Source organism: Camelus dromedarius, chromosome 1 (assembly GCF_036321535.1).
Source record: "Camelus dromedarius isolate mCamDro1 chromosome 1, mCamDro1.pat, whole genome shotgun sequence".
Lineage (NCBI taxonomy): Eukaryota > Metazoa > Chordata > Mammalia > Artiodactyla > Camelidae > Camelus > Camelus dromedarius.
This window is the reverse complement of record NC_087436.1, coordinates 79,433,405-79,577,583: the sequence shown is the minus strand read 5'-3', so window position 1 is coordinate 79,577,583 and position 144,179 is coordinate 79,433,405. Positions and strand designations below refer to the sequence as shown.

The 144,179-nt window shown below is 39.9% G+C and overlaps 1 protein-coding gene across 4 annotated transcripts; it reads right to left on the bottom strand.

Annotated features, from left to right (window-relative positions):
- Positions 1-63,168: 63,168 nt before the first annotated feature.
- On the bottom strand, positions 63,169-122,032 carry GPAT3 (glycerol-3-phosphate acyltransferase 3). Of its 4 annotated transcripts, XM_010983707.3 has the most exons (13): positions 121,750-122,016; positions 120,610-120,892; positions 112,733-112,799; positions 85,431-85,701; positions 81,612-81,686; positions 80,855-80,944; positions 79,050-79,143; positions 72,148-72,263; positions 70,925-70,980; positions 70,321-70,406; positions 69,677-69,805; positions 69,102-69,181; positions 63,169-64,413 (listed from the first exon to the last, which is right to left on the bottom strand). In XM_010983707.3, the coding sequence occupies exons 2-13, from the start codon at positions 120,748-120,750 to the stop codon at positions 64,302-64,304; spliced, it is 1,317 nt and encodes a 438-aa protein (XP_010982009.1). In that variant the 5' UTR covers positions 120,751-120,892; positions 121,750-122,016; the 3' UTR covers positions 63,169-64,301. The 4 variants fall into 4 exon arrangements, 3 of the variants coding, with proteins under 3 accessions (XP_010982009.1, XP_064342047.1, XP_064342052.1); XM_064485977.1 differs by lacking the exon at positions 121,750-122,016 and having other exon boundaries at positions 120,610-121,246; XR_010380979.1 differs by lacking the exons at positions 63,169-64,413; positions 69,102-69,181 and having other exon boundaries at positions 69,720-69,805; positions 70,044-70,406; positions 121,750-122,032.
- Between the last annotated feature and the right edge of the window lie 22,147 nt (positions 122,033-144,179).

Here is a 144,179-nt window from a genome sequence, read left to right as displayed (position 1 = left end):
AAGCATAATAAAGCAAAGCGCAATGACACAAGGAAGGTGTGCCTATAAAGCCTTTTTGGAACACAGCCAAGTCCATTTGTTTAAACATTTTCTCCAACTGCTTTCAAGCTACAACAGCAGAGTTGAGTAATTGTAACAGAGATTATATGGCCTGCAAGTTTAAAATATTTACTCTCTGACCCTTTAAGGAAAAGTTTGCCCATCTCTGCCCTAGATGATTAAACACATTACTGAGAAGACGTGTAGAAAATACTCCAATAGGACATTGAAAGGACATGTCGCCCACTCTTCGCCATATTTCCAAAGTTTGAACGATTTTTCTTAACAAGAAAATTTAGGTAGGGTAAAGCATAACTCTTTGATGCAAGGTTCAAACCACAAAGAGTATAAAAACCTAGAAATTAACAGATACCAGAAAAGAGCTTTGAACTTTCAGAGGCAGCGGCATTGACGGGGCAATACAACAATGGCACAGGGCACAATGGCAGCAGATGGTACACGAGTAATACAGGAACCATGTGGCAGAATCAGTGTAGAGTCTGTCAGATCTTCTGTATTTTCTCCTCCTTATGAAACACAGCGATCATTGTTCATAGTAATCATCTTAGGACACAACACAATCCTGAAGACTGGCAACGTTTCATGAAAAGGAGTCTAATCTTGTTCAGCATAGTTTCAGTGACAATGAGTATTCTCTTGGTCCAAATCTTATAGTACAAACAATATGTAATGCATGTCCTATGGCAATGGTTTCCAGATTGCACTCTGTAAGGGAAGGAGGAGGAAGGATAGAGGAGTCTGCGAGTAGGATTCCCAAATTTTTTCTCTTATTTTAATCCCAGGGAGCTGCCTTTTACCAATTTAAAAAAATCAGGTGTCCACCACTTTGAATTAATGCCTACTTGGGAGGAGGGGAAAAAAACACTGCCTGTACTGCCCAAAGATGCTGCTAAATGGTCAAGACTTTCCAATGAGAAGAGAGAGAAAACACAGAAATGAAACAGGGAACGTCACAGCAGACCCTGCAGCCATTAAAAGGATACCATTAAAAGTACTTTTAAAGTCATTAAAAGCTCTATGAACTACTTTATTCTCACAAATTTGGCAATTTGAAAGAAATGGACAAATTCTTCAAAAACAACAAACTACCAAAAAAGAGCCAATATGAAATAGGGAACCAGAATAGTCCTAAAATTGCTAAAAAGAGGTTGGATTCCAAGTTTTAAAACTCCTGAAACAGAAATCTCCAGATCACAGTGGTTTCTCTTAGAATTTTATCAGACATTTAAAGAAATAACACCAATTTAACACAACCTCCAGAAAGTTGAAGAGAACACATCCCAAACCATTGTATGAAGCCAGTATAACACTGATATCAAATCTAGACAACAATATGACATAATAAGAAAACTACAGACCAATATCGTTCATGAATTTGGACATCAAAATCCTAATAAAATATTAGTACAGTTGTCCCTCAGTATTTGTAGGGAATTGATTCCAGGGCCACCCATGGATACCAAAATTCTCAGATGTTCAATTCCCTTATATAAAATGGCATAGTATTTGCATACAACCTATGCACATCCTCCCATACGTTTTAAATCATTATTTATAATACCCAATACAATATAAATGCTGTGAAAATAGTTGCCACCAAGTGACAAAATCAAGCTTTGCTTTTAGGAACTTTATGCAATTATTTTTTTAAATATTTTTGATCCATGGTCAGTTGTATCTGCAGATACAGAACCTGAAGATTTGGAGGGCCAGTCATAAATTAAATCCAACGATATATCAAAAGAATAATATGCTATGAACAAGTGGGATTTATTCCAAGTAGCAGGTTGATTCAATATCCAAAAATAAATCAGTGAAATCTACCATATCAACAGGCTAAAGAGGAAAAAAATCACATGATTGTATCTATCGACTCATTCCTCATTCATGACTTAAAAATCTAGCACACTAGGAATAGAGAATTTTCTCTATTCCACCAGGATTGAATCATGTCTTGCCTCTGTCATAAGCCATGCAATCGCATTTTTTGACATTTATTCCAAAGATAAAAAAGCTTACATTTACACAAAATCCTGTACACAAATGTTCATAGTGACCTTATTCATAATAGCCAAAAACTGGAAACAAACAAATGTCCTTCAGTACATACAGTGAAATATACTGGTCCGCAGAAAAAAGGAACAGACACAACTCGGATGCATCTCCTGGGACTTGTGCTGTATGGGACAAGCCAAATGTTATATACTATATAATTCTATTCTTACAACATCTGTGAAGTAATATAATTATAAAATGAGGAGCAAATTAGAGGCTGACTGGGATTAGGGATGGTGGGTGACTATAAGGGGACCCTTATGGTGACGGTAAAGTTAAGTAGCTGATTGTGGTGGTGGTTATTGCACAGAGTTATATACACACACACACACACACACACACACACAATAAACACATGTGTAACTGGTGACAATGGAATAAGCTCTACAGATTGTACAACATCAATTTCCTAGTTTTAAAGTTGAACTATGACATTTTATGTACGACATTAACATTGGGGGATGCTTGGTGAAGGGTGCACAGGACCTCCTTGCACTTTTGTGTGCAACTTCCTGTGTATCTACAACTATTTCAAAATAAAATGCTAAAAAAGTAAATAAATAAATTGCCCAAAGATGACACTTAGTTTTCCAGAATGCAGCAATACCTCCAATACACAAAATGTATACACTCCGGAAACACAGAATCTCAACGTGACACGTCTTAATGTGGCCTTTTGTCATGTAAGTTTACTAATTTCCTTACAGTTTATTGAACTCCAGGATCAAATTATTAAATTATTACATATGGGATAGAGGCACATTACATAATAAATATATAACCTGTCTTCAGTCCCTGTCCATCATGAAAGTTAGCAGAATATAGTGGTTATAAGCAAGACTCTGGACCTGAACTGTTCCACTTACTACCTGTGTGAGAAGTCGTTCCACCTCTCTTCCACCTCAACTCCTCATCTGTAAAATTGGTATGATAACAGTACCTACCTCAAAGTGTGTTATGATTAAATGAGCTAATGTTTGCAAAAAGTCTTGAAGAGCGCCTGGCACACTGCAAGTATATGAGGCAAGTTAACTCCATTACGTACGTCCTTGTTAACGTTGCTAAGATGAGAATTCACTCTCTCTTTTGATTTCCTTTATCAGAGGACAAGTGCAAAAGAATGGGGCACAAGAAATTTGAGGCCATAAATAAAATCCCTCATATGATTTTCACACTGAAAATCCCTCACCTCCCATAGAGTATTTCTTTACATAGTTCTACTGAGAAGCATAGAATGTCCCCAAGTAAACAATCACTGTCAGGATTGCCATTGAACCAGAAGTAGAAAACACCAGAAAAAAAGCTAAGAAAATCGCCTGTGAAATTGGTCTGATTCCTGCTTCAAAGGGTTTGGGATAAAGCACCAGACAGTTATTTGATCTAAATCTAATTTCCTTGGATTTTTATCTTTTTTAAACAACTGATTTTTATAAAAAGATGTTTGCAACCTACAATGAATATTTCTCTTCCACAAAAAAGTTAGCAATACCTTCCTCTCCCACCTGATGTCGCATAATTAAAGCACTCACCATTCTGTTTTCCCAGTCAAAGCAATCAGATTGAACATGAAAATATACCATCAGGGGTGGAAGTGGGAGTAGGACGGGAGAGACCACAGACAAGACACGTGAGCATTATTAGAGGAACAGTCCGTATCTCTTCCTCCTTGCCTTCTTCCTCCATTTGTTAATTCATTCACAAATCATTTGAAAGTTCTTCCATGGGTCAGAATGTCTTCTCAGGGCTTGAAACACAACAATGAAAACTAAAAAGATAAAATCCCTACGCTCGTGGAGCTCACAGCCTAGTGGGAAAGGCAGACAACACAAAATGACATTACTGTGTGGTTCCTTCTCTGAGCCGGGGAAAGGGAGGATGATAAAGAAGGACTGTCCCTTGGTCTGTGGGATCAGAGGACGCTTTCTGAAAGTAGTGATATCTTCGCTGAAACTGAGGGTAGAAGTCAGGGTGTTAACTGCAAGGCAAGTATTTTTTACTTAGAGAGACTCCCATTTTTTAAAATAAACATGCCGAAACACTCATGGGAAGGAGCCAATGAAGAGAGAAAGGTTAAAAACTCAGAAGAGAAAGGGGAAAACCCGTACACCAGGCTCCCCAAAGCAGAAGTAAGGGTAAGATGCAGAGAACACAGAAAGATTCACTCCAGGAGAGAGAGGTGAGAGGTTTTAAAGGGTGAGGGGTGGGAGAGAGCTCCTGAGGGAACACACGAGGAATTCCCAGCAGCAGAGAACACAGTGGGGTCAGAGACGGCGAATAGCTGAAATGAGACAGACTTTCCTTTTCTGTGCCCCCATGAAGAACAAGGGGAGCTCGAGTGCTGTTTGCATCTGTAATGGGGTGTTCTTTAATAACACTTTCAGGAAGCCAGTCTGAAAAGGCTACATACTGTATGATTCCAATTATATGACATTCTGGAAAAAGCAAAACTCTGGAGACAGTAAAAAGATCAGTGGTTGGCAGGGGTTGGAGGGAAGGAATGAACAGGTGGAGCACAGAGGATTTTTAAGCCATGAAACTATTCTGTATGACACTGTACTAATGGATACATTTGTCCAGATTCACGGAATGTACAACAGCAAGAATGAACCCTAACGTGAACTATGGACTCTGGGTGATAATGACATGTCAATGTAGGTTCATCAATTGTAACAAAAAAGTACCACTCTGGTGGGGGATGTTGGTAATAGGGGAGATTGCACACGTGTGGGGGCAAGGGGCGTATATGGAAAAATCTCTGTACCTTCTTCTTAATTTTGCTGTGAACCTAAAACTCCTCTTAAAAAATTAAGTTAAAAAAATACTTTCAGGGCCTCGGTCCCTATATATAAATAATGAGAAATTGGGGGGGGGGGGGCGGGACTCAATACATCCTGACACTTCTTTTAAAGAAAAAAACCTATTAAATCATCTGACCTAAATATCGCTAAACAGAACTCTAAAATGTGATACCTACAGGGCATCTCACTTCTTCGTTGAGATTCAGAGAGAGGCTTCCTCTGCCCAGGGCCCGGCAATCCATCAGAGCCTGAACACAAACTCTGTCTCCCGACTTCCAGTCTGAGACGCTCCCTACTACACAACGCTTTTTTCTTTTCTCCATTAGATAATTCGAGGGATCATCTCACTTCCATTTTTCTGTCCTGCTGCACAGCACCAAGGCCACACTGTGAGAGATGCCTATTCAGTCAATCGGCCAGTTACCCCGCCCCAGGGAACACTGCACAGACTGTTGGTTTTGGTGTCATGCAGACCCAGCCTAACTGTTGGCCACTAGTGGCTCCTACATAGTCCCTAGAAATTAAAACATAGATGTCACTTGTGTCCCCAAACCCTCTCTGTCAGCATCTGTCTAGATGGACGGTTACTCTCAGACCCACAGAGAGGGCTTCTTCCCAAGCCCGGAGAGGCGACACCTCATCATGGAGACGTCCCTGAGGCCAGCTCTTGCCTCTCCTACTTCCCCTTTACTTCAGACGACCCAGGACAGATCAACAGGAAGACAGAGCCAAGAGGAGCTGCTCTCCTTGCGCCCTAGAGACAAGGCATCTTGAATGAAAGCTTCTAGTTTCTAAGCAAAGGTCAGTGCCAATCCCCCCCAACCAAAAAAAAAAAAAAAAGTGAGGCACAAGATTCAGCTCCTTCACACATATGTCCATGTCCCCGCCACACCTGCTGCCCCACTTTGGACCCCCACCCGCCCTCCAGCGCTTCCCTGCAGTACTCCCGTCTTCTAAATTAGAATTGTCAGGGTTTTGTGAGGATTGTCATTGATGCAGGCTCCTCTTGTGCGAGTCCCAGGACATACATTGGAACTGCCTCTTAAGACTCAAAGTAAGACAAGAGGGGCCAGGCAATCAACATGCTGTCCCTAAATTATCAGCTAAATGCTAACGGGTTATACTAAAGATTTACATTTATACGTGAGAAGAAACACTGCTGTGCCCCAGCTAACGCTGCTTCACTGACGCCTCCATTCTTTCTCCAGCTTCAAATCAGTGTCCCTACTGAGGCCCAAATCTGGTCACTGAAATATCACCACGGCTGTTAAAACTTGTTTTTCTCAAACCTGTCGAATGACGATATCGTCCCCCAGTAAATTAGCTACTTACTATTCCCTGACCTGTTCTTCCTATCACAGTCTCATTTGATTATTCCAAGCAGACAAGTCTATTTTCCTCCTTTGGCAAGCAGAAGAGGAAGGTGGGATGGAAGTTATATTAAGAAAAAAAGTAAGTGCACTGTGGTGCATACTTGAAAGCCTTTCTGCGATAAAAGGACGGAACTTAGCCCAGGAAAGTCACAGTGTCAAGCTTAAATGCTTTCTCTACCGGTGTGCTTCAGTGGGGGAAAACACATAACCTGGAAAGCTGGTCTGGCAATTATATTACTGACAGAATTTTATGAGACAATATCAGAGGGGAAGTGCAATGAGGCTATGTCAAACCACAGGCTGTACCAAAAAAAAAAAATATATATATATATATGGGCTCACAGAAACAGGGACAAATAAAGTTGGCAATGAAGAGGGCATTCATTTAATTGCTTCACCTCTCCTTTTGACTGCATCTGTAAGTGAAGCAAAACGTGCCCTCCAATCTCCTGAAGGCACCAGGTGCCTAACGGGAGAACCAGGACCCTGGAGGAGACGTCAGGCAGGACGGGGAGCTGATCTCCCAGGGAGAAGCCAGGACTAGTCAGTAACGGGTGAGATAAAGTGTATAACCCCTCAAATGATGTATTTCAGCCTTCCACGGGGTCTGAAATGGCAGGTGGCAAAGCTCTGACCCCAAAAGAAAACAATTTGCCCTGTTTGTGCCTGTGGGAGAATTCATGGAAGAATGGTTACTTCTGCTTCATGCTTTGCAGGCACCATTAGAGATCACTGGGAATATTCGCGTGGGGAAAAGGACGCTGGGCAGCTCGGTGCATTGGAGCTTTGGGGACCTGAAGGCTGTGAATTCTAATTCTGGCTCTGCTGCTAATTTCCCGTGGGACTTTGAAAGGATGCACTTAATATCCTAGAGCTTCAATTTCCTTCCCAGGAGAGGTGGGCCTGAACCTTATCGATAGATGATTATGAAGCAAGCATTTCATTCACACCCCAGAGCAGCCTGTCACGTGGGATTATTCCCAAGAGTAGCTAATTAAAGTGTTTCTAGTACAATTGAGCTAGAAAAATCAAAATATTAACAGGACGATAGATACACATTTTACTAAAATCTAACCTTAAAAGACTGGCATTTCTTCTCAAAATAATAGCATCGAGTAAGAGAAAATGTCAAAACTCTTTGAAGAAACGTCCAGCACTATTCAAATACAAGGCTATGTCACTATTATTACTAAGCAGAAAAAAATTAATATATTAAACCCCGGGCTTGCTACTCCCAACCTCCAACCTTCATTGATTCTGTGTCTATTTGGCAAGTACCTTTCTCGTCCCTGGCATTAACTGGGCACTGAGGATGCAGAAGTGAACCACAGCCAGACACAAAGGGACAAGTATTGTATGAGTCCACTTACAGAAGGTAGCTAGACTAGGCAAATTCATAGCAACAGAAATAGAGGTTCCCAGGGGCTGAGGGGAGAGGGGTTGGGGAGTGACTGCTTAATGGTTATGGAGTCTGTGTCAGGAGATGAAACATTCTGGGAATGGAGCGTGGTGATGGTTACACGTGTTGTGAATGCACTCAGTGCCACTAAATTGTACACTTAACATGGTAAACTTCATATTATATGTATTTTACCACAATTTTTTTAAAAAGAGCTGGAACAAACAAACAAAAAAAGGAGTCAACTGAATATGTTTTTCCCCCTCCTGACAAAGACAGGACTCTTACCTCCAGTCAGAAACTCTGCTGATGTGAGTTCCGTTGCCTCCTGCTCTCTGCCAAGTTTTCTCAAGGTTCTTTATCATCGTGCCTCCTGACGCTAAGAACCTACTCGATTCGGGGTTATGTCCAGAATATTGAGTATTACCAAACTTTCATTATCTTAGATGTTCACTGAAGCTCCCTTCTCACAGCTGAGTAAATATTCTTCCAACAGGAAGCCTGACAGATGAATTGTCTTGGCCCCAAAATGTATTTTCACGTCAGAACTCAGACAAGTGTGACAGTTTCTTCCTCTAAGCTCCACTTTTGAATAGTTTGATGTGACTCTACCACCTTCCTTCACCTTGAAGATATTCTTTTCCAAGACAATTTGCCGTTAATAGAGAACAGCTCCTCATAGGAGAGGGAGCAGCGTTCTGGCTGAAAAAGAGAGGTGGTTTCACTGGGAGAATCAAGCAACACACTCGGGCCAGCTGAGTTCTGGTTCCGGTTCTGTTTCTAATTGAGCTGTCAGACCAACGCTTACCCCTCCAGTTCTCCTCTATGGAAAAGTAGCAATTATAACACCTCCTAAAAACCTCACTGTAATTTAACGAATCAACTCCTGAGGGAATACATTATGAAATTGACTTAAACTGAGCACAATTATTTTGGTACTTCAGGAATTAAATTGCTTTGGTTGGGATCCAAGACTAACCCAATTTACACCACATTCTAATTAAAGTTATTAATGTTATGGTCAAGGTGTTGAACTGAGGGTTCCTTTGGCATAGGACTGACAGATGTGATCGTCATGTCTCTTTAAGAATACAATTTAGACTTATTTTTATACATCAGCCCCGTAATTCAACTTAAATCTCATCTTCACTTGCTCACCAACTTCACTAATTTGCCATTCTTTAAATTCATGCCTCACCCTAGACCAGAGAAGTCCAACCTCATCTCTAGTGACATTTTGAACTAGATAGTTCAGATAATCCTTTCTTGTGAGGAGCTGTCCTATGCATTGTGGGATGTTCAGCAGCATCCCTGGTCTTTACCCACTAGACGCCAGTAGTGCCCCTTCCCAAAGGCTGTGACAACCAAAAATGTCTCCAGACATTACCAAATTTGCCGTCACCCCATCCCTTAATTAAGAACCACAGCCTAGACCTTTTTTCTAGCCATGTAACTAACACTGAATAACTACTCTGACACCACCACCATCCATTCCCTTCAAAACTCCTAAAGGGTCCCAGTTGGTCTTGCCTTCTGTCTTTCAGAGCACCTCCCCTGCTCTGAGGAGTAGGGTAATTCTCACCCAAGAGTCTCTTCTATTTGCATAACTAAGCATGAAACATTCTGAAAAGTATCTAAAGGAGACTCAATCCCTTAAAAGTCTCATCTTTCCTGAAAATAATAAGCCAGGCATACTTAAATAGATTTTAAGGTGGGGCTTATGGATGAGGTATAGATAAAGTCAAAATAGACTAGAAACCTTCACCACAACTCAAAATGAATCTTACCCAAATCCTTTTAGAAAACTGAAAAATAAAAAAAAATTTTTTAAATTAAAATAAAATAAAAAACGTTTGATAACCTTTATAGAAACCATCACTCACTTCATACTTTCTTAACCCAATTTCAATGAGAATTAAAAAGAAGGGAAATACTGCTTGTGTGTCAAATGCTGTATCAGAACCCTCCTGAAGTTTCCTAATAAAGCTGGGTTCTTTTTATAAACCATTCCCAACTCTGTGGCAAATTTGTCTAATTTCAGTCTGGCTGGAAATATTTTCCACACACTTTCGCACTGACCCCAACACCAGTTTTGTAAATCTCAGATGGTCCTTGAGACTACAATGTGATTTTAAAATATCGGAAAACTTGAGATTTCAGGAAACTGATGTAAACTGTTTAATGTTTACCCCTCACTTTCAAATCTCCCAGACTGTCTAATGAGCTTCTCAGGGTGTTTCTTCCAATCACCTGCCAAGGTCAACATGGCTACACGGGAGGGAGGGAAAGAGAAGAAAGATGTTTCTACAATTCTGAGTGCTTTCCACCTCTGCTACCTGACTAGGCCTGCAAATGGGAGAAATATCCATTTGAGGGGGGAAGTCAGATAAATCTCCTAGTTTTAAATATCATGACTACATGACCTGAGGAAGTATAATATTTTATTATGTAAAAAATAAATTCTATTAATTATGTTAATTCACTAAATAAGTATCCATTGTATCATCCAAGGAAAGATGTAAACAGACAAAAGTCCGGGAGCTAAAATTTCAATTCTTTGGTCTCAACCACCTATCACAAGGCATTAGTGAACAGGAGCTGAAACCGTGTGCTTAAGCCCAGACATGTATTGTTAAATGTGACATGCTCAATTTATCATTAGTTATGAAGTGAAAACGGATGAATACACATTCAATTTAGTTCAGCTGCTTTCTTCATTTATCACACTCTTTCATCATCCATCATCTTCCCCCACCCTTTTGATTTGAACAAATAACACACTTTCATAAGTTTAATCTAATTAATCATAATTGTAAGGTAATGTTCCCTTAATGAACCATACATCTGATTTTATAAAGTTTGTTGCAATTTTAATAAAATGTGTTCCAGATAGAATCTACAAATGTTCTCTTTGAAGCCCAACCACCTAATCATTCTTCTGCCTAACTCGTGTTTCTCAACTGCGTGGATGCTTCAGCACGCACACAAACACACACCAGCACACTCTCCTTTCTGGGGTTGATGAAGATATAACGATACTGAGAGTCATCGGAGCATGCTGGTCTTCTACAGAACAACTGTTTCAGTAAATTAGAAAGTGTTCATCCTTTTATGAGGAGAGATAGGAAGATAAGAAAATTAATGGCAGAGTGGAGGAAAAAGTAAGGAGGAATGGAAACGATTGTTCCTTTATTGTTGTTATTAACAAGAATTCAGACCTGGATGGTAACTACAAAGACCAGGACAGAAATACAAAAAGAAATTGTCATTTGTGGGTAGTAAATTATGCTACAAATCCCAAAACCCTCTTTTCCTGGTATAACTCCTAAGAGAGTCTCATAGGAGCGATGACAGTCTGTAAAGTGCTGTAATCACATATCATTCCCCATATCTGAGTGGGAGGAACACGATGAGCTTCCATCTGAATTTGCACGAGCTTTGGTTTAGGTGACAAAGTGTCAAAGAACAGTTAAAGCCAGAAGAAACTTTAAAGCCATTTTGCTCAAATCTCTTGATTTAAAAATGAGGTGACTGAAGCCATGAGAAGTGAAAGGACTTGCCCAAGGTCATGGAAGTCGGTGGCAGGGGGACCATGACTATAAGACAACCCACTGATTGGCATTCCAGCCTTATGTTCCACCTGATCTGCATTCCTTTCCATGTCACACGCCTGGTTCCGGTTAGATACTAGTTGCTTTGTCTTTTGTCTGAAAAAATCTGGCACATTTTAGAAAGAAAAATAGAATTTCTTTAGAGACTAGACCATAAAATTTGCTGTAAAGTAGCAATCTCATAGCACTTTTTAAGCCAAGTGCCACAGTGATACTGTCAGAGAGGAGATACAACCCTCCCATTGTCCTCCGGCAGAACATGGGATACTGTTGCACGTGGGCATGTTGCCTCCAGCTACGCACTTTGATTTCCTGCTGGGGAAATGTTTTTCTTGACTGACTACAGTCCTTCTCATGGGTACGTGGTCTGCTCTCCCTCTGCAGCCTCATTAGTGACGCTGGCACCGTCTGCCCGAGCTCTCTCCTTGTGTTCCTGACCTGCTGGCCCAGGATATTTCTTAAATGCCCTTTCTCCATGTAATGGCCAGACAATGGCCAAACTGAAGAATCAATTAACGTAAATATAAAGAATAAGGCCTATGAGCCATGCTCTCGCTTTATGGTTCAAGGGCTGCAACCATCCAGGAGTCCTAACACCTGCCTTGGCAAATGCTTCTCTGCCCTAACACTGATTACAAATTTCATTCATTATCTGCTTTGGAGCCGATCTCATTAGAGGTCAATGCACAAGAAATGACCGCACGCTCACAAACAAAAACATGCAGACATGGTTAATTTCCTTTTAAATGGAAAAAACAAAAACAAAACAAAACAAAAAACTCTGACACCAGTGCTCTCACACATGGCTAGTAACAGTGCACGATGGCAGTCAACAAGCAGAGTGAGGAGCCAACAGAGCCATGCTCATCAAAACTGCGTATTTTTGCAGGCTCTTTGATAGAAAAATTCCAATTCCAGCAACTGTTTCTAAGTAAATAATCAATGTATCACAATTTGAAAGTTTGGAACATTGTTAAAACAAAATATTAGTGGCTATTTAAAATGTTATTGTCGAATAATGTTAAAAGGCCTAAAGAAAGAGTCACAAAATGTATTAGGTTTAAAAAGGCAGTTTAGAAAACAATATTACAGTATTATCTCACTTTTAAAATTTTCATGAATGTATTGCTTTTATAAATAGGTTGAGTAAACGTATACTAAAATGTTCGCATTAACTACCTTATTCATGTGTAAGTATTACAGAAATTATGATTTGCTAACCAACGGTGTAAGTTATAATCATCCATTTAATTTCTCTCTTCCATGAAATTCTCAAAGCAGGATTGGAGTATCTTACTTACTGTTACATTCCCAATGCTTTGCATGTACCTAGAGAGTCATAAGAGCTCAAAAGACATCTTTTGAGTGAATGAAAGTGATTTTTATCATCTCGTTTATGCTTGTTCATATTTTCTGTTTTCTCCACTGAGGATGTATTCTCTTACACTGAGAAAAGAAACAAGTGTATTTTTATTGTTGTTATTTTTGTTTCCAGTGCCTACTGTTATTCCCTTCAAACATCTTAACTTTGAACACTTTCCTAAGAAACAGTCACATAGAATGTCCTAAGGAAACTAATGAAAACTCTGTTCATCCCAGAAGTCAATGGAAATTAGATAAGAAACATACACATTTGCAAATCAGATATCAGCACTGAAAAGCATGCTTTAAAGTGTCTTTCTTTCAATCAATAGTTAATTGAACAGCTACTATGTACCAAGCACTCGAAAGTTCCTTGGGATGGAGAGAGGTGAATACAGTGAAGAAGAGAGTGAAAAAGAATCTCTGCTTCCAAAGAAATTGCAAATTTTATTGGAAAAACAGAGGCTAAAAGCATGTAATTCCATATAAATCAGAATGAAATGTGATACAACAGAGCCATAAATTAAATGCCATGATAGAAGAGAAAGGAGGGCTTAAAAGCAGTTGGGTGGTAGGAGGTCAGAGGAGGCTTCAAAGAGAGGCTGACACCCTTAGAAGATCCATAGCTGATTTTTGATAGATGGAGAAGAGGGAGGTCTTATCTACATTTAACCTTGAATTAGAATAAAACTAATTCCCAATAGCCTGGCATTTAATCACTGCAGAATCAAAAGGCCAAGCCAACTTACTAAACATTCAGGGACGGATTCTTTCCCTAACCCAGAGGGCATGCAGCAGCAACAACAAATTACCAGCTTTGCCCCAGAGTTGGATGCTCATCCAGCGCTCACCTGGCCAGCCTGCAGAGGAGCAGCAACAGGTTCTGGGCATTCAATTAATTTTTTTCCAAAGCATTTATCTCATTTATCACCACCTGATTACCATATTGTTATGTACTCATTGTCTGTCTCTCCCTGGTAGAACAAAAGCTTCAAAAAGGCAGGAGTTTTTGCTCATCAATGTATCCTCAGCCCCTAGAACAGTACCTTGGCTATTAGAGGTATTCATTAAATATTTGTTAAATCAGTGAAAACCCTGGGGTAGGGTGTGGAACATGCAAAGTGTGCTGCACCCTGGGGACACCATCAGCATCATCACTGTCACACCCAGATGAAGAGTCAATTAAAACCCCGAATCCAAGATGTATGACCCCTGTGGGCTCATAGATTCAGATCGGTAGATTCAGGACACTTTTCAAGGACGGAGCAATTTCAGAGGCTCCTAAATTCATTACCCTAGAAAAGACCTTAGAGGGCTTGGTTCAAATCCCTCCGAAAACCCATCAAACTTATTCATTTCCTCATTCATTCCTTCATGTGTTCATTTAACAAGCATTTATTGGTTCTTGACTTGTATGCAGTATTGTTACAATAAAGAATCTGTCTTTGTCCCAGATTCCTGGGAGAGAGCTCCAAAACCTTCAGAATTTTTTGAGTGATAGAAGTGTCTTTCTTATTCATTATGGGTCCTTGGTCCATATCTGGGTTTGTGCTAAGGCAGTGACTCAGAATGGGGGCTGGTCATGCCAGGAAAACCAACCATGGGAGTAGAGGGCTGGGGCTTTGAGCTAGGTGATATCAGCCCAACCTCCACAGAGGAAAGGGAAATTGGAGACTGAGTTCAACTACATGGCCGATAATTCAATCAATGAGACTCCAGTGAAAACTCTGGACACTGACCTTTGTGTGAGCTTCCCGGCTGGTGAACATATTGAAGTGCTAGAAGAGTGTCGTGTCCTGATTATGTGTCAGGGATGGGGAAGCTGTGTTTGGAAACCTCCCAGACCTCACCCTATGTGTATCCTTTATAATCAAACTGTAACCATATGCGTAGCACCTTCCTGAGTTCTGTGAGTCATTCTAGTGAATTCTCAAACCTGAAGAGGTCATAAGAATCCCCAAACTTACAGCCAACTAGTCAGAAGCACAGGTGGTCTGGGGATCCCCAAACTTGTGGTTGCTTCTCTGAACTGAGTGCAGTCTTGTTAGGTACTGTGCCCTTAACCTCTAACCTCAGACTCAACTCAAGACTTAAACAGCTTAAGGTATTATCTCTTTATTTCCAATGGAAACTCAGGATAGAAGTAGATCTTGGTGATAGGTTAGTTGCATTCCACAGTAGGAGGGCTTCCTCTGGCAGAAGCATGATTTCCCCTCCTGGCACCACGATGCCAATAAGAGGATAGGGGCACTGGGAGGCCACCCCAAGTTCACCCAAAGGCCAACAATCCAGGACTTGGCTGAGGGCTGCAGCTCCATCATTCCTGTGCATGTGTGAGTATGTGTATATTTATATCTCAGGAGATAGAATTATATGTAAAATCTCCTGCAAAAGAATTGGTTGTTGGAATACTAGGGGCAATTCCAGAAACTGGTTTTTTCAATTCCAGCTGAAGTGTTTTTCCCCATCAAGTTTTTCAAGTACTCTCTTCTAAGTAGAAAAGACAAAAATGCTCTCAGAGAATTATATGTGACAGAGATGTCCGTACAGCCCATCAGACCGAGAAATTCACCTTCTTGTCTTAAATAATGATACCGATGGTGTTATACATAGATTATGAGATAAGAAAACAATTCTAGCATTAATCTCCTTGATGAAACCTTAGGCAGTTTCTGTAACTTTAAGAGCCCCAGTTTTCTTGTCTGTAAAATGGGGACAACAATCTATACCCAACATGCCTTAAAAGATTGTTGTAAAGGAAGTAGAAGTTATTGAAAAGAAAACTCACTGTCAGATGTGAGTTGTTATTATAATACATCCCAAGGAACTATTGAACTTGAGTTTGTTATGAAAAATAGTTATTGCATATCTTATTCACTCATAAAGCCTTCCTATTCCCTGATCAAAATTTATAACATGTATTAAAGGTCAACAGATAAGACTGGAATTACAATTTTTTTTGAGACCTTAGCAAGAAGAAACTTGGAAGATTTAAGATAGAAACAATTGAGTGAGTCCTTGAGAATTGTCCCCTATGCTAGGATATTTTAATAAATTTTTAAGAAAAAGTAGAAATGGTATTAATAACAAGGATACACTATATAATCAACAATTTAATATTAATCCTGTATACTTAAATAATGCATCACTGTCAAATTTCATGCTGATTAATCTATTTTCAGCCTTCCAAGAATGCTACGAAGTTTTTTAAATATGTTGCCGTAGATCCAGAGATGCTAATAACGTGCCCAAGGTCACAGAGCTAGCAGGTACCACCTCAAAATAGCTGATCATGGACAAAAATAGCTCATATTTACTGAGTGCTTCCTACAAGGCACATACCACTTAATTTGTCTAATCTTCCCCCAAACCAAACTGGTTGTCTAATTAAGGAACGGGAAAAAGAGAGAGGTTGGAAACTTCCTCATCACACACTAATGAATGCTGAAACTAGATTCAAACCAGAAACTACATGCTTACCTACCACGAACCCCATCAGGAAAATGGGGGTGATAATATCCATCTTGCAGAATTATTGTAAGAAAATTAAAAGATATATTATGCAGAAGTGCTGAATTCCACATCTGACACATGGCAGGTACAAAGAAATGTCCATTGAGTCTGTTCTTGTGGAGCCAGATCTGATTCCTGACCAGACTCTTTCCCTGGCACCATGCTCTATCTCATCTTAGGGGGCAGGTGGAGTTCTAAGGTTCCAAGGAATATTTACCAAGTTGGTAGGAAAATCACTGAATTAGAATGCAACGAAAACCTCTAATGAAATTTTAAGCCAAACTCAGCCAACTCTATGATGCATAAGAGATATGTGGTCTCTGGCATATTCACAAACATACGAGTGGGAATTAAGCTCTTAGGGTAAAATGATGTTGCCTGGTCTTATTCCTGTCAATACAGGATATCTGTCCAATTTGGGGTTAAGAGGTCATTGGCATCACTAGTTTTATACTCTTCCTTCTCAGTAAAATACTCCAAAGTAAAATAATGTAGACTTTCTATGGATCTCAGGATGAAAGAAACAAACAATTTTAAAAACTCTAAAGTATATTTGCAAGTGAATCACATACAACAATGTCTAGAATATAGAAGATACTCAGTATGAATTGAGATGAATGAATAAAAAAATGAATGATACAGACAAAATTACCATCCTTTATAACTCTACTGGTAGTCCTCCTTATATGGAAAATGACTAGTTTTGGGTTTTTTTCCTAAGGATGGACTGACTTTTTTTTAAAACTTTTAAGTTCTTTTGATATTAGGATATTTATCATCCAGATGAGCTCAAACACACAGTTGTCAGTGCAAAATTATTATAAACATATGAACAATTCTAATATGTAAGAAAAATGTATTATCTTTATTTTTGATCCATACACTGATTTTCTCAGCAAGAGGTCATATTACAGAAATTATGAGAATTTTATATAATATTAATGTCTAAATATTTTAAGTATTCTTGAGTCTGAAGTTAAGTCTACAATTTTATTTGTTCCTAACCAATCTAGACATTGTTATTATATAAATCAATAATATCTTTTTCATGCCATCTGGAAATGAGACATCACCAATTCTAACAATGATTATTTCTGAATGATGGAATTCATGGTTATCTACTGGTTTAATTTTTGTATTTTTCTGTTTTGCTGGAATTTTATGAGTGTTTTTATTTTAAACAATTCATTCTTTTTAATATCTCCCAAATAAGACTATCATTTATTCAATCATTCAAAAATCCATTCCTTAAATGCCTACCATATGCAAATGTAGGTACATAAGCAATGTATCTAAAAAAGGTGAACAAGACAAGACCCTCGATATTAACTTGCAGGATAGCAGAGAGGAGACAGACTTACAAGATAACAAGATCAATAATGTGTTACAGGTGCCCAAGAGAAAAATGTACAGGGCTGAGTGGGAGGAGGGTAAGAAGAGAGAGGGTCGCCTACATGAAGAGGAAGATAGGAGAAGCTTCATAGTTGTGACCCTTCATCACAGAACAAAGCCTCCCCCTCTTCACTCTGCATTCTCCCAGTTTTTACAAATTTTTCAATACTGTGAACAGACCATATTTCAGCTGAAGGGCCTATAGAATAACTTTGAGCTAAGATTCAGTTAAGATTCCAAATCAGCATGGTTCCAAATTGAAGAAAAGACTCAAGAGTAGTCATCTGGCTTGTGGTTATGCCCTGGGCTCTTCACCATGACCCAAAGAAATTAGTGGGAGGTAGACAAGAGGAGGCATAGTCGCCAAGAAATTTCCACAATTTCTATGAGAAAATAAAGGAGCCCTTTTTTTTTATTCTCCAAAAGTAATCAGTTACCACCATCAAAAACTGAAGATAATCAGTTACCACCATCAGAATCTAAGATTTTTGTCTGCCAAGTGATGCAGAGCTGTACAACAAATAAACAAGTTTTGGGGAAAGAAGCAAAGGGAACGCAGCCCAGCTGACACGGTGTGACTGAAGCATCATCCTCACCATCTGCAATTATTCTGTTTATAATTTTTATCCTCATGAAAAATGCGCACAATCTTCCCGCGCTACCTAACAAGTAGAAAACATGCCCAGGCTCACCCCAGCCTGAATCCTAATCAGCATCATCTCAGGGCCAACTAGACACTGCTGTGGCAAGAGGAAGGAGACAGGATGGGGAAATCTGGACCCCAAGGCTTCTCCCGCCTACTTCTGTCTAGCACTGGAGTCACAGGCTGCATGTCCAGTCCCTGTCCCTTTCCCATACCACTCCCCCGAGTCACAGTCTTGTCCTGCTTGGAGGGACAGAGTGCTTAGGAGACTTGCTGAGCTTGGATTTTCCTCTGAGGTATAAATAAATCTTCCATTTTTTTCATATGTCTGAAAACTCATTGTCAGCTCCTAAATTTGCTGCCTTTTCTTACTGGAAATAAGCAGCGTACGAGCTGTTGAGGGTCATGGTCATAGACAAGAGGTTTTGTACCCTTTGTCTATTTCTTCTTCTCGTTATTAGGATTAAAAATCCTTAGAAAATAGAAACAGCTCTGTCATAGACACGACGGATAGGCACTCAACATTCTTTTCCACCATTCTCCTAGCGGGTCTTCCTTCACTGCAAGGCTTGAAAAGCTGAGAAGCACCGTTGACAAACAACTGGAGTTCTACACGTGATTTTGGTTTGATCCATCCAATGAACTTGTCCAATCTCTGGGTGGTGGAAGTAGGTGGAGACCATGCTTTCTTCTGCAGATAACGTACCATGGAGGTTCAGCAAAACTCCTCACAATGTGAAAAGTGGGTCCAAATTTCTCAATTGAGAAAATGCAGGCTGTTGTTATGAGATTAATGCAGTGACTAGAGCAACCCCACACAGCTACTCAGCTGGGACGTTCTCAAGTTCCCGCTACACAACCAAAATTTGTTCTGTCCCACCTCAGGCTTAATGTCAATAGTGATCATTGTTTCTCCAGCTGTAGTATCAGTGATAATTCCAAGACACTGGCAGCAATTCTTGGAATTTCCTGATTAGTTAGTGCCCGTCTTTGTCAGCTCCATCCAGAGAGATTAGGTTAGGAAGAATACTGAAGATCCTGCGGCTGGGACCATCCCTGTACTTCCCACTTGCTCAATATAGGCTTGCCTGGATTCCCCTGCCTGGCCTTACCCACCCCGCACCCCACCTCCCCCAGGGGGGAATGAGGACTTTAGCCCACTCCCGTTCTCAAACAGGGCTCGCTGACAGCCAATCCCACTATACCCTTATTTGCGTTAATGTGACCTGCATCATCACTGGTGGTGTTGGATTTGGGTTTTTCCACCACTGCATTAGCAGAAGCCGTCACTAGCTTTGTGGGACTTAAGAGGCAGGGCATGGGCATCACTTTGCTGGTGTGAATCATAGCAGGCACAGCATAGTCCTGGAACAAGAGACAGTGGCAGTGACAGACCAGCCATGGGGCTTCGTCCCAGTTACACCTGCAGGAGACCCCAGCCTCCCTCACTGAGCCACTTCCCTCCCCTCTTCCCTGTTCCCTTTCTTATTGCCACCATTTCTCCAGCTTTGTTAGGATTCTTGCCCTTGGGAAGTAGGAAGGCAAGCCCCTATTTCAGTTATCCCCCCAAATGGAAACATCCATTGAGGGGTCCTTGGTTTCATTTCTGGGCCCTCAGTAGGAGGAGATAGATTGCTGGACACATTTTCCCTGCATAGTCATTACACTTCATGGTCATTAATTACTCTCGGTTTCACACTTCAGTCAGGTACATTGCTTTACATGTATGCTAGGTTGAACTGCATGAAGTGGCCTTTTTTGTAGGGCAAAAATGATGAAACAGTGGCAATTTCATGACAGCCTAATACTTTAATAGATTTTGTGATCTAGGCTATGAAACATATATAATATTGTCTATATAGTTCCAAATAATGGATGTAAAAAAGAATTTCTGACCAATATTTCTATACTAACTGGGAAGACGTGTCAGAACAGCTAGTGTTTTATGCATCTTTGTCCCCTTACAAAACTTACCGTAATACCCTGCTCATTGAGCTTCGCAATAGATGTTGAATGAAAGGAGGATGTGGCAGCTTATAGCTATACCTTGTGCCTCAGAGGATATAAGGCCTCAATTTAGAGGCTAGAACTCATTCTAATAATTGTATATCGTAAAATTCCAAAAATTGTATATAATGATTTCAAAAGAAAATTTTAAAAGGAGAAATTGACATGGAACTAAACATTTAGAAAGATTTTAGTCATAATCAGTCCAAAAGTCCAAGCTACTCTATCTACACAGAATAGCCTGTCAAAACCTCTATGCACTTTAGTTCCCCAAGCTCCAGAGTAACCACCTCAGGCTGAAATGCCCTTGTCTCTAGGGTTGTGGCCAAACCGTAACAACTGCCAGGTCTCAGAAATGAAAGACAAAAGCGGAAGACATCATTCACCCAGACTGGGTTAACTCCCAAAGAACTTGCAAAACATTGAAAAATGGGTGGTGAATTCAGGGATTTGGGGATAGGTAGAAGTATGGGTGAGTGATGGAGACAGAGGCAAAGAGATGTGTCATGTGCTCCTGCGAGGAGTAGGATGAAGAACAGGAAAATACGATGCATGTCTCTTGTTCTCTCATATATCTGTACACACTGTTGTCTCCAGTCTGCACAGAGTTCTTGAAAAATAAGAAGTATTATGTGCAGTATCCATTTGCCTAGCTGAAGTACCCATATTAAAGTATTCCTGCTTTGGCAAAGTCCAGTTCTGCTGAGCACATTCTCCTGCTAAGACACAGGCTGAGCCCTGATGATTACTAAATAAGAACATAATTAATTATTTCTTCAACTGAATAGTCCTGAATTCTACCACAAATCAATCAGTTCTTCTAGCCTAAGAAGCTCTGACTCTATTTTAGCTCAATGAAAACAAAATCAATGAAGGCCAATTATAGCCCATCTCGTTAGAGTATGCAAATGGTGTGCCATACAAATTCACAGCCATTGCCTCCAGAGCCTCAGAGGAGGCTGAGGGAGCCAACTGTGAGCTGCTGCTGGCCCCTAGCTGCTCAGGCTACATCTAGAGTCTGTAAGTGGGACACAAAGGTAAGCTTCCTTCATTTGTTCCCTTAACAAATATGTATTTGGAGGCTCCTATGCAGCAGGCATCGTGGTGAGTCATCAGGATATGGGGAGCAAGTCTAAGCAGATACCCCACTATTCAGGGGTACTGATCTATATTATGGTGTAAAAACGTTCTGCATATGAAAGCTGGTTTTCTTACTATAAGTCATAAGCCTTCAGCCTGATTATGCAGTGCCCCAAAATTTCTAAGCAAGGATAACATATACGTCACAAAGGGCCAGGCAAGCCTTGGAGACAGACACAGGGTTGACAAGCACAGAACACTGAAGGGATGTGAAAGAAAGCTAGCCTGCTCCCCAGGACTTCCCTGACACCCACCACAACTCAGCCACAGTGTTGTCATTTCTACCACTGCTATCACTCTTGGGGCTAAGGTTTTGCATCTCCAGAGAGCACCCATTAAAGTACAAAGGCATGAGATGGAAAGAATAGGTCACTAAGCTACTACTTCCTAAACTTCAGGTGCTCCCCAAATCTCCATTCTTTCTAAATCATATTTATTTACCATATTTCATTGAATCTAAAATGCTCTGATGTTGATCTTTCTTGATTCGACCACAGGTGTCACCTAAAGGTTTACAGTACTCTGAGTGAGCTACGTGACCTTGTCCGTGGGCATCATAAGATGACACCAATTGTGTGATGCATTATGATTTCAGAGAGGTTAAAACATCGGGGGGAAGTGTAAATCTTTAGACTCTATGAGATAGAGTAATATTTTTTATTTAAATCAACTCACCTTTTTACTTAATAGATTTCTTTTTTAAAAAACTTTGTTATCATTGCCTTGGAAAACCGGTATCAATGACATAAATGAAAGGGAACTGTGTAGATAGATGCAATGAGAATTTTAAAAATAATTTTAAATTCTACCTAGTATAATTAGTCAAGGTGTACATTTTTTTACTTATGTTCCTTTCTAGTGTATATATTATACTCATTATCAAAAAAAAAAAGTCTAAGAAAATTCTGCCTCCCAAGACTTTCAGCCCAAGACTCTAATTGCTTTGTTAAAAAGGAAGCTTAGCAATTGTTAAAAGATAAACCTTTGTTAAAACCACCAGAATGAAACTTTCTTCTCACCCTAATTAGAAAGATTTGAAAAAAAAATTGAAAAGGGAATAATCTTCACTCCACATTATTCCATGTTACGTAATGCCACGTTCATAGGCCCCCTATAGTGTTCTCCCTCACACCATTAGTCCCACACACGGCTCATTAAGGGACATTGAGGAACCACCATTAACCCCTTTAGAAAGAGTTATCAGAATTAGTAAATTGTCACATTGGAAAGCTAAGGAAAAGTTCCTAGATAATGAGGCAGAGGAAAGAGAAGTTTTGACAGGCGTGTGGGGAAGAAAGAGCCCAAGATGCGAAGGGCCATCACAGAGACAAGTCCAAGGGAAAGAATCATGAGTGAGGAGGAGATAGGTACTCTGCTGGCAGGGAGGGGCAACATAAATGCCCTGGGCACCTGGGGAAAAGATGTTCTGGGGTGTCAATATGGAAAAAAGGAGACAATTCAAGAGTAATTGGGAGGAATAAGAAGCAAATCTTGCCAGTTCAGCAATTTCAGCATCGTATCAGAATTCCCATTGAAATAGGCACCTGTTTATCAATGATTCTTGTCAGATCATTGCTCTTCCACTGAATCAAAGAACAGAGGGTTCGATGACAACACAAGAAATCAACACAGTCAGCACTTCATATCCCGTAGGTCCCACATTCACAGATTCAGCCAACCTCGGATGGAAAAATAGTCTGAAAAAAAAATTTCAGAAAGTTCCAAAAAGGGAAACTTGAATTTGCCTCAACTGGCAACTATTTACAAAGCATTTACATTGTACTAGGTATTACAAGTAATTGAGAGATGAGTTAAAGTATACAGAAGGATGTGCCCAGGTCATGTGCAAATAGCACACCATTTTACAGAAGGGACTTGAGCATCCACAGATTTTGGCATCCAAGGAGGGTCCTGGAACCAATCCTCCCCAGGTACCAAGGGAAGACTGCATGTACTTAAGGACCATGGATTATTATGCTAAGGAGTTGTGGGGAAAAGAGCCCTCCAATCTGGTAGTCATTGCAAATTTAGTTCTTCTTTTGGTCTGACTCTTGTAATATCAATATATACCAACCCTTTCATGCTCTCCTCTGGAAAATAAGAACAATTAGCTAGAACGGTCTTCACAATAATCCTTCTTACACGTTAGCTGTCTATTTTCTAAACAAAACAACCCACTTCCTTTCACCTGAGATACGGCTACTGAGATACCAATCACTTAAGATGCAAAGGCCGGGTGTTCCAAGTCAGTGTGACGATGAAGCTGGTATTCTTAACCAATAGGACATCAGAGTGGAGAATTTAACCTTTTACCCTCACCATTGGTTTTTCTTACTTGCCTTTTATTCCATTCATCATTTTGTGCTTCTTTCCCTAAACTTATTCATCTTTTTTAATACACAGTGACCAAAACTGGTAATTATATTCCAAAAATAATGGTTGAGCCATGCCAAGCAGATCCTTGCCCTTTCCGTGTCATACTCTTGCTAATACATCTCTCAATCATGTTCCCTTTTTTAAATAATAGCATTACAAATTGCTGACTCATATTCAGTTTATGGTGCACAATACATCAGCCAATTCTTTTAGTATCCTTGAATGCAAATCACCAGGGTCTGCACATTTAGATACAGAGCTCACTTATTTAAATTACCTTCCTTCAAGTCTTCTTTTTCACTTTTCATTCTCCTAAAGTATGCATTTCCTATTTCCAGAGCCCCACTCACTTGATCATGCAGAAAGGTTTTTTAAAAAGACATTGAATGCTCTGTGGCCTTTTGGTGTCATCATTGAGTCTCTTGCTTTCCTATCTAATTAAAGGACAACACTCTGCTTTAGTCTTTCTTGTTCCTGATAGAGTAAAAAAAAGAATATTCTACTTCAACTTTGGAAATTGCATCTCATTACCCGCTTTAGTAATTCTGACCTTACTTCTGTGAAACTTTCTATAGGTATTTGTCCTTGAAGATTCAGCTTTTTCTAAATGTTTTTTTCTATTTCAGAAGTTTATGTAATTCTTTGATAAATAAATTAGACTTTTTTAATTTTCTCAACTTTTTTAAACATGTGTGTAAACCTGTCCTCCTTGCCCTTGACAAAGTTCTGATAATATGCTTTGCAAAATCTAATCTCACACTTAAGTAATTAGTTGAAAAAGAGATGAAAGGAAGGAACCCGGGTGAACAGAAAGTTTCTTAAGAAAACATACGTTGTTCCTGGGATTTTTTTTTAACACCCACATGGTCACTCTTATTTGAAATGTTTTCTTCCTTTAAATCCTCAGTACTTCCCTTTTCTAAAATATGGCTGAGAAAAATATTCCATCTCCATCTACTCAATCCAAAGCTCATCCCTGACACTCTTTTTCTGCTCCTAAACTAAATTTAACTTGCTGCCTAAGCACATTTCCTCCTATGTTCACAGCACAGTAGGAATGAAAACTACATTGTTACTATTCTTAATATTGTAACCATATACCATATCCAGCTCATTAGAAGGGTTACCTCCTTCTTCCTTGAGGGAACATAAGCTGTGGAGAAGTATTATCGTTGCCTTATAGGAAACCACCAGAAGAGAAAAACAAGAACCCACCAGAACTGGTTAGAACTGGCCAAATCCAAGATAGCAGAAGACCTGAGCTTCAATAGACCCTGAGCCTCATTATCTGCTCATTATAATACATTAGCATGCTAGATGACACAGCTACCAGCACCATGACAGTTGCCATGACAACAACCAGCTAAGCCCAGACAAGGGCCTAAAAAGAGTGTTGCCTCAGTTCCCAGAAACCACACCCCTGTTCTCTGATAAGTCATGAATAGTCCTCCTTCTCTTTACTGACTTCAATCCTCCTAGGTATATGGTATCTCAGTCCAAGCTGGGTTAAGAAGTTGATTTACGAGCTAAGTTCCCACTTCTTCATTCTCTGGCCATTGAATAAAACTTGTGCTGTTTCAGTCTCAGCATTGGTTTCATTATTGGCTGCATGCATCCTAATGAAAAAGAACCTTCCCCGCCATGGCAGGAGGCAATGAGATGCAATTTCCAAATGGCAGCCCATTCGATCAATTCAGTAACAGTATAATCCCAACTTCTATTTAATAATGTTCTATGACCACTTCTCAACACTCACACTGCCAATACATTAGTCCAGGCCATCGAGACAACTGCAGCAGCACCCAGGTGTTGGCCTGCCGCCATCCTTACCCACCTACAGTCTATTCTCCATACAGTAGCAGATACATCTTTTAAAATATAAATTTTGATCCTTTGCTCTTAGTTTTTATATTGGCTTTCCTTCACACCAAAATAAAATCCACACTCCTCATTGTGGCCTGGAAGGCGTTCCATCATCTGGTCCCTGACCACCCTTCTTTCTGCTCATTTTGGTACCAAGGCCATTGCACTTGTGATCCCCTGCCTGGAACACTGTCTGCTTTTACATCATTGTCTGCTTAAACAACAGCCCTCATTACATTCATCTTGACCTGCCTTACTTTTCTTCATTTCAATGACCACAACCTGGCATCATATTATCATACGTGTGTACATCTGTTGGAACTTCAGTGCATCTCCTTGCTAGAATGTAAGTTCTGTGAAGACAGGGATTTGGTTCACTTGTTTTTTGCTGTAATTCTAGCAACTGAAACAGTACCTGGCATCCATAGAGCAAGTACTCAAAAATAATTTTAGAATGGTTAATGGAGAGATAATTTCTAATCTTTTTACTTAGTAATTGATCACATTCCTTCAAGTGCACAAATTAAACACCATGTTGGGCACAGACTGCTTGTAACTCATGTCTTTGCTCCTATCAGAAGTCTCATACCAAAGAAAAGTATTTGACTTTGTCATGATAATGCAGCTTGAAAATGTCTTTTGTGAAACACTATTCTGAGTCATTCATTGCAAGCTCACTGGGGAAAATAATTTGCAGTTTATCTACAGAGGAAAATTTTGCTTTGCCCACTGCTCTTCTGCAAAGGTCAAAAAGGACAGCATTGATCAGGATAGAGGAAGGGTAAAAACACTGAGGATGTAGTCATTCTGGGTTGAATTATGAAATCTAGGAAAGCATGAGAAGCATGAAAAATACTGAAAAGAAGGCTAGAGTTAGGATGCTACTGGGAGAACGTGTTCCTTCTCATGTCCACAGCTACATCTTCTGGGGAATGAAAAGCCCAACGTATAATCACAATATGACTTTCATTTATCTTTGTGTCTATTCCAGAATAAAAACCAGGGGGGGGGGGAATTGTGATGTATATGGACTGTTTACATAAGCACTCTTGTTTAAAAAAAAAAAGTTAAAATATTGAACTGTAAACTTAAAAATACTTTACAAAAGCAGAAAATCTCTACTATGTTTCCCAATATTTCACCATGATTTGAAACCAAGAGGTGATCTCTTTAGCAATTATTTGTTCCTTCATTCCATCATTTAGTTAAGAAATGGTCGACAAACGCTTGTTGCACACTTGCTATGTCCGTGGTCCTGGGGAAGTAGCATCAATGGTAGTGGGAGGGGTATGGTGAGGGGGTTGAAAGATGTGTTCCCTGACCTCACGGAGACTACAGGCCATTGTGTTTGTCAATTAGGTCCCAAGCACTACTGCTCCGTGGTGCTATTTAAGAAAAAAAAGAGAAAAAAAAAAAGTGTTGATTATGATCCAAGAATCCAGGAGTGGCCAAAGGGTCTGGAGAGAAACACTTTGGGCACTTATTTGGCCACAGTCACTGGAGAAGTGATGGTTTTCCAAGTGTATTACAAAATAAACTGCTCCATTAAATTCATCACTATTAAATATGCTTGCCTGTGTGTGAGAATTGGAGTTGTTATTTATTTCTTAATGAGATTTTAATGGGTATAGGTTTTTTAAATAGTTTAAAAGAGTAGGTACTGCTTTTTCCAATGATATTTAAGTTGCCTTCTTTCTCTAAATGTATCTGACATTAGCAAAGTGCCAGACTCCAAATAATTCAGGTTTGGTGTTAGAGTTCACTGAAATCAGTCCTGGGATCAAGATAAAGCGACGGTGTGGTTTACGCTTCCAAACACTCAATTGTCATTCTCTCCATACTACGCAAAAACAAGCTTAACCGAGAAGAGAACACTGAAGCCTCCTGACTTTCCACTGTGTACACCACTGTGGAGGAGACAGGGGATGGATTTGCACAACATTCACTCCAGCCTCCATCTACCAGGCCTTCCTGCACTGCAGAAACTGGAAAGATAAAAACTCCATCTCCCTGACTCATTTGAAGAAGAATCTGGGCGAGAACTGGATCCAAACCTGAGTTAAGTAGTTGGGGAAATACTCATTTCCTGGTCCAGACTTAGAATATTATGGCTTCAGAGCCAGCAATGGTGAAGCCAGCTTCCTGACCCCTAGATTTTGGCCCGGGTGGTGGGTCTGTGAACCAAAGGTGCAGGTGATGGTGCCCTGACCCCGGATTCACAGGTAAGGTAACGTGACACTGAAACCAACAGTGGACCAAGTGGCCTCCTGATTCACCAACTTCCTGATTGTGCTGAAATCATAGTTCCTTTGCCAGGGCGGTTTGAGTTGTTCTGTTGTTCAGCTTCTGGAGGGCCGGCAGGCACTTGCTCCTCCAATCTTTCCAATGATTTGTAAGCATACTTATTCCCTGTGTTAAACTTCCTTCTGCTTAAGATCACTGAACTGGTTTCTCCTTTACCCAACTAAGCCTTGACTGACAGAGACCCCAACCGTAACTCCACCCAGGAATTAACTTGGGCAAAATCACAGAGCCTTGCTTTTCCCATCCATCTGTGCAAAACGTTCTCTGAGTCTTATCTAAACACTACTTTGTGTGGCATTTTAAGGATTTTTTTTTTCTTTTACACTACTTTAATGACTCCTAAAAAAGAACATAAAATCCCTTTTATGTCTCCTTGTCCTCTCTCCTCCTCCATTTTTAGTCAGCCTCCATTTCCTGGGTCACAGTAAGCTCCTTCAAGTAGATCTGTTAATGCAAGGGTAATAAAAACAAGACGTGCCTTGAAAACATTGGAAGGGGGTTGGGTGGGGCAGGTTGAAATCGAGAAACTCCACTTTCACTTCAGTACAAATTATTTTGTTTAAAAACTTTGCACCTGAGAAACATAAAAATCTAGGATTCCATACTTCATTTTAAAACAGAATACAAGAGGTAATGTGGTCAAGCCTTCCACAGCTGAAAGAATGAGGCATTTCCTTCTTTTTCACATTTTTAAATTAAGCACCACCTTTCGGCATGTGGAACAAAATCATTAAGAAGAAGAAGGAGAAGAATTGCTCTTGCTTGTTGAGTGTGCATGCTGTACAAGACTCTATACTAGATCAAAGATTATTTCCAAACCTCACATCACCCCTGAGACATCACTTCCTTTCTATAGATGAAAAATTGAGGCCCAGAGAGAGTAAGGAAATTGTTTTAACTCTGTTTAATTCTAAACACAATAATCCTTCCAGTATGTTCATTCAATCCATCATTAAATAAATCTTTTTTGAGCACCTGGAGGGGCCATGCTCCTAGGGGGCCAGGCCCTTCATGGGCTAACCCAGGAGATGCAGCTGCAGACAGGCTGGACACAGTTCTACAGCAAACCCACTTCCTGGAGCAAAAAACAACAGTGGTACCACTGCCATTGCTCAAGCAACTTCATGTGACCTGCTTTCAAAGCATCGGAGAGCATCTCTTTTGAGGACAATTTTGCTTTGGTTTTGACCTTTTCACTTTTGTTTTTCATGCCTGAGTTTGCAACCCAGCACTGCTACTTTTTAGCTACCAACCATGGGAAAGTTATTTAAACTTTCTGAGCCTCGGTTTCCTCATCTTTAAAGTGAGCATAATAAAACTCCCCACCTCACAGTACTACTGTAAGGATTTAATAGAAGATTTGTAAACAAAGCACTCAGAAGAGTGCTGGCACATAGTAACACCCAATTTGTGTTAGCTGTGGCTGTTGTTGTCATGATTGCTATTATTTCCATAGCACCACACAACATTGGAAGTACCCAGGATACTTAATATTTACGGGAGTATGAGGAAATCTTAGAGCGTGCTCTTCTCAGATGACAGAACAGATTTGGCGCTCACTCATTTTAATCTGACTTGATGTAAAGCTTAAAGACACAGTTCTTGATTCCCAAATCCGAGGATTACTACAGTTTGCTTTGATAGTCCACACTAACTTCTATCTCCCCAAACCAGAAGTTCTTCAGTACATTCCATCGGTCTCTAAAAAAGTAAGTCCCGGGGGAAGGGTAGAGCTCAGCTGTAGAGTGCAAGAGGTCCTGGGTTCAGTTCCCAGTGCCTCCATTAAAATAAATAAATAAGTAAATTTTTTTAAAAATCCTAATTACCAGAAAACATTTTTTAAGATTACGTAAAAATGAATAAATAAATGAACCTAATTACTTCCTCACTTAAAAAAAAAACAGAAAATAATAATTTAAAAATAAGTCCCTTTGTAATAGACTACGTTATATTCCCTAAATCTCAGCTTTAGGACTGAAGGATTCATGTTCCCAGCTCCTGGGCACACTGCCCTCCAACAACCTTCAGCTCTCAGCCCTTGGGAATTGCCCTCAGGCTGGCTGAATGCAGCCACCTCACTATAGTCCTCCCCTTTTCCCAGAGTCAACTTGCATTCAGTGACTAGTTGATGCAGGGACATGATAATTCAGCCTCCAAGCCCCAACTGGGGTCAACTGCAAAGGGTTATTGCAGATGCAGAGCTCGCCATGCTGTCAGCCACAAGGTCACCCAACTCCTGCTTCTGCCCAGTCCCTCCCCAGCAGGTATTAAACTCCTCAAATGCTAACCTCTGACTTAGAGTCCACTTTCCAGGAGTCCAGCCTGCAACGTCCGTTCTGTAGATGTAAACTTTACATTTGCAACTTGTCAAGACTGCTCTCTTCACTGATGCCAATCTCAGCTCAACACAGCGGGCACTTCTCCAGCTTCTGTGCTTCCTCAGCAGCAGTATCGCCTTACTGTGCCCTGGATCTCAGGAGTTCTAACCCTCCTACATATGTGCGCTCCGTCGTTTGAGCACTTCCAGTCTGCCTACAAGGCTGGTGTAAGAATTTTAGTATCGTGACTCTGTCAGCATCTGCATTATAGCTTTTTTGTTCATTATTCATCCATGAGATAGCAGATGTTCAAATAAGTTTCCTCCCAAAACCTTACTCTGGGCTTAGGCTCATGAAACCTGGCCCCTACCTCACTTGGGGTAAGTCCTCTCTCACAAGGCTCCCCTGCACCTCATGCAAATAGACTTCTGTCAGACCTGCTGACCCGACGACCAACACAGCTGGTGCCCTCATGGCTTGCCCAGTCCACAGGAGTCACCATCCACAGCTTGGTGTTCTTTTCTGGTAGGGAGTGAGCATAAATACTCACCTTCTAAACAGAGAGGAGTCTCATTCTGCCCAGTTGATTGCTGTCATTTTCAAAAGACTGAATTCCCAGTTCCCTTTGCAATCAAAAGAGTCATCTAAGCAGAATTCAACCACGGGAGGGGGAATTCAGCACATTTATTATCTGGCCTGTGACCAGTTTCCAGCTGCCCAATAAGGAGGACAGGACATAAATTTGCTGTGCTGCCCAAGGCAGGTACTTCAGAACGTCTCTCTTCTCCTTGAGCACAAACCTGGCCTTAGTTGTACCTGCTTCCTGCCCTCATCTCAGCCAGAACACTTGAGGAAGATTAATTCTCAACCCCAGGATGACTTTCCCTAGTGCAGGAAGTCAGTGGAACTGCCATGTGGAGAAAAGTGGGTCTGTGCAGACAAGGCTGCTCCCACTGCCCGTCACCTGCCCACAGGGTCTTCCTTCCACTTTCCATTCTGGTTCTCAGCCGAAGAAAGCAGACAGCCCTTGGAGGAGAGAATAAAGAATAAACTATATCCCAGAGGAATCCCAGGAAGAAACTTACTAGTTCTGGTGAAACCCTGGATCAGCTGGTTTTTAACCCAGGTCAAATTTGAATCCTAAGGAATTTATCAAATGGATACTTTATGCTTTAAATCTGTGTATCAGCTAGAAAAATGGTTCTCATAATTATAGTACATATCCATAAAAGGAGGATTTTAGTTCAGGAGGAAAAAAGATTGTGTAAACTGATAAGAAGAAGAACTACCGAGTGTTATTTCATCATGGCAAGTGAATGAGACAGCTGTCGTTATTAATGTAAGGACGGTGTACCTAGCTACTCCTTATTGAGAGCTATGTACCAAGAATTGAGCTAAATTTCTTATATTATCTTACTTAATCTGAATGGCTAAACCAGCATGAAGGAATTGTACTCCTGTTCACAATAAGAAGATGGGAAGAAGGTAAATCTCAGTGGTAGAGCGCATGCTTAGCGCGCATGAGGTCCTGGCATGAGGTCCTGGGTTCAATCCCCAGTACCTCCATTTAAACTAATAGCAATAAACAAATAAACCTAAATACCTCCCCCCTCCCCAAAAAACAGAAACAAACAAATAAGAAGATGGAGGTTTGCAGGGATTAAGTCAATTGCCCCAGGTTACACAGCCAGAAAGCCATGGGAAAGGGGATTCTGACTCTGCCTGTAGCCTCTACTCATTGGCCACTGGCCACTTTTCACATCTTCATGACAAAAATCAGGACAGACATCCTGCTTTCTCCGCCTTCTGTTGGTAACTATAATCTGTGCCAGGTCTCGCCCATCCTGAGAGCCCACCTTTTTACCTACTCGGCTGAATTCCTGGGGCCTCCTGTCTGAAGACCCTCACCCCAGCAGCCTGGTTTCTTTGCAGGTAGGACGCCTATCTGGCAAGCTCACAGTTCCCTTCCCTCAAATTCAAGGCCACTTCATCCTGGACGCACTTCTCAGACGTCGCAGGCCTGTGTCCTCAGGCTGCTACTCACTCAATATTGGAGACAAATACATAAAAGGTTCCTACTTATTTCCATCTTCTGAGTTTTCAGTAACACCCAATGTAGCTTTCAGTAACACCCAAGTCTCATCTGGATTTGAGGACAAACTCCTTCTGACTCAGAGACTTTACTTGCCTGTTTTTATCTTCTTAGATACTCAGTAAACAGTGAGTTATTTGCAGGGCATTTCTGAACTCTAGGTATTTTATTTTTCACTAGGCAAGAAATATCTGAGGAGAGACCACCTCCGTTCTGAGACGACCGTCTCCTCCTGGGACGCTTGGGGCCAGTGGACGTGCTGCTTCAGCACTGGCTTCCGCAGGCGTGACTGCTGCTGCTGGAGACAGGACTCACCAGCCACCTGAGAAGAAAGCTCATCGGGAGCGGATTTGTTTTGCTGACCTGTCCTTGCAAGCCCTTTATACAGTCAGTGCTCAAAATACAGCTGTTGAGTTGAATTTTACCTTTCTCTCATCCAGAAACAAAGTCGAGAGGAAACCCATTCTCAAAAGTGACCCAACTCATCCTGGTTTGCCAGGCTTTCCCGGGTGTGTCCCTGAAAATCGTGGGTCCTGGGAGCTCCCTTAGTTTAGGCAAACTGGGATGGCAGGTCTCGCTCTCCCTCTCTGGCTCACGTCCGTCTACTTAAATGTCATTCCTCCCACCCGTCCGAGGGAATACTCGGAGGAAAGAAGACAATTATCACACATACACATTTGGAGTTTTCCAAAAAAACATAAAATAGAATCTAACATAGGTGTAGACACATAATTAGCCACAAGATAAACTTTAAAAGAAAACCAGGTTTTAGCCCTTAAGATATTTCCTTTCTATTTCTTTTAAAGAGATAAATACAGTTATCATATCATAACTATTGAAGACACAGTAGTTAGGTATCATAGTTGAGGGTGAGATGTTGAGGGTGTAGTTGAGGTGAGATGATGGAGAAAGAAGACCCTTGATTGTGTCCCGTCGTCTCTTAGAGCTGCCATGTCATGTGAACCAAACAGCACCTGTGTGATTTTAGCAGCATACTGTGCACATGGTTAAAAAATCAATTTTTCTTAAGAGCCAAAGGGTTAAGGAGAGGTCGCAGGCACAATTGGAGAGCCTAAAAGCCAGATATTATTTTTGCGAGACTATAATAGCCTGGTGATCAGTTCAAGAAAATCACAGTCATTCAAGATGATGTCTTACATGTACTGGCTTCTCTGTAAAATGAATTTACCTTTTCATTATTATTTACTGAGTGAGCCAGTATTTCATTTGTATGGATTTTATCCAGCAACTAGGGGGAAAAAAACACAGAAAATCTAATAAAAAGATGAAGCAGCTGTACAATATTTTGAGTCTGTATCCTGCCTTTTGAGGTCACGTTGCTGTCTTTTTTATGATGTTCGCTTTAGAAAATGAAAAAAACGTGTACATACGGAGGTATGCATTTTGTGTATTACAAATTCGACCTGACAAGTATAAGACATACTTATCAGGAATGACAGCAACAAAATAGTGACAAAAATAAAATCACAACGTTACAGGGTTTATCATTTGAGTAACAATGTAGACTCTTGTCTGCCTGGTATAGGCATTTCAGTGCTGCCATTTCAGGATGGGTGGTGGGAACACAATACAGTTAGAGCTGGCACGTGGTGCCATTTCCCATGTAAAGTGGGACCTCTGGAAAGCATGTTCTTTAGCAAATCCTCTCCTCTTGAAAGGGACCATCACTAAAGCCCCAAACTTTCCATTTCTCATCATCCACTGTTAATTCCTAGGTGACAGGGAGCTTCTTAATTAAACATTTTGTTTATATTATCATTGTATAGTGCTGCCAGCCAGGTCAAAGTTTACGAAAAAGTCTTTAAAAATTAAAATCTCTTATGCAATGATTTCCCATCCTGAACACTCCAGGAGGCTGCAGTGTCACTGCAAAGGGTCTATGACTTTACTTTGGATTTTCCCAATTAATAGATACTAAAAATATAGCCACTGGAAGCAACCCATGTGTCCATTCACAAATGAATGGATAAGCAAAATGTGGTACATACATGTAATGGAATAGTAGTCAGTCTTTAAAATGAAGAACATTATGACATATACTACAACATGGATAAAACTTGAAGACATTATGCTAAGTGAAACAAACCAGTCACAAAAAGACAAATATCGTAAGATTCCACTTATATGAAGTACTTAGAGTAGTCAAATTCAAGGAGACAAAAAGTAGAATGGTGACTACCAGGGGCTGGGGGATGGAATGAGGAGTGTTGTTTAATAGGTATAGAGTTGCAGTTTCACAAGATGAAAAAAGTTCTGGAGATGGATGGTGGTGATGGCTGTACAACATTGCGAATGTATTTAATACCACTGAAATGTACACTTAAAAATGGTTAAGATGGAAATTGACACAACATTGTAAACTGAGTATACTTCAATAAAAATATATATATATATTTTAAAATTACACTCTGATCTAGAAAGTCTGTTGTCCCTGAGTTTATGGGCATCTGTGTAGAAAATAAAATTAACTTCCTACTGACTTCTCAAGAAAAATGGTTATGATGGCAAATTTTATGTTATGTGTATTTTACCACAATTTAAAAATTGGGGGAAAAAATATAAGCTACTATCATATAAGGTTCCTTAAACTTTATTTATTTATTTTTGGTGCCGAAACCCAGGACCTAATAAACTTTTTAACACAGCAACAGAGTCCTCATACTGAAAAAGGTCAGAAGCACAGTCTAGTAGGAAAAGTATGGGTGGGAAACATAGAAGTTGGGTTTTTATCCTATCTTGGACACTAACCAGCTTTCGGAGCCTAAGCAGGTCATCTGTCTTCTCGATGCCTCAGTCTCTACATCAGATAAATGAGGAAAGGGCAGTTTACTGAGCAGTTTAAAAATACCCTTCAAAGGAGATAGCTATGATTTATCCAGCCTGCTACCCCATTGCTAGTAACTATTACCCCAGATGTGAAATTAGCAATATTCATTTCTCACTTAAGTACCAAATCGAACTGGAGCCATATTTATGAACCCCCAATTCACGGATTAGTGGTGGTCATTCTAGTCCTATCGCTGGTTGCCAATACTTGACCACGTTGTGGCTCCCTAACTCCTCAACTGCTTTGTGAGCAGTGGAAAGTTTACCTGTTAATGACATTGCTTCAGCATCCGAATACCTGAAGTGGTATATTCCCTTTTAATCCACGAGCCATCTGGGTGTCTGTACTCCCCAGATCCAGAGTCATGGAGGCAGCCTGAACCTTAAGGGTCCGTGAGGAAAGAGTCAACAGTAGTCCATCCTCACAGGATGCCGGAGTAGAGGAATAAGCTGGGCCACATCAAACCAGGGTGGGAACATGGGACAGGCGTTGGCTTGTTTCCATACCAGTTATTACCAGACCTCCACTCTCATACACCTATTGCTGATTTCCCCTAATTTGAGAACTGAAGCTAAATCCTAAATCTTAGCTCAGGCTGAAAATCAAAATTCAAGTTAAAAATCAGCAATAAAATCTGCAGTAATTCTAGGCAATAGTCATCTTTGAAGCAACGTAGCACTTGTCCCCTTCAAAGATAACTTTCAGAAATTCAATACTAAAAACCTATTTGAAACCACAGCTCTGTGGCCCATCTAGATAGATATAAAATAACATTATTGTTTGTATGAAGTAACATTAAGGAGGGAAAAATCGAATATAAAATGGTATTTTTAAGACAAAGCAATCGATTGATTATAACTATGCGGAATGCGTATATGCACGTTAATGAAGATAGGTTATTTTGAATAACAAAAATCGTTTAATATTTACCATTTTGGGTAAATTTGTTTCAGTTTGGAAGGAAATTAGAAGGGAAGAAAGAGATGTGCAGAAAGATTCAACATAACTTAAGTGGAACCAGTTTCAAACAAGTGACCCTGTAAGACTAGCACATAAAAAGCTCCCTTAGGAACCTCTGACATTTTTAGGGTCAAATATCCATACTTCAGTGGCCATTTCATTATCTAAATCCAGTGTCATCTTCATCATATGCTCCATCTCCCTTATTTTTGTTGTTCTTGGCTCACCCAGATCAGAAGCTGCAAGTAGGCAGAGAACAAAAAGTGCAGCCCCACTGAAAATGGGAAAAAAAGCCCCAATATTCAGTGGGACGGTATCATCTATCAGAGCTGGAGGGGCACGAAGCCCATCGTGAGAGTAGGAGCTCTGCCATATGTTAATGCTGACCTTCTCTGGAGCAACGTGCTCTCTTTAGCTTCTACACATGTCTAATCACTAGGGATTTGTCTAGCTACACGAATTTTTCACATTTGTCAGCTAAATCAGTGCTCCAAATGCACAATGCAGCACTTAGAAACATTATGTGAATTTATTAAATTCTCTGGAGGACTTTGGGTCCATAAAGCAGTAAATTGATTACAGGGAGCCGAGGCCATAATATTTTCATCAGCAACAAAAGCAGTCGTGCTCTCATATTGTCCATGGCACGTGAAGAGAAACTGTTCTTCACTTCACTTAAGCCAGCAGGCTGACACTCACACAGCAAACGAGGAGGCTCCGGGACACACCAGCACCATCAGCTGCTTTTAGAATGCCAGATTTCCGGTGCACCAGTTACAAGAACATGTGAGAAATATAAATGGCCTCTTTCTACTCTAGATTTGCCTACGAATGCTTTTAGAATTAGCTGTTAAGATCATCTGCCCATTGACTTTACCATGAAATCGTCTATTGACATTGCCATCAAAATGAGGCGCATTAATAGCAAGCAAAGAGAAGATGCTGGATCGATGGTGATGACATAATTTTGGTACCCAACATCCTTATATGTTGTCTGATGACCACGTGACTGACTACTAACATCCACTTCCAAAGAGGGAAGGGACAAGCCTTACATTTTCTTGGGTGTCTCATATGCCAGGCATTATTGTGGGTGCTTTCCCATATGTAATCCTATTTCAAGCATTGCAACAACCTTGTGAGCTAAGAATTATAATTTCTGTTTTTAAGTGAGAAAACCAAGGCTTATAGTAGTTAAATAAAGTGTCCCAATCACAGAGCTGATATGTGGTTAAGCTAGGATCAGAACCAGGCAAAGATGTCCTTGCTCTACAACCCATTTCAAAATAGATGTTGCTTATTTCTTCTAAAAGCTTTGACTCTTGCAAAAAGTAATTGGACATCTTTCTGCTGCTGCATAAGGCAACTTTTACCATCTTTCTGGATGAAGAGGAGAGGATGAACCTGGGGGCAATCTTGTTAGAGTCTTGGCACAGGAGGTGTCATTTCCAAGCCTTCACCTAGATTATGACTTTGACCATTTCACTGTGTCTTTGAACCTTCTGTAGGCATCCTGGGAAAGGATGTGATTATAAAATCCAGGTATGATGAGTGATCATTTTTTAATCTATCACCAGAGTTTCATAAATATCTAAAATGACCACAGTTCTTCCCCGTTTGAAGGGTGGGAGCACATGAGGCATAATCAGAGGATGAGAAATTCTTACTCCTCTGTAGCCTCTGACTAGGCAAGGTTTCTGTATGAGAGAAGCAGGGACTTTGCTGCAGAAAGGACCATGGATTTAGGGAATATGGACTCCTCTTCTTGCACCAGAGCCTTTGGGTCCTTAACTGTGATGGAGAAGAAGTAGGGTCTCCATAAGGCCTGAAAACAGCTGGGCTAAAGGCTAACATGGAAGTAAGGGCTCTGTTTTATTAATTTGTGGATTCCCAGTGCTTGGCAGACTGCCTGGTACAGAGTAGACCCCCAATAGGTGTTTATTAAATTCAATTGAAATATTAAGATAGCTCAGCAGTTTGTCAAGTTATACATAATGGAGTATTAAAAATTACTTTATGAGTTGTTTTTAAATGCAGTCATTTGCAAACATAAATGTATTTCACATGTGGTAATTCACAAAGCTAAGTCCAGCACTTCCCAGTTCATCTTAAAGCTGTATATTTAAGCAACTCTTGACCCTATAGCAAAAACTATTCATTAAATCTGAAATTTTCCTGGCCTATGTGCCTGACCAGAATAGTCCTTCAAAACTGAAATTATCCAGGCAATACCAGAGCATATAATCAACTTGGAATTAGCTATTTTTTTTGTGCATTTCTTCTTCCCCATACTACTGGCTACAGTTGTATGAATTACAAAGGTTGTATCTCCCTCTGAATTTTTTTGCTTATGGAGAGAGATGGTTGGCTTTTTTCCCCTTATTGCTTGTCTGATGCTAAAATCCTATCAATCCTCCAGAAACTAATCTAATACATTTTAAGATTAATATTGTGAACTCAAACACAGTCCAAACCCCAAAAGCCTCAATTGTTTCATGAAACAGCACCACCTACTGGCAAAATTGTCACATTACACCATCATATTCTCAGCCCTGAAATCCATTCAAAATTGCTGAACTCACTTTCTTTGGGAAATTTTAACAAGTAACTTCACAAACAGAACTGATTAGGAAAACTTCAAACTTCATCAGTTTTTTACTCAATCTTACCTTCATGGAAACTACTCCCTGCTAACAATACTTGTTTTAAAAAGAAAAATATCTGATCTCTACCTTTCTTCATTGACCATAAAGTTGTAAAAGACGAGTTCCCTTCAAGTCTGGCACAAGCATCAGATAAATTCAAATCAAGCATTTCATGTCTTTGTGTGAAATGAGTTCAGCAGTACTATTCCATGTGTAGTAAATACAAAGCACCAAAACTAGCTTTAATAATAATCAAATCGTTTTTTCACTGTGAACACTTATTTCTGATCAGAACGTTCATTTAACAAATATTTACTGACCACCCAGGCTTGGGGACACCACAGTGAACAGGATCTTGTCCCCACCCACACAGAGGTTATAGCCTAGGAGAAAAACAGACAACCCGTACAATATGGTAGGTTTTATTAAGGAGGAAATAGGGATCTGTGGAACCACAGAGCAAGGGCATCTAACATAGTCAAGGACGATTCAACACAACTTTCTAGTAGGCACTGTTGGCACCCCACCCATCTCCCCTCAACCCACACTGAAAGTCACATGTAGTTTCAATAGATAGTTGTAGCCACACAGATGGTTTTCCACATCAAGTACCTGTATCTGCCTAACTGAGGACTTCTGCTAGGTACAAAATGGGCCAGCCAAAAGTGTCAGGGAGTTAACATCCCAAAAGCAACACTCAATCAGTGAGGGATGGGAGTAGGTATATAAATACCCCAGCTTCCTTGCCCCCTAACAGGTAATTCTGAGCAGTATTCCACTCAGGTTCTTAAGAGGTCCCTATGGAAAGTATTCAATTATTATGTTGATAGAACTGTCAGAATTTCAATAGTCTCTACAAATAGTATCCATCTTTCCCACAAATGTTGTGAGATGATTATGAAAAAAGATCAAAGAATAAGGTGGATAATGGACTGGATATCACGTTGTTAAAACTGGAGGATGTGTCTCATAACTTTAGGTAAGTGGATTCCATTATATTCAAACTAAGAATTAAAATACTTATCTTCTGAGTCCCAGGAAATGGACAAGCCTCCCAGAGACAGGAGTATATGTAGGGAGAGGGGGATCCAAGTAGAAGGCAAACTTCCCACAGGCAGGCTCACTCCAAGAGAAAAGGAGGGGAGTCCGGGCCATACAGTCAGTGACTCCTTCCACATCCACAGTCAGATAAGCGACTCTTCCTCCAGAGAGGAACAAGCAGGGACCAAAAAGGCCGAAGCGTTTACTAGAGGAGCTCCCTTCACACAGAATAAAACATCAGCAATGGGAAGTGTCCCCGACACCCCCAACCCACACGCCATCCCTGTCAACCACACTTTAACATGGTTTTGTCAGTCCCATGGCTCCTCCACAGCACCACTGAGTGTAATAAACAGAAACAAAGGCTTTTAATTTCCACACTCCCAATACTCTGTCCAAGTGATACTGGCCTCCAATTCAGACCAGAGTAATCAATTATACGAATAGACAATAATCACTGAATCAATGGTCTCGAAGACATTAATAAATGAATTTTAGCCATGAAGTGCCTGCCTATAAAAGGCACTGAAGAAAAGCTGTGCTTTCTCTTGATTTTTCTTTTAACATTTTTTGTACCCTTACCAGGTGCTAATACCATTACACATTTATTAAACCTTCACAATAACCTTAAGAGGTGGATACTGGTATTACCCCCACTCCTCAGATCAGAAAACTGAGACCGGTTAGAAAATGTGCTGAAAGCCACACAATTAGTAAGAGTGGAGCCAGGATTCAAACCTTGGTCAATATTATGCCAAACCCTACGCTGTTATGCACTACCTTATCCTTCTCCTCTAATCATTAAGCTAAATGTAGGTCTTAAAATAAATCATGCAATTTGCTTTAAATTAGAAATGCCAATGGAACAATGAGCTCTGAAACTCTTTAATGATAATGTAAATTGATTCCAATATTGGTTCATGATTAATTAGCCCTCAAGTGCACAAACCAAACTCTGCTTGGAACACAAGACCAGAAAAACTAGAAAAGGGAAGAAAATGCTTCCATCTTTTTAGAGAAATCATTGCCAAGTATCCTCCACTCTGGAATTAATCCCAGTAATATCACTAACTTTTTGGGTTTCTACTTATCCCTGTTTTCTATATCAGTGAAATTCTCTTATTTCAGTGGTTCTTATTTTCCATAAGCACCACTTGTGAAATATATACAATTCTGAAAAATGCTACAAGTTGAACATATAGGCAATTCACACTGCAATTACTGGCCCTTACTACTTAATATGGTAATTATTTTTCCATGTCTTTAAGTTCAGAAAAGTCAGGGACATATTCCTAGGACCTAAAATGACACTTGACAAATATTAGGAGTTCAAATAACTGCTTATTTGAATAAATGGATGAATGTCTATGAAATGTTTCTCTTAATGGAAATAGATTGTGGGACCAAGAGTAGCCTCTACATCTGGACTTAAGAGGAATGCCCATCATCTAAAAATCCTAAGCTTGGTGTTGAATTCATTAGCTAATTGCATCTTTGAGTTGTCTCTTCTTGAAGAGAGGATAAGTTTGTGTTGTTATTTTGTACTCAGGAAAGTTAAAGTATTTTGGCACTTTCAGAATTGTATGCACTGGGGCAGGGTATGGATGTGTGGCTGGTGTCCGAGTAGTGGAATGTAGTGAGCTGGGTTCCTCCTTTAGTTTGCTCATTTGTCCAGCAAGCATTCCCACAGATTCTGTCTCTGTGGTAACATATTCATGCTGCCAAGGTCTCTCTTCCTCCACCCCCCAACCACAGGGGATGATCGCAGACTCAAGCTGTCTGTTCAAGGCGCCCCATTCTCCTATCACACGATTGGTACAAGGCTTGGCATGTGACCCATATTGAGCCAGAGCCCTCCTTTGGGATTCTTCTATGTGGACCTGAGTCATAATGCAGAAATGATTGGAAATCTGGACTTCTGGCAATACTCTTCCCTGAAGCAAGAGGGGATAAAACAAGGCAGAAATGAGAAACAGAGGGTAGGTCCTCGTGATACCGGGTCCTGGATCTCACCTCCAAGGCCTTAGGTCTGACAGCAACGTCCTCAGTCCTTTGAGATAACACCTTTCTTGCTTAAGCTACTTTGAAATAGGTTTCTGTCACCTGATGCACTGGAAGAGATCTGATTAATATACCAGGGTTTTGTCATCACCGGGTAATGTAACCTCCTAAACTTTTTATTAATTTTTTTAATTTTGGGGGGAGGTTATGTTTACTTATTTAATTTTTTTAGAGGAGGTATTGGGGTTTGAACACAGGACCTCATGCACACTAAGCATGTGCTCTACCATTTGAGCTATACCTCCCCAACATACTCTTACACTTTTTAAACACAATCTTTCTGGGAAGTTGAAGATGAGTTGAATTCACTACATTCATAATGTTGACCACAAGATGGCACCTAAAGCATTTGAAAGACTTCTCACCAGCCACAGGATGATTGCCCAAATCCAATGTCTTATTTATGCTCCAAGCAGATTTCATTAGGTTGCAAAATTATTTCATTCTAAATGATTCCGTATGCATTCTGGTAGTTACAGTGTGCCTCACACAACATCTTGCACTTAACGGTCTTCAGCAGATGGTCAAATCACCAGAATGTTGAACACACGTAAAAAGGTGAGGTTTGGTCACTTCTTTCAGGATAACAGGATAACAGACCAACCTACAACCTACAAAATGACCTAAAATTTGGTCATATCAACACATGTATGACAGTTGAGATCTCCAAACCCCTGTTATGCACCCATGAAATTAGGCTGATTATCTGTTCTTTCTTCATGGCCAAACACAACTTTATATTATTTTTAAATCATTTTCCCTGTTGACAACTTAGAGTCACAAGTTCATGTTCCATCTCTAAACCAGATTCAGTGCCCACCAACTGGCTCAGGAAGGCTTTTTTAAAGCTTGCCTTCAGGTTTCAGTTACAACCTACTACACATACATATGCCACACCTTACAGATTCTCTTTAAATTATATTTTAATATGAGTTTATAAAAATGAAGAACAAAGCCTCTTAGATAAAATGCAAAGGTCCTACCACCATAATAAAAAATTGTGAGCCCTCTTTATAGGGAAAAGTCCTTCTTCGTTGCCCCTCTTTTGATAGTAAAACACCATCACGTGTTATACTTGATAATAACTTAATTTTCCTTTTTAGCACTTGGCACAATTCATAATCATACATTTCTATTGAATTATTTGCTGAATATCATTCTCCTTCTCTCTACAGTTACTATCTCCATAAAGGAGGAAATGTATCTATTCTGTACCACTATGTGCTTAGCACAAATGCTCAATAAATTCTTCTTGAATGAATAAACAAATGAGAGCATCACAAATCTAAATCAATTTCCTAAATACGGTTACTGTAAAACAGGTGCAATTATTTATCAGGACACAATCTATGTGCTGATAAACAGTGGGAGGGACACAGAATAGTTCCAGAGTCCAGTGCAATCCACGCTGGGAGAAAAGTCTTACTCAGAGAGCCTCAGATCTGTATAGTCATTGGTATCCAACACATAGCCATTTCCAGCACACACTCTCCTCTACTTTATGAAGAGGCTGACTAGAAGGTCTGGATCTACTCCTGTCCCAGCTAGAGTTCTCCCTAAACTCTCTTGGCCATGGATGGATCAAACTTAACCTGGTCTCCAACCCTACACAGGGCTCTTGGCCAATTAACATCTTTTTAACTAACCTCTCTTTCCTGCCCTGGTGATTTCAGTCAGATTTCCCACATTTTTTATCAACTGTTAAACCTGGCTCCAGCTTGCCTCCAGGCTAAAAAAATAACATTTACACAGAAATATTTATATTGCATATGGAGTCTGCCCACAATAAAGGGAACTGAACAATGCTGTGCTGTGCTGTATCTGCTGGGGATATTTAGTTTGAGGCAACAAAAATTAACTCTGGGTGAGAACCTAAAAAGCAATGTATTAGAAGGACTTGTGGTAACTCAGAATCAAAAGACAAAGTGTAGTGTCAGTCTTCAAGGAGGAAATAGGACAGCTTTGAAGATCTGCAAACAAGAAATAATGAACAGATCCCCAGCAAGATGCCTCCCTCAAAGCGAACCAGTTCAGTCCATATTCAGTCCTGTGAACGTTCCAATTTCAGAGAGAGCATCTGATTGGCCTAGAGTGGGTCATGTGACCAACCCTTGACCGGAGGTGGGCACCTTGATTAACAGGCCACCAAGAACCCGTTCATGATTACTTCTGAATACTTCTGCTACTCAAAGAAAAGGAAATAAGTGATGTCAGGTGTCCATTGGAACCTGTAAACCTAGGGTAGTTTCCATTAGGTGCTGAAGTGTGCCTTGTACCCTTGAGCAAAGTGAAGCATCGGCAGAGCATTCTTTAAAATGCGTCTCCACAGTGATGGGCCTGAGCCCCACCCCTGGAAGTTTTTCTCTCAGAACATTCTGATTAACGATAAGTAAGTCATGATGTCAGAAGGAAAATGGGAATTAAAATGGCCATTATCCAAATATCTGAAGTTAGACCCAAGTGCCCTGTTGAAGCGAATCACGTTATCCCTTCATGCCTTTGCTGAGTGGCTGTGCTGGTTTTCACTGCTATTTTCCTCTAGAAAGATCTCCCTTCTCCCCCAGCGCATGCACGCATGCGCGCGCGTGCACGCACACCCAGCCGTCTCTACTAGGCACTGTCTTTTCTTGCTCAAAATAGTAGTAGAAAGAGCTGCAGTCTAAACATCTAAGTCTCTTCTTTTATATCTGAAACAGACTATTTCGCATGGCTCTATTAAGGGGGCATATACAAAGGTGCTTACATGCATGGAAAAATGAGTATTTTTATTGCTGATGAAGTATTATCTCTGAACAATTTTCCCCCTTTCAGAGCTTTTCTCCCTCTCTCCACTTCCCCTCCCTCAAGTCCGGCAGCCTGATTATTAACAGGGTTTTCTGTGGAGGTGTTTTTGGTTTGTCTGGGGTTTTTTTTTAATGATAGAACAAAAGAGCCTGATAACCCAAATCCCGAGAGGAAGTTACAGACTGAAAATAGTTTAATATTTTAATATTAATATTATAATCTAACACTAAGAGGCAGGGGACATGGGCCACGTCCTCAGGAAGGCCTGCAGCACCCTGCTTGGCTGCAACAGCACACTGGACATAATCTAGCACAATACATAGCACATGGCATTCCTAGTAACTGTGTCTCTCTGTCTCCCAGACTAGGCCATAGCACCTACTGCCCTAGTGTCCACAGGAATGCAGTCCACCAGCCCTTCCTGATCTGTCTGGTTTCGCTGCTTACTCAATTCAGCCTATCTTTCTTTGCTTCACAGGCCTCGGTCCCCACTGCGCACAGAAGACCTCCACGGCTTCCCTTTGGTCACCACAACCATGCAAGTCATCCTGGGTCCTCCTCAACCTCCCTCCAAGGCTTCTCTAAGTCCCTAGTTGGCTCCAGGTCGATTCAGCGCCCCTGCCGGTAACTGTTCTGTGCAATTTCACGCATGCGTGGTCGGGAGCAGTGGGAGGAGTCTGTCTACACTCACCACCCCGCCCTGTCTGCTCTTCCTCAGCTGCACCATGTTAGCATGGGGGCTGGTGCAGAAGGACTTCTTTCAAGGCTTGCTGCCTTCAGGCTTCACCTGGGAAATCAAAGGCAGGTCCTCTCTGCCCGGACATCCTCTAAAACGTGTTGAAAGTGTCTCTGCTTTCTCATCCTCCACCCCCACCACGCGGCTCAGGGTAGGAGGCCCCTTTCAGGCACTCACCAGCATTGAAGTCTCGCCCATGTTCCCTCTGAAGCGTGGCTTTCCGCTGGTCACTTAGACTTTAATGCCTGTCTGATGGGGACTCCTCCCACACCATTGCACATTCTTCTCCAGACTACAGTTAGAAAGTAAACTCAGCACTTAAAAGACTCCTTTGCGCTCTCAAAATTCTGACTCCCCCAATAGGAATCCTGGTTTTCAATATAACAAAGAATTCTGCAGTGCATTTTGAAAAATCAAGTCAGAAGCTCAATTTTTACACTTTTAAGGGACAAAGCAACGAATGCTACCAATAGGCAGAAGCCTATGGGATAACAAGAAAATTGTGGGAAAGAAAAGCATGGGTTATTATTCTGCAATTTTATCTTGCCACGCTCATCTGTATGAAGACTTGGAAATGAACAATGAAGGCATTTGATTGTGTTTCTCTAAAGTCAAATAATGAGTTAAACTAAGTCAGCAGAAGTCTTAGGAACTGTGTCTGGCATCATTGAACATCAGAGCTGCAAAGACCTGGAGAATTCATTTTTGTCTAACCCCCTTACTACAATGATGAGGCACTGAAGCTTTGGGAAGTGGGGAACAGATGGAATCAAATGATTTGCCCAAGGACACAGAAACAGACAATCCTTTTTTATTGTTAGCTACGGTCTAGTCCATGCTTGCTCTCTGGCAAGCACTCTGCTCTACTGTGTAGTCATTGTCTCATGTACTCCTCCCAGCACCCCTGAGAATGGTGTAAATAACTGGGACTTACAAAGGTTAATTTACTTGCCCAATGTCATATAGCTACTAAATGGAGGGCCAGTTTTCAAAGCCAGAGCCCAGGCTTCTAACCTGGACCTACTACGTGTCAGACACAAGGCCAAGAGCTGAGACTACAAAGGAAAATAAGGTATTATCCCCAGCCCTGATTTGCTGGACCTGCTAACAATACAGGCTGCTGTTAGTCGGCTACCATGGCCTGCAGTGATATTTCTGTCAAGTCAGGAACAAGGATTTCTCGTTGGAAATCTACTCAATAGCAACTTCTCACTTGTAGGCAATGTCATTTTGTGCAAAGGTCACAGGACTTAGTGTCTAAAGACTCTGGTTCTAACTTTAACTCTCCTACCTACTCCTCAGTTATGAGTCTTGTGTTAGCCCGTGTTCCCCACCTGCAAAAGCAAAAATGTCCAGCCCAGTGAGTTCATAGGACTGTCGTGAATTGCAAAGAAGATCGTAGACTTGAAAGCCCTGAGCACAAAATGAAGAATTATTGTAAATACACATCTGAAGTCACACTGCATAGTTTCCCACAAAGGTTTTCAAAACTCTTTATAAATAATTATGATGAGTTTGTGAAAATTTGGGAAAGTAAGGCATAACGTTGTTGACAGTGGGAAGGAAGAGAAGAGAAAGGAAACACATTAAGTTCCACAGCATCAGGTCTGGCTCATAAGTCGAGCAGTGGTTCCACCAGTGTTCAGTGTATTAGTATTCTTCTTAATTGTATATGTGGTACAGACATTCTTTTTAAATATTAACTATTGAATAATCAATGTTTGAATTTTTAACAAAGAAAGGAAGGCATTACTGGAAAAAAGCTATAAAGCAAGAAGTTAGAAATACGTGGACTCTCTTCAGGGGATCTTTTATGTTTGGGTTTCTTTTATGGAGGAAACTAAAAACCACATAGATTTTATGGGTGGAGGGGGAATGAAAGCAACAACTCTAACTTAGCGATTTCTCTAAACTCGGATTCCATGAAGTTTCAGCCTTAGAACACGTCTTCCTCATTTGAATGAAAAGAGACTGTTTCTTTTTCCAAGAAAGAACTCTCATCTTGTCTAGAGAGATAACACATTTGTCATAACTATCAATTTATTTGGAAGAACAACTGGGCTTTACATAGGCCATCTGGAGAAGACAAATATTTCTTGTAAGCATGTGGGAAATTTCACTGACAACATATGCAGCTAAATGAACTGTCTTCAGCATTGCCAAAAGGACAAAATTCCATTACACACGAGGAAGGTATTTCAGCAATCACCTCAAAATAAATACACATCAATCTTTTAATTTAACTAAAACATATGTAAGCTGTAGCTATGTTTCTTTTCAATGAACTGACAACCAAATTACCACCTCTGCAGAGAGATGCATTGGGCTCAACCCCACAGGGACAGCTCTGAAATCACTGGTTCGGCTGCTCATGTTTAAAGAAATATGACTTCCTGCAATCTCCTTTGCTTTGCACACCTTCCACGCCTCTGATCACTGGCTGTGACATCACAGACGAGAGTTAGACAGAAAATCAGGTCTGGTCCTACCCCCACCACTAGTTCAAAGAGTGACCCCAAGTCCTATTGCCAGTCAGTTTTAGCTCAATCCCCCCTAAAATGAAGAAGTAATTCTTTCCTTATTCACTTACATCTTAAGAGTTTTTTGTGAAAATTCTATTAACACCTCATGTCAGCATAATATTTTACAATTTAATAAGGGTTTCAAGTATATTATTTCATTCAGTCACAACAACTTTATGCCCATTTTATAGATAAGAAAATTGATACTGTATTAGGGAAAAAGCAATGCTATAATAAGTAAACCCCCAAAGTCAGTATCTTGATACTTTCATTTTACATTCACATAAATTTGTAAATTTTTGTGAATTTTTTTACAGACTTGTAAATTTGTGGAAAGAGAAAAAAAAGTTTGTTGTACATTCACGTAAGGGTGTAAAGCAGGTGTTCCTGGTCATTGAGTAGCTTTCCAGCATGAGGTGATTGAAGAGCCCAGACTCCTTCTGTCTTGTGGCTCCACTGGGCCCTAGGACCTTAGATTCCTCTGCCTCCAGCTGACAGACAGACAAGGAGAGACTGGAGAAAGCACATCCACTTCTGAGCAACCTCTTCAAGGCAGTGGCCCAAAAGACTTCCATTCACATCTCATTGATGAGAACCAGTTAATGGCTCCACCGAGATGCAAGGGGGCACAGAGAAATGCAGCTTCTGGCTCGGCAGCCACTTCTCAGTGACAATGCTGTGGAAGGGGGAGCTTAACTCTATGGCGAGTAGTTGATCATCTCTGCCATGACAGAGAGGTTATGTAACTACCTCAAGTCTACACAACTAGTAGGTAAGTGAATTACCTAGCTATTTCTGCATAGCACACTACCTCAAACTCAGTAACTTAAAGCAACACACATTAGCTTTCTCACAGTTACCCTGGGTAAGGAGTCTGGACATGGGTTGACTGGTCTCTGCTTCAGAGTCTTATGAGGCTACCGTCAAGGTATCAGCCTGGGCTCAGGGTGCATCTGGAGGCTCAACTAGGGAAGGACCCACCTTCCCACTTACATGGTTCTTAGCAGCATTTGGTTGCTTCCAGTTGTAGGATTCATGGCAGCTTCCATCTTCAAAGCCAGCAATGAAGAAAGACTCTTCAGCTAGCAAGACAGAGTGATATACAATGTATTGTAATCATGGGAGTTAGATCTCATCCCCTTTGCTACTGGTTAGAGGTAAGTCACAGGTCCACCTACTCAAGGGGAGGGGATTACACAAAATATGAATGCCAGGAGAGGGAACATGCAGGTCACCTTAAAGTTTGTCCATCAAAAAAGAAACTCAAACCCAGATTTTCTGACTACAAATCCATTGCTCCTTCCATTTAATTATTTGTCCAGCTTTGGATTCCATAGCTCTTATCTGTCATAATGTGGATAATATTTGCATATAACATCCCCAGTTGTTATGAGGAACAAATGAAATAGTGGATGTGAATGTGCTCTGTAAGCTATAAAATACTCTGTAAATTTATTGGGCATTTACTACTATTTTATCCCCTTGCCTGTGATGTTTCTTTACTCTTCTTGTTTGTCTAAATACTATTCTTTCATCAAGGACCATCTGAATGCTATTTACTCTTCCAGGAAACATGTATATCAGTTGGGATTAGGCTCAGTTTCATATAACAAAAGAACAAAATGATGGCTTAAATAACACTGAAAGCAGAGCTCATAAATATAGATGCACAAAGTCACTGGGGACCCAGATTCCTACCAGATCTTTGGTCTGCCTTGTCTAGAGTGTGGCTCTCATCCTCAAGTTCTAAGATGGCTACTAGAGCTCCAGCTATCACATCCCCAAAGTAGGCAGCTATAAAGAAATAGTATTTTTATAGATACTTCCCAGAAGTCCCACCCAACACTTGGATTGATGTCCTTTTAACAAGAACTTAGTCCCAAACCTATACCTGCTTACAACAGAGCCTCAGAGGTATAGTTTTCAATTCAGTATGCGGGTATCTTGAATAAAAGTAGGATTCTGTTACTAAGAAAAAAGAAGAGGATGAATTTGGGGACAATAAATAGTCTTTGCCATGGATGCTTTGGAAACATCAAGTATACACATACATCTACCTAGAGGAAAGAAGATAAATAGGAATTTCAGTGCTGTGGAACCAGATTATAGAGAGCCTAGAATTCCTAGCTAAGAATTGATCTTCATTTGGTATCTAATAAGGGACCAGGACACAATGAAAGGGGTGTTTTAGGAAGCTGAATCTGATGGTGGCTTCAGATTTGGAGAAATTTCGTTCTAAGACTGTTATAATCTAGCAACAAATTGAAAGGTCTGAACACTGCCTGAATGGTGATGACACAGAAGGAGAAAATAAGAGAGAGATTTTAAAAGAAGATTGCAATTGTTCACAGAGGACAGGAGAGGCTAAAGAAGGTTCAGTGTCGCCCTCCACGCTGATGGGGAGACAAAGGTGAGACAGAAGAACCGAAGAACGTATAGTATCAATAAAGTAGGAAAGCAATTAGAACTCTGTGGCAAACCCTAGAATTAGGGAAAACAAATGATGAGGAGTGGCCACAAATTCGGAAATGACAGCAGTGAAATATTTATGAGAGAAATATCTTAAATGTGTACCAGTTGCAGCTTCATTTCTCAAACTGTGGGGCCTTACGTAGGCCTCCTCACCTCTGCGGGCCTCACTTTTCTTCATCTGAAAATGAGAATAATTCTTACATTTCAAGGTTAGAATCCCTGGTATACAGAGTAAACAGTAGCAAGGACATCTACTTTTGGAATTCAAAAGGGAATGAAAAAAGAGGCATACCTGGTAGGTGACCACCTGCCTGGCTGTGTGGCTCATACAGACCCACCTACCTGTTGAAGCAGCTGCAGGTCAAGTTCCTTCTTCTTCCAGGAAGTTACATGAGTCTAATGGCTTTAGTGGCAAATCCAACACTGGGGGACAAGAAAAAAGGAACACAATCTTCCTCAACTCTATTTGAACTCAGGAGTCTTCAATCACCAACCACTTCTACTGGCCACCAACAAATCTGCCAACATGGCGGGGCCGGCACCCAGCCCCTCCACCAGGAGCACTAGTAGCCAGCTTCAGGAGCCACGGCTCGAAAGCCTGACTCACCCACCGTGGCCTCCCAACCCCCAACACCACAAGAGACTGGGGACGTCTAGCCCAAGACCAGAGGAAGATCTGCAGGCAACCTTAACTCCTGCCCCAAGGCCACAGACAAATAGGTGAGGTACCCAACAGGGAAAAATAACATTTGTTCCTGCCCAGTCAGGGGGCTGTCAGGAAAGGCTCTATTTCAGTGACCACTGAGTTAATGAATCATGAATATCACTGAGCTTTTGTTCAGAAAGGTGGGCTATAGACAGAGGACAGGTGATGAAGCCACAAAATATTTGAACTATCACAGAAGATCCACTCTCTTCATTTCTACATAAATATAACATAATAGCAGAACAAAATCTCCTGAATTGGAATTTACTAGGAGTAGAGAGAAAAAAGAAATTTAAAACCTGTGGCCATGTAGCAATTTCCCATTACTTAAAAAAAAAAAAAAGTTGTTAATATGACATTATTTACTTTCTGAGTAGAAGACGAAGTTGAACTTTTGACCTCAGACTTTGGCTTGTGTCAGTGAAACTGGATTTTCTTCTGATGATGTAAGCAACTATTGGAGGAGACCACTTTAGAAGGAAATGAGATCAGTAAGAGGAAATAAATGTTTCTTGCTCCAAAGTAAATCTCACTAGAAGTCACATAAACACTTGGAAACGCTACACATAAAAAAAAAATTCTGATTTGGCATCACATCAGTGATTACTATGCCTTTGTTACCTGAAGGATGTGTGCCGCCAAGACACATGATTTTGATCCAAAACTACCTCAACAATGTGTTTAAAATAGCAAAGCAACATAAACTGAGCGTAGGCAACCAAAGCCAGACTGAGTGTTGAAGGAGTCACACTATAAATAGAAGGGAAGAAAAGATCAAGAGAAAACAAGGTCAAAGAAAAAACCAAAATGCTTTTCTTTAATATGGACTGAGATTCCCGGAGTACAATGAGAAAACGGGTTACCTCTTACATGGCTTAACTGAAGGCTGTCATGGTTTACACATTCTGAGATTCTCTATCAATTGCTCTCCTGCAAAGCAGCATTCTCTCCTAACAACAGGGGTTTCCTTACAGAAGAAAAGCGCTGATACCTGCCTTCTCACGCCCCTCCTCACAGTGTAACCACAGCACTGCAGAAAGTTAACTCCCAGGGTTACTAAACCTCTTTGCAAGTTTGACTGTTAAATTATCCCTTTTGTATTCAGATGTCAGAGTGGTATGTTCCATGCCAAAATCTACTGCTCTGCAAGACTAGACAATCTGTGTGTTTACTGCTGAATATGAGGGCCTCCCTCAGGCCACAGGGGTAGAATCAGGTAGAGATTAACAATGAGATTTATTCAGGGCTTCAAATGCTCTTTTTCTCCATCTCACTCCAAAAGGGGAGAGGAAGACTTCTGGAAATTCTTCCTCTAGTTCCTCTTGTGTTTGCAACAACTCTGCCCTGCCTCAGACTTCCTGGCTGTCCACCCCAACACTGACCTGAGATTTTGTGCTCTGCAGCTGCTCAAAGAAGCCATGCTTCCGTGGCCAAGGTGGTCTGGGGCAGCACCCCACACTGGCTTCTCTGCCTCAGACAGGACTTCTGCACCGGGCGGGAAGCTGCCAGGAGCTCCCAGGCACATTACCTATCTCAGCTAGACTCAGGTTTGATCTCACTAATATTTAATTAGCTTATTAATAGTTGATGCTATCCAAAAAAGGGACTCTGAAGGAGACATTTAAATTCTATAAACATTCAACAAGTTTTGTTGTACTTATTTTGTACCTAAATCACTAAAATTAGGCTTTACTTAATTGAAGGGGAAATTCCTTAAAAATGCATACTCATCGCTCCAAGCCTGTGCTTTCATTTTTGTTCAGCAGAGCCTCAGGGTGTGTCACAGGGTTTCTTTCCCCAGAGTATCCATGGAGGCAAAGGAGACGGAGTGAACGGGGCTCAGGGCGTTTGAAGCCCCATCCCAGAGCCAATAATAGTATTGTTTTGGAGTTCTAAGGAAAATTTAATTTGAGGGGGACAAAAAGAATTCCTTAGCGAAAAAAGAGAAAAGCGCTTGTGTATGTACACATATGCAGACTCATATGTACATATACTGTACATACATGTTTACAAAACCATTTGTTTTAGGGCTGTTTCATTTTCAACATACTATAGCTGTAAAAGATTTACTCTAAATGCAAACTCTTCTAGCTTAGTGGAGGGGGAAGACTTTATGGATCTGGAAGTTCAAAGGGTTTTCTGGCTTCACGCATTGGAGTGAAGGGTATCAGACTAAATCATCAGGGTGGGTCTCTTTTTCTCTCTACTTTCCTCGGTGTTGTCTTCATTCTCACAAGGGACTTTCCATGTGGCAGCAAAGATGATTCCTGGGATCTCTAGATCTGCGTTGTTCTTTCTGTGTGCAATCCCTGAAGAAATAAGAACTTACCCCTGAAGAAATAAGAACGCTGAAGAATAAGAACCCTGAGGAAGGCAGGGCAGTAGCAGAGGTTGGGGGAGTGGGGTATATAGCTCAGTGGTAGAGTGCATGCCTAGCATGCACGAGGTCCTGGGTTCAATCCCTTGTACTTCCATCAAAAAATAAGTAAATCTAATTACCTCCCCCAACCAAAAAAATAAGATAAAAATAAAAGTGATGCTGTTTAAAAAAGAAAATAAACTAGAAATTTAAAATACTTTTAATTAAAAAAAAAAACCTCTCTCTCTGTATCCCTTTTGCTCTTTCAAAAGACTCTGCCTGATACTCTTTTTTTAATTGAAGTATAGTTGACTTACAATGTTGTGTTAGTTTCAAGTGTACAGCAAAGTGATTCAGTTATACATACATATATTCTTTATTAGGTTCTTTTCCATTGTAGGTTATTACAAGATATTTAATATAGCTCACTGTGCTATACAGTAAATCCTTGTTGTTTATCTATTTTACATATAATAGTATTTATCTGTTAATCCCAAACTCCTAATTTATCTGCTTGACACTCTGAGGTCATGTGTTCACCCTGGGAAGAAAGGAAGTCCTCTACCTGGCCAGCCTCAGGAGGATGCGCCAACCTCTGTGGCAGAAGTTGCTCGTCCTATGTGATGACATGGCAACAACGGGAAAGAATATGTGTGAAAGTAAAAATAACTTACCCACTGCATCATAGTGATATCAGATCTCAGTTTATTTTGTAGTAATATCAAACCCCACTTTTCAAAAGAAAGCATAGTCCTGAAATATTTTAACATTCTTTGTTATTAAAGCCAAATTAGAATTCACTCAGGAAAGTGACCTAGTTATTTAAAGAGAATATATAGTCTTAAATATATAGACTTATCTGTGTATAATTTAAATAAGTATATAAGATTGAAAGTAAAGGTTGAAAAAAAGATACACTCTGTACCCAGTACCTCCTCCAAAAATAAATAAGTAAACCTAATTACCTCCCCACCAAAAATAAAAATGTTTAAAAAAAAATCTGAAGTTGCAAAAGATACACTCTGTAACCACTGACCAAAACAAAAAGCCCACTAACTAAACCCCCCCCAAAAAGCAGGAAAGTCTCTTTCACTTCCTCTTTTTTCTCCTCTCTTTTTCCTGAACAATTCATCATAAAGCCATAGGTGGTAGAGTAATGTGGCCCCTACACTGGTAGTGGGAAGGCTGTGGTGTGGATCAGAGCAGGTGTCAAAGCCTTCACAAGGTGCAGAGAATGTCCATGGATGTCCAGGGCATCCCAGCCGAAGCTGGAGGGGTGACAACCTGCTGAGCATGATGAGGAGGTCTGTGTTGGGGGGGAACAGCCTGGTGTGGGGAGCCAAGCCTAGAGGGGTTCAGGGCATCCATATGGGGAAGTGGCCCCATGTGTGCAGGGTGAAGAGAAGATTCGTGAAAGGGAGTGGTCCAGCACTAGCAGACTGGGTGGGGAGAGGATGGCATCCATGCAAAGGCAAAGGCAACTAGAGGTTGGTTACAAATGAATCAATATGTCAAAGAGAGGGAGCCAGACTCCTCACTGCCTGAGAAGGGGCTTACAAATATAAAGAGAAAACTAAAATGAACCCTGCAGCGCTGGACTGGAAGTGGAGGCGTTGGTAGAGAAGTCATGGTTGTTAAGACAGATAAACAGTTATAGATGAGAACGATGATGATGATAGATGATAGAGAGATAGATGATACATAGAAACATAAATATAGATGAGTGTATGTGTGTGTGTGTGTTTTCATACATATATTCCGTAGCTCTGGCCACTGAGAAGTTCTGGTATTTCGTTATGGCAGCCCCAATCTAGTAACTAATACACCACCTGAAGCACCACAGTAAGCATCATCAGTCATGCTTCAAACCAAAAGCACGCACCACCTGACGGGAGGCCATGAAATGAGCACAGCAGGCCCCTCCTGGTCATTCCTGCCGAAGATGAGGAACCTGGATCAAGTCATGACAAACCAGAGATCCATCCAAAATAAAGTATGTACTAAAGAATAACTGGCCTATAATTTTTCAAAATGGTCAAGGCCAGGAAAGTCAAGGAAGAATTAAGGAATGGTTGCAGATTTACACATTCATTTGGCAAACATTAATCAAGCTTACACTTGTGGTGGAGATGCATAAAACGAGCAAATACCTAATGTTTGGATGTAAGTGCTAATGGAAACGAACAGTAGGCTAAGTGCAGAGGGAGGGACACGTGCTGCTGTATTAGGCGGGGTGGCCAGCGAAGGCTTCCGAGGCAGGGGTAGTCAAGCAAATGAAGCGGGAGGGGAGCCTCGCACATATCTAGGAGAAGACCATTCTAAGGCCAAGTAACAAGTGCCAAGACCCTGACACAGGAATATTCTTGTTGATTTGAAGTAAAAAGGAGAAAAGGCCAGAGTGTTCGGGGAGGCCGAGCAAGGGAAGGAGCGATAGAAGCCAGGCTGAAGGGCTGACCCGTGGCCAGACTGCAGCGAGGCCTTAGAGGTCAGGGTAAGAATTTGGGATTTCATTCTCAGTGTGATGGGAAGTGACTGAAGGGTTTTGAAGGTGGAAGTGACATGATTCAGTTGTGATGCTAAGGACTGCACTAGCTGCAGTTAACCAAGTAGACTATTTTGGGGAGAAGAGCAAAGGCAGGGTGATCCGCTGTGACACAGGAAAAAGAATGTGGGACGTGAGGAGAGCTGTGTCCCAGGGTCTTGGCTAAGTGCAGGTCCTAGGCTTCGCACAGGAAAGAATTTAAAACCGAGCCACAGCTGAGTAAAGGTAGATTTATTCAGAGTGTTACATACTCCATAGACAGAGTACAGGCTGTTTCAGAAGCCAAGAGAAAGGCCACAAGGTGCGGGAGTTAGGTGTTCAGTAGATACACACTCCACAGACAGAGTGCCGTCTGTCTCACTCAGGAGGGAGAGCGGCCAAGAGGTGTGGGGGTTGTTAGTTTTTGTGGGCTCAGTAACTTCCTATGCTAACAAGTGGGAGGATTATTCCAACTACTTTGGGGAAGGGGCCGGGATTCCCAGGAGCTGGGCCACCGCCCTCTTTTTGACCTTTTATGGCCAGCTTCAGAACTGTCGTGGCGCCTGTGGGAGGGCCAATTAGCATATGCTAATATATTACAATAAGCAAATAATGAAGCCCAAGGTCTACTGGAAGTCAAATCTCCCACCATCTTGGGCCTCCTCAAGACCTGTTGGCAGGTGAATTTTCAGCCACCTTGGTGTTAATTGCTGTGTTATTTCTTGAATGGCTGTGCCCTGCCCCCTTCCTTCCTGTCTCAGCTGGAAGATTCTCACTGTAGCCCAGGTGAGAGATGGCGATGGCTTGGGCTTGGGTAGTAACTTTGGAGAAAGAGTAAATGGCTTTAAAAATAGGAACTGGAAACAGTTTTTAGAGGCAAGCAATATAATAAACAATCCTCTTTTATTGAGGTTTTTATTTTTGTTTTTATTTTGTTTAGTTCGGGCGGCTAGGGGGAGGAATTTGGAGGGAGGTGCATGTACAGAAGGATGAATCCATTCACCTGCCTTTTCCCTAATTTCATCAGAGAGCACTTAAACTCATCCTCCACAGCTCGTTCAAATGTCCTCCCTTCCACAGCCCCTTCCATCCTCAACATCAAATCCACCTCTTCCCCAGAGTCCACAGTACTTTGCTCCTGGGCAAAAAAAAAAAAAAAAAAAGCCCTACCACTTCCTCTGTGGTTAGTGGTGTGTCTTCACTTCCAGACTCTAAGCTCCCGTGGTATAGATTCCTGTCTTGGGCAGCACTGAGCCTCAGTACTAGCAGAGTCTGAATCATCATGTACATCTCATAAAATGTGTTAAGTATCTAAACACATTTTAATAGAAAAGCATTTTCCCAAGAGAGGTATTAAACCAAGGGATTTATTGGGTGAAGCTGCAGTATCTCATTCATCACTCCACCAGTGAACCAACTTACTGCAGAACCTACTGGATAAGACGGGGTTTTGAAGTCATTCTTCTGCCCCATCCTGAGCAAAATTCTGGCTCTTCAGGAACAATATCGGAGCCTGCCTTGCCAACAGGCAGCACTGAAAATTCCTTCCAGTTAGGAAATTTGGAACTCTCACTCGTGCCTGATTTAGCAACAACCAGACGTCAGGGCTGCTTTTCTCAGAAGAGGGTCACTGTAATAAGCAGGACTTCACCAAGGTCAAACTTCAGTCCATTGGGCAATGAGCACTGTCAGGTGTGCGTTCCACAGGAATTAGGCTCACTCCCTTTTCCCAGTCACAGGCTCGATTCCACTTGAGCTGTAAGACGTGTATACTCTTCTGAAAACACTTTCAAAAGAATGCCTAGGCATTTACTACCCAGGCTTATACGAAAAAATTAAAGATCAATCTGAATCCCTTGTGATGATATTGTCCAAACATGTTTCTTGATTTTTTTTTTCCCATCTGCTTCAGTGGATTTCCAAAAGCCCAGAAACTTTGTCTTTGTCACTGCTGTGTCCCCAGACCCAGAAGAGACACACAGCAGACACCAAATATAGGTTAACTTTATAAAGCTAGAGGCACAGTAATTTGAAAGCCTTCCCAAGAAAGCTTTGATTCTCAAGTTAATTTTTATAATTGGCAAGGATGCATCTTCAGTCAAGGGATACAATTTTCAAAGCTTCTCAAAAAAAAAAATTAAATTCACTTAATTTTAAAAGCAGTGAGTATCATATTTGACCTCAAGAGGAGACTGACTCTGTTCCTACTCTTCTAGGCATCCCACTCCCAGCCATAGCTTGGAACTCAAAGGGATTCAAAACGTTTTAATTCACCAATGTAGAACATGCTCTATTTTCAAAGCTGTCCCGGGCATCTCTTCCATAGAGCCAAGAGGCCACCAAGTAGCCAGAATTGCTATATGCTTCCTGCAACAGCAGAGGGCACCATCACAGGGATTTTTTTTTTTTTTTTTTTTTTGAACCCCATGAAGAGCCATCAAAGGGACCTCAGCCCAGGTGTAATATGGGCAAAGAATTTGCCAATCACTCAAAATGCAGAAAATACCACTGAACCTGCTTTCAGCTGCCTTCATACTGTTAGGTTATTGTATTCTCTAGGGATGCTAAAAATCTCATAGCTTTCCCAGTGTTGGTCCATGTCTTCCTGTAAATGTCTTTATCTTATTCTTATTTCAGCAGAGAATTAAATTTGCAAATTCAGTTATAATTCTAAATAAAGAAGGGTTTGTTGCTCTTTATATTAAAATAATGACTCAGGAGGGTAGGTATAGCCCAGTGGTAGAGTGCATGCTCAGCAGGCATGAAGTCCTGGGTTTAATCCCCAGTACTTCCATTAAAATAAATAAATAAATAAAATTTATTTATTATTTATATAAAGAAACTATTTTTTTAAGAAAGTTGTTGCTTTCTAGAACTTTTATTTCTACCAACATGTACCCATCCTCTTTTTTATATGATAAAAGAAAATTATTTTGAATGCTTCCATAAATGGGCAAGAAAGTTATGACTCCCCAAGCCAAAGGCTGAAAGAAGATAGGTTATCCCAGAGAGATAAGCAGGGCAGAGAGGCCAGGTATCTGCTTTCACCTTGAGGGTGCTGGCTGAACCAAGCAAACTTGAGCAGTGGTTTCCAGAGCCTTAAGGGCCTAACGGGCAACAGACAAGCTGAAGGCCAGCCCAATGTGGGAAGTCTAAAGAAACCCGTCCCTTGAAAGGTGGGATCCCAAAGGGCTACACCTCGTAAGTAAGAAGAAAGTAGAACTCACCCATCCCTTACTCATGGATGCCAGCCGGGTAAATTATCTGCATCAAACCTTAGTGGTACATGAAAGAGAAAAATGATTTCCCCCTGAGGATTTAAAGTCACTTGGCAATTAAAAGGAAAGAACTGCTTATCAGCACAACACGGATGACTCTCAGAAACATTATGCTGAGAATTCAGAACCACCAGATGGCCCTCATTTGAGTAGGCTAAATTCATACTATTTACATGGTTCAAAAATCCTCAAGCCAGTAAGTTAGTTTAAAGTGGTCCCAGACTGATCGTGCCCTACAAAAGGGGAAGGCAAACTATTCCAGGTGAGGGGCCAGGGAAGTAAGTATTTTAGGCTTTGTGGGCCATTCACTGTTGCAACTATTCAACTCTGCTGTAGCAGAGAAGCAAACACAGGCAGTGTGTGAACAAACAAGTGTGGCTGTCTTCCAGTAAAATCTTATTGACAGCAACAGGCAGAGGGCAGGATTTAGCCTATGGGCTGTAATTTGCTAAGCCCTAAGCTAAAGGCTTGAAGGAAGATAAAATTCCAAAAATGACATCATCATGAAAATTCGGTAAACACACAAAGAAATAAATGACTCCATTCATGAGACGCCTCAGGGGGGAAAAAGAGTTAAACCCTCAAAAGATGTAAGATTTTGGAATAGTTGGAAAAACATATAAAATCAACAAGCATAAGATACTTCATAAACTTATTGAAGAATACGCACATTTGAAAAAGAATCAAGTATAACCCATAGAAATGAGAAATATAGAAATTGAAATTATAGACTCAGTGAGCAGTCAATTAAGCAGAACTGAAGAATTAGAGAAATGGTACAACTGAAGATTGTCCAGAAAGAAGTCTAACTCATGGCAAAGAAATGGAAGATATAAAAAAGAGATTAAGAGGCATGTGGGATAGAGAAAGTCTAATATTTGTTTAATCAGACTTCTAAAAAGACAGGAGGACAAAGACATTGTGTAAAGGGATATCTGAGAACTTTTGAAAATTGATGAAAAATACCAGACCACAGATGAAAAGCCAACAAGTCACAACAAGATAAATATGAAGTGCTAAAATAACAGAAACAAAGAAATGCTCTTAAATACACTCTAGAAATATTACCTTCATACAAGTGATAATCAGGCCTAGTAGCTGATTTCTCAATAAATAAAAAGACGACTCTGGAATGATGCTTAATGTGTTTAGAGAGACATAACAATTGATCTGAACATAAACACCTACATCCAGCAAAAACTTTCAAGAATATGTACAAAATAAATACACTTTCAGAAAAACACAAACTGAATGTGCCAGCAGCAGACTCTCAGTAAGGAAAGTGATCCCAGATGGAAGGAGAGATAAAAGAGGTGAGGAATAACAAAGTGGTGACCAGGTAGGTAAACACTGACTGTATAAAAGGGTAAGACTGATGATGACGGCAGCAATGACTATGATAATCTGTGGGGTTATATAAGTAATTAAAATGCATAATATCATATAAATTAGCAGAAGGAATGAAAGACTGGAATTCAAGTTCTAGGTCCTTCTATTATTCAGGAGTATAAGGACAGTGGTCAGTTTTAGACTTTAATAAGTATGCAGGTTGAAATTTATAAAGTAACCACAGAACAAATAGAAATAAGATCATTAACCTCCTTAAGTAGAGAAAATGGAAAAAGAAAAAGTAATAAATCCAGGAGGGCAAGAAAGACAGATTTTAAAGATGGAAGAGAAAGCAAAAAATAAGATAAAAAAAATAAATCCAAATGTTATTACACTAACTGTAAATGTTGTTCTCATACCCTGTTGATGGGTTGTGTAAAATGGGGCAAACTTTTTGGAAAGTTCGGCTGTTTCTGCTCTAACACTGAAATGCTCCTACCCTGTCCTGGAGCAGTCCTAATTCCTACTACACAAACAACTAGAGAAACAAACACCTGAGCACGTCTGCCAAGAGACATATACAAGCATATTTACAGTAAGTTGAAAAAAACCTACTGTCCATTGACTGTAAATGGAATAACAGTTTGTGATTTTTTTCAGACCTTCCAGAATATACTATTTATCCTATTTATTGGCCTGGTAACAGGTACACAGCTATCTGTTTTTACCACTACCCTAAAGTGTACCTGCACACTTTCATATATATTTGTGTGTTTTACAATTTCACAATAAATAAAAAGAAGACAAGTGAGAATCAGAGAAGTTGTTAAAAAAGCTGAAAAGCCAATGAGTGCTAGAGCCCTAATTAGAAAATGTCTTTATGACTCTTTATCTCATCATCTTAACCATTACTCCAAAAAATAACATCAAATACCAGTCGCATCAATCCACTAGAAACCAGTGTTAAAAACACAAGAGCGAGCACATAGCTTTTGTCAAGTTCCTAACAGAGCCCCTAGATTTCAGTACGGATCCCAGATCCTAGCCTTCCCCCAACCCTAACCCGGGCCTCCCATCACAAGCTACTCAGACCCAGCAGGAAGCAGGTTAGAACTGCAGTACCACGTTTAAGAAAATACATTTCAGAAACCACCACCAAGAGCAATTCTGGTCAAGAGGCAGCCCTCATGACCATGGTACATGATCTGTAGTCCTAAGAAAACAACAGCCCTTAGCATGTATTTCCAGATATCAAAAGAATGCCCCAAGTGCAGCGTATGCACCGAGGGGATAATGGCAAACCACCAAGACAAAACTGAATAGGTCTTGGAAAGTCTGCTTATACAAGAAACTGCTGGAGAATGTTCTTTGCACCAGGCTGTGATCTGGGATCATTTCCCCTATGCTCTGAGTGTACTTGCTGATTCAGACATGGCTGCTCATCCAATCCCAGGATATGCCAGGACATTTCAGAAACCCTTGGCGTTCCTGAAACCCAGTGTCTGTAAATATCACCAAGACAAAGAGGTGGGAAAAAAGATGCAACCTCAAGGCTCAATGAATGGATCTATGCAAGGGTTCAATGAAAGGTCTTACCTAATGGGATTTTTCTACCAAACCCTGCCTACCTTTGATATCCTAAGACAGTTACAGAAGACTCAAGAATACTAATCTCTGGGCATGACACTTCTAAAGTGAGCATAAAACAGTATTAGGGAAGGCAAGTCAAAAAAAGGCGCTTTAGGGAGCATAAGCTAAATCTGGGCAGTATTTGCTTTCTAAGAACGTTTTCAGTATCATAGTAATTCCTGAAATAACTTGAAAACTAATCCTCTAAGTCAAAGACCTACAAGACAAAGGTCCTGAGTGAAACAGCATTAGATTTTTCTAGTGAAAACATGCCAGCCACAGTGCTCCTGAAAAGACATATTACCAGTGGCCAGGCAAAACAGCTGTTAGTTGTTCTAATGGCTTTTCTGAGAACTGGCCTAATTAATAAAATGGATTTATCAATTCAAACTACACTGAATATGAGAAATAAAAAGAAAAAGGAAATCTTCGGAGAGAAAACAAATAAGACAAAGAGTCACCCCAACACACTTACTCGGATTTGCTGATTTTCAATCCAGTTCACCTCCAGGAGAGTTTTGGGGGAGCCCCCAAAAAAGGGAAAGATGGGGGTGAGGAGTGAGAACAAAAGCACAGCTGACCGTTGAGGGTCCCCTGTTCGCAAATTTTCTTTTGGGATCAGATCCATCTAGCTTGGTAAGAACACACACTGAGAGCACTGTAGCAAGCCCAGCGCCAGCTGAGAGAGCATCACCAGAGCTCACCTGCAAAATAACTCAATCTGTGACTCTGATCAACATGGAGTCCACCAGCCCAGAGTCCAGAACTAGGTTGACAAAAAAAAAAGAAAAAAGAAAGAAAAAAAACAAACCAAAACCAGTGGTTCACGTTTCTCATTTCCTAGATATTCAAGTCCAATAAAACCTATGTCATGAAAATGGAAAACAAACGATCCTTCTTTGTAATAAGAAAGAATAGAAATTACTCCAAATCAGAAGAGCAGAGGTGTGGGGAAAATAATGCAACACATATTTAGAAATATAGAATTTATTTGTATTCACCGTTAAGACAGTTTCACATTTTTGTACATGGTTACCCGGAGAGAGAGCACACCCCGATGGCATTATATTGCTGTCAAACATTGCTTACGCTGCTGAGGCTGAAAATACATTTTCCCCTTTAAAAAATTTAAGGCTCAGTTTCCAAAAGGTAATTTTACCCCTTATTTTCCTGTTTAATAAACTAGGAGAGTTCTGAAATAAAGGACAAAGAGGTGGACGGGGAGGGACAGGGTCACACACTTCACTCATTCCTACTTGCGCTGAAGACACTCAATGTGATTTGCTGTTGTTGTAAAAGGCTCCTTCTATTTGAAAATGTGTTGGTTACAATGTCAAACAACCTAGTAGACGGGAGAGGCCTTTAAGTATGGGTCTTTAGCACACAAACAAGGAAAACTTTATCACCAGTTGCTGGCTAACGTGTTTATTTACAAGTTGCCTACATAAAAATGTGCACACACAGTAACGTGGACTCACTTTTCTTTGGTAAAGCTCACCAAATAGTATGTCTCTACTGACAAGCTAGTAAAAAATATTTACGTTTCCTTTTGACTTTCGGATCAAGTGGCCACAAAGCTGTCCTTTCTCTTAAAAACTGTCCTCATTTTTCTTTCCAACCTTGTGGTAAAACAAAACCATGACGGCAACCCTGAACTGACATGTAATCCCTGTTTAAGTGATTGAAGGGGGGGGGGGGGGGGAAGGGCGTGAGAAAGCTAATTATGAACAAAAACTGGAGTACTTCTTCGAGAATTACCCCATCAAAGAGTTCCAGACACAACCCGTTCCAGAAGTGTTTTAGAAGCACTTTTTCTGCCCATTCAAATAGTTCACTCAATCCACAATGACACAATCGTCTTACTAAAGGCAGAATCTGCTTAAACTCAGTAAACTACCTTACAGTTCACGAGGTTGATGCTATAACAACAAAAGCCAAAAAGGGCACCTTTTTGTGGGTTCTGCCTCTGGCATAAAGAGGTAGAGACAATCATCCTTTAGAAAAGATTAACAATAAAAAAACAAAAACAGTGAAACAGAACCCAAAAAACAACCCCTGCCACTTTCGGTTTCTAAAGACTGGTTCTGGAAAGCCAGGGTGGCATTCAGTTTGCTTCTGAGTTGAGAGATTCGTTGCCCACAATCATCTTGCTGTAATTCTTCTGCTGCTCTTCCTTAAAGGTGTCCTTCACCTTGGCTCTCTTCAGCCCTCCATCCCTGAGAACAGAAAGACAAATAAATCAAAGATACTCCCAGTGGTGATTTACAAGGGTTACCTATTAACGCGTGCTGCATGGTGCCATGACACTTAGGCAGCTGGTCAGCGATGAGGTAAAGTACACCGGACTTGGAAGCACAAAGACCCAGATTTCTGGGTCAGAGGTAGACCTCTGCTCTACCACTTAACCAGACGTATGTTACTTTATGGAAGGAACAATCTCTCTGATGTCTGGTTAAAATAAAGAACAATTTCTCTACTCAGTTTCTTTTCAGAAGCTAGGGCTCCTCTGTTCAATATTTGGATACCATATACCTATCTTTTCCCCCGGAAAGCAAAATACTTTTTTTAAAAAAAATCTAAATCAACCTATATCTTAGCAGAAAATCAGATGGAAAATTTTAAATATCCACACAAGAAATGGTGAGGGTACTCTGCGTGTGTGGATAAATTCCTTACAGAGAAATGGGGCTCATCAGTATTCAAATCTAATCCTATTGTCTGAGAAGTCATGTTTTCATTCAAAGCACTATATTTCAAGTATTTATGATCTTCCATATCCCAAAACACACTCAGAGTAAGACAGATAAGAAAAACATAAATTGCATTCAACAGTAGTAGTGCCAAAGTCAGCAGCATTCCTTAATTCAGAGCCTGTGAATCTTTGAACTCTCTTCAGGGTGATGAAAACACAGACCTGCCTGGGTTATAAGGACCCTGCGTGCCTTTCCTTCTTTGGGCAGCACCAAGGAACAAGCTCGATGAGCTGGAAGGAGACTGGACGATCAGGGGCCACTATCTCTCTCCTAATCTAACGTTTTAGATTTTAACTCCTAGGAGACCGTGAATCAAGAACTTGCTTACTTTATACTCTGCCTGTTTAATTTTAACCCAGCTAGGCACAAATGTTTACCAAGTGCTCTCTAATGGTGATGTATGGATCATAGGTTAGCCAGTGACCCCAATGCTGTGAAGTCAGAACTTGACCTACAAACAGAAGCCTGCCTGAGCCCAGTGCAACGTTCTGGCCTCTAGAGTCAAAACTAAGACACAGCCCACCAGGAAGGCCCCAACTTAAAAACAGACTTCCATCCACAATTCTGCCAGGAGGTCAGTTGTAGGAAATTTCCATGAAATCAGGTTATAAGTTGTCATTAGGTCTCCAGAATTGTCCACAGGAGCCCTTTATCCAAATGAGCTGCCTCTAACACTTCGCAGCATTTATGTGAATTCGGACTAGGAAGAACTAAGGAAGGGAGGGAGAGACAGAAGGAAGGCCAGTCATCCTTCCCTGTGGTCCAAGCCAAAACGGACAAAAATTCAAAGTTAGCAACATTTGTCCTTCAGCATCTTGACATCATTTTTAAACAATTCTCTTTCCCAGGCACCCAGGAAACCGCACATTGCTCTAAGCACCCCAGCTGTGACTGGCCACCCCTAGAGACTTCAAAGTTTTACCCAGTTCCCTTTTGCCATGGCAGCAGATCTTAGTTCTTTTTTTTTAAACTGAAGTATAGTTGATTTACAATGTTGTGTTAGCTTCAAGTGTACAGCAAAGTGATTCAGTCATACATATACATATATATATTACACATATTCTTTTTCAGATTCTTTTCCATTATAGGTTGTTATAAGATATTGAATGTAGTTCTCTGTGCTACACAGTAGGTCCTTGTTTTATCTACTTTATATATAGTAGTGTGTATCTGTTAAGTGCAAACTCCTATTTTATCCCTCCCCTCCATCCTTGTCCCCTTTGGGAACCATAGTTTGTTTTCTGTCTATGAGTCTGCTTCTGGTTTGTAAATAAATTCACTTGTATCATTTTTTTTAGATTCCATATATAAGTGATATCATATGATATTTATCTTTCTCTGACTTACTTCACTTAGTATGATAATTTCTAAGTCAAGCCATGTTGCTGCAAATGGCATTATTTCCTTTTTTTATGACTAATGTTCCATGGTATAGACATACCACAACTTGTTTATCCAGTCATCTGTCGATAGACGTTTAGGTTACTTCCGTATCTTGACAATTGTAAACAGTGCTGCTATGAACATCTTTTCGAGTTAGAGTTTTCTCCAGATATAATCCAAGAGTGGGATTGCTGGATCATATGGTAGTTCTATTTTAAGTTTTTTTAAGGAAAACCTCCATACTGTCCTCCATAGTGGCTGCACCAATTTCCATTCCCACCAACAGTGTAGGAGGGTTCAGATCTTAGTTCTTAAGGAGGACAGCAGCCATAAATAAAAGCCAGTTTAAGATGACACAAGTAAGTTCTCACTTAATCTAGGAAAAAAAACCAATCTAGACATGTTAATTCACACCTGATGGATGAATGACAAATACATCTGGAAAGGCAGTGAGCCTATTTTCTTTTTAAAGAAGAGACTAGGTAATTAAAAACAACCTTATATCATAAAATCACATATGGCCTGATATAAGGAAATGTTAAAACTCTGAGGGTTACTTTTGCCATTCTATTCAAGCCAGTCTGACTGAGAGTCTGTCCTGGGGCTAACTCCCTTAAGCTATTTTGTTTCTCAAAGTTTTCTTCCTTTCCTTGTTCTCTGAGGCTATAGATCCAAAGCTCTAAGCTTTTTAGGGCAGGAGCAGGGCTAGGGTGTCAGGCAAGAGGAAGGGGGATAAAGACTAGAAAACAATGAACAAGGAAGATATAAGAACATGGGTCACTAGGGCATCTATAAACTACAGCATCGGTAAGCCTGTCATTTCATGATGGTGGGATGTCTGTAATTTAGTTTCACATATTCCAGTGTAGAGAACGTAACACAAATGTTGGTCTTAACCCATCTTAACCCTACTTTTTTTTTTGTTTAAATTATTTCATTTTATTTTATTTTATTTGTTGTTGAAGTATAGTCAGTTACAATGTGTCAATCTCTGACGTACAGCATAATGTCCCAGTCCTGTTAACCCTAATCCTGACCTTAGGGCCAGTCAGTTGCCCTAAATCAAGAACTCATACTCCCAGAGGGGTCAGGCCTTAGTCAGAAGGCCACACTCCAGAGGTACCGCTATAAGGCTTCAGCTACCTTGATCTCCCATCATACTCCCAAGCTTTATAACTAGCATAATGAATTTTAGAAATAGGTTTTTACTGTAGAAATTAATAGCTTATTAATTAGTATAATGGATGCCAGAAAGTCTTCCCTGAGTGAAATTAGCTGTATTCAAGATATGTGAATGGATTAAGTATTTTAGAGATAATCCCCCCCCCCTTGCATTAAAGGGTACGTAAGAATCCAGCTAGCCCTTCCACCAGAGGCTTAATCCCTAAACAGTCCTGGGTCCCTCCATGTGTTCAGATGTTTTTGGTTGCCTGGCTGACAGCCTGACTTGGTTAGCCACATCCTGCTTCTAGAACACTGCCAAAATTGACTCCCATGAACTTTCCACATCACATGTTTTCAAAACACCAAAAAGATAAACAGCAGGGACCTAATATTAGTAGGCCTTGAAGTATGGACTGTTTTATGCCAGTCTACCAAATACAATGTCTATGTGTGTGTAAGAATTTAATCCCCCATCATAACATAGGTACATTTAACCCTCACTGACACAGACTAAAGTTTGTGTGCTCCCCAAAATTCATACTGAAGCCCTAACCCCAAAAAATACGGTATTTGGAGATGGGACCTTTGGCAGCTAATTAGGTTTAAATGAGATCATGAGCACTGGGCCCTCAAGATGGGTATAGTGCCCTTATAAGAAGACACATCACACAGTTTCCAGCCTTCAGTGACAAAATAAATTTCTGTTGCTTGAGTCACCCAGTCTATGGTAGTTTGTTTTGGCAGCCTGAGCAAACTGACACTCTCAACTACACTCAGTCTTCCTCAAACAAATGAACAAAAAACTAAAGCTATAGTTATCCATAACTAAAAATATTTCACTTACTTCCTGTCAAGTTTTTAAGTTTTATTTAACATAGTTATAGCTAGAGTTAAATATGAACAAGCCTGGGGGTTGCCCCTCGCCTCCCAAGGTCCGTGCCCCATGCTCAAATCCATTCACACTTTCTTCTTCAGTGAAAGAATTCTTAATTTTAGCTAGACACATGGCCATACAGAACAAAGACTACATCTCCCAGAGTCCTTTGCATCAAGGTGTTATCGCATGACTTGAGTTCCAGTCAACATATACAAGTGGAGGTGGCGTGTCCAACTTCCCGCCTGAGGTTCCCAAAGACATGAGTACATCCTTCTTGTTTTAGTTCTTCCCTGCTAGCCATTCTGTTGTACTCACTGGGTAGAGCTGAAGCAGCTGCCCTGGACCATAAAGTAGAAGCACACTGAGAATGGTAGACGAATACCGAATGAGTTGTTATACCAGTTGAACTCCCTATGGTTAAGTGAGAGGGATAAAACTCTACCTTATTCAAGACATCGTTAACGCTGTATAAACCACTGTCAGTGTCAGCTAAACCTCCAGCGAACTAGCATAATAAATGACATTATTAAAAGTTGGGTTTTTAGAGGGGAGGGTATAGCTCAGTGGCAGAGTATGTGCTTAGCATGCACAAGGTCCCGAGTTCAATCCCCAGTACTTCCATTCATACATACATACATACATACATAAAAGCTTAATACCCTCCCCTCTCCAAAAAAGTTGGGTTTTTAATTTTTAAAAAATGACAGTACTTCTGAAAATGTCTTACCAGGGAAGCTCAGTCAATCCTCCTTGTACAGCAATAGCAGACTTAACCCTATTAGCAAACTGGACTGCATCTTCTCCTTTCTGGAAAAAAAAAATTACAAGTACATCCTGGGAACAGAATCTTCAAATAATGCTTTCAAATATCTCATAATCATTTAGATTTGTTTTAAAATATAAGATTCACATTTTAGCTCAAATATTCTCTATTCTGAATCACAGCAAATATTTGTTCTATCAAGAAAATGTAGTGCTATATTGTTTAATTTTTTATGATGTGTATATATATATATTTATTATGCTCTTTGTTAGTCTTATTCGAGATACAACATTCCACAACATTTGTAGGTTCAATGAACCAATAGCAATTGTAAAAACTCTTACGGAAAAGAGTCTCTGAATACAAAAACAGACTGATTTTGAAGAGAGCTAAATATATTTATTTTCAATGACTCATTTGCTGAGGAGGCAGAAAGAAAGTCCAACTCTAGCTGACGTGAGGAAGACAGATACCCAGGTTTTCGGGTAAAGGTTTTCTTGTCTTTATCTGATTAGATAAAGCCATTATCTATGGAATACCTCTCTGGTCATAGGGGGCATGTACCACACGTCACAGACAATAGCCCAGCTGGTCATCATTCGAAGCAGGTAGCTCACCATGTTGTATTTACTACTGTTCCAAAATGCATCGCCAAATTGAGGATTATACTGAGAAAAGAGGAAAGAAAATGCATTCCAGTTAAAAATTAAATGGCGGCTTCTCTCATCCATGTTAATGGCTAACAAGCCAAACATCTCTATCAGACCCCAAGAGAAAGAGAAAAGCTATTTCACTGGACAGAAATGATCAAAAGACTAAACCAGGTCAGATAACTCCTCTGACTAGAGCCAGGAACGCTGTGACAGGGAGGTTATTGACATGATCCTTAAATATCTGTCTCCCGACCTGACTGGAAAGCGGGTCAAAGTAGGAACAGCATCTGTTTTGCTTATCAGTGTATCCTCAGTTCTGGAGCACTGGCCCGGCACACAGTCCCCTGGTACATACTGTATACATATCAATAGAGAGAAAAGATGATCGAGCAAGTGGGGCAAGTGCAAACAACAGGTAAATCTGAGTAAAGAGCACACAAGTATTCTTTATTAAGTTTGGAATCATATCAAAATAAAGTTACCAAGTCACTGCCCTTTTGGGGAGGGTAGGGGTGGATAATCTGTTTTACCTTAATTGCAACTGGATGTATGGTTCCTCCAATTTCAAAGCTTCCCTTTTTGAACATCATTACTGAAGTATTGTTGATGCAAGTTCCTGGAGGGGAATTGGGGGGGTGGGTGAATATTTTTTAAAGCAGTCAATTTTTAAACTGATTTTTTAAAATGAATTATTTTGATATAAAATAATTGAAAATATTCACATTATATCACAATTATAGACATTTTACTACCATCTCATAAGTCAATTTCTGCTTAAGTAGTAATTCAACAGTTTTAAGGAGATTTACTAACAAATTTTTACTTTATTACTGACTATTCTAGAGATACACAATAGGTGACAATTTCAATATATTTAAAATAAGGAACCTTAAAAGTTATGGACAATGCCTTTCTAAGTTCATTACCCAAACACAAATTCTAAGATCAAAAAAAGTACCATGACTGCCATTAAATCTCATAAGGAAGCAGGGAATTACTAGCTCAGAAGCCATCTCATTCCTGTAGGACAGCACAGATCTGAACTAAGAATGCCAATTCTAGAACAATCCAATTCCTCATACACTTTTGGTACTTGTCATCAACTATAGCTTGGTAAGCAATCCCCCTTCTTACCTTCAGGAAAGATTAATATGGGTAATTTTTTCTTATCAGCAATATGTTCTCTTAGTCTGTGAAGAAAAATAAAGGATCAAAATTCTACCTTTAAAAAGAGAGAGGTGGGAATCCTCTTTGGTATTCTTTATACTCTACTAGCACAAATATAACTGTAACACAGTAAGAAGAAATCAGATTGAAATTCAAGTTGGTCCCTTTCTAAAAAAGTGTAAGGATATGTACACTGCTTCAATTTCTCTCATCTCCAAGGAGTGATTTTCAGTGCCTTCTGCCTACTCTTAAAAAACAGTACTAGGCAGTCATGTGACGTGCGCCCTCGAGCCCGTGTCATCAGCTTTGTGCCTTTCTCCACGTACTTGTATTTCCTCATCTAAAAAGTGGGAATATTGGTTGTGGGACTTGTCCACCTCAAGACCATTAAATATAAGAAAACTCCTTCAGTGAGTCAGGCTGAACTTTTCTGTGAAACACACACCATAAAACTAAGAATGAAAGAAGTTCTCCCAAGCTTAGGTCCTGCCCTGCCTGCGGCCAGCCCTACATTTCCAGCTGCTCACTGGAAGCTGGTAAAGCTGAGATAGAGAGACTACAGCTGCCAGAGTGTATACCACTGCTAAATCATTCCAAGATGGGGAACAGTTTCCCAACCTTAAAGAAATTCCTTCAGGTACTTTCATTTTTACTCTTAAACGCATGGCCCACCTTCACCCCTACAGAAGCGAGGACTAGAGCGTCTTCAGTTAAAAGGCAAAAGCTGTTTCCAAACAAAGGCAGCTCAACTCCATCCCAAGTCCCAGGAGCTCCTTCGCCTGTTCCATGAAGAGCATTAGCTCTGTCTGTCTCTAGACGGATTTAAGTGATAACGGTCACTCAGCAAACACTTAATCAGCCATCTGTTTATTCAGCCAACAGTTACCAATTATTTACCTTCAAGTAGTAATTTTTAGCTTTAAAAATTCAGTGACTGGATTATCCCTAAGTCCCGGCAATATAAATGTACTGGCCTTTTAATCTCATTGTATATCCCACTATGACTACAGAATTAAAAAATCTTTAAGTCTAGCTAAGACAGATGATTCACTAGAAAAAGCCAACCATAAACAGAGCTCCGTATGCTGCAGTTTGAGCCCTTGGTGCTGCTCAGCCCTCTCTGGCAGGAAGGCCACAACTTATCAGACTTTATGCTACCCCCATGGATGCCGAGTAATGCCACTGCTTACCTCTGAGTAACCAGGTGTCGGTCCTTCATTTCTGAACGTTCAAACCAGACATGTGGACAAGCCTTGACCATAGCTCTCTGAATAATTCCCAGCAATCCACCATGAACCTGGCCAACCTAGAAGAACCATGAGAAAAAGGGGGAAAATGTAAAGGCATAGCTGTCCAGAGAATGCCTTTTTTTTAGTTCCTATTAGTTCCTTTAGTTCCAATAAGTTCCTATTTCCCACTCAGAGAAAAGACTGACCTTCTTAATCTGTTCAAAGAGTATAAATAGCCAAATATAAGCACAAAATGTTCTTTAGTAGCATCTTTGAATTTTGAGCTATGTTGCCACATTAGCTTTACTTCAGTTTTAAAAAGTAGAAATCTTTCAGCTGAGTCAAGGTAAGGGAAATGCAAATTAAAACTACACTGAAATAATGATTTCAGACCCACCAGACTAATAAGGATGCAAAAGCTTGACGATGCACTCTGAGCCAAGGCTGTGGGAAACAGGCACTCTCGCACATTGCTTGGGATGTGGGAGAGAACAACCCCCACAGAAGGAAACTTGGCAGTACCTATCAGAACTACACATACACTTACCCTTCAACTCAGTAACTCCACTTCTAGGAATCTACCCTGCAGATATACCTCCAACAAAATGAAAACATATATACACAAGGTTTTCATTGCAGCATCATCTGCAATTGCAAGATACTGAAAAATACCTACATGTCTGAACATAAGAACTTAGATGAATACACTATGGTACATACACACAATGCAGTACTACGCAGCTACAAAAAGAACAAGGTTGATCTCTATGACTGGTAAGGACTGATTCCCAGGAGATGTTAAGTGAAAAAAGCAAACTGCAAAAAAGCAAATGAAGTGTGCCACATTTTGTGTCAGATGGAAGGGGAAGTATACACATTATCTCTACAAAAAGAAAAAATAACCAAAATCAACAAAGCTGTAGATTTCACAAGGGTCAGAGGAAATGGGGCAGAATAGACATGGATGGACTGACACTTCTATGAGTGTAGCTTTTTTGTTTAGTTTCGACACTTAGAAGTATGTTAATGTCCCACAAATTCAAAAAATAAATCAATAAAAATAGGACTAGCAAAGTGAAAGCAAACTTAAACAAAGGAACCCAGCTGTATTTCAAATGAATAAAAGAACCCTGAAGGAAGAGGGAGAGAAAAACTCAAGAAATTTACAAAGACAGTATTTGACCACATCCGCTCCATCTTAGGTGGGGTACTAGGAACTGCAAAGTACCCTGAATTATTTTACTACATTTGTTTTTTGTAGTAAAACAGGTGAAGCAGTTCTCAAACAGTTTTAGATCTACTATAGGCTGGAGAAAACAAGCAAACACATTGATACTGTCAGGAAACAAGGTATTCACTGTGAAAAGAGGGAAATACGAACATAGATTGATGGAAAGTGAGAAAGAACTCCATGAGTTGAGTGAAATGTTATAGATTCAGATTTCCAATATATTAATATTATACATGAATATGAAATATAAACATATTGAAATAGAAACATTTATGCACATATTTACGAGAGAGAAAGCAGCACATGAAAATGCAAATGATAAAGCAAATGGGGCAAAATGTTACCAACAGGTTAATGTGGTTAAAGGGCTTATGGATATTTAATGTAACATTCTTATCATTACAATTTCTCTTGTAAGAAAGTATTTCTAAATTTTAAAAAAAAGCAGAGATCTTTATTTAGGAGGAAAAAAAAAAAAAAAAAAACTTTGTAAAGCCACTAAGAAGAGATCTTGAATGCTCTTCAGATACATAGCTTATGTTTAGCCAAAAGAGGACAAGTATGACTTCAGGAAGTTAGCTGTACAGTTTCTCCTACTTCTGCCCTCTACTGACTGATTTCATCCAGTTGGCTTAGAGTGGATGGGGATGAGGAGTGGGACAAAAATAGGGGAAGGGTATTAAGTGGTACAAACTTCCAGTTATAAAATAAGTAAGTCATAAGATGTAATGTACAGCATAGGGAATACAGTAAATAATGTTGAAGTAACTTTGTATAGTGACAGATGGTTACTAGGTTTATCCTGGTGATCAATTTGTAATATATATAAATATCAAATTACTGCATTGTACACTTGAAACTAGCATAATATTTTACATCAACTACAATTTAAAAACTGACTATACTTCAATAAATACATATACCAAAAAAAAAAATCTAAAAAGATAAATCCAACTGACTTTTTTTTAATTGAGTTAGTCAGTTTACAATGTTGTGTCAATTCCCAGTGTAGAGCACAATTTTTCAGTTATACATGAACATACATATATTCATTGTCACATTCTTTTTCACCATGAGCTACCACAAGATCTTATATATATTTCCCTGTGCTACACAGTATAATCTTGTTTACGATTCTATATATATATATGTCAGTATCTACGAATTTCAAACTCCCAGTCTGTCCCTTCCCACCCTTCTTCCCGCTGGCAGCCACAAGTTTGTATTCTATATCTATGAGTCTGTTTCTGTTTTGTACTTATGTTCATTTGTCTTTTTCTTTTCTTTCTTTTCTTTTTTTTTAGATTCCACATATGAGCAATCTCATATGGCATTTTTCTTTCTCTTTCTGGCTTACTTCACTTAGAATGACATTCTCCAGGGACATCCATATTGCTGCAAATGGCATTATGTTGTTGGTTTTTATGGCTGAATAGTATTCCATTGTATAAATATACCACAGCTTCTTTTTTTTTAAACATTTTTTATTGAGTTATAATCGTTTTACAATGTTGTGTCAAATGCCACAGCTTCTTTATCCAGTCATCTGTCAATGGACATTTAGGCTGTTTCCATGTCTTGGCTATTGTAAATAGTGCTGCTATGAACATTGGGATGCAGGTGTCTTTTTGAAGTAGGATATATGGATATATGCCCAGGAGTGGGATTACTGGGTCATATAGTAAGTCTGCTCCTAGTCTTTTGAGGAATCTCCACACTGTTTTCCACAGTGGCTGCACCAAACTGCATTCCCACCAGCAGTGTAGGAGGGTTCCCTTTTCTCCACAGCCTCTCTAGCATTTATCATTTATGGACTTTGAATGACAGCCATTCTGACTGGTGTGAGGTAATACCTCATTGTAGTTTTGATTTGCACTTCTCTGACAATTAGTGATATTGAGCATTTTTTCATGTGCCTATTGATCATTTGTATTTCTTCATTGGAGAATTGCTTGTTTAGATCTTCTGTCCATTTTTGGATTGGGTTGTTTGTAAACCCAACTGACTTTAGGCCTTTATCCCTCAACCCATCAGAAAGTTCACAGGTACTATAAGCTTTTCTAAACCTTAGCTAACATTGTAATTACACAACTGTACATTGCAAGTGTAACTGCAGTTACTACATATGATGAAAAAGCATGGAAAATGTGGACAAAATTCTGAGGTCCTCAGGTACAAATGAGTTATACTCAACTCTGTTAACTAGGACACAGAATGAATATTGTCTCAGAGACACAAAATGATGCTTTGGGGAAGTTGGTTAAGATGCCTAAACCTCTGTTTTCTCATCTATAACAAAATCTCAGCCTTAACCTGTTTGGATTTAGTATATGATTTTTAAACCTTCTTGGGTTGCAAATACAATGGATATGAAAGTGCTTGTTTGCATAAATGCACAGAATTATTACATACACCCAGAACTGTGCTGGGGCATGTCAAAGGTTGTTAACATAAGCGTCCTTGGAGAGGCTCTCCGGGGATCCATAAATACCTAGAAATTATACACAAAACTGGGTTTGTATGATGCAAATGTATGTTGTTGTTTTTCTAAAAAGGGGGTACATAAATGTTAACTGATTGCTAATCTAAAAAAGGTTAACAACTACCAATTCCCATGTCTTTCCAGGGAGATGGATAAAGCTTCCTTGGATTCAGAAAAAGCTCCACAACTTAGAGAAATTTAACAACATGTTAAAATGTGGTTACCCAAGAGTTATATTTCCAAATTTATATTTTAGACAGATAAAATATCTGGCAATAAGTTAGGAGTTTTTACAATGGTCTTCAAACCCCCCCCCTCAATGATTATATAGCCCATGCATAACTGTGGGTTTTGTGGTTTGTTGATGGGTTTTGTTTTCTTTTCTCTTGGGGCTGTAGGCAAGTCAACTACCAGCGCTCCCCACTCTCCCGCCTACAGCAGACACTTGAGTCAACAATGGCTCCCTTCAGATGCCGTCCCAGAAAAGCACTCCAGACCATGACTGTCAGTCATAGCAGTAGGGGCTTAAGAGGTACAAACCGCTATGTAGGAGACAAGTGAGCTACAAGGATATATTGCACACCACAGGGAATATAGCCCATCATTTATAATAACTACAGATGGAATGTAACCTTTAAAAACTATGCAGGGGGAGAGAAATAGCTCAGTGGTAGAGTGCGTGCTTAGTGTGCACCAGGTCCTGGGTTCAATCCCTAGTGCCTCCATTAAAAAAAAAAAGTTGGGAATCACTATGTTGTACACCTGAAATTTATATAATATTGTGCAGAAACTGGTACCTCAATAAAAATTAATTAATTAATTAATGGCTCCCTTCAAATGCGTCCCCAGAAAAGCACACTAGACCATGACTACTCATCACTGAAGCTGACAAGTGACATAAAAACCATCTGTTCTCTCTGAAGCCCAAGCTACTACCATGAGATATGAAGAGACAGTTCCCCAGGATCCCTCTCCCATACTCCACACACCAGCTTAGGGCATATTTACCACCATACAAGGAAAAAGGACACCTTCGGTGATCCTCCAAATTTTACCTGACATGTACATGAAAGAGATGAAGGAAATCATGACAAGTTCTTCACGGTAAGAGAAACATTCTTTGATGTGGAAAAAATGCCAGAAGTGCCACAAAAAGGTCTTTTGAGGTATTTGATTTATTTTACTGTGGGTTTTGTGGTTTGTTGATGGGTTTTTTTTTCTTTTCTTTTCGGGCTATAGGCAAGAACTGAGAAGACAATGTGGTATAAATATTTGCCTTTCTTGCTTGATCTTCATTAAAGAGCCAGGTTGTTTGTTTTTTGTTTTTGAATTGCATATGACTACTTGAAAGGAGACAGAACTAATTGGTTGGTAAGGGATTTGAACAGCTCTAAGGAGGAAGATTTTAATGTCTCAAAGTGTTCACTAAACATTGCAGGGATTTTAGAAGCAAGATGGAATCAACTTCATGAAGTCCTGTCAAACCCACACACCTATGGTCAATCACTCTTTGACAAAGGAGGCAAGAATATGCAAAGGAGAAAAGACAATCTCTTTGGCAAGTCGTGCTGGGAAAGCTGGACAGCTGCATGTAAATCAATGAAGTTAGAACACTTCTCACATCATACACAAAAGTAATCTCAAAATGGCTTAGAGACTTAAATATAAGACAGGACACCATAAATCTCCTAGAAGAGAACATAGGCAAAATATTCTCTAACATAAATCGTAGCAATGTTTTCCTGGGTCAATCTACCAAGGTAATAGAAATAAAAGCAAAACTAAACGAACAGGACCTAATTAAACTTATAAGCTTTTGCACAGCAAAGGAAACATAAACAAAACAAAAAGATAACCTACGGAATGGGAGAAAATACTTGCAAAAAAAAAAAAAGAAAAGAAAATACTTGCAAATGATGTGACTGACAAGGGCTTAACTTCCAGAATATACAAACAGCTCACACAACTCAATAACAACAAAAATAAGACAACCCAATCAAAAATGAGCAGAAGATCTTTCTCCAATGAAAGCATACAGATGGCCAATAAGCACATGAAGAGATGCTCAATTTCACTAATTATCAGAGAAATGCAAATCAAAACTACAATGAGGTATCACCTCATACTGGTCAGAATGGCCATCATTAAAAAGTCCATAAACAATAAATGCTGGAGAGGGTATGGAGAAAAGGGAACCCTCCTACACTATAGGTGGGAAAGTAAATTGGTGTAGCCACTATGGAAAACAGTATGGAGATTCCTTAAAAAACTAAAAATAGTTACCATAGGATTCAGCAGTCCCACTCCTGAGCATATCCAGAGGAAAATCCAACTCAAAAAGATAAATGCACCCCAATGTTCATAGCAGCATTATTTACAACAGCCAAGACATAGAAGCAACTTAAATGTCCATCAAAAGATGACTGAATAAAGAAGTTGTGGTATACAAATATAATGGAATACTACTTAGCCATAAAAAATAAAATGCCATTTGTAACAATATGAATGGACCTGGAGATTATTACACTATGTGAAGTAAGTCAGACAGAGAAAGACAAATATCGTATGATATCACTCATATGTGGAAGCTAAAAAAATGACACAAATGAACTTATTTACAAAACAGAAAGAGATTCACAGACATAGAAAACAAACTTATGATTTACCAGAGGGGAAGGTGGGGGAGGAATAAATTAGGAGTTTGGGATTAGCAGATACAAACTACTATATATAGAATAAATAAACAACAAGGACCTACTGTATAGCACAGGAAACTGTATTCAATATTTTGTAATAACCTATATATATGTACAACTGAATCAGTATGCTGCACACCAGAAACCAACAAAACACTGTAAATCAACTATACTTCAGTTAAAAAAAAAAAGTCCTATCAAGCTCACATGTCTACATTTCAGTCAATTAACTTCTTACTACCCTAACTATAAAGAAAAATATAATTTTCTTTCTTTTTCTTGCACTATATATTCCTCATGTAAATATATTACATAACTTACATAGCTACAGTAGTATATAATCCAGTCACTTTCTAATATAAAAGTAACTTTCTAATTTGTGCCAAAATAAAATAGAAGTTTGAACAGTCCATAATGCATGCAATTACTTGAAACATCAATGAGCTGCTCTTACCATAGCATAGCACCCATCCATTGTCAAGATCAAAACATCTATCGGGGATGTGTGGTTGGCAACACAAATGCCTCCCTTCTGAGGTTTGTACTGCCTGCAATTACAAACAATAGTACATACTCAAACTTGAAAGAGTCACTGTTTTGCAGAATGGCATGTAGAAATTCATCCTGTTTTGTTTTAAAAAGTACACTAAAAACAGAAAGTAAGATGGGCCCATCTTAAAAAGGATGTCTCTAGGCAGTACGATGGGAGGAGGCTAAGAGTACAGGTGAAATGACTCATGATTTCCCTTTTACATATATTTATGTTGCTTTTTTTGTAATGATCATAGAGTCCTTCTACAATGAAGAAATAATTTTAAAATATTAGACTTAATTACAAAGATTCTATAAGTTTAATCAATTTTATGATACGTAAGTTTTACTTATTTAATCATAAATATTTTCATATTATTTCAGTCTTCATATGCATCACTTTTAGTGGCTTCATTGGGATTCACAGAGTAAATTTACTATCGTTCCCTCCCTCTTATCACCCTAAGGCAGAAGTTGGCAAACTTTTCCTATCGCAGGCCAGATAATACTTCAGGCTTTGCAAGCCAGCCAATCTCTGTCAAAACTCCTGGACTCTGCTGTTTGGCACAAAGGAAGCCATAGATAACATGTAGATGAATGAGCAAGGCTGTATTCCAATACAACTTTATTTACAAAAACCAGATAGCAGGCCACATTTGGCCTACAGGCCCATAGTGTAATTTGCTGACCTCTGTCCTAAAGTTAACAAACAGTATTTGACACTGATGAAGCAAAGCAGTTTTCCTTGGGCCTATACTGAGAAGAAAGGGAGCCACATGCAGAACAACTTTGACATGCTTTCCTGAAAATTAGAAGCAATTCTGTTGTGAACTCCTCTCTATGTAACTAAAGCACCTCTTCTGTAGAAGATATCACCTCTGATAACAATTTTACCAAATTTTACCAATTTTATTCTGCTCCCCACCAAAAAAATTCATAGCCCAATCACAAAATCATATAACTTTCGAAATTTAAGTGGCCTTTTTACATTGGTAACACACAGTAAAGCCAAATGATGAAATGTGTCCCTTCTAGAAAAGAGACAGAAAGATCCAGCCAGTAAAAAAGAGAGGCTTGTCCTAGGACTTTTAAAACAATGATGTTAAATATAAAAAAATAAAATTGAGTTAACAGAAGAGTAACTCAAAAACAATCAAAATGACTTTCATGTAGCTAATAACTTCACTTACTTCCTTTAACCTCTTTGTTCTGTTTTAAGGCTCAGTTATGGAATTTTATAAGTCACAGGGCTGAGACTAGAAACCAGGTCTCAGGACTCCTACCAAGTTCAGTCCTCTTTCTCCCATCCTACAGGCTCATTTATTTCACCATTTAGAAATTTTTAAATCAACCCAGTGCAAAACCTGGCTCTGCTACTTACTAGCCATGTGACCCTAGACAACCAGTCCCAGAGCTCTCATTTCTTTACCCATGAAACAGGAAAACAGCGCCTCTCTGAATGGGATGGCAGATGAGAAGCACACACCTGGCCTGCACACCATAAATGCCCAATTATTTAGTGTCATTGCATGTTTATTATTATGTTCCCTCTGCAAATGGATTGCTTTTGAAAAGTGTTTTTGTGCCCTGCTATGTGTGTGACACTAAGCAGAAGGGATGAGCACACAGGAAGTACTCCTCTTTCACCTGCTCCCTCCCACCCACGGCTGTCAATCACAGGCTGGATTTACCCAGAGAGAGGCAGGCTGGAAGTCAGCACCCACTCACTTGTTATGATAATGAATGGTACCAGAGAGGGCACGAACACAGATTCTGCAGCAAGTCAGGTGAACCAGTTCACTCAGCCAGTTTTTGAGGCTGAAAGAAAGAGAAAATATTTCATTGTGCAGCTCCGGGCACCCCCAAAAAACAATATAATAGAAGCTTTTATGTGCTCCTTCACAACAGCCTATTGTGTTCTGAAGTAAAAGCACAGTTCGATTCCTAAGTCTCTTGGAGGACAAAACTCTAATGGAAGAAAGCTCCCACCCTACCAGACTGTCAGTCTCCATTCCTGACCAAGACAAGCTGAAGCGTCTTTGGTCTTGGCCCTACGAGCTTGACAATACTGTAAGACTCGCTTGCTTTCCTTGAGTTCCTTAATCTATTTTCTTTCTTCTCATCTTTTCTCCTTTGAAAAAACAACTTCTTTCAATTTATATGAAGGCATGATGGGAAATCAAATAATTGAAGACTACGAAGATGAATTGAGCAACATTTTAATACACGTGCCAAGGCCATCACTTTGATGCAGTACATAGGAATGAAACAAATACTCTCACCTCCCCCCATTTAAAAGAAAAAGCAAGTACTTGGTTATATAGCAATCATTAGGTTACAATATAACACAGCTATGTATTGATTCAAAATAAAAAACATGAAGAATATACCAAAAATTTTTAAAAAGAAACAAATATTCTCTTTGTGGACACAGCTAAGAAAACGGACAATCCTATTAATGGCTGGGAGGAAGGAAATATTTCACCTGCTCTCTGGCAGCTGTCCAACCAACGTGGTTCCCATAACCAACAAACCGATCCCAATGAAAGCCAAGGTAACCCTGAAAAAGAAAAGAAAAGGTAATGCAAAAGCTAGCTGAACAGGATGGCAGAAAGGGAAAGAACATAAAGTTTGTAAATAATGAAACTGTAAAAAAGTGGTAGAGCATTCACGCTATGGAATATGATACAGCCATTTGCGAACGAAAATACTCCAATGTGAATGAAAATACTGCAAACATATCAGTAAACAAAGAATGCTGAAACCAAGTCATCAGCGGCTGCGGCCACCCCCCAGTGAGGACAGGCCTGCAGCCCAGCCTCTGCAGCCACTCACAAAGGTGCACTCCGAGCGGACTCAGAATAAGAAAGGACAGGATACTGGCCCTAGATAGCTAGGTGCTTGTCAAAGGAATGAATTCAGTGAGCCCAAATGTTTGCTTCCTCCCATACATAGAAAAGCACTAAATTCTTTAACTTGAGATGCCTGGTTTTCTTTAGATAACAAGTAATCTTTTATTGTTCCAACTACCTGGTCTTTGTTGTAAAGCTCCTATATATCCTAGCTCCTCCCCTACCTCTTCAGAGAAGTCCCTCAGAACCATCTGAGAGGCTGTCATCCCAGCTCGAGTCCTCCCGCCAAATAAAACATAACTTTTAACTTTAAGGCTGCGCGTTTGTTTCAGTCGGCACATTGAAAGAACTGGGCAAATCTGTAGATTCTGACGTGGGAGAACAGTTTTTGGTACATTTTGAGAGAAAAGAAAGCAAAGTAAGTTTCAAAAGAATGTGTAGAGTATAATAGCATTTTCAGTAGAACAGCAAGCACGTAACTAGTCCATAGACACATAGAGCAGGCCTGGAAATTTGTTCACAAAGCTGCCAAGTTCAAGGGGGGTGGGTATAGCTCAGTGGTAGAGTGCATGCTTACCATGCACAAGATCCTGATTCAATCCCTAGTACCTCCATTAATAGATAGATAGATAGATAGATAGATAGATAGATAGATAGAAAGAAAGAGAAAGAAAGAAAGAAAGAAAGAAAGAAAGAAAGAAAGAAAGAAAGAAAGAAAGAAAGAAAGAAAGAAAGAAAGAAAAGAAAAGAAAAGAAAAGAAAAGAAAAGAAAAGAAAAGAAAAGAAAAGAAAAGAAAAGAACCCCCCCCAAAACAAACAAAACTGTAAAGTTCAATCTATGGAAACATCAAAGGGTTAAAGCGGGCTAGTGAAGAGAATAAATTAAAAGTCTTGCCCTTCTGCTTTTCTGAATTTTTTTTTTAATTTTTAAATACACACATATTAACATCTTGTATAATATAAGAATTTTATGTTGTACAAAGGAGTCATTTAGGTTGAAAGTAGTTATTCTGATGGGATATTTTGGTGTGGAGTGGTATTACTATAAAAGGAAATATCTTGCAAAGGTCTGAAAGTAACTTATTTTTCTGTGTTTTTTAATGACGAGGCAAAAGAGTGCAATTCAACTTCTTCTCAAAAGGATTTAAAATTTACAGCAAATGGCAAGAAAGTTTTACTTATAAAGGCTCTATCATAATAAGAACACCAAATTATATCACCATGTAGGAATTCTTCCATGCAAATCTAACCTTTGTGTGTTTCAATCTAACTCGTAAGTTAGTTACCAAGATGACTAACAACACCTCTAAACTTCACCTTCTCATTTTTGAAAAGTAATCTTAATATATGTGCTAATCACTCAAAAAGAAAAGTCATTTTTAAAGATGTAAATAGGATTATTCAAAAAGAAAAGGGTGAGATTTTAAAACTTTCAAAATAAACAGTATCTCATAATTTAAGGTGTTTAACCTTGTGAAAGTCTTGGTTTAACACCTATGCCAGCAATCTGAAGGTTCATTTCAGTTTTCTTTAGATGCCATATTTTCATGTCAGACAGTAATGCAATAACTAAATGACTGCTTAATTTCATCCATCAATTACGCAAATGTTTTAAAATAATGCCATCTTGTCCTAATGAGAATAACTTGTTCCTACACATTAAATCAGAAGAGGTTACATTTTACCATGTTTAACAACTAGGTTCAAAACCATTGAACATTTTTATTTGCTAAATTAACAGGCCAGGAAACTCTTGTTTTCCAGTTTAAGCCAACATGAGAGATCTCACGGAAGACACAAGTTTTCTGCCACAGTCTGTTCTGCTTAAGAGCTTTACTGAGATTAAAATCCATGTCATACAATTCACCCACTTAAAGTGTATAATTCAACAGTTTTTGGCATATTCACAGAGTTGTGCAACCATCACTAAAATCAATTTCAGCACAATCTGTTTTTAAATGCTCACTTTGTAGCAACTGTCTCCTTTAAAAAGCATTTACAAAGCAATTCTTCCACATCGAAGAGTATATACTACCCGTCGGAGTGTCAGTTTTGCCATTGTCTTCTTGTTCTTGGGTGCTTACATTACTGGATTGTCCTAAATCTGTGGTATCTTTGCAAGAATCATGTCTATTTTGTGAACGTCAGTTTAAACTAGATAACAGAATCGTAACACTCTTTGCTGGGCACCCACAGCAGGTGAGGAGAGCTAACCAACTAATAAGGACATCTCAAGTACTCCGGGTTGTAAAATCCTCTCTCTGCCCTCAGGTTGCCTTGGATACGGTGCCTAACCCAAGTGAAGATTTAAGAGTCCACCTAGATATTCCACTTTACTGATGTTTCATTTCTTTATAAGCATGAAAATAGAGTTATAAAAAGACTAGAAAATGCTAATAAATAAAAGCTCAAATATTTCCTTCCTACATACCAATGGCTAGTCTTGTGCATCCCCAGAGCACATGAACCCCACTTTGGGAACACTGGCATAATGATCAAGCAAAAATGTATCCAAATTTCACTTTGTTATCACAGCTGAAATGATTCCCAAAAGACATACCATGCCCTGGCATCAGACTCTGGCAACACGAGCACAAGAAAACAGAAAGAGCTCCTCAGAAATGTGCCTTTACCTACTTAAGCAATCTCCTCTCCTGTAATAAATCCGCATGAGGCAAGTACAGGCCATCCTAGGGATGGTAAAGAGGCTTCAACCCATGTGCCAATTTTAGTTGGTGGATAGCAACTGCCCGGAAACCTCCATGGAGAGCACACCACGGCCATGTCCGGGGCAATGAAGCAAGACAATGAGCAGCAATATCGCGACTGGCCCACGTGCCTACTACCTGCCACCACCGTGCTAGACAGACCTTCACCACTTCACCCCGCTGCCACTGTCACCTCTGCTACCTGTGTTCCAAACTGTGGTTCTGGGCTTTGAGGGTACCTCCTCGTGAGGTGGCACACAGACTTAGAACCAAAAGGGGACCCAACTGGGGAACTTTCAATAAGGAAGGTGAGTGACCATGATGAAATTGGATGCAACCAATTCACTCTTCTGAACTTCTCTCTCCCATGTGATAACCACTCCCAGGAATTTTTTTCTTTCCTGTGCGGCCATGAACGGCTACAGAACAGCAGAGAGTTTGGTTGACACTCTGGTGACTGAAACTGCAAATCCTCTCTTCTTTTTTCTAACTTCCCTTTTCTATCCATCTTCAAACTATGACTGAAAGCGTGACATGGGTCCAGATTAATACATAGTAGGTGGGATTAATCCCAGTAATACTATCATATGGCCATTACATACATGGATTAAAAAGAAAGCTGCTCACTTTGCTGTATATCTGAAACATATAGCACTGTATACCAACTATACTTCAGTTAAAAAAATTTGGAAAAAAAAAAAAGCTGAACCAATTATACCATCAAATTCCTGGGAGGAGACATACCTCAGAGGTAGTAGGATACAGTAGCGCACTAGGACGCCCAGCACCCATACCACGGTGAGCCGCGGACTGATGTACTGGAAATTTACATTGGTCCTTGTGAGGAGATTCCATGACACTAGCTCCTCTGAGGAGAACCTCTGGGTCACCTCGTCTTCCACAATGGCTTCCAATCCCTTCTTGGAGAAATAAAACACGTCAGACAGCTCAAAGTCCCTTCCTCGCAGACCAGAGAGCCCTTTTTCCATGGGTGACTCATCTCTTTGGATAATACCTTAAAAGAAAGCATCAGGACATGAGAAAATGCCACAGGACAGAGGAACAACTGACCAAAGAGGTTATTTTAACTGTGCTGAATGAAGACAAATACATTTAATGGGTAACATGAAGCAGATTTCAGAAATAAAAGACAAGCCAACAGCAGTGGGAAAAGAGTTTGCCTGAAATGGCTTGTACCCAATGATCTCAACTCATTATGGAGGAATTTAGTCCTCAATAACCCTCCTGCCTGCATTTACTCCCTATATACCATTAGCAAAAGAACTCACAGAAACAAACTCTCCCCAAGTTTAGATCTAGACTGTGTAAAAACAAAGATTTATGTTCGCCACAGATAAAATCTATAAAGCCAAAAAGCAAGCAAAATGGTCAAAGGTACTTATTTATCACAAATGGCGGAAGATTGGTGTTTTCAGTATGTAAAAACTATTTAATAAGAAAAACACAGCTCCCGCAAAAAAGTTGGCAAAGTTCATGAACTGGATTTATAGAAACAACATTAGTTAATAAATATATCCAAGCCTTTTTTACTAATAATCAAAGAAACCTGAATTAGACAAAGACTAGCCTATTTACATGAACAAATCAGCAACATTTTTGTTTAATGATGAAGTTCAAAGACAGAAATGATACAGGTACTCTCATATTCAATTTGTATGTGTGTGGAACTCGGAGCAGCTCTGTCAAAATCTGTTTGGCATGAAGAGGCTAAAAATAGTTTTGCTGATTATTCAATAATTCCAATTCTAGGACTCTGACATTAGAAGATAGTCAGAAATGTAGGCAACAGTGTTCACTGTAGTATTTTCTATTGTAGTCAATCCAGACAGTGAGATACAGTGCACCCATTAATAAACACTGTAATGTTAAGTGAAAAAAGCCAGGATCCAAAACTATGGTTTATTCTTAACTCTATGAAATACATACACAGTAAAAATGTCAAAAAGGAAACATTAAGTGGTTATCTCTGGGCAAGAAGACGACTTTTCCTCTTTATACTGTTACTGTATTTTCCATACTGAAAATAATTCAAAGATTTTTAAAGTAGCATAACTTGGGTAAATCGAAAAATGACTTCTGCCATCCAGTTCTAATCACTAAATAAAAATAATAGATGAGAAGATCTTCAAAGAATAAAAAGTAGCTATATGCCAGTGATATGGCTGTCCATCTGTCCCTCTGGGGTGTATCACAGAGGAATTCACGTCCCACATTAGAAAAATCAAGACTTAAGATGTTAAATTTCCTGAAAGATCTTCTTTGATTTTCTCACTTTTCAGTTTACTAAGAAATCAGTGAGGAGAGTGCTATTATCTATCCTCTGGAGAACCTGGGTGTGCATCCATAGAAAGAGCTATAATATATCCTTTTTTTTTTTTTTTTTTTTTTTTTGAAGGAATAGCAGCGTATGCACTGGAGTAGAAAGTAAAGAGGATCTGGAATCCATAGTCAACTTCTGTTAGGACCATTACCAGCTAGCTCCATGAGTGTGGGTAACAGGTAAGTCACCTAACGTGGTGTCTTCCCTTATAAAATGGGGCTGGGGTTGAGAATGTATTTAATATCCTTGGGAAGGAAGACTAAAGTTTTCTGATTTTACTTTGGGGTTTTTGGGTGGGTTTTGGTGTGTTTGTTTTTGCCCACATGCAAAGCTAATACCTAATCACCTTAAGAAAGCAAGCAATAAAGTTAAGTTTGTGAATGCTCATCAGATTATCTTTTTCAGTAGTGCACTCCAAGTGGTTTAACCTTTCTTCATCTCTGAAAAGGATTTGATCCACATTAGAGAAGGAACCAGAAAGTGTTGCTACTGAATTACCCTTTGGCTCCGTAGGTACTGCAGTACCACTCGGAGCAGCTTACGCAATCCAAGCACTGGCCAATATTTAGCAGTGCAAGAGTTTCATTATTTAGCAATGGAGATTTTTTTTTTAAGTCTAGAAGGGGAGGGAAGAACAGTTCTTCAGGAAATCTCTAAATGAAACACACTGGAGACAGGAGACAGCCCTTCCAAAATTAACCTTTTTCAGAGGGACCAGAGGTAAGAATACAAGTTCAAGTTGCCTCACATTATTTAACTGAGCCAGGAGAGAAGAAATCTGTAAAGAGAAGCCAGCCCCTTGGCCCCTGCACACTTGATGTGCAATGTTTTCTTTGCCCCTGACCTACTTTATTCTGTGTAACTCAAATAAAATATAATTCAATTTTATATTTTCCTTAAGCTTCTTCCAAAAGTATGTGGAAAACAACAATGCATCTAATTGACAAAAGATTCATTTCCAGAATATATTAAAACATACAAAAAATTAATAAGGAAAAGTCTTCAAAGAACTCCGTTAAAAAATGGCTAAGTATATGACAAGCAATTCATAAAAAGAGTAAGTCTTAATGACTTACTTTTATTTTTTCATTTTTTTATTGAAGTGTAGTTGATTTACAATGTTAATTTCAGGTGTACAGCAAAGCAATTCAGTTATACATATACAGACATACATAAATATTTTTTCAGTTTCTTTTCCATTACAGCTCATTACAAAAAAACTGAATAAAGTTCCCTGTGTTATACAGTAGGTCCTTGTTGTCTATCTATTTTATATATAGTAATGTGAATCTGCTAATCCCAAATTCTTAATCTACCCACTCCTCCCCCCTTGCCCCTGGTAACTAGTTTGTTTTCTACATCTGTGAGTCTATTACCAGTTTGTAAATCTGTATCTTTTTTTTTTCAATTCCACACACATACAAACCACATCATATGATAAATGTCCTTCTCTGTCTGACTTACTTCACATAATATGATAATCTCTAGGTCCATCTATGTGCTGCAAATGGCATTGTTTCATTCTTTTTTATGGCTGAGTAGTATTCCATCATATATATATATATATATATCTCACATCTCCTTTATTTATCCATCTGTCAGTGGACATTTAGGTTGTTTCCATGTCTTGGCTATTGTAAATAGTGCTGCTGTAAACACTGGGGTGCATGTATCTTTTTGAATTATAGTTTTCTACAGATATATGCCCAGGAGTGGGACTGCTGGATCATATGATAAGTCCGTTTTTAGTTTTTCAAGGAACCTCCATATTGTCCTTAATGACTTACTTTTAAATAAACATTTTTTAAAATGTTCAACTTTACTATAATCAGAGAAATGCAAACTAAAACCACAATGACATACTATTTCATACCTACGAAAATAAAAAAATTTTAACTGAATAAGTGTGGGTAAAGATTTGAGACAATGGACATGTAATAAGCACAACCACACTGGAAAACAATTTGGCACTGCCTAGTAAATTTAAATATTCATAGCCCACAGCAATTCTACTCCCAGGCATACCTCAGGAAGGTTTTTTGCTTAATAATTTCAAATATACAGAAAAGTTGCAACAATAGTTCACTTTACCCAGATCCACGAATTGCCAACATTTTGTCACAGCTGCTTTACCATTGTATCTCTGTATGTAAAAACAGTATTTTTTTCCTGAACCACTTGAAAATAAATTGCAGACACTATGCCTTTTACCCTCAAATATTTCAGCATGGATTTCCTTAAGATACTGAGCTTCACTCATTTAACCACAGTACAATTATCAAAATCAGGTAATTGACATTACTGCAATACTAGTATCTAATCTACACACCTTATTCAAATTCTGACAATGATTCCAATAATATCTTTCATAGCATTTTTTTCTGGTCTAGGGTTCAACCCAGGATTGTACATTACCTTTCCATGTCACCTTTTTAGTTTCCTATTTTATGAAACGGCTCCTCAGCCTTTCTTTGTTTTTTAAGATAATGACATAGCTTAAGAGTACAAGCCTTTTATTTTGTAGAATGTCTCTGAATTTGGATTAATCTGATGTCTCTTCACGATCAGATGCGGGTTGTACACTGTGGGCAGGACTACTATGTAAGTGATGCTGTATCCTTCTCAGTGCATCACCTGGGTAGGCACAGATGTCAGACTGTCCCATCAATGGTGATGTTTAACTCTTATCACTTGGTTTGAGGTAGTCAGTGCTTACAGGGTTTGTCCACTGTGAAGTTACTCTTTTCCTGTTTTTGATTACTAGATAATTATTACCTGCAAGTATCCATAAAGAGGAGATACTTTAAGACTATGGAAATATCCTGCTCCTCACACTTTTGTCCCATGGTATTAGCAGCTACTGATGGCCTTGCCTGAATAAACTGGCACTATGTTTCTTTTAAAATAGTATTTTCTCCCTCCTTCGTTCCCTTCACATTTATTATTTGGGATTCCACTTTAAGGAAGCGCTTTTCCCTTATATTCTAGAGAGATTCTTATAAAATTGTGTACAAGTAGACATACATAAGAACACCATCTTGCCATACTGTTTACAATAGCAAAGCAGTGGAATCAATACAAAGGTCCATTCCATAGGTAGATATATAGCAGTATATACAAATATCAAATCATTATACTATACACCTGAAACTAATATAATGTTATATGTCAACTACACCTCAAAAAGTAAATAAATGGTAGCTCATAATTTTTTTAAATGGATATATGAAGTGTATACTACACAGCAGTTAAAAGAAATTAACTAAACATTTACCAACTTAGATAATTCACAAACATCAGAATAAACAATTCAGAATAATCTATGAAAGGTGATACTGAATAATGTAAAGCAATAAATACTATGTATTGTCTAAGGGTACAGACATATACAGGAGAAGTACGAAATATGCATAAAAATAATAAACATCAAAATCAGAGGAGTAGTTTCAGGGATTGGCAGGGCAATGGAATCAGGGAGGGATAAACAGAATTTGTTTTGTGAAGTTTTATTTATTACATTAGGCGGTGGCTACACACATGCTAGAACAAAAGAAAAAACAAGTTACATGGAACTGACAGTTGTTCCTAAAATGAAGATCTATGTTGTAAGAGAGCAGGCACCAGCTTAAGAGTGCGTTAGTAAGGCACACAAAATCTGCAATCAGGTATTATAAAATTAAATGTCAAAAGAAGTACTACTGAATATGTAATGTTACTTCCTTCTTGAAATATATTGACTATTAAGGGTCAGAAACACTGATTCAATTCACCCTAAATATAATCTTCTAACAGCAAAAGATACTCAATTCAATCAACACATAAGGGACACTCACTATGTATCAGGCATCAAAGTACATGTTAGGAAAAAAAGAGGAAATATCTCTTTTGACACCAAAATTTATTCCTAAGTAGACCAACAGTCTTCAAAATATAGATACAAATACATACCAGATTTAACTAGTACAGACAATTTTGATATTGGTTTTTATCATCATTAAGGAAATCTGTTATTATTAATAAATAAACCCTGATTCTTCAGAGCAACCTACAGTTCTTAAATTGGTAAAACTCTGATTCTAAGAAATACTTCCTTTTGTTCCAGAAAGCAGCTTCAAAAAAGGAAAGCCATAAACATTTGAACTTTGTCCTTACATCAAATGCTTTGGTAAACCCAACAAGGTTCATGCTTGGATGAAAATAAAATTAGAACAATTATCTCTAATGCAAGAGATGAATTTCACAAGTTGCCTGTGCCCCCCCCCCCGCCTTGAGAAAGTCACTGGTACATAAATAATACCAGCTATGAAAGGCCTGTTAAAAGAAATGGAGGCTGAAGTTAAAACCATCTCAAATATAATTAACTCTAAATGAGCTGAGTGAACTCTTGGAATAACTGCCCATTTATAAATCATGCTAGTTTTCCCATCCTCCAGCTGTAAAGTATGCTTTCTAGGTCAGTGATTAAGGAAAATCAGAGTCCACTACAGACCAAAAATGGATATAACAGGCTTATGTATAGAAGTTGATCCTTGACCTACCAATGGGCTGTTTTCCAAAAGACAGAAGAAGCTCAGAGTTCAAAACACACTCTCTCATGGAAACTTTGTTGGAGTTAGTCTGTTTGAGCTAGAATCCTATCCCAACATAAGCCTAATTAACCCAAAGCATACGTAATCATATAGTAGCAGTACCATGAAATGAAATAGGAATCTCCTTTAGCACTGTTTCTACAAGATTTAAAAATTAAATCTGGTTTGGAATTAACAACAACAACAAAAAATACTTCCTCATAGTGCAGTGACTTAAGAGGGGGCACTAGGGGACTTTCTGGGGCACTGGTAATGTCCTATTTCTTGATCTAGATGAAAGGCTCATGAGTATGTTCACTTTGGGAAATCCACCAAGTTGTACATTTATAATTTTACACTCTTTTCTATGTATTTCTCATGCCTCAATTTCTTAAAAATTTTACTGGAGAGCTGCTGTACAATACTGCCTGTGGTTAACAATTCTGTATTGTATGCTTAAAATTTTGTTAAGAAGGTAGATCTTCAGTGTTCTTACCACAATTTTAGAAAAAAAAGAACTGAAGGAGGCAACACCCGTTAACCCCCGATTTCAGGGATTTATCCATTACAGGATTAAAAACATATGACTTCTCTTAAAAAAACGTTTATAACCCCCTACCCAATTATTAAGCAGCTGGGCAGGAAAGAGTTTACCTGTCCTACCACCAACTACTGGTAGCAAGGTCTTTTTCTGGTATGAAGTCCTCCTCCGAGGGGCTCTGATCCTTCCCTCCCACGCCCCAATATCCTTCCTGATCCATAAGTGTGATTGGCCTCATTAAAAAGACAAAGGTAAAGTAGTTGTAAAGATCAACTGTATGCGGTGGGGGTTGGGGAGGGGGGTGGACCAGAGTGGCTGGGAGTAAAGAGCAGAAATATTCAGTGCCAAGCTCCAGAGAGGTAAGACCCATGTTTAAGCAATCACTTAGCCATAGTTCAAGGTTCTTGGACAACTCTAACAAGCCAGGGCCAAGGATAGATCTCTGGCATAGACCACCAAGCTCCATCCTCATTCTCCAACTCATTAATCATCACAGATATTAACACACTAATCAATGCATTATCTATGCAGTTATCTACTGCACAGGTTTCCAGTCCACTTTTTGCCACTTTTTTCAAAATAATTTACCTGTAACATTCCAAGGCTGCTTATATCATGGACAAATCATTCCCTGGGCTATTAGTCAAGTGACAATTTCCTGCACATACATTAGGCGATTTGACTATGCTTACTTCACAGTGAACACTTTGTGTTCCAGATTACCATGGCTTTCCTGCCTAAGCACTTTTTAAAAATCCAGTGTATTGTTGTTACCTTAGTTAAGTGTAATAATGGTTTCAGGATTATGTTTTTTAAAAAGTCAAGTTTTTGAGATGCCTCCCAAGGTGCTTAAAGGTAACATGACATACTATCTAGGATTATTTTTAAAATATTCCCATAAAGGACATTCATTAAGGTGAGTGAATATGGTATTTCTGATTATTTATCTGTATTCTCTAACTTTCTACATTGCTTACATACTGCATCTGTAATTAAAATTTTAATTAAAAAAAAAACTTCCACAAAGGAAAAAACTGAAAAAAAAAAAAAAGGATAGATGAAACAAATTCTTGTTGAATTTGAGTGATGGGTGTAAGTGGATTAATTATACTATTCTCTTTATTTTTAAAATCTATTTAAGGAGCTCATTTGAAAAGTCAATTTAGCTGGGACTTAATTTCTTCATCTAAATTAACAGCACTCATTCATTCATTCAGTCAATCATTACAGAGAGAGTGCCAGACCAGGCACAAAAACACGTATTAGGGAGAGGGAAAAAGAGGAGTTGAATCTTTAGAATCCATAAAAATACAGATGTCAGGGCCCAACCCCAAACATACTAAACTAAAATATCAACCACATTTATAAAAAATATATGGAAATGGGGGAAACGCTATAAGAAAATACACCAAAATATTAGGGCTTTTCTGCGTCATAGGATATCATGTGGGTGATTTTTTTTTTAATGTTCTCATTTATACATCTGCACTGTCTAATTTTTCAATAAAGTATATGTATTATTTCACATAGCGAGAGGAAGGTGCTCAAAATGCTATTTTTAAAAGCTAAACAAGGTATGTACTACCACTTACACCCCCCAGCAACGGCTGTCATTCAAAAGGTCAAAAGTACCAAGCATTGAGGAGGCTATGGAGGAACTGGCAGGAAATCATCCATACCCCACGAGTGTACAACCAGGCTGGACTGCCACTCGGTTTCTAACAGTTAAGCATACACTTGTTTACCCTATGACCCAGGAAACACAAGTAAATAGGTTCACAGCGGTGGTCACAGCAGCTTTATTCCTAATGGCTAAAAACTGGAAATAACCCGAGTGTCAATCAACATAAGGGGTAAGCAAATTATTATTTATTTGTATAAAGAAATACGCCACAGCAATTTTTTAAAAATAATCTGACTCCTGCAACAATGTGGAGAAGTCCCATAAACATTTTACCAAGTGAAAAAAGCAAACAGATACAAAAGAGCCCATACTATACAATTCCATTTATGTGAATTTCAAAACTAGGAAAAACGAATGATGATGACAGAAATCTGAAGACAGGTTACAATGGGGACGGAGGGATAAGTGATATGTACTAGGTGGGGGCTTGAGAGAACTGTGAGATCATGACTATCTTCTTTAGCTGAAACTGGGTGGTAGTCACAGTGGTCTATAAATATGTAAAAATGCATCTGTTGAACAGATGATATTTGCACACTTTAATGTATGTTAATTATGCCTCAATTTTTTTAATCAGAAAAAATGTTACATTTAAGAGTCTCCACAAGTTTTAGCTATAATCCCAATTAGAGGCTCTAGCCAATCTATCCTTCCCATGAATATTTTTAAGTCTTCAGTCCTAAACTAAAAGACAACTGACAGGTATTGAATGTTTCCTGTGGCAGACTGTATGCGAAAGCCTTGACACATGCACTTAGGTAATCTCCATAATCCTATGAGGTACTATCTATTGTGCCCATTTCACAGATGAGGAAACTAAGGCTCAGAGGGATTGGGTAACCTGCCCCATGCCACAAGGAGTAAAAAGAACAGAACAAGGATTTGAAACCAAATCTGTGATTCCAAAACCAAATGTTCCCTCTTACCTTAAACTTTCAAGTCCAAGTCAGTCTGTCTAACACTTACTCTTTGACAAACCTCAAATAGGTAATATCTTTCCCATTGACTCCATTTGGCCCCAGTTCTTCCTTGCTAAATAGAAGTCCTGAGTAGCAGTTTTTCCTAGTATCTCTCCTACCTTTGATGGGACAAATGGAACTTTGACACAGGAAAATCTATAAGCAGCCTCTAACAGTCATTAATCTGGATATGTACTTGTCATTAATTGACTGAAACTTGATCATCCTTTCCAGAAAACAGGAACTCAAGTCACTACTCTTTTTTTTTTCAATTTGGGCAGGAATTTTTTACAGCCTGGAGCACATCTGATTAGGTTTCTCCAGGCCTTCCCATGATAAACCCAACAAAAAACACCCCATGGGCAGTGGTTCACTTTAATGCTCCTCAGTTTGTAGGTCAGCCAGGTCCGAGTTGTCCAAGGAGGCTGTTCTGTCCAATTTAAGACTCAGCACACAGATGTCCTGCCAGTATCCGTCTTCGAGTCCTCTCCGAGGCAGAAGCACCTGCCCCGTGCATCCTGCAGGCTGGGCAAGGTTTAGAAAGGATAATCACCCTTGCTGTTTTATAGTTGTCGCTGTTAAGATATATTCTAAAATTGTCTACCTCATTAACCTGGACCATCACCCAGCCAAGGTTTGCAGAAAGCAGCCTCTTTGTCTTCAGATCCCAACAGCCTGCTGTATCCTCAGCTAAAGACTACGTTTGAGCTCAAGGTCTCTGAGCCAAAGACAAGACTGACCATGAAGCTAACAAGGTTAAGCTTCAATCTTCTCACCTGCAATGGCCCCTTCCAAGCTCCTACACCAAATTTTATGTATTCTTTTTCTTAAGGAGAATCTCCAAATTGTATAAGCTTCAGGCCCCCTCAAAATGTGGATTGGCTCCACGTCTGAATCATATTAACATCTTGTTGCTACAAGCAACAGTTCTATGTTAACCCATTCACTCTATGAACTAAAATGATTTAGAAGAAGAAATACTTAGGATGACAAGGCTGTTTCCATGGTGTAGTGGTTATCACGTTCGCCTCACACTTAGGATGAGAGAACCAGGTTATTACCAGTAAGTATTAGAACATTGGGAGTTCACAGACACACGTTAACATCTTTCTGCTTCATTTCACCTATTATTGATAATATTTTATCTATTTGATGGCCCAATTAGCAATGTACTTGTAAGAGGGGTTGCTATTGGCTAGGTCACATTTTGGTTGTTGTTTTAAGGTTTGAAGTTTCTCCAATGATCAGCATATATATGTAAACTAAAAAAAAATATGTGCAGTATATTGTATATATGTATTTACAGGCAACATAATGTATATGTGCAGTCAAACTATAATAATTTTACCTATTAAAACTAAAAAGAAAAGAAAAAAAGCAAGGCTACAAGACAAATTTAGCAGCAAAAAAAAAAAGTTTGAAGTTTCTCTGTTCTTAGATATGGAGAGATTGGAAAGGATAAAAAACAAAAATATGAATATAATACAAACTGAAAAAAACTCACTACATAGAAGTTTTACAAGTGTCCCCGGAGCAGCAAAACTGCTGTAGAGCTAAATCAGTATATACCGTATAATAGGTCCATAAAAAGAAAAGGGGGCAAAATCAGCAGAACTATCATGATCTGTCAAGACACATGAAATGTGCTCAAAATAAATGCTGACCTCGCATCTCCTTTGGTTCCATAAGCGTTACTCAATCATGATTGCCTAGTTTTTAAAAAAAGCATTGGAATTATGAAACTACTTGCGCTCCCCGCCCCATAATGGTTCCCCAGTTGGCACAGAAGAGTAACATTCAACTTTTTTAATTTATTTTATTTTTTACATGAAAAGGGTAAAGTTTACTTTAAACAACTATACACCCCACTAGTTAATCCAAGTAAGAAAAATAAAATAAGGACAGGGGAGAAAGTCCACATATGATACAAAATAAGAAATTACAAAGGAAAAAATATAAGCAGAAAAGTGTAAAAATCATTAAGAAATAACTTTGCACAAAGTCCTACACAAATGAATTTAACGAAAAGCTGGGCAAAACGGATAGCTTTTACTAAGAAAATTTTACTGACACCAAGAGACACATGCTCTAAAGAGAACCATTTGCACAAATAAAATATTGTGGGGAGTAAAAAAACTTTACCTGCCCAATTAAGCACCAAACCTGAACTGTTTTACAAGGAATTCTACCAAGCTTTTAAATCTGAGAAGAAAGGGAGAAACGTGGCTAGGAAGGAAGGAAGGAGGGAAGAAAGTAGGTAGGGAGGTAATACTCATCTCAAGTAAAAGGATCGACTGCAAAAATCCTAACTCTAATTTTGCAAAACTCCTAACTCCAATTTTAGCAGACAGATTCCAGGACCATATTATGACCAACCAATGTTTAGTCCATAAACATAAAGATGACTCAAATATTAAACTATTAATATAATTTACCATAATATACTCGAGGGAAGGGAAATATATGTTCATCACCAAATATGCTGAAAAAGTACGAAAAATTCAACATTCATTCTTTTTATTTATTTATTTATTTTATTATTATTTTTTTTTGCAGGGGGGGCAATTAGTTTTATTTTAGTTAGTTAGTTTTTTGATGGAGGTACTGGGGATTGAACCCTGGACCTCATGCATGCTGAGTATGTGCTCTACCACTTGAGCTATACCCTCCCCCCAAAAATTCAACATTCATTCTTGATCTACAATAACAAAACAAGCATCCAGAAGTATTTACCATAAGATGGAACGCTAGGCTAGTTCAAAGCCAACATGATGCTTACAGGGAAGACACTGCAGGCACTACAGCCTGTCCTCAGCACGAATGGCAACCAACATCACTGCTAGTCTAACACTCAGTTAGAAGGTATCACGGAGGAAAATACTCCGTTTATAATATCAACTGGAAATATAAACTTAAGAGGAAATGTACAGTATCTGAAGAAAACTTTCAAGCAACCCTGGAGGATTCCAAAAAGCACCTAAACAAATGAAAGGACATAATGTCCTTGGAGAGGAAGACTCAACACAGATAACATTAAAAACTACCCCCAGTAAATTTATAAAATGAACACAATGCCAATAAAAATGTATTTCTCTGGATCATAGACAAGTTGAATCTCAAGATCATATGGATCATAAGGAAGAATGAACAAGAAAGTTCTGTAAGGAAAGCAACAAGAACAACGATCCCTACCAGATATTAAAATCATCTATTAATAACACCAATAATTAAATTAAACATCAATAATTAAAACAACACAGTACCAGGACGCAGCCATGACCCCACAGACGCAGCCACGCCCCCACAGACGCAGCCACATGGACAGTTACACACCAAGAAGGAAGCCTTGGGGGTGTGTTACTTAGGGAGAAACATTCAATGACTGGGGTGATTTCTCAGGACTCATCTTGTCCACAAGAGGAGGGAATTGATCCTGGAGTAATTTCCGTTAAGTTTTCACAGCAGCTAGTAAAACAAACAAACAAACAAACAAACAAACACAAAAACAGAAAAACATGGTACCAGTGCATGAGAAGACAAGTAAACGAAGGAAACAGAATAGAAAGAAACAGAATAGAAATAGATCCAAACATATACTAGAATTCAGGAAATTATTAAGGATGCATCATACATCAGTAGAGATGGGCTTTTTAATAGGGAGTGTGGCAGTGGACGGCCAGCTGAACAAATACACCAAAATAAATGAATCAAGGCTTAATTTTTTTTTAAGTCATAAAAGTAATCACAGAAAACATTGGAGAACTCCCTAAAGATTTGGCAGGAGGAAAATCATCCTACTCATCAACTCAAAATCCTATAAAGCTATAAAGAAAATATTGATAAATTTGACTACATAAAAATGAAAAATATCTGCATAGTAAGGAGCATGATAAGCAAAGGAAAAAATACAAATTGCTCACTAAAAGCAGTATTTTCATCTCAGCACAGACAAGAGCTAATCACTTTAATATATGAGAGGGTTCCAGAAATCAAAATGAAACAGAAATCAAGAGAAATAGAAAAACGGCCAAAAGATGCGAGTAGACAGTTTCCAGAAAAAGAAACCCAAATGGCCCTTAACAGAAACGTGTACAAAATCACACTCTATAAAAGAAACGCAGATTAAGACTAAAATGAGTTTCCACTTCTCACCTATCAGGATGACAGAAACCCAAAAGTTTGAAGTATACTGACAGCACTGGTGAAGCTGTTGGGGAACAGGCACTGGCACACACTCCTAGTGGAAGTACAGCAAACAGCACAACCATTAATGAAGGAGGAATCAATCAAAATTACAAATGCTCTCTGTCAGAGCAATCCTACTCATATCACAGACTCATATTACATATAATTCATGTTCTATAGAGTGCGCATTGCCACATATTTTTCTAACAGCAAAAGTTAGAGAACTACAGGTATAAAGAACTATTTGACCATTTGCATTCATATAATGAAACTTCTTGAAGCGGACCAAAAAGAAGAAACTGCCGAAGTCATAATATGGAAAGGACTGGATGATATAGCTGAAAAACACAAGGCTCAGAATAGTGGTTATTGTACATCATCTTTGGTGTTATTAGCAAATCAAGAAAATGAACATTTGCCCTATAATAGCATGTTTGCAATAGGATAAAGAAACACTGGAACCATCCATAAGAAACTAACATGGCACAGAGGTAGACAGCAAAGTGTGGAAGCCACACTTACCAAAGCACGAGCTTTTAGTGGGGAGGGTATAGCTCAAGTGGCAGAGTGCAGGCTTAGCACACACAGTGTCCTGGGTTCAACCCCCAGCACCTCCTCCAAATAGAAACAAATGTGCAAGCTTAATTACCTCCCCCTCATAAAAAAAAAAAAGCAGAACTTTTTAAATTGCTATAATTTTTGTACCACATGAATGTATTACTTATGCAAAAAAAAAATTAAGATGTGTAAACCCAAATTTAAAATGTTTACACAAGAACTTGCACATTCGCATCCTTTGTATGTTCACCTGCTAACTCTCCCAGAACCTCATCAGTTTGATGGCTTAGTATGTCCCCAGGACTGTAAAGATGGAGCAAAGTGAAACTGTACCATGATCACTTTTCACAAAGCCAGTGTCATCCCTGCATTTGAAGTCTTATCCCAAAATACGTGATTTCTAGGTTAGCTTTAGAAGTCCCCAATAACCAATCACCACCCCCACCTCACGTGTGTATACACTCACGGAAAAGCAGTTTATAGATGAGGTGTTTACTGTTTTTATTTCTGAAAAGGAGTTGATAGACAACACCTTTTATTCTTGGGAGAAAAATATAGCACAAAATATTACCAGTGGTCAGAGGAATGAAGAGTGAGATAAAATATAAAGTTAGAACTCTCTCTCCTTTGAGCTTCCATTCCCTCTGCTCCTACTCTCTTCCCTGGTTGATCCTCATCTGGTTCATTGATCTCTTCCTCTTTTCTATGATTTTTTTCCTCCAGCCTTTATAAATGTCTTTCACTCTCTGTGGGTTCCTTAAATCTACCATTTCAACTTCCACCCTCTCTGCAAATGATTCCCTAACGTGCATCTATGGTCCTGACTTGTCTCCCAGGGCTCACATTTTTATATGGCTGCCCAGACGCTCCACCTCTCCACCAGCCCCATCGCTCTGGTTCAAGGTCCCACTGCCTTCCAGAATGTTTTCCAAAGACCACCCTCCTTTCTTCACTTCCCCCACCCTCTTCCTGTCTAATCCTGCTTCCGCAAAGCTACCAAATTCGTCTTCCCAAAACTTGGAGATCCTAAATTGAATTAAGAAATTTCTTGGCATGGCATTCAAGGCCTTTCAGGATTGAAATATCCAATCTCAACTTTTTCCACCTCTAACTCACCTTCAGTCATCCTGGCTCCAGCCAGACTAAATCAGACCTCCTACCCTCCTACTTTGCTTATAATTTCTTCCACTGGATACCCCCTTTCCCAAAATCACTCAAAATTCTCTGTTTCAGCAGAATTCTATTTCCCCCTTTTTTGTTTTCCTTGAGCCCATGAGCCATCAACCTTCTTCATTACATGATGCAGGAGTTGTTTTAACTGATTATTAGCAAAGACTAAAAAAAAAAGATCATGTTATATCAAACTTACGAAATATCACTTATAAGTTTCAGGCTTGTACTAGAGGACACAGTGGGTGTCCGATGAGGATAAGGGTGAATTGGCAAGGCAATGCCCTTCCTTTTTAAGGAAGACAAAAGGGTGTTACTTCTTTTCGTTGATTATAAAATGCCTGTTTTTCTCTCTCCTCCTGGTACCTGTAGTCTGATACACACGCTTCTCTACTGACTAACAATCCTGGGCACCAGCCCACTGCATAGATGCCGGATGAGCATCAGAAGCTGAGCGCTGTCACACACTGGGATTTCACAACGCCTGCTGGCATCGCACATTTGGTATCTGTTGTGGAGAGTCAGGTGGGTTGGCCACTGACTGGCAAGGGAACTCACCATTTTGAACACATGAGTCATTGAAAATAAGGACATCCATTTATCCATCTATGCATGTGAATTTGTGCCAACATCACTGCAGAAGCAGGAGGAGGAAAGGATTCATCCACATGATACATTAACAGATATCAACTTAATAAACAAGAAGCTGACCACACTTGGGGAAAAAAAAAAAAAGCATACATTTACCCTCTGCAAAGACTCTTAAGTACTTTACACAGTCTACCAAGCAGGTGAATGTTATTAGTCACAGATAGCCAACATTTATATGCTCTATCCAGCCTCGATTGTCTTTTCCCTTTTCTTTTCTTTTCTTTTTTTTTAAGGGGATCGTCTCTGGAATTCATTGCCAATTTACCCTCTGCTTAGACCAACAGAATGCCACTGGTTACAAAGGGATACCCGAAATCACTGCCCGTAATGCTGTTTTCTCTTACAACTTGAAGAAGGGTGCCATTTGCTACGTATGTGCACTGTCTCCAAAGTACCTGAACTTTTTGTAGAGGCCTGAAGCCATGTTCCTCCAAGGTGCTGTCCTCCGCAGAAAATGCAGCTTTCCAGATGCTCAAAGGTAAAAGGGCCAAATGATCCCACGCACAAAGTTTGTCCATGGCGCCCCCTGCATCCTCGAGCATCAGGGTCCACTCGATGAAATTAGCAGGTGCGGGCTGCCCAGCACTCAACACAGAGAAGCACAGAGGCAAGACTTCTGTTCCCAGAGAGAAACACTGAGGCGAGACAGGGAGAGGGCTCTGAGAGCATCCTGCTCTTTCCTCTTGTTCCCCAGGTTCACCAGGTGTCCCAGAAGTTCCAGGAGACATAAGGGGTCCACTGGTTCTGCTCCCTGAGGAACATTCAGAAAACGGGATAGGACTTGAGGGAACTGAAGTTCTTCTCTAACCAGCCCAAGCTCTGGGGGAAGCGGAGCTCTGAGGAAGAGAAGCAGAGACACTAGGCACCTGACCTGGAAAAGTGAGTGAAGAGGGGACAGAGCAGAGCTTTTGTCACAAAGGAGAGGTCCCTGCCTAAGAGTTTTGCTCACCCCCAGGACATCCAGACATCAAAGGCTTCTTCCTACCCCAACCCAAGGAAAAATCTGTCTAATCACCAGCCCAACAGGATCTCTCCTTTCTCTGAGCCCCAAGAGCTTCTTCTTAACAAACACAGAACCACCGCTATCTGCTCCCCATCTCCCAGCCTTCGATGTACAAGGCCTGCTTCGGTGCCCTGGTCCCTCACCTTCTTGTTCATTCAAGAATTTATGTTGCCCCAAGTGCCTCAGCAAAAAGAAATAGGAAAAGAAAACTGGGAAATTCTAGTACAAAACCTCCTGAAGAAAAGAGGAAAGGTGAAGAGGCCTAGAGTTGCTGGTTGCAGGCAGAATAAAAGAACCGATGACGAGCTTTCTTGCTTCTTCTGCCCATAGAACCGGCGACCCACAAGCAGATGCCAGCGTTTCAGAGATAAATACCACACGCAGACAGGTGAAAAACGGGAATACTTAAAACTTTTATAGGGAACTTGCTACAACCACGATGACAAGCCGCTGCTAAAAAAATGAAGTTTTGTTACATAATTCATACTCCCCCTACCAAATTCTCAACTCTCTATGCTATTTGTACAAAAATTTTACATAATCTACCTACTAGCCTGGTCCAGCTTTCTGATCATTTTTTATTAACAAGAAATTTTTTCTTTCATCTACCAATTTTTCTTTTTTTACTTTAATTTAAGCCAGTCTTTTTGTTCCATCTTTTACGAATCTGAAGAAAAAGTGAGATGGCTTCCTTCTAATTAACCAACTGCAAAATGTCACCCTCTTTTCTTTCTTAATTCAGTAACTAACCTTCACAGATCTTGTTTACCATTTTTATGGCTTCAGAATTTACTCTCTACCACCCTTAATATAAACAGTAAATCTGGATTTATCTATGCCTTTATATCACATCTAAACTGCTTTGCATTTAAGGCCTTTAGTAACCTAATCTTATTTCTATGTTTTGTCCCTTCTATAAACTAAGCTTACTCCCATTGCTATGTAAACTATTCCCTCATTTTCCCAGTTTAGAACACGCTGTCACCTTAGTTAACCCCAATCCACCTCCACGTGGCCAGCTCAACACCAACACATCCACAAAAAACCCTCTTTGATGTCCCCCATCCAAAATTATCTCCTTTCATGCTACATTCATGAATTTTCTTCTTTAAATTAATTATGTTTATATGTTTGTGGAAATAAATATCAATAGTGCCTGATTCTCAACTGCCATGTGAATATCTGGATCTTGGTGTTAGCTCCTTAACTAGGCTCCGGATTGCTCACAGGCATAGTTCCACATATAACACAGGTACAAAGAAGACACACGTTAAGTACTTTTCATGGCCAAGACCAGGGTTAGTGATTCAAAGCAGCACATCACAGGAGGAAGGTATAGCTCAAATAATAGAGTGCATTCTTAGCGTTCACAAGGTCCTGGGTTCAATCCCCAGTATCTCCACTTAAAAAAAAAAAAACTAATAATAAATAAATAAATAGATTTAATGACCTCTCCCCAATTAAAAAAAAAAGTTGAAAGCAAAACATCACTACATAGTGGAACATGCTGGTTCTGGTATGCACTGCAGCGTTGTTTTTCTATGCTTTGCCTTGATCTCCCCTGCCTGCTTATCTATAACTCTGCCTCTGGCCTTTTGAAGGAGCTGGGCTTTCTCTATCATATAACCAAGCCTGGCTTTCTATCCCACTCCGGAGCACCCTCCTTGAGTAGAGGATCTTGAATGTCATCCCTCCCTCTGACAGCTCATTCATCAAAACCATCAAAATTACTAAATTCTATTCATGTTTCCCAGGTTGTTGAAAACCTAATTTAAGAGCATTCAATCAACTGTACTGCACTTTCAATTAGTCAAAGTTATCAGTGCAACCTCAAACAATACAACCAAATCTATGCCAACCCCAATTACTCAGCAGGCTCCCCTCCTTTCAGTTAGTGACCCTCCGATGAGCAGTGTGAGAGGCCCCGTCTGATCTCCAGATCAGGAGTGTGACAAGGTTTCAAGGGAAGGTCAACTCCAAATCGGCTGGTAATGAGAAGCTGTCTGCAGGTTTGTGTTAAGGAGGATTCTGAGGCCACATCTTGGTTCAATGACAAAGATTTCATCAATTACTGAGTCTGCCAGAGTCACGGGAGGGGAAACAGGAAGAATGGATTTGTCAGCCCTGTTATTTGGGATTAAGATAGAATCAAAAGCTTTACTGAAATAAAGCTTCTACTTTCCTGTTTTCTACATGGTTTATAAAACCTAAAATAGAATAATTTGCCCTATTTTAAAATTTAGAGTAATTTTCTGTTAGTGTCTCTCAGTTATCAAGATTGAAAGTACTAGGCTAGAAGTACTACAGATACACTTTTTGTCTCCTGAGAAAGGGGGATGAGAAAATCTACCTCCTTTTTCTTCTTTTTTTTTTAAACATCCTTTTTCATCATTGTATACTCCAGTAGTTCTCCAGAAACCTTCCAAAAAAATCAAAGCTGATTATAAAAGGGAAGATTTTTAATCCCAGATATAAATACTAATTATGGAATTAACCATCTGTTCAGACCTATTTTAAAGCATAAATGACGTGGATTATGGACATTGTAATCAGTTGTCAGTTAACATCGCAGAGAAACCAGCAGGCATTTAGAATAACAGGCAGTTTCATTTTAACAACTCACATTTTAACAACTTACATTTTAACATCTCATTCAATATACTGTTGACTCATATCTTGGCTGACAGTCCACATTAACTTTGTTAACTCAGATGTAAGTAATTTAATTAAACAAGAAATCCCATAACACAGAATTGTCCATAAAGCTTCATCATCAAATGAGCCATCGATTCAATTAAAATGTCAACCTTGTAATTTGGCATTTGTGTATGGTATCTTAGATTATAATACTAAATATTCTTAATAGATTTGTTTCTTTGAAATGTCCGTAGATGATTTGTGACTGAAATGTTACCAGTTTCCTAGAATGTGACAAAGCCAACACTCACCAGAGGAGTTTCCATTTGCGAAAGAGTAACCTCAACTTTCAGTGGGAGAATCAGAAGGCAATGGCTGGAGATGCTGGTGAGGAAGGCATGGTTTTGGGTAGTGAGTGGTGGCAAGGGATTCTGAGTAGGAAAAGAGAAACTGTGATTCCTTTTCAGGCTGCCTTTGACTAGCGATGTGACTTGAAGCAATTTACTTGACTTTTTTCACTTGGAGTTTCCTGATCAGTAAAATGGGGATTAATAAACTATTAGCCTCATGTAAATAGTGTAAATAATTTTGCACAGGGGAGTCGGTGTCTAACAACAGTGGTAATTACTATTATCGATAGGTTCTTGTCTGTAAGGTAGAAACAAAATGGAGAAGTTTTGATGTTTTGACTGGAGTTTCCTCTGTGGGGAAGGGTGGCCAGAAGGGAGCCTGGTTTGGAGAACCCTTCTAAAATGACAAGCTGGATTTTGAATTCTGTGGGTACTAGGTGAGATGTCCGCTCCTCCACAAAATAAAGAGAACGCTAAATAAACAGGGGACGTGTTCTTGAGTTGACTGTCTAATCGTCTGATTCTATTACCTGTTCACCCTCAAAGAGTCCTTGAGTCTTAGTTCTCACCCAGCTTTTTCAAACCTCCATAATTCTGAGACACAGATACCCTCTTTTAAACTGCTGGGAGGTTTGGGATTACGGGAGCTAAATCACCAGCAAGATCTCCAACAGCTCGTTAGTGCTGAGGATAGAAAGATTAAAAACCTGCTTATATTAGTTACTTAAAAAAAAAAAAAACTAGCTTCACAGAAAATACGAACAGGGCATAGGGCAAGTCATCTACTTTGTAACAGCTCTATGGGAAAAAAAGCAATCTGAAAAATAACGGTACATTTTACAAGCTAAAATATACTGGGAAAACTAGTTTCTTAGGATGGGAGCCTTCCTTTCTGTGTCTTCAGGCTTAAACTGTACCTTTTCCACCCCTCACTCACAATGCAGTTAAGACCCTTCATCTGCTCTGACGTTCTATCATCCTTCCTCTTTCCTGCCAGAACCACCCCATCCCGCTTACTCACCGCTGGCCAGAATTAAATCCTAAGTCATCTATGCTTTCAGAGGTGAGGGCACCAAGTCATATGCAATCTCTAATTCACTCTAAAGTAAAGCTCCCTCCAAAAGAGTCAGCATATTTCCCTCAGATTCCAAGGCGAAGTTTGGCGGAAGAGTCCCTTGTCCAGAAGGAACATGCCTCCTCTCTCACCATCCAGTGTTCTCTGCTAACCATGTTGTTCCCATTCCTTACCTCGCACTCCATCTTCCCCCAAACCAGAGCCACCAAAAACTGCAGAAATCAAGTCCTGCTCCTTCAAGGGGCTATTAGTTAGAAAAGCAAAATAAATTCTGCCAATGATAGTGGTACCAACAGAGTAATGCATTATTCACCGAGAGAGGTGGTTCCACAAGGAGTGGAAGGAGGGCTGGGGGAGGGGAGAGGAGGATTTTGCCCCCGGGGAACAGTTGGCGCCGTCTGGAGACACTGTGGCTGTCACATTAGGGGTGTGCTACTGTCATCTAGTGGGTAGAGGCCTGGGACACGGCGAAACATCTTACAGTGCAGAGGACTGTTCCCCATGAAGAACTATTCAGCCCAAAATGTCAGCAGTACTGAGGTTGTAAAAGCCAGCTCTAGGAGGCTGTATACTTCAGTCAACAAGACCTGTGTTCCACGGGTTTAAGTTAAAATTCCAGGCCCTGGTCTCGCTGACGGGAGATGTATTTTGGAGTGGGTAACCATCAGTCACACTCCTGTGGCTGGTGCCTCTTTTCTATTCATATAAAACTGGTTCCGTTCATCGGACTAAAGAAAGTCTCCAGCTGAATGATTATTGATATTTTATTTGGTTGGGGCTTTTTAATGTTTCTGTTTAAAATATAAGTTTAACCAAAAAATATGAGTTCAACAAAAGAAAAAAGATACCCATTGTCATATCTGCTTCAGACTTTTTTTTAAAGAAAAAATTATAGATACAGTTAAAGCCCACCTCCCCACCTTTTTCCTCCCTCCTAGGAGCTAACCATTATCCTACCATATAGCATTTCCGCAAGTATTTTATACTTACCTACATATATCTACATAAATATATAGTATCTATTGAATGTACCAATTTTTTTTTTTTAATGGAGGTACTGGGGATTGAACCCAGGACCTCATACATGCTAAGCATGAGCTTTACCACTGAGCTATTTCCCTCCCGGTAAATTTTCTTTTTAATTGAAGATTGCTAATTTACAATGTTGTGTTAGTTTCTGGTGTACAGCACAGTGATTCAGTTATACATATACATATATGCATATTCTTTTTCATATTCTTTTTTATTATAGGTTATTATAAGATAGTGAAAGATTCTAAATTTTGAATGTTATTATACTATACAGTTCTTTGCTCTCAACATTGTTTGAGATTTGTCCATTTTGTTTTCTTCATGTAAATCTGTATAGTATAAATAAAGCATAATTTTCCTCCTGAGGAGTGACTGGGTTGTCGCCACGTTTCCACCTAATTCACACATGCTGAGCATTTGGGTGTGTTCAATATTTCAGAAGTGAAATCATGGAGTCAAAGGGCAGTGGGTCTTCAACTTTGCTACGAATTGCCAAAGTGCTCTCCGAAGTGTCACTGAACTAAGTCTTCATTGTATTGCACTTAGAAATGCAAATGCTAATTTTACAGTTTTCAAACAAACCAACAAAAAAGCAAACCTTTGCCTTCTACAGAGCTGTATTAAGATATGAGGATTAAAATATATGGTATGTTAGTGAATTTTTTTCAGAATCATAGGCTGTTAAGTATTAGTTACTTTTCCCATATTTTGTTCCAAGAAGAAAAATTGAAACTCCATATGTCTAATAAAGCAGTGCCAATAAATAAATAAACAACATATCTGTGGACTAGGACTGAATCTTGAGTCAAACAAATCAATTATCAAACCATTTTGAAACTATTAGGGAAATTTATATATGGATTGTGTATTAGACAATACTAAGAAATTATTAAGCTTGTTAAAGGGGAACAGTATTGTGGGGGGTTTTTTCTTTTTTTTTTTTAACACTTTTTATTGAGTTATAGTCATTTTACAATGTTGTGTCAAATTCCAGTGTAGAGCACAATTTTTCAGTTATACATGAACATATATAGTCATTGTCACATTTTTTTTTCGCTGAGAGCTTATTGTGGTTATTTTTTAAAGTCCTTTTTTTAAAAAATGTATGAAAAGGCATGACATCTTAAATCTGCACTGAATACTTCAGCGAAAACTGAGGGGTGACAGATGAATCAAGCGCGGCAAAATCTTGACAAAAGATGCCTGTATGGGTCTCATTATACTATTTTTCTACTTTTGTGTATGTTTGAAAATTGTCTTCATCATCATCACCATCAGGCACAAGACCTACCAACAGAGGTAGACTAATGTAAGCAAGTAGACGTTTCGCTGTGATAAAGAAAATCAACCTCTAATCCTTCCGTGTGCCGTAAGTGGGTTATTTTTCTCTCTACACCTAGCTAGAACAGGTCCTAGGATTTTATCAGCAAGATAACCCATTAAATGTAGTGTAGTCCATATCCTGAGGACAGCAGAGCTTACACCAGGACAATTAGCGCTAAATCAATTTAGCTGATTTAAACAGACTATCAAAAACAGCCTGCCCAAGACAAAATGAGCACAGAAAAATGACACTCCTCAAATTTCTGTTACAGCACATTGTCCCACATTTTCTGGGAAGTCAGGAGATCTGATTACTGCTGATGTAACAGATGTTGAACTGGTATCGACCCGGTTAATCGGTTCTCACAGAAAGAATTCCAGATGTAAAATTAGAGGGAAACACTGGGCAGCCTGAACTCTCGCTGAACAGGGAGGGACATCAGAAGCTTTGTCACAGCATTTTGTCCCTTGCGTGTGTCTGGGCGGAAGGCAGGCAGGGGCTGGGGGGCAAGAGATACAGGGCAGAGGAGAAACTCAGCCCAGAGGCTTAATTAACAATAGGCCATGTGACCCCAAATCCTCGTGCTTGGCGCCTGCTGGAACAGGGCAACCTGGAGGCCCAGAGGAGGTGGGTGCCTTTCCCACAGCCGACAGTGCTGAGTCAGTCCGGCAACACACTCCAGGGGACCTTGCCAGAAGGACGGAGCCATAGCTTTCATTTATTTGTATTGTTTGTGACTCACTCCCTAGACAAGAGCAAATGCAGACCTTTATTCCTGCCTGTCGACATTTAGTTGGTCATCATTCAGAAAGTCCTAGCATCATAATGCAATTACAGTGGAATTAATCCTGTGTCATGAAAATGACATAATTAATTACATTCATTTCAGTCGCAATCAAAATTACAAACTCATTCAAGTCTGACAGCATAAGTCCTGGAAATCAGGTACCCAAAGAGTGAGGCTGGTTGGTGGCTCCTTAAAAGTCAAATGGTCCCTTGCACTACTTACAGCAGAGTAAAATAAAAGTTGTTAAAATCTCCATCCGACCACGAGGAGATAAACTTGTCCTATGGCTGGAGAGGTAAAAACACAGCTGATGCAAAAAAGCCAATACCCTTCTCTTTTCTTGTTTTACTTTCTAGCGCATCAGCAAAAATTAGGGTAGAGGGTAATTGTATTCTCCACTGAAGTTGAATGCCTGCCTATAACATAGTTACTTGAAGTGGGGAAGAAAATTTATCTTCATTATTGTATTAACAACGAAGAAAAGTCCTTGGAGGGGAGCAGTATAGCTCAGTGGTAGAGGCATACTTAGCATGCACGAGGTCTTGGGTTCAATCCCCAGTAACTCCATTAAAAAAATAAGTACAATAAAAAATAAAAAAAATAAAAATAGAATGTAGTAAAAAAAGAGAGAGAAAAGTCCTTAAACCTAGAAGCAGAAGATGCACTGATACAGCTTCTTAAAGAGCTCTTACTCATATCATATCTGAAGCTCAATAAGCCAAGACAGTGTCTTAACAGAAGACACAGTAGAGTACAGCCAAAGACAGCAGAGAAATATCTAAGTAGAAAGATAATCCTTCCCTAGGTCCAGCTTTCAGTCGGCTTACTCAATAAAAACACAGAAGAAACAGAATACATGAGGGGTTTAACTGGAGAGGGAGATTTGAAAAGTGTTTCCAAAAATGTGCTTCACCAAGTAAGAGTGGCAGATGGAATTTGTTGGTGCAGAAAATAAACATGAGTCTTGTCCTTGTTTAGCTCATCTCTCCCTCTTGGCTTCCCAAACCTATCATCAGCACTATATCATTCAAACACCTCGAAATCGCACCCCCATCCCTAGGGCCTGTGGCCTGCCAGTGACCCTTGCTTAAACTTTGACCAGCTCCACCCTGACTTGTGCTCTGGTTGGCTACAGTACAGAGACATGATGCTCTGAAGGGAGGAAATTACACCAGCCAACCAGCACACAGTGCTCGGTATGTTTCATCACCCTCCCTCTGTCTAGGACTGTGATCCTACCTCTCGGCTGACTCCAAACACCCACATGCACCAACAGGGAACACACCCTGCAACAGGGCGACCCACACAGGACGTAAGTCAGGATGGGAGTGGAGGTGCATACCACGCACAGTTGTGGGGTTAACAGAGATGAAAGCAGCACAAGGCAAAGACTAAATGAGATCTCACATCATCCTTTGCTTATGTAATGATTTTACCATTTATCACAGTGGCCTGTTGGATGACTCACCCCACAGGAACCACATCTTAATCACCTTTGGATCCCCAGTCAACCTCACAGGTAGTAAATGCTTAGTAGCTGCAATAGTCAATTCCCAATGTCAATGGCTAAAAAGGCGGCTAGCCACGCTGAATGAAACATGACAAATTTTGTAGGCATCAGCCTCTTTACCATTGTGACATCTATTTTCTCCTCCTGTTCACTTCCACTCCCTCCTGGGGGGACCATGAAAAAGACAGACCAAAAATAGAAAAAGACAGATGCAAGCCAAAAAAAAAAAAAAAAAAAAAAATCCAACAAGTGGTAATATTCACTTCCAGATAGGCTGAAAAACTAAAACAATGCTACAAACACCCTCTCCTGGTGATTTTTTTAATCCTCTAAAGCTACAAATTTGAAATACTTTGTGCCCTTTTAAATTCACGGCCCAAGACATACACCATCACCACCCCAATCTATAAGGCCCCATAGAATTTCACCCAAGATCAATGATGGCCCAAAGTCTCACCAAGTACGACAAAAAATCAGCAATAAACTCTGTTCTCTCCCTAAATCACAAGGACACATATTTAAAAAGTACCCAGAAAAATTAAATTATTAGATCTGCTATACCCAAGAGAAGGTATCTGGCAATAAAAAAGACGATCAAGAATAGCCAAAAATATCCAATATTGGTAAAAAAAATGTTGTCAGTGCTAATCCTTTGGTGTTTAAGTAGACACTATGATGTTAAACTAGTTGGTTCAATCATTTGAACGTAACAATCTAATTACACAGGTGCTTTCATTCAAATTCCTTATTTCCAAATTTCAGTATAGTATATAATTTCTACAACTCCTCTTAGACAAGCCTCCAGAAGATATGCTTCTTCTAGTGAAGTATATGACATTTTGACCATCTTTAACTCTAAATTAGATGGACACGAAGTTGTTCCCACATTATTTTTGAAGAACACACAAAGGCTTAATCTTTTAATTAAATCAAGGGTTTACTTCTTCCTAATTTCATGGCCATCACTTCCATAGAATTCTACCCCACTATGAACCTGGTGTCTTAAAAAATTCTTAAAATTCTTAACCCAAGTGAAAGGTTTATTGGGACAAAAGCAAAGCATACAAATAGAAGCAGGGACTGGTTAGCTCGGTTGATTTGTTAACACTTCTAGCAAAAATTAAGCCAGTCTCTTTTAACACAGGATTTTCCTGAGTCTTTGTCACTCTGCAGTATTACTCTCCAAAAAGAAGGTGTAGTATGTGGTGATTCCCACGCTTCTTTCACAAGGGAGTTTCTTTCTTTTTTTTTAATGAATTACCGATTAGTATTTAGCAAGAAAGAATATTTTGAGGAACACACTTTGAGAACCACAAGTTAGAATAAGGTGCTAACAAAACCTCAAAAATAGGTTTAACTTAACCCCAGGTACTCCAATTAGCCTTTTTTTTTTTCTTAAGACCAGTAACTACTGTGGGCAAACATCTTTAAACACACACCTTTAGAAATAGCCTGTAAGAACACATCCAAGAGCTAGTACGTATTACCCACCTTTACAGTAAAAACTCATTCAAAACTCGGACAGCTGCTATTTTGCATAAAGGACAGACTTATGAACAATCCAAGGCCCGTAAAATGCATTACTCTATGCATATTTCAAGTTCAAACTGGGTAGCTACAAATCTTCCCAATTTGGATACTTTAACCATCATAATAAAAAGGAAGACTCACCAACAGAAGCTGAGTGTTTAAGAACTGATTTCTTTGAGACTCCTTTTTCAATTCGTATCGTGGCCCACTGTTCAAAAACAAGAAGTATTAATGTAAACTGTGCCACAGACGGGATGTAAAATATGTAAACCATGCTTATACAGATGTGAAATTAATCATTAAGCCCTGGTGCTATTTGAATGGAAGAGAGACCCCACTGAATCTCTGATGTAATAGTATTCCAAGTCCCAGGTATACTTTTATATTAGTTACTGATAATGCCTAAATAAAATGAGGGAAAGATCATGTTTCCCCTATTTAAACCCCTCATACACACCTCATACCCCCAATAAACTGTTCCTTGAAAAGGTCGTGAAGCATGACCGGCAAGAATACAGACTATGGCATCAAGTCTGCGTGGGCTTAAAGTTACCTAATCCTTCTCAGCCTGTTTCCTCATCAGTAAAATGAGGATACTAGTTCCTGTCCCATGGGATTGCTATGAGGATTAAACGAGATTAAGACATGTAAAGACATAAACATAGAGCACAAAGAATATTATTTTCATAACAAAGTAGGCGTTCAAAGGTGAGACACACTCAAAGCTGCCTAACCGCCTGTATCAGAAACAAGCTTGCAGAAGGATCAGCGTGAAAGCTGGAAAGCCGGAAAGGAATCCATGAAGTCACTAACGAGACATCTGCCCACCAGGCCTCTGACCTATTAGGATGCATAGGGAAAATGTTATGCTTGTGAGGAACCACTGGTTTGAGAGAATTTAAAAGCAGGAAAGTGAACTCCCGTTTTGTTCTGAATAAATATAGGAGTGTAAAGAAATACACCAAGACATGATTCACTATTTTCTTCTTTACACTTCTTTTCTGCATTTCCAAAATTACCTACCATTAACATCATAATTCAAAACCTGCAAGTGAACTCTTTGGACAGTGCTCCAGAAAATCCCAACAGCGATTTTTCTAGTTTTGAATATTACTGAGATGATTACAATTGCACAAGCTAACAATGTCTAAATTGACTTGATCTGGGGAGGTGGGAGAAAAGCAAAACAAACGGGAAAAGGCATTGTAATCATTATACTTAAGGACTTTGGCACACTTGAAGGGACAAAAAGACAATTTATTAGATATGTCAAGGCAAAAACTTCAATTATTGCTGGGCTCAGGAGAGATTAAATAGAGAGGTAAAAAAAAAAGTGTCTTTTCAAGTGAGTAAGAAAATAAGTGATAGAGAATAAATAAACTAAAGCACGTACATGATCTGACTACGTCAGGACCCCTGCACAACATCCCACAGAGCAAAGAAGGAACATGCCACTGGCGCTTAGAGAACAGGCTATAAATAGAGGCCTAATCTCCCAGCTTCAAGTGGCAAGTCACAAATGATAATAAACGCAGTCTTAATCTGGTTGCGTCCTTTTCTCTTCCTTGTTGATCTGTGCAGAAATTCTCAAACTCAGGACTTAGATCTCTCATCTTTCTCAACAGAGATAAAAGTTGATTTCCATAGTTTTTCACTTTTAAAGCCTTGGTACCTACTATCATCTGAAAGTGGACCAAATATATGATTACAATAAAATTTGGTAAAAACTCACACCCTTATCCTGGAGCTCGCTTCTTTCATCGCAGACTTGTGGTTTTATATTTTGCATAGATGGTCATCACCTTGGGCAAGGGTGATTATTCCATGCTCCATATAATGGAAAACACTTCATGGCTTATGGGCTGAATGTGTGTCTCTCCCCCAGATTCATATGCTGAAGTCCTAACCCCAAAACCTCAGCATATGACTGAATTTTGGAAACTGAACCTTTAAAGAGGTAAGTTAAAATGAGGCCCCTAGGGTGAGACCCTAATCCAGTATGACTGGTGTCTTTATACGAAGAGGAAGAGAACCAGGGGCATGTACACAAAGAAAAGGCCATGTGAGGTCACAGCTAGAAGGCACCATCTACAAGCCAGGGAGACAGGCGTCAGAAGAAACCAAACCTGCTGACACCTTGATCTTGGGACTTCTGGCCTCCAGGACTGTGAGACAATAAATGTCTGTGGTTTAAGCCACCCAGTCTACGGGCCTTTGTTACGGCAGCCCCAGCAAATGAAGGCGAGGGCATTCCTCCAACAGCATCACATGCTCCAAAGAGCTCCCTGCTCCATCATCAGACCAGTTTCAGCACACAGACCCTCTCCTGAAATGCTGACTCCGAAGTCTGTCCTCCAAAACGCAGTTAACAGTGCTTAAGATGAGCAAGTCTGAAGGCTGGAGAAGTCATTTAATGTACCGGGGAATTTGTACTGGAAAACCATTTCCTTCCTTAGGCTGACTCTCCAGCAAAAGTGACCCAGCGCCCGCCCTCTGCAGCCAGACAGACAGATGTACACTGCTGCCACTTCCTTGCTTTAATCATCTCAGCCAAAATTTGAACCTCCTGGGACCTCAGTTTCATCATCTCTAAACAACACCAAGGGCTGCTGCAAAGATTAAAGGAGATAATTTATCCAGTGATCACCACAATCAGCCACAAAGTAGAAAAACGGCTTTCTCTTCCCTCCTCACACCCCACTAGGTAGGTACCAAAATGGTCAGTTTTTTCAGACCATCAGCACATCTCCCAATAAATTGCTATTTCTCTTTCACCAAGCCAGCTTCTCTAGATGGTCAGGTTAAGCCTAAACACAGAGAAAGAATATCTCTTTAGAGGTACACATCTACCTCAAGGTACCACTAAAGATGCAGCTCCGTCTGCAGGCTGACCCTGAAGTGGGACAACGGCTTCCAACAATCCCAGCTCCTACTCCCCATCTTGCTCCCCGACCAAAGAGAGTGGCATGTCACTCTCAATCAGGCTGTCACTCCACTGAATTTCAAAATCCTCCTGGAAGGAAGGAAGTAGCTCCACAATTCACCAAAAAGAAAAGGTTAAGTCTAATTTTTAAAGCTTAGGCCAAAAGCTTGCAAAAACATGACACTGTCACCTAGACAATTCAACTTTCAGTTTTCACACTGAAAAGACATTTAAGAATTGACCAAAGAGAGGGAAAGAAGGGAAGAAAAATGCTTAAAATTATGTAAAAATTCAAAAGATCGGGCTTACTCAAACAACAGCTGGCCATCATCTATAGCAAAATAAAAACTGTCTCTCGGCAGAGGCTGTCAACTTGGCAGAGTAAGAATTCAGGCTCTAGTCTCAAATAGAAATCCTGATTCTACCACTGACAGCTGTACGTCTCTGCCCAGACAGATTACCTCTCTGAACCTCCATTCCCCAATCTATCAACAGGAATCATCAGGGATCCTATCCCAGAGTTGCTGCGGAATTCAGTTTACTGAAAAGCATGTTGCTCTGGTAGCTTTTCTTTATTATTACTTTCTGTCATAAATAGTCATGGCCTTCTAGCACATTGATTATATTTCCAACCCCAGGGGTAATACCTGAGTATGATAATAACAGAGGTGCTCACCATCTGAGCATTATTAGCATGCCTTTTTAAAAAGACGGAAGACTAAATGGTGGATGGAGAACAGGGTAAGAGAAAGACTAGTAATGAAAAAAGGCAGTAGTCTGCTCTGAGCACGTGTGCGAACCCATCAAAGATCTGAAGGTAGGTTAAATCTTAGCCACATAGGAGTGAAAAAAAACCCAAAAACACAACCAAAGAGTATTCCAATTTAAACTCCACTAAGATCTAAGCACCTACTATGTGTCAAGTGCTTTCATTTCCCTCTTCTCACTTAATCTCCACAATAACTGTACAAGGCATATTCTTATATCCACATGGAGAAACTGAGGTGGAAATGTTAAGTGACCTGCTCAAGGTTATAAAGCCAGAAATCTGGAAGAAGTTGTTATGTTTATTCTTTAAAAGTTGAAGGGAAAATTAGTCCATTACCATTTATCACCCACTTATTGCTTCTGTTACCTGGTTGGACTAGATAATGTGCGTACCATTCCCCCGCCTTCTTCTCCATCAATCTGACATTCTCTTCCTATTCTTTATTTTCCTCTACTCATGAGCCTCAGGCCAATGAATTGCAATCCTTCACCACCCTCATCCACATCATTAACTTCGCAATTAATTTTCACCGGTTGAGCAGAACATATTTCAACCTTTAATCCACATTTCTATTTGATAAACATAAAAAATTCACAAATGCTCTCCCAGCGATTCAGATATATACACCTCACCATCCAGAGACTACCCTCTAAACATCCCCACAGCCAAAAGTTTTACTTTTCATAGTTTGTATTCCTAAAAAAATTTTCCCTAATATAAAGTTGTAATACTGACATATATACTCCTTAGAAATCATTACATACCCCTTGAAAATTAATGGTTTAGAGAATCACAGCACTTACTCTAAGCTAAGAATTCAAGCCTTGTCCTCAAGTAGCTTGCCATATCAGGGACTTATGAACACATCTGGAGATACTCAGCAATGCAGAAGGCAGCATTCAGTAGGTGCTCAATAAATAATTATTACCTGAACTGGTAAGGGTCCAAAGAAGAGTACATAGCTGGGTGAGTTACTTGACAATTAGCAATCACCACAGTCAGCTATTCAGAAGGTACCCCACACACATTTCAACTTCCAGAATTTGAGTTTATTGGTCACGAAATCGCCAAGAAAACTTATCAAAATAAACACATAACGTACAAAACTAAGTGACCTTTTAAAATGGTACATAAATTACAACCAAGGAAACCTGAGAAGTATCCAAATCCAATCAAAGAATCCAAAGAATATTCTTGGGACGGGAATGCAAAAGAAACAAATCAGCTGAGAACATCTTAAGGAAAAATGAGTAGCAGAAGGGCTGAGCCTTGAATAGAATTTACAAGAAGCAGGGTATTTGCCCAGATCAAAAGATGTTCTAATATTAAACAACCAACACATTTTTTTTTTAAATGGAGATACTGGGTTTTGAACCCGGGACCTCCTGCATGCTAAGCATGTACTCTATCACTAGCTATACCCACACTCCAATCAGCACAATTTTTATGGGATTTATCCCCATGGTTGGAAAAGCAATCCCTTGTACTAACTCCTGCCAGAGAGAAGTGTCTTTGAAACATCTAAGGCTGTTCTAGTTGGAGGATGAGAAGCCCTGGGTGGCCATCTCCTCTTCTTGCGCCTAAAGCAGATATGGCTCCTGGGATCACAAGCCCAGCTGATTCCAAACACAGGAGCTGCAGGCAGCTACCACCAAGTCAGAGCTGGCTCACAAAGTGAATCCCCATTCTAATCCCATATATGCCAAGCATTCCTCTGACCTAGTAACTTTAGTCTTAGCAAAGAAGATGGTTCCTTAGGCTGCCATCTACCTGGTTTCCAAGTTAGGCGGCATATCTCCCACTACAATTAGGAAACTTGGCATTCTTGACAGTTTGATTAACAAGGAGGGCATGTCTCAAAGTCTCTTCCAACCTAGATGGGCAAAAAATCAGGTCAATCTTGGACTGGAGTTATCCCTTCAATATATAGTTATTTGCCAGGCTAAGAGCAACTATCAGGCCTCTCTCCTTGACATCTCTTTAGCTGTACCCAGTGTGCCCTGACTTACTCAAGCAAGGATACAGGACTCAGCACCTGGAGGACAGAGTGTGCGATTTACTTCCAGCTATTCTCACCTGGGATACAAATTCCAAAAGACATTGCTGTATGGGGGGGGGGGGGGGCGCGGTGTACAGCTTAAGTGGTAGAGTGCATGCTTAGCATGCACAAGGTCCTGGGTTTGATTCCCAGTACCTCCTCTAAAATAAATAAATAAACGTGATTACTTCCCCCTCCAAAAAAAAAAAAAAACCAACAAAAAACATAAGACATTGCTGTATGGGAGAACAGTTCAGTCATTCCAGAATTCTGAGAAAGAGTGAACACCAGCTGAAGAGAATCATCTGCTCCAGGAAGAGTGTTCTGAAGACGATCTGACGATCTAAACAGTAAGAGGCAGCTAAGCAGTGTGACCAAGTTCAGAGTGTTACGTCCATAAGAAAGGTGTAAAGCTGTGAGGTATCTCACAAGCAGAAACAACAGGGCTTTTAAAATGAGAGCTGAGAGCGAAGAATCAAATATAACTTCAAAGACTAGACAGAAAAACAGACACAAAGAGAAAGCACAGCAAAGATATGGGGTGAAACAGGCAGTGAGCTGGTAGAGGAGGTTTGCAGGAGACTAGCTGGTGGGAGGTCAGCAGGGAATCTCCAGGTAGGAGATAAACAGATGAGAGATGCATACCTGGGAGCCACCCTTCCAGCTGAGGGAGGAGAGCAAATCAAGCCAAACCCTGGGGCAGACCGAGAATAAGGGCACAGAAAGGAAAACCCGTATTAGAAGGTCCTGTGGTTGTGAAGGAAAAGCCCAGCTGGGCTAACGAGCTAAGTGTCGATTTACTGATCTAAGTTCTGCTGGGCTAACTCATAAATCTGAAGTTTAGTGTCAGTTTACTGGGCTAACAAGCTAACTCGTAAATCCAAGCTCAACAAGTGTCAGTAACGTGATCTGTTCCAAATTGATAAGCTCCAGTGTACTGATTCCTTGTTTTCTGTTGTTTGAACCTTATTGGCTAATAGCCCCATACTTGTAATTAACCCTATAAAACCTCATGTGCACGTCTTGGAGGTGCTCAGAGCTTCGGAGCAAAATACCCTCTGAGCACGCCAGCGTAATAAATCTGAGTACTCCAACCCTCCGAGTGGTGCTTGTTTCTTGGCTGGCCTGTCATTTCCGTAACATGGTAACTAGAGAAACAAAAAGGCCAGAATCCAAGTAATAATATTATCCTTTTAATACCAGCAAACGCATGCATAGCACCTAACACGTACAGGTACCATTCTAAGATACTTCACATATTTTAATTCACTTAAACTGCCCTTTGGAAATAATGTTATTGTTCCTCCTGTTTTATAGATGAGAAAAATGAAACACAAGAAGTAGGCGACTTCCCTAAGGTCATATATTGAGAAGCAGAGTTGGGATTTTGGTCCCAAATCAAAGTAAATCCATACCCAGAGTCTACTATTAACCACCAGCTAGAGGCCCTCTCTCCAGTTAAGGCTCCTGTCTCCACCACGTAACTCAAGCAAATCACGGAGCTTCTGAGTTTGTTTCCTTACTTGTAAAGGGGGATAACACTTGTTCTCCCTAGCTTCCAAGGCTTCGGGGAGCATCTGATGAGAGAGAGAGTCAAGAGGGAAACCTCTAGGATTTAATAAAGTCCTGTATTAAGCGTAAACTGAAGTTGTCCCCCAGGCCCACTTCCATCTTACACCTTTCTTTGCAAAATGTGAAAACGAGTGTAGGGAGAGCAGAGGTCAAAGATTATAGACTTTCAATGACATTTCAAGTGCCATTGGTTAGATAAAATTCCCATGACTGTTTAAGTATAATCAGGTTTCTTTCTACCACCCAGCAATTGGTTTCTTATCTTGAGCATAAACTGGAACAATGCCTTTCTGGACAAGATGCCTTAGTCCACCAAAGGACCTCTGAAACGGGGGCTATAAAAACTAAGGAGAGTGAGGAGACAGCAGTCCTGTATAATGGATTTAAAGAAAGCTGGTGATAGAAAAAGCAGTAGCACTGTTACTCTAATCAGTAAAAATCAGAGTAAGAATGACAGTAGGGATGGGGGTAGTTCTGCCCTCAACCAGAGGAACAACAGGGTGGTCCTAATGGTCTCAGTCCGGATCCTTCCAGCTCTGCGTGCGGAAGAAGCCGGAATACAGCGGCGGTTAAAACGCACACCCCTCCGGACCACTGACCTCCCTAACTGGTCTCCTGGCGTCTACTTGGCTCTCAGCGCTACCCTTGGCTCCCCCACCCCGGATTCTCCCTAAAACCCTCCGAGGAGGGGGCGCCGCATCCCTCCATGCACTCACCTCTAAAGTTTTCACTAGGATCTTCATGTAGATCTGGGAGATGCCCAGCGACACCCCAAAGGCCGAAGGCAGGAGTATGAAGCCAAGCACCAGAGTCATCCAGGTGTAAAGGATCTTCCCGGCCAGCTCTGAGCCATCCATGGCTCGGGGCACCCAGAAGGGGTCTGCGGAGGCTGTCCGACCGTGACGGCTGTCCCTGTCCCCAGGTAGTCGGGAGGCAGCTCCGGGAGCAGAGGCGCGGAGCACGGACCCAGAGAGAGCCGCCGCCTCCCGACACTCACCTCTGCAGGGAAAAGAAGAGAAGGAAAAAACTTTCAGAAGGACAGCAGTTTCCTTCCTTCCTCCCTCTTTGGGCTCCTCCTCGTCGCGGATAGTTAACTCTTTCTCCGCTGGAGGTCCAGGCCCCGGCTGAAGCCGCCGCGGCGTGCGCAGACCTGGCAGCGCCGGCCTGACGACGCGGGCTGGGGATGAGCGTAGGGACACCGCGGCGTGGGCGGGGAGCACGAGCGCGGCGGCGAATGCGCCCCACCCTCTGCCTGATTTCCGCTGGGTGGCGGTTTCCACGACGCGGCGGTGACTCAAAGAGGCCCTCCCGGAGCGAGGATCCCTGCGGCGAAGCACGCCGCACCGCCGCACACCCGCCGCCGGCGAAACAGGCGCCTGGCCAAGGACTGCGCCGCTAGAGGGCCGCGCTCGGAAGCCCCGCGCTCTATTTCTGCGCCCTGCCCTCGCCCCACCTCCTCCGCCACCCAACAGGGAGCTCCTAGGCGGGATCTGCACCGAAGGCGCCGCAGCCTCCAGGGCGGCCTCCCTCCTTCCCCGCCGCCCGCCTCCCCCAACACCCTTAGCAGAGGTCCTTTTGGGGGAGCAAGAGTTTTCATCTGCAAAATGTTAGCATTTTCTCACCACCACCCCCCAATTAACTATTGACGTTTGAGAAGGTCCCCTTTGGGTATAAAACGACCTCTCGGAAGGGCTTTCAAAGAAAGGGAAATGCCCAGGGCTCTGCTGAGCTGCGGTGTCCGCCGCTTCCAGGTCTCCCACACCTCCGTCCCCAGACTCCTTCCCCTCCTTCTACGGAGCTGCGGGCGAGATCTTGCTTATCCGGAGTGGAAAGCTCACTCTCCGCGAGTCGCCTACCTCACTCAGCCGCCGTGTCCCTGGCCCAGAAATTCTTCCGCTGAGGGTCGTTCTCTTCCTGGGACAAGATTCCAACCGCAGCTCCCCCTCCCATTCACCCAATACTCTGCTCACTGAAGCCACAGAAAAACGGCAGGCCCGCGCAAGGCTTCCCCAAGCGGACGCGCGCCTCCAGGGTGTTCAGTCCCCTGGACCGCTGCATGGCTAGCAAAATCTTGTACGGGTATTGACTTCACTGCAGTTCATGCCTCTTAGAAACCTGATCTGTTTTTAAGATGAAGCATAATGTTGATGTTTTGTGCTAAATATGTTTATTTCCAGCATTCCAGAAGTGATGTTGAGACCGGAGTAGATAAGAAAATCAGGCTCCGCAGTGTTTCCAGATTCCCCAGGGCTTCAGGTGTTATTTCCAGCTGACAAAACTGGAAGGGCAAGAAAATGGAACTGAAAGAATATTGGTAACAAATCCTGCAAAGTAGGCTGCCCCTGGCCAGGGTGTGGAAAAAATGGGAAGCGGAAGGGAGGAGAAGACCCCCTGCAAAGAATGTTTGTTCTCTGCACCGCCTGCCAGGCAGGTATCACAACCCCCTCCCTCACTAAGAAGGGAAACAAAACCTATTACTTGGTCCTGAAAACCAAGTTCTGGATGAAGTTTCAGGTGCTCAGCTTCTCAAAATTAAACCTCTGGTCTGCCATTTTATGAAAACAATGAAAACACAGATGCCAAAATCCTCCCAAAGCCCTTGTTACAAATAAACATATTTAGCACAAAACATCAAGGATTATATTTGAGACAGGAAGGGGGCAGGGCACAGCCATTCAAGGAATGATACAGCAATTAACATCAAAATGGTAGAAGATTCAACCCCCAGTAGGCCCTGAGGCTTGAGATGGTGGGAGATTTGACTTCTAGCAGATGTTGAGCTTCATTATAGGCCCAATGTAATATATTAAAATAGTAAATAACATGCCCACAGGCACCATGGCAGTCCCAAGGCTAGCTACAAAAGGTCAAAGAGTGGGAAATGGCCAACTTCCTGGGAATCCCAGCCTCTTCCCCAGGCTAGTTAGACTGGTCCTTCCACTTATTAGCATATGAAGCCACCAAGCCCATAAAAACTGGCAACACAGTGCCTCTTGGCCACCCACCTTCTCTCTCTCTCCCTCTTCAGAGATGTCACTGCACACCGTTTATGGAGTGTGTACCTACTTTTAATCTGAGCACCCAACCCCTACACCTCTTGGCCTTTCTCTTGCCTTTCAATGTATCTCTCTGAATAAATCTACCTTTACTTCACTGTGGCTCACTCTTCAATTCTTTCCTGAGCGAAGCCAAGGGCCCACACTTGGCGGGGCACGTCCCAGGGGCTCAACCGAAGCCTGGGACACGGCCTTCCTCACGCCCCACATCCATTTTTCCTGCATCATATTGACTCACTTAACACTACACATTCAGCCAGAACCTACCCTCCTTTTATTTCCTCAAAGGAGGATGACTAAGGAATGCTGAATGTTTATATCACAGTTTACCCAACAAGTCCCAGTGCAGGCAACTTCGTTTAAAGGTGGCCTTTCTCTACCCATTCAGATGGAGCAGCTAAGTGACCACAATCTTCAATGATTTCTCTCGCTCATGACCAAATTCCACGAACTGGTTTTGCTTCTTTGGTTAGATGATGATGATGATGATGGAAGAATTACTGACCCACAACAAAATAGTGTAATGGTAATAACATGGAATTTGAAGTCTTTGACTGACTCCAACACAGACACTTATTATAAGTTTGAACAATTCATTTAGTCTTCTTTGCTCAGTTTTCTCATCAGTAAAATGGACTCTTTTTAGGGTCAGATGTGATGATGAGTTTTGTGGGGCCAACTGACATCCTTCAAGGTCCACTGACCCCTATTCCTGGGCTCTCAGATGTCTGCCTGCAATCCCTCAACAAATGGAGTACATTCTTTACTGGGTGTGTTTGCTCTGACAAACGAATAGCCCTAGATAATGTCTAGACACAATAGCTCAGCCTGGCTTGTTACAGCTCACCTTATCAGAGTCATAAAACCCACAGCCCTTCACTGACCCTAAACTTCTTACCTCACCTACAACCAATCAGGGACTTGTGCACAAGCCAATCAGGCACCTTGTGACCCTACCTTATAAAAGACTCCAACAGCTGCCCTCAGGGCTCACACAGGCACCTCTTTTCTGTGTGGCCTGCCATTGTTTATGGCAGTGTAACTATTAAACTTTTCCTTGTTCTTAAACTTTCCTTGGCCTCTGGTAAGTTCTTTTACCAACCCGCATCTCTGACCACCACGCTATGTCCCACAACAAGTTTGAAATTGCTTTGGTAATGACAAAGCTCCGTGCATAGATGGAAGGCAGCTTGGTGCAAATAGAAAAGCTCTCCATCTTTCACCTGAAACACGGGAGCACAGACAGGCTCCCCTTTGCAGGAGAGGGAGGAGGAGAAACGGTGGGCAGCCCCAGTGCTCCCTTTCATTCAGGGCACCGCTCCCCTCTCCTCACGTACCTGGAGGCCCTTTCAATTCAAACAGTAGGAAGGATCCTCCCTCTCTTCCTGCACTCAGGACTCCCTTCATTTACTGTATTAGTTTCCTAGGGCTGCCAGGACAAATCACCACACACAGTGACTTAACACCACACCAATTCATCCTTTCACAGTTCTAGAGGCCAGAAGTCTGAAATCAAGGCATCAGCAGGGCCAATCTCCCTCCAAAGACTCTAGGCGTGAATCTGTCCTTGCTTCTTCCAGCTTCTGGTAGCTTCCAGCATCCTTGGCTTGTGGCAGCATCATTCACGGCCTCAGTTTTCACGTGGCCTTCTTCCCTTCTCTTCTTTTATAAGACACTTACCCTCCTGGATTTAGGGCCCACTCCGATTCAGGATCATCTCAACTTGAGATTCTTCACTTAATTATACTTAATCTACAAAGAATGTTTTTTCCAAATTAGGCCCCATTCACAGGTTAGGATTTGGGCATATCTTTGGGGAGGCTACAGTTCAACCCACAGCTCTTACCGTATCTTTGAACTAAGAAAATAACACCTACATGGAAATGTTGTTATTGGGATTTGGGATTATATAGTTACACTTCAGTCAATATGCAGTTGTGAGTTTGTTAGGACAATTCTGTTTTTCACCTATTGACCTGGCATATACTTTTTTTTTTTTATTTTCGGGGGGGAAGTAGGTAATTAGGTTCATTTTTTATGTATTTATTTTTAGAGGAAGTACCTCTGGCATATACTTTTAATGATGCTTCCTTTCACTCTCAAAAATGTCCTAGTTTGAGCGATAAATCACATGATTCCCTTATGCTTACATAATTTCTAAGATCCCTTCCAGTCCTAAAATGTTAGACTCTTTGATAAAACTCACTGTCAAGTCCATGCTTGACCTCTTGTCAACATTTGAGGCCAAATAAAGTTGTATAGGGGAATGAAGAAAAGGGACTGATTAGCAGCTAGTCCAGAGTTTCTCAAACTTTAATGTGGGTAGGAATCCCTGGGGCTCCTGGGATTGAAAATTCTTCCTAGGGCTGGAGTGGGGCCTGGGATTCTGCATTTCTAACGAGCTCCCAGGTGATGCTGAGTTGCTGATGTACAGCCCACACCTTGAGTAGCAAGCCCTTTGAGTGTGGACAGAGAGGGGAGTTTTATATTTAACTGATAACAAAGGCTGTGGGAGTCCAGGTAAGTCTCGGGGAACCAAAGCAAGAAGAATTGACTCTGTAGCCCTAGCTCCTCCTTAACTGAAAACTCCTGTTCTTTGCATCTTCATACCCCTGCTTTGACAGCAGTCGTGGACAACCGTGAACAGAAGGGTTTAGGCTAAAAAGCCTTGAGCAAACGTCAGTACTGCCATGAATAGATGCCTATGACAAGTAAGATATCACAGTTGGAGCCAAATGACCAATACTGACGTCACTTAAGAGGGAAAGTAGAACTGAGAAACCTGGGGGTGAAACAGATTGCTGAAGCATTTCATTAAACAGAGAGGTTTTGCAGTTTTTGTCTCCAGTCTCTGTGTGAGACCTCTCTTTTCTCTAATTTCACGCCTCTCTTGAGCCTTCATCATACCTTGCCTTGATTTGTGTATTGGCTTCATCCTCCCACTATAAATTGCATAATACCAGAAACCACATCATTTTTCTATAGCCCCCTCCCATTACTCCACCCCGTCTCCACCTGCAAAGAATTTTACTTTATGCCACACTACTACTGTTCAAAGCCAGCAGTGACTCCCTAATGATCACAAATTATAATCCAAATATATTGAATAGCTGAGGCTAGACCTTGAAGCACCCCAACTTTAACTCTCATCACAATCCAAAAAAACTTTCTGCTTTGTGGGCCCCTCTCAATAAATTTTACCCAACCTGACTTTATATTCCTTCACCATGCTCTCACTTAAGGGTAAAAAAGGAAAATAACCTTTGATATTGGTTCCCACACATATTCCCTAGGTTTCTGCTGGTATAAATTGGAAAACTCATGCGGTTCTCTTGGACCACAGTGCACCTTCTCCTGGAGGTGCCTCACAATTTGTACTTCACCTTTTGCGTCCTGTCGGGAGTTGAGTTTAGCTCCAGTTGTGGAAGCAAAGCATGATAGAGGCAGGTTCTGAGAAGGATCAGCAGTGTTTTGTGGAGCACATACTTCAAGGGAGGCCATGACAGGTTCTTTGGACAGAGGTTGAAAGCTGCTTCTCCTGGCAAAGATGACTCAGCAGAATTTAGGGGTTCATTGTCCCCAGCTTCATCAAGATCTGGCCCTCTGTGTCCCCATGCCAATCTTCAGGATCCTGTTCCTTGCCAATCAGTGCCCTCACTTTTGTGTTGTAATTCAGCCACTCACAGGATGGGGTTCAGAAATCTTGGCCCATGGTGACAGGAGATGAGATTTTTCCTTCTGGAAGGATATAGAAGTTTTCAGACCATTGCTATAGAGCTCACCCTGAGAATTTGAAGCCCTGACCTAACCTTTTTCTTTTCTCTACTGCTGGAGGGCAGTTAGGAGCAACTAGCCAACTTCATGATATCCCTTAGCTTAAGTAAAATGTCCTAGTATGATTATGCAATTATGCTTTACATCAGAAATTAACACACTGTAAAATGACTATGCTTCAATTTTTAAAAAATGCCTAGGGTATCAAATACATAGTCACTCAAAACTTTGTCTTCTATTGCTATTGATTAGAAGTATCCAATGGCCATATTTTGTTTACCTCTTATGTATTATGAAAAGGACTACTAGTGCCCTCTTTAGCACTGAAAATAGAAGCATTAATGCCTTTAAATCTAACTAGATTAGAAAATCAACTCCAGAAAACTAATCCTTAGAATTCTGTTCTTCTTAACCACTTCTGCTAGCAAAATCCCTGTCGGGGTTAAACCAGAGAAGCAGAATACTGGGAGATATATATTAAGAGATTTACTGCAAGGAAATACACAATTCTGGGGGCTGGCTAGGCAAGTCTGAAATCTGTAAGACAGGCTTCCAGGAAGGGCAGGCTGAAATTCTCAGGCACAAGAAGCTGCAGTCCACAGGTAGAATGTCTTCTTCTGCAGAGAAGCCTCAGTTCTGCTTTTCAGGATTTTGGACTGATTGACTCAAGCCCACTCTGGTTATCTAGGATAATCTCCCCTACTTAAAGTCAACTATATACTTTAATCACATCTACAAGATAATGTCACAGGGACACCTACATTAGTGTTTGAGTAATTGAGTAGCATAGCCAGGTGTACACATCAAAAAGACCATCAGCCACACATGTGAGAAAATAAGGGTAAAAAAGGAAAATAACCTCTTAGTATTACTATTAAAATAGCTGTGACTTCATGCACCCCCTGAAAGGGTTTCAGGGACCTCCAGGAGCCCCTAGGCCTTTACAAAGATCAGTACAATGTTTTTTAGAAAATTTGAATTGATTACTCATATATTAAAATATTCACACTAAAATTAAAATTTCTGGATCCTGTTATAATCAGGCATCCCTGAGCTCCCATTCCTGCAGGACACAACCTCCCCTGTATACTCTGTCTCCATTCCCCTCATGGTCTTTTGTCACCACCATGGCATTGATGTATTTATTACAGTAGAAAAGAGTTAAGGGGAAAATGACATGTACTTGATACTTAAGTATTTATCAAAATTTTTCTCAACCACAGCCTATTTCCTCATTTTCATTACCTGCCCAGCCTCTTTCAGTAGGTATTTGAATTTGAATATAAATAAATTTCAGTTTGTCCTGGTTAGTCAGAATTTCTTCCACTGGGAATTCTGTTACTCCATCACCACCAAAGCTTTACATTTTTCAGTATTCCTAAGAGCTGGCTCTTATGAAGAATAAGATTTTTTTTCCTTTTCTCTTTCTTTCTTCCTTTTTTAATTTAATTTTTTAAAGAAAGTTTAGAGATGTTTGTTGGCCAAGTTCCCTGTGTGCCCAGAAAATATTAAGACAGAAGACTGCACCATAGAGTTTGGCACCTCTGGGGAAGGAGAGAGAGATGATAACAAAGAAAAATAAAATTGGAGGATAATAAGAATATTGGCAGAAGTTTCCTGTAAGAAATCACTCACTTAGGGAGGGTCTACTTCCTCAGGTAGTTGTAGCCACTTTTATCCCCAATAATACCCATAACTTACCAATCTTCCCAAAATATCGCTCCCATTTTGGAAGAATCATTGCATTATTATAATAACTACTAAAACCTTTAATGGATTTTTTAGTTGACTTTGTATCCAAAGTTTCTGTATAGTAGCAACATTTTGCTCAGATGCTGATACTATATCTCGCCTTCTGACCTTACCTGAGGGTGGATAAAGTCCTCATCTCTCTGCACCATATCTACAGGCACACGCACAAGCACATATGCGTGTACATAGGTCTTGGTGGTTTGGCAATTACAGGAATGATTTCATGATTTATAGTTCTCTAATGATACAATCAATCCCACACCGAAATTCATTCATGATTGAAAAACTTGTCATGGAGATTGATTTTCTGTCTATTGTCCTTAAAGTATTTACATTTCAGGAAAAATCTAAAAACTTTTAAAAATAAAAATTTTTAAAGACCAAATGTAGCTCTGAATTATATATTTGGTAATAATTGGAAACTGGTATTTTAAGTATTATTCAAGGGCATACCTTCCCTTCACTAAGGCAGAATAAAAATAAGTAGATTCCTAGTTAAAGACAACAGTCAGTTTTCTCCCAGAATTGGTCTTGGAGTCTTTCATTCTACAAGTTTATAAGTTAAAACCTTTTTTCAAATCATGGAAGTTTTCTTTAATTAATGGATTGCGGTCACCACCCTGTAATATATAGTGCTAAAGTTCACGTCTGTACTTTGAGCAGAGAGCAACTAGCTGACAACAACAATTAAAAAAGAAAACAACCTCCTGGCTAATTAATAGCTTCAATGCACTCTGGCCTCTGTTGAAAATAAAATCTCTTCAACTCTCATGATGACTGTTACAACACAGTCCCACTATTTACAACGCTTCACCCATTACTCTTTATTTGTTCCCTCTTGCTATCTCCTCCCTGGAGTCCTGAAGAAAAACACCCCCTTTATCAAACCAGAGTTTAGTGAGCAAAGCTTAAAATAGATAGTGGGGCCAAGCACTGCCTGGTTGATTTTTATGCTTCAATTATTTCCACGATTCTTATTGTTATTTTAACAAACAAAAACTTTTTTGTTTTACTTAAACTTAAATCCATCAAGTACTGTTCTCATTAGAAGATTAACAACATTTTGGGCAGAACCTCAACATAAATGCAAAGGAAAACAGGTAATGCAACCTTGTCCATGAGTAAACGTCAGGTAAAGACCATCATCTCCCCAGTGCTTCTCAAAATGGATCCCTGGAACCCCCTGGGGGACGCAGACATATTTTCGGGGATCCTAAGTCCTCTATGAGTAAGTAATGGCCATCCACTCTTTTATTCAATATTTATTAAATTAATTTATACAAACATTTTAGAGACCTGAGATTTCTCTGGTTTGAGCATCCCAGGAAACGGTGATATGGTTCTGAATTTGACAAACTTAAAGCCAGAGGAAGTATTCTTTGGAACCAAGAGAAGCCCAGCCTATGTGTCTGTCACTAAAGATGTTAAAAAGCAAATGGCTACCTACACATGTATGTTGAACAAATTAAAGAAAACATCGGCTTGCTTACTGTTGATGGAAGCTTCAGCCTCTTAGATTCTCCTATTTGACCTGCCTTTACAAAAGTACGTCTTAAGGGGCATGTTCTTCACGACTCCTACCTGGGAAATGTCATGACCCAGTCTCCCCAGCCCTCCTAAAGCCAAAGCCATGCCAAGGACTCCGCAGCAGAGATTCTGCAAGACTGCCTAGGAATGACCTACCATGAGGACTCAGGTTCCTCCCCTAGGATTCCAATGGGTTAGAGAGGATGAGACAAGATTATCAAAAATGGGGACTCACCACTAACTTAGTATGATCATCTCCATTTGAGATAGCTAAAATGGCCCTTGGATTTAAAATTTAAAAACCTGATTTGTTCAGGCTTTTGTGGCCAGTTCATAATAATCGGATTCACAGGAGACTGAGATGTGAATCAGAATGCAAGTGCCATGTATGGTACTATATGTATTTTTCTAGTAGCCAGAATATTTTCAAAATATAGTGCCTCTTCCTTCACTGTGTCAAAAAGATGGAAGGCCAAAGTCATAATCAAAAGAAATGAGAATAAGAAAGCAGTATCGTGTAGAAAGTTTTTTCATCCTGGGCCAAGAGAAATCTGGAGCCCATGGCTATGTGGCTGAAAGATGAGTGACCAACATCTGGTCCCTCCCCTGGTCAAGCTACATGATGACACCCGAGTCAGCCCCTCTGATTTCTTTCTTTTTCCTGATTCCACCTGGACTCCTGACCTTCCTTCTTTAAGCAGGCTTTTCAGTGAGGTCACAGGTTCCTTTCACGTTAGTCATATTCTGGTCATTCTTCTAGGAAATTTACTCTAGTCCTTACATCTCTTTGGTGACACAATTACCAGTTTTTTTTTTTTTCTAATGGAGTTTTTTCTGCTTCAAATAACTCATTATGCATAATTTCATTCATCTTCTTAAATCATTTTTGGAAAAAATTGAGAATAAGTCACCAAGAAAAGAAATGATGAGCAAAGAAATGGTCAGATACATTATTTTGATTCTCAGAGGATGTACTTATTTCCAAGTTCTGGTGATCCTGGGATGTCTTACTCCATACTCTGTATAATGACTTTTTAAATAATCTCCTAATGGAAATGTCCATTCATTCAATAAGCAAATATGGAAGGCATACTATGTGTATGCCAGATATTGTGCTAAATCTCAGAAGTTTAGAGAAGAATAAAAAGGTCTGGTGCATGTGAAGAAATTAACTAAGAAAGTCCATAAATAGAGAGTAACCTAGAATGAATCCACTTTTGCCCCTTCCGATCCATTTTCCACTCTGCTATTGGAGCGGTCATTTTGAAAGCAAGCATCAGCGTATTTGGGGTTACGCAGTCTCCCGGTCATGTGCAAGATGTCAACATTCCAGCATGGGCTGGGCTGTGCAAGCCCAGTCCAGTTCCTCATCACTGTCTCTTCTGGCACAAGGTGAAGACTCCTGCTCCTCGGCCCTGGGGCAAAAGCTCTGTATCTCCTGCAAGCAATTCCTGAATACACTCACACCCACCTCCCCAAGGGTAAGCCCCCTTTGCTATAAACATGAACTCTGGGTATAAGTAAAATCACAGAGAAAGAGAATATGACAATGAATGCATGTATGTTCATGTACAACTGAAAAATTGTGCTCTACACTGGAATTTGACACAACATTGTAGAATGACTATAACTCAATTAAAAAAAAAGTTAAAAAAAAAAGAAATATTTCTCACCACAGAAGCAAATGAGTCTCAGTGTGCAATAATGATTCACCTATCTACAGTCCGAGCATTAATTAAGACTTCCATCTAAAACATCTACAAAAGAATAAAAAATTTAAAAATCAACAAAACATCTACAGTCTTGTTTTTCTTTCAGTTTTCTCCTAGAAACAAAGGGTAAGTACTTGCTTTACATTTGTATAATCAAAGGGTGCATTTAGGTGATTTCCCAGAACAAAGAAACAGTTCACAGTTGACTCAAACAAAGATTCTAAAATATATATTAATTTTCTCTCTCAGCTCAGGTAACCCTTTCCACAGCTTTAGGTCTGGGCTTCCACCCCTGGTGTTCCTTTGGCTGGGCACTGGTTCTTTCCCGGCCCCTTTTCCTCCCCAGCATCTAGGCTTTTGAGAAGACTTTCCCTGATCCCAGCACTAGGTGGGGCAGATACCTTAGTTATCCTTGCTTCTAGCTTTTTTAAAGATATTATTTATTTTTTCAGTAGGGAAGGTAATTCAGTTTGTTTAGTTTTAGAGGAGGCACTGGGGATTGAACCCAGGACCTCATGCATGCTAAGCACACACTCTACCACTTGAGCTGCACCCTCCTCTACTTCTAGATTTTTGTATTTTTCCTACAAGTGTTTATCAGAATTGTAATTCTGTCATCATATGAGATTATGTCTCTAATGTTTCTGTCTCTAACTAGATTATAAATTCCATCAGGCAGACACTATTTTATTTTTCCATGTACCTTCAGTAGCTAGCATGGTACCTGACTTAAAGCAGATATTTATAGTAGTGAATTCATGAATACAAGGAAAGCATAAGGCAACACTCCTGCCCTCCAAGAACTTAGAATCTTACTGAGGAAAGAAAAAAATCCAAGAAACACCTAACTAGCTCAGCAGTCATTAATTAAGAACCAAAATTTATTCACTCCACAAATATTTATTTAGTGTCGACTTTGATCTAGGCACTATCCCAGGGACTGAAAATAAAGTAAGGGTGGGAGGGACAGATAAATAATCTCTATTTACATAAAGCTCACATTTTAGCAAAATGGTTGATACTGAGGGGGAAAAAAATCTATGGGAGCAAAAACAACTTTTTACAGTGGAGAAAGACTCAAGGACAAACTAGAACTCCCACAGGTGGAGGGTAGATTTGCAGAAAAGAGAGAAGGCATGAAAAGGTCTGAATGTTTGTGTGCACGCCCTCAAACTCATATTTCTAGTCCTAACCCCCCAGGATGTGGTATTAAGAGGTGGGGCCTTTGGGAGCTGATTAAGTCATGAGAATAAAGCCCTCAAAATTGAGATAAGCTCCTTTACGAAAGAGACCACCAAAAGCCATCTCATGTCTTAGGCCATGTGACGTCACAGTGAGAGGAGGTTCTCGTCAGACACCAGACCTGCTGGCGTCATGATCTTGGACTTCCCAGCCTCCAGAAGTGTAAGAAATAAATGTTTATTGTTAATAAGCCATCCAGTTTGTGGTATTTTTGTTACAGGAGCCTGAACAGACTAAACAAAGCAGGGATATAAGAAAATAAAATTCTGTGGAGAAAGCGCATGATCTTGCCGGAGAGAGGAGAAAAGATTGTGGTTCAGTGCAGTGGAAGATTAGATGGACCACACAGTGAGGCTTTTAAACAGCAGAGTCATCTGCTGCTTTAGGAAATGTGTTAATTTTCTAGGACTGCCTTAATCAACGACCTCAAACCAGTGGGCTTAAACAACAGAAACTCATTGTCTCACAGTTCTGGAGGCTAAAGTCCAAACTCAACTGGGCAGGGTTGGTTTCTTCTGAGAGCCAGGAGGGAGAGTCTGTTCAGTGCCTCTTTCCTAGCTTCTGGTGGTCTGCCTGCAATTTGATGTTCTTCCGTTTGTATTTGCATCACCCCATCCCTGCCGCCATGTTCACAGGGCATTCTCTTCGTGTACATATCTGTCTCTTCGTATGATATTCTTTTTATAAGAACACAAGTCATCCTGGAGTAGGGGCCCACACTTCAAGGTAACTTCAGTTTCCTCATCTCCAAAATTTGGATAATAAAAGCACCTATTTTATAATCTCCTGTAAAACAGTGGTTTACAAACCTGAAGATGATCAGAACCACCTTTTCAAAAATGCCAGTGCCTGGTGATTCCAATTCATTAAGCTCTGTCCTAAGACCTGGAAAGCAGTATCTAAAAGGTGCTCAAGGGTTGCTAGGGGTTTTGGGGGAGAGAAATGGTAAGGAGATCAATTGACCAGGCATACCTACCGGGTCAAATTTACATCCATTGATCGTCTTCATTATTTTAAAATAATGAACAAAATCTAAATGAAATAAATTTAAATCTTAGGTGATTCCTAAGATTGTGGTTGGAGAACCACTGATGTGGGGACCTCTTAGCAGAATGCCTCACATGTACACGCTTCAAAACATTTTCTATGTTATGAATTATATATTATATTTAGTTAATTCGCATTTATGTAAGCAAAGATTTACATTTGTTTTCTTCCTACTTCAATTTGTCATCAATTTTGATCTATTTATAGTATGAAATGGGTTTCCTTCCAGGAATGAAATTTCAATTTATGAATGTATCTCTAGGAAAAAAGGACTTGGTTGACTAAAACCTTTGAGAACTACAAAAACTCTTGGCCTGAACACTCCATTCAAACTCTTGCAGTAGGAAACTTGACCAAACTTTAACACAACTCCTAGCAGCCTAAGTCCTGAGGCAATCCAGCCCCCAACTGAGTTACTGTCTATAAATTGCAAGGCTGTTAAAAGACTTACTGCTTGTTCTAGCAACACCTGATGATAGACCTCCTTTTCTTAGCGCACTTACTAAAAAGGACTTACAACTATGAATCCTTCCTCTGTCCCTTTGAGATGTTTTTGTGTTTCCTACAACTCCGGAGTGCCTTTCTCTTTAAGCCATGCCTTTGAAATGTAATCATCAGGAAAAATAATAGAAAGCTTCCTCTTCTATTCTGGCAAGGACTCAATGAAAAGCTATGGACCCTTTGTTTAATATAGCCCTCCTTACTTCCTTTTTCCTCCATAAAAGCAATCTTCTTCTCTTGCCTTCTGGGGACTTACACATGATCTACCATGGTGGCAGATCCCAAACTACAATTCTCTGCTGGTCCCAAATAAACTCACCTTTGCTGGAGAAATATCTGGCACTCTATTTGTTTTAGGTCAACAACTGGGAGTCAGGACCCCAAAGTCATAGTTTTGACTCTGCTTCAAATTAGTATTTATAGTTCATTGCAGAATTATTCACAACAGTCAAGATATGGAAAAAACTCAAGTCTCCATCAAAAGTGAATGGGTAAAGAAAATATGAGATACAACACACATACACACACATATAAAATGGAATATTATTCAGCCTTTCATCATGATAAGTAAAATAAGTGAGACACAGGAATACAAACATTGCATGATATAGATAGTCAAACTCATAGAAGCACATGGTAGAATGGTGATTGACAGGGGATGGTAAGTGGAGACAGTGGGGAGATGTTTGTTAAAAGGTATAAGCTTACAGTTATGCATGGGAACCTCTATTCTAGTTAAACTAGGATCGCACCCTTTTCCTCATCAGCAATTCTCAGTTCCACCCTTTTGGTCAATGTCAGCCCCTAAAGGAACCAAGCTGTCCATCAGGGCTGCTTTTTGACACAGTATTTTTAGGTGGAGTTGTCTTGGGATAATGACTTTATAGTAACATTAAGCACTTGTGTAACAGACGATGGAGAAAGGCCAAACAGCAATGACAATCACAAATATCATAAGAAATATTTTGAACCTATATTTATATCCAATTCCTTGGTCAGCCTAGGACTAGCCAATCTGGGTCATAGTCAGATAATCTATCAGAGATTTTTGTTCAAAAACTTGTAGTCAGGTCAAAAATCCTTGCACAAACCAGTGACACGTGGTATCTCAGACCTCTCCTGGTAATTTATCACCCGAATAAAATACAATCAATTGGTGGGTTTGTTTTGAATATTTGGAAAGTCCAACTGACCTGGTTCAATCCCCAGTACCTCCATTAAAAAAAAAAAGATTCCCAAAACATCACTCTGTTACCTCACCACCAACCAATCAGAAGAGTTCTACAAGTTGATCAGGTGCCCTGTGACCCTCCCTGTAATGCTCCCTTGAAAACCCTTCCCTAAAAGCCATTGAGGAGTTTGGATCTTTTGAGCACTAGCTGCCTGTTGTCCTTGCTTGGCGCCCTGCAGAAAACGCTGTGTTTTCCTTCACCACAACCCAGTGTCAGTTGATTGACTTTGCTTCAGGTGAGCAAACTCAAGTTTGGTTCAGTAACACCAACACCTGGGAGGCTGGGGGTAGCATAGGGGAACAGGATTAGGCAGAAGGTGAAATCAAACAGTCACGCAGGCCCGGCAAAGCCTCAGCCAAACCAAATCCACAGGGACCTCTGGGGCCTTTATGACCCACAAGAGTTGTCCCTCAATGGCCACACCTTTAGACCCCTGCAGGATCACTTAGATGTTGGCCACCCTAGAAAGAGCAGGTCCTTGGGCAGAGTGACTTGCTTGGCAGCTGAAACAGTAAGTCTTGTTCACCAAAATCATGTCCAAATCACAAGTTGCATTTCAATGAGGTAATGAAAGAAACATCCCAGAGATTCTCATTGAGGAGACATAAATGTACAGTTTAAGGGATCAGTTGCTGTCTGAATTTAGTTGGTCTGAGGACAAATGTCCTGAACAGTGTTAAATAAATCGCATAATGGTTTCAATATGACTTTGTGAGAAAATAATTAGATAATAGCTTCTATTGCTGGTCCCCTGTCTCTTTCTATCCCTGATGCCTCTTGAGTTTCTTGAAGGTTCTGGGAGATGACAGTAATAGCAGTTAATTACTAAAGGCCTAGAGCACACTTAAGGCATGCACATGTGTTGAGGTTGATAATATTCTAGAGGGTTCCAGGGTCAGTTAATCCAATAGTTGCGAAGTCCAGTGGTTGGAAAGTCCAATCCTTAGAAAGATTTGCAGTCACTTTGCTTGTTTGCAAATGATATTTAGGGATTGTAAAGTCCATCGTCGGATCATGGATCTTGATCCAAAGTTCATGGGAGGAAAATGTTTACAGTGAGAACTGCAAAAAAAATTTGGCACAGAAGACTCCATCCAAACCGTTGCGCTAAGAGACTTGATCTGCATGGCTTCCAGCAAATCAAGGCCATGTCCGTGGGATGACTGAGCTGCCTTTGAATTCCTGTCTTGAAAAGCTTGAGATTGCCAAAAGAATTTGCTGTTTGCCCCCGACCTCCCTTTCTTAGAGTGTTTACTAAAAATGGCTTACATTTGTAAATCCTTCTGTCCCTTTAGATGCATTTGTATTTCCTGCAATCCAAAAGTGACTTTCTCAAAGAAAACTATTTCTTTGAAATGTAATCTTCAGGAAAGATAGTGTATCTGCCTCCCAGTCTTTGGGAGGGTAGAAGCCTAATTTCAAGAAATGCCAGTTAACAGGCACAGATGTCTAATCATATTTACATTGACCAACCCTCTTACCCTTTTCCAGTAATTTTTCACTTCCCTAACTCTGCTTAAGCTCCAACTCACTCCTCTTCCCTACTCCCTCATTCTTCCTTGAAAATGCCCAGTCACCTCTGCACAAATTGAAGTGGAGATCAGCTCTTCCTCCTATGGTGGTAGTCACTTAATAAAATCCGTTTTTACCTCTTTAACTAATGTCCAGCATTGTTTATCTTTGACAATACCCAATGCCACCTTCTTAATACATGTAATGTTTGGAGTGTTGACCTGAAACATATAGACTGCCAGGTATTTCTCCAGCAAATGCGGGTTTATTGGGGGTCAGTAGAGAATTGCATTTCAGGGTCTGCAACCAAGGTGGGCCACACACAAGTCCCCACACAGCAAGGCAAGGAGAACACCTTTATAGAGGAAAAGGCAGTTGGGAGGGTAGTAACAGTACATAGTAAACAAAGGTTCATGGTTTTTCATTTGCTGAGTTCTTGCAAAGGAAGCGAGGTCTTCTTGTTGGGCTCTGCTCTTGTTGCAGGGTATAACAGCTCCCCCTTCTGGTCTTCCAACTCTACTTAATTGAGGTTTCTGGTTACTAAGTTTTTCAGGAGAAAGCTTTCTACTTCTGAAAGTCAGCTGCTTTTGGACACCATTGAATGAGCCCCAGAACCATACCTCCAGTGAACTAGATGTCTGGGATTCTAAATGCTTCAGGCTGCTGGTGTGGACTAAATTATGTGTTCCCTCCCTCCCCTTGACCTCCCAGACACTTATGTTGAAGCCCTAATCAGCAGTACCTCAAACTGTGACTGTATTTGGAAGTAGGGTCTTCAAAGAGGTAATTAAGTTAAAATGAGGTCATTAAGGAGGAACTTAATCCAAATGACTGATGTCCTTACAGGAAGAGAAAGTTTGGACACAGAAAAGACACCAGAGATGCTCGTGCATAGAGGAAGGACCATGTGAACAGTCAGCAAGAAGGCATCCATCTGGAAGCCAAAGAGAGAGACCCCAGAACAAACAATCCTGCTGACACCTTGATCTTGGACTTTCCAGAACCAGAAATAAATTTCTGTTGTCAGAGCCACCCCTTCTGCAGGATTTTGTTATGGTAGCCCTAGCAAACTAGCATAGCTGGAAAGCATATCCACGTAAGGGAATGCACTGGTGCTTAGGAAACATATTTAGGATCTAAAATCTTCTTTTCTAATGTGTTCTAAGGTGGACTTCTGCTGGTGTCTTTTCTTTCTTCCTTTCTTTTGTTTGTTTTAGGGTTTTTTTGTTGTTGTTGTTTTGTTTAAAGTTTATTTATATTATTTATTTGTGGGGGGGATACTTAGATTTATTTTGTATTTATTTATTCTTAGAGGACGTAGTGGGGATTGAACCCAGAACCTCATGCATGCTAAGCATGCACTCTACCACTTGAGCTATACCCTCCTCCCTGCTATTGTCTTTTCTTGTATCTCCTGATGGTACATCAAAAAGGGGTATGACTGGTAATGCTCTTTTTGGAAACATATCTTGTACCTGTTGGACATATATTGTGGAAATGATGCCTTGAAAATACTTCACGAGATTGGAATGTACCTGGGAGAAATCAGTCACAGCGGGAGACAAGCCAAGCTCCATGAGCCTTCCTATAAGAATTTCACACTGTGGGAGCTGATGGGGATTTTGAAGTAGAGATTGTATTATCATAATGCTGGGGCAAAACTTGAGCTGAAGGGAGATTATTATGCTTTCTAGAAATTTTAGACTATTCTGATTTTATAATGAATTTTCTCATTTTATCTTCTGAGTTTGGGGAATGACATGGACAATGACATTTTTAGTTCATGAGCGTATCTTACACAGTTCCTTAAGTATTTCACGTTATAAAATGAGGTTTTTTGTTTAATTAATAGATTATACTAAAGTAAGCCCCTAGATTGGAAAAATAAAATAGATACTTTTTTTTTAGCAAAATTTCAAGCATGGCAGGGAAAATCTCAATCTGACCAGGAAATTTACAAACTACTATTCAAATGTATTCAAAGCTTAGCAAATTGGGTAACTGGAGGAAATTTATTTGTAAGTTTTAAGAATAGTTCTTGAAGTGGAGATTTCAGTGTTGCCCTATTCCTCTGGTTTTCCTGAGTTATCATATGCTAAAAATAGATAAGGCAAAATAAAATCAGGTAAAATTCTTTTCACCAATACTTCTATATTTTTTGAACCATTTTGTCCCTGTCATCTTGGGTTATTCCTTGAAGCATTTGGTTGCCTGTTGAGTTTTCTTTAATCTAGAACATTTTCTCAGTCTTTGTGTTTCATGTTTCATTGACTTTTATGAAGAGGGCAGGTCAGTTATTGCATAAAATGTTCTTCAATTTGAGTGTGATGTTTTCTCATGAGAAAATTCACTTTTAGCAAGCATAGCGCCAGAATGATGTTGTCTCCTGTGCATCATATGAGGAGGCATCTGATGTTTCTTTACTGGTGATGTTAACTATCATTATTTGACTAACATGGTGTTTGTAAGGTTATGTTTCCTCCTCTCATTCATAAATATCTTTTGTAGAAATATTTGGACACTACATAAACAGCCTGCTACTCAAACTTTACCCACTAGTTTTCGTATCTGTTGCCTTTATGAATCATGATGATGAAGATAATAGTTGCCAAAAGGGATTTTCTAATTTTGTGATTCCTTCTGCATTTATTCTTTGGTGTTCAGCTGTAAGGAAGCGCTTTCTCTTATCCCATTTATTTATTCATTCACTCATTTATATCAGTATGGACTCAAAGATTCTTACTTTATTCAATGGGACATAATTCATTACTATTGTTATTTATTTTGATCAAATTTGATTAGTATCACCACTTTTCACCCCTGACTCCTATGTCAGGTTGACATGTTTACCTCATCCTTCGAGCCCATCTTGACTTTCTGGCACTAAATGCATGTTTCAAGTTTATCTTCTATTTTCTCTTGCCCCAGCTTTTGAAAAAAAAATTATCATTAAAAGAATCTTTTAAAAACAATTCTGTTGCTTGTATGAATCCAGTGTTTAGAATTTTGGTAAATGATCTTTGTTACAGTTCCCTTCAGCAAATGGCACTAGTCTTAATTAGTAACTGCCTCTTATTCAAAAATAGCAGTTATTAATCGAAAGACAGGGAATTCTTCCTAACTATGTTACACAGAAAGATTAAGGGCATGAATAAAAATTTCAAATACTAAGTTTTAGTGGGGAGGGTACCTCTCGGTGTGGAGCATGTGCTTAGCATGCATGAGGTCCTGGGTTCAATTCCCAGTACTTCCATTAAAAAAATTAAAATAAAATAAAATAAATACAAAGCTTTAAAGCTTCTTTATTAAAAATAATTTACCTTAAACACAAGTAAAAGTTAAAAACCATCTGGGGAAAAAAACATTTTCAATATTTGACAGACATAAGGTCAACACATTTAATATATAGACACTTTTAAATCAATAAGATATAAACAATAAGATATCAACTCTTAACAGTTCTATATAGTCAGTGTTCTCTCCATCTGATTGTAGCCCATGTTAGGGCTTCACCAGCAGGTGTTGGTGCCCCAGTGCACGAGGCTCCTGTGTCCAGGCATCTCAGAGTCTCTTTTCCTCATCCCAGACTGTTTTATTCACTCCTGTGCAATAGACTTTGGGTCCCCAGCCAAGGGACCCCGTTTTGTCAGTCTTCATCTTGACTGTCTGCCTGACCATCACCCCAGGCTCTACCGGGTCAGGTTTCTCATTGTATTCTTTGCTTCCCAGCCTTTAAAAAATTCTTCCAAACTGGGGTAAATAGAGCAGACTTGTTTGGGGCATTCTAATGTTGGGGGACAAACCAGGGGTCCGTTTGGTCCATCCAAGCTCTAATAGTGCTCCTTTTTTCAACCAGATCATGTACATTTTATTCATTTCATTTCTTAATAATCATCTAAAGATTTCTACCTTACTGGGAGAGTCCCTTGTCTTTCCCTCTGTCTTTCCCCATTTTCTTGTTAACTAATTTAATGTTTTTTACTAGCCTCTTTAGGACCATGAGGAGAAGCTGAGCAACTTTTATAAGGCTCTTCAAACAGTTGCTTGATTTTGCTCATAGAAACCCATCTTTTTCATGGCTGAATAATATTCCTGTGTGTGTGTGTGTGTGTGTGTGTGTGTGTGTGTGTGTGTGTGTGTGTGACATCTTCTTTGGGGGGGGTAGTTTTCAAATAGTTGTTTCTTATTCATTTTGGATTACAGAACATTCCTATGCAAAAATAGAATGGTAGAATAATCCCTCATGTACTCATCACATAGCTTCAACAATTATCACCTATAGATTTTTTATTATCTAGTTTAGCCATGACTACGTTATCCTTTAGTACTGGTTAAATCACTTTTATTTTAGATTTATTTTTTTGAGGTAACATTGGTTTATAACATTATATAAGTTTCATGTGTACAATGCTATATTTCTACTTCTATATACCCTACAGTGTGCTCACCACAAAAACTTTAGTTTCCATCTGTCACTATACAGTTGATTCCCTTACCCATTTCACCCTCCCCCAGATCCTTCCTCTCTGATAACCACTACTCTGTTCTATGTGTTTGTTTTTGTTTGGTTTGTTCATTTAATTTGTTTGTTTGTATTTTATATTCCACAATTGAATGAAATCATACGATATTTTTCTTTCTCCATCTGACTTATTTCACTCAGCATAGGTCCATTCATATTCTCAAAAATTGCAAGATTTCATCTTTTTATGGCTGAGTAGTATTCCACTGTATATATATACCACATCTCTGTTATCCATTCATCCATTGATGGGCACCTAGGTTGTTTCCGTATCTTGGCTAGTATAAATAATGCCACAATGAACATAGGGGTGCATATATCTTTTTGAATTAGTGTTTTTGTATTCTTTGGATAAATACCCAGAAGTGGGATAGCTGAATCATATGGAAGTTCTATTCCTAATTTTTTTAGACATCTCCATACTGTTTTCCATAATGGCCGCACCAATTTACATTCGCACCAACAGTGTATGAGGCTTCCTTTTTCTCCACAACCTCATCAACATTTGTTATTTCTTGTTTCTTTGGTGATAGCCATTCTAACAGGTGTGAGGTGATAACTCATTGTGGTTTTAATTTGCATTTGCCTAATAATTAGTGATGTTGAACATCTTTTCACGTGCAGTTAGCCATCTGTATGTCTTCTCTGGAAAATTTTCTATTTAGCTCCTCTGTCCATTTTTTAATCAGGTTGTTTGATTTTTTGTTGTTGAGTTGCATGAATTCTTAATATATTTTGGATATTAAACCCTTATTTGATATATAATTTGTAAATATCTTTTCCCACTTGGTAAGTTGTCTTTTCATTCTGTTGAAGGTTTCCTTTGCTGTGCAGAAGCTTTTCAGTTTGATGTAGTCCCATTTGTTTATTTTTGCTTTTGTTTCCCTTTCCCAAGGAGACATCTAGAAAGCTATTGCTAAGACGGACGTCAAAGAGTGAACTGCTTATGTTTCCTTCTAGGAGTTTAATGGTTTCAGGTCTTATATTCAAGTCTTTAATCTAGAACCCCATTTCTTTAGGGGTTTTAATGGAGGTTTCATTACTTAGGCATGATTGATTAAATCTAAACTCAGTCTCCAGCCCCTCTCACCTAAAAGGTCAGGAGTGGGGCTAAAAGTTCCAGCCTTCTAATCAAGGCTTAGTCTTTCTGGAAACTAGCTCCCATTCTTAAACTTAATCTAGCCCTCCACCCCACTCCCCAAATCACATTAGCATACTTTTATCCCTCTGGAAACTCGAGGGTTTTAGGAGCTCTGTTCCTGGATGTAGGAACAAAGACCAAATATATTTTTTATTATGCCACTGCTATCCTAATGTTTGTGAAGTGGTATGTCATTATGGTTTTGATTTGCATTCCCCTAATGATTAGTGATGTTAAGTGTCTTTTCATGTACCTATTGGCCTTCTGTATATCTTCTTTAGAGAAATGTCTATTCAAGCCCTTTGCTCATTTTTAAATTGGGTTTTTTTTCTATTGTCATTGAGTTGTAGTTCTTTATATATATTCTGTATATTAATCCTTTATCAGATACATGGTTTGCAAATTTTTCTCTCATTTTGTGGGTTGTCTTTTCACTCTCTTGATAGTGTCCTTTGATGGACAAAAGTTTTTAATTAGATGAAATGAAGTTTGTCTGTTTTTTCCCTTTGTCTATGCCTTTGGTGTCACATACAAGAAATCATTGCCAAATCCAGTGTCATGAAGCATTCCCCCATGTTTTCTCCTAAGAGTGTCATAGTTTTAGGCCTTATATTTAAGTCTTTCATCCATTTTGAGCTAATTATTGTAGATGGTGTAACATAAGGGTCTAACTTCATTCTTTTGCATTTGTTGAAAAAGACTGTCCTTTCCCCAGTGAATGGTCTTGGCAACTGAGTCAGAAATCATTTGACCTTACTTGTGAGAGTTTACTTCCATTCTCATGGAATAATATTATATCTTATTTTTTAATCCTTTAGATCATTACTATCCACAAAACACAAATTACACGAAAATCTTTTCATATCAACAGTGATTTGCTGAAATGACAGCAAAAAACGTTAGGAAATAAACACATAATTATTAATGCAATGCATCTGTCTTCAATGTGGAGTAAAATATGGCTGCTACCTAACAAAACCCAGAAATATGCAATATTAATTCAATTCAGTAGTCTGATATTTTGCTGACTTTCATTTATAAACCATAGCTTTACATTCTGTGTGTGGAAAACTGTCAAGTCCCGGTCCTCCCACTCCCCTTACGCTTATATCAAATGATCGATCCATCACAGTATGTTTGTATCTATGATAAAGCTGTCAGAACAATGTTAAAAATCTGGGTATTCTTTAAATTAATTTGGGTCCTCAAGTTTCTAAAAGCAAGCAAACACTCAAATAAACCCATTCTCCTCCCTCGACTCCATGGGA

Bases quoted from the DNA above. Each gene is read 5' to 3' on its own strand.
- GPAT3 (XM_010983707.3), bottom strand. From the start codon at position 120,750: ATGGATGGCTCAGAGCTGGCCGGGAAGATCCTTTACACCTGGATGACT. The intron at 79,144-80,854 runs GTGAGTGGGTGC...TTGTAATTGCAG, and splicing joins ACCATTCATTATCATAACAA to GCAGTACAAACCTCAGAAGG. The intron at 69,806-70,320 runs GTAAAACAGATT...CTCTTTTCTCAG, and splicing joins TACATCCAGTTGCAATTAAG to TATAATCCTCAATTTGGCGA.